The sequence below is a fragment of the Pagrus pagrus genome (assembly GCF_965226575.1).
Source record: "Pagrus pagrus genome assembly, chromosome: 6".
In the NCBI taxonomy this organism is placed as follows: domain Eukaryota; kingdom Metazoa; phylum Chordata; class Actinopteri; order Spariformes; family Sparidae; genus Pagrus; species Pagrus pagrus.
In genome coordinates, this window is record NC_140190.1 from 9,609,479 (window position 1) to 9,753,657 (window position 144,179).

The window sequence follows — 144,179 nt, forward strand, 5'->3', positions numbered from 1 at the left end:
ATGATGAAATTGAAAATAAAACTCTTTTTAAAAAATTATTTATGCACCATTATGGTACAATGTTGCCTTCAGGCAACAAACCCCAAAAACTTCCAAAAAAATTAAATAATTATAAAATTTCTTTAGATTATGTTTATTTAGTCTATTTTAGGACAAAAAAACACTCCAAACATTTTTTTCCTAACTCGCATCATAATGCGTACCATAGAGGGTTAAGCCAGCCTCATGAAACATTGTCCCTCTCACTAAAATATTCGCCAAAAATACAAATTTCACCCGAATCCAATGGGGACTGCTGTGTCTCGTTCAGCCAGTATAGGACCACGTCTGGGAGAAATTTCGAGTCAATCGGTCCAAAGACCTGGAAGCTATTGAAAAAATCGGCCGACGTTTTCATGAAAAAGGCCATTTTTTTCTTTAAAATATTCACCAAAAATACAAATTCCACCGGAATCCAACCAAAACCGGCGAGCCTCATTCCACCGGTGAGGAGGACATGCGTGTGCAATTTCGAGTCAATCGGTCAAAAGACGACCGTAACCCTAACCCTAGCCCCATAACCCTAACCCTAGCCCCATAACCCTAACCCTAACCCTAGCCTCAGCCTTAAGCCAGCCTCATGAAACATTGTCCCTCTCACTAAAATATTCGCCAAAAATACAAATTTCACCCGAATCCAATGGGGACTGCTGTGTCTCGTTCAGCCAGTATAGGACCACGTCTGGGAGAAATTTCGAGTCAATCGGTCCAAAGACCTGGAAGCTATTGAAAAAATCGGCCGACGTTTTCATGAAAAAGGCCATTTTTTTCTTTAAAATATTCACCAAAAATACAAATTCCACCGGAATCCAACCAAAACCGGCGAGCCTCATTCCACCGGTGAGGAGGACATGCGTGTGCAATTTCGAGTCAATCGGTCAAAAGACGACCGTAACCCTAACCCTAGCCCCATAACCCTAACCCTAACCCTAACCCTAGCCTCAGCCTTAAGCCAGCCTCATGAAACATTGTCCCTCTCACTAAAATATTCGCCAAAAATACAAATTTCACCCGAATCCAATGGGGACTGCTGTGTCTCGTTCAGCCAGTATAGGACCACGTCTGGGAGAAATTTCGAGTCAATCGGTCCAAAGACCTGGAAGCTATTGAAAAAATCGGCCGACGTTTTCATGAAAAAGGCCATTTTTTTCTTTAAAATATTCACCAAAAATACAAATTCCACCGGAATCCAACCAAAACCGGCGAGCCTCATTCCACCGGTGAGGAGGACATGCGTGTGCAATTTCGAGTCAATCGGTCAAAAGACGACCGTAACCCTAACCCTAGCCCCATAACCCTAACCCTAGCCCCATAACCCTAACCCTAACCCTAACCCTAGCCTCAGCCTTAAGCCAGCCTCATGAAACATTGTCCCTCTCACTAAAATATTCGCCAAAAATACAAATTTCACCCGAATCCAATGGGGACTGCTGTGTCTCGTTCAGCCAGTATAGGACCACGTCTGGGAGAAATCTCGAGTCAATCGGTCCAAAGACCTGGAAGCTATTGAAAAAATCGGCCGACGTTTTCATGAAAAAGGCCATTTTTTCTTTAAAATATTCGCCAAAAATACAAATTTCACCCGAATCCAATGGGGACTGCTGTGTCTCGTTCAGCCAGTATAGGACCACGTCTGGGAGAAATTTCGAGTCAATCGGTCCAAAGACCTGGAAGCTATTGAAAAAATCGGCCGACGTTTTCATGAAAAAGGCCATTTTTTTCTTTAAAATATTCACCAAAAATACAAATTCCACCGGAATCCAACCAAAACCGGCGAGCCTCATTCCACCGGTGAGGAGGACATGCGTGTGCAATTTCGAGTCAATCGGTCAAAAGACGACCGTAACCCTAACCCTAGCCCCATAACCCTAACCCTAGCCCCATAACCCTAACCCTAACCCTAACCCTAGCCTCAGCCTTAAGCCAGCCTCATGAAACATTGTCCCTCTCACTAAAATATTCGCCAAAAATACAAATTTCACCCGAATCCAATGGGGACTGCTGTGTCTCGTTCAGCCAGTATAGGACCACGTCTGGGAGAAATTTCGAGTCAATCGGTCCAAAGACCTGGAAGCTATTGAAAAAATCGGCCGACGTTTTCATGAAAAAGGCCATTTTTTTCTTTAAAATATTCACCAAAAATACAAATTCCACCGGAATCCAACCAAAACCGGCGAGCCTCATTCCACCGGTGAGGAGGACATGCGTGTGCAATTTCGAGTCAATCGGTCAAAAGACGACCGTAACCCTAACCCTAGCCCCATAACCCTAACCCTAGCCCCATAACCCTAACCCTAACCCTAGCCTCAGCCTTAAGCCAGCCTCATGAAACATTGTCCCTCTCACTAAAATATTCGCCAAAAATACAAATTTCACCCGAATCCAATGGGGACTGCTGTGTCTCGTTCAGCCAGTATAGGACCACGTCTGGGAGAAATTTCGAGTCAATCGGTCCAAAGACCTGGAAGCTATTGAAAAAATCGGCCGACGTTTTCATGAAAAAGGCCATTTTTTTCTTTAAAATATTCACCAAAAATACAAATTCCACCGGAATCCAACCAAAACCGGCGAGCCTCATTCCACCGGTGAGGAGGACATGCGTGTGCAATTTCGAGTCAATCGGTCAAAAGACGACCGTAACCCTAACCCTAGCCCCATAACCCTAACCCTAACCCTAACCCTAGCCTCAGCCTTAAGCCAGCCTCATGAAACATTGTCCCTCTCACTAAAATATTCGCCAAAAATACAAATTTCACCCGAATCCAATGGGGACTGCTGTGTCTCGTTCAGCCAGTATAGGACCACGTCTGGGAGAAATTTCGAGTCAATCGGTCCAAAGACCTGGAAGCTATTGAAAAAATCGGCCGACGTTTTCATGAAAAAGGCCATTTTTTTCTTTAAAATATTCACCAAAAATACAAATTCCACCGGAATCCAACCAAAACCGGCGAGCCTCATTCCACCGGTGAGGAGGACATGCGTGTGCAATTTCGAGTCAATCGGTCAAAAGACGACCGTAACCCTAACCCTAGCCCCATAACCCTAACCCTAGCCCCATAACCCTAACCCTAACCCTAGCCTCAGCCTTAAGCCAGCCTCATGAAACATTGTCCCTCTCACTAAAATATTCGTCAAAAATACAAATTTCACCCGAATCCAATGGGGACTGCTGTGTCTCGTTCAGCCAGTATAGGACCACGTCTGGGAGAAATTTCGAGTCAATCGGTCCAAAGACCTGGAAGCTATTGAAAAAATCGGCCGACGTTTTCATGAAAAAGGCCATTTTTTCTTTAAAATATTCGCCAAAAATACAAATTTCACCCGAATCCAATGGGGACTGCTGTGTCTCGTTCAGCCAGTATAGGACCACGTCTGGAAGAAATTTCGAGTCAATCGGTCCAAAGAGCTGGAAGCTATTGAAAAAATTGGCCGACGTTTTCATGAAAAAGGCCATTTTTTTCTTTAAAATATTCACCAAAAATACAAATTCCACCGGAATCCAACCAAAACCGGCGAGCCTCATTCCACCGGTGAGGAGGACATGCGTGTGCAATTTCGAGTCAATCGGTCAAAAGACGACCGTAACCCTAACCCTAGTCCCATAACCCTAACCCTAGCCTCAGCCTTAAGCCAGCCTCATGAAACATTGTCCCTCTCACTAAAATATTCGCCAAAAATACAAATTTCACCCGAATCCAATGGGGACTGCTGTGTCTCGTTCAGCCAGTATAGGACCACGTCTGGGAGAAATTTCGAGTCAATCGGTCCAAAGACCTGGAAGCTATTGAAAAAATCGGCCGACGTTTTCATGAAAAAGGCCATTTTTTCTTTAAAATATTCGCCAAAAATACAAATTTCACCCGAATCCAATGGGGACTGCTGTGTCTCGTTCAGCCAGTATAGGACCACGTCTGGGAGAAATTTCGAGTCAATCGGTCCAAAGACCTGGAAGCTATTGAAAAAATCGGCCGACGTTTTCATGAAAAAGGCCATTTTTTTCTTTAAAATATTCACCAAAAATACAAATTCCACCGGAATCCAACCAAAACCGGTGAGCCTCATTCCACCGGTGAGGAGGACATACGTGTGCAATTTCGAGTCAATCGGTCAAAAGACGACCGTAACCCTAACCCTAGCCCCATAACCCTAACCCTAACCCTAACCCTAGCCTCAGCCTTAAGCCAGCCTCATGAAACATTGTCCCTCTCACTAAAATATTCGCCAAAAATACAAATTTCACCCGAATCCAATGGGGACTGCTGTGTCTCGTTCAGCCAGTATAGGACCACGTCTGGGAGAAATTTCGAGTCAATCGGTCCAAAGAGCTGGAAGCTATTGAAAAAATCGGCCGACGTTTTCATGAAAAAGGCCATTTTTTTCTTTAAAATATTCACCAAAAATACAAATTCCACCGGAATCCAACCAAAACCGGCGAGCCTCATTCCACCGGTGAGGAGGACATGCGTGTGCAATTTCGAGTCAATCGGTCAAAAGACGACCGTAACCCTAACCCTAGTCCCATAACCCTAACCCTAGCCTCAGCCTTAAGCCAGCCTCATGAAACATTGTCCCTCTCACTAAAATATTCGCCAAAAATACAAATTTCACCCGAATCCAATGGGGACTGCTGTGTCTCGTTCAGCCAGTATAGGACCACGTCTGGGAGAAATTTCGAGTCAATCGGTCCAAAGACCTGGAAGCTATTGAAAAAATCGGCCGACGTTTTCATGAAAAAGGCCATTTTTTCTTTAAAATATTCGCCAAAAATACAAATTTCACCCGAATCCAATGGGGACTGCTGTGTCTCGTTCAGCCAGTATAGGACCACGTCTGGGAGAAATTTCGAGTCAATCGGTCCAAAGACCTGGAAGCTATTGAAAAAATCGGCCGACGTTTTCATGAAAAAGGCCATTTTTTTCTTTAAAATATTCACCAAAAATACAAATTCCACCGGAATCCAACCAAAACCGGTGAGCCTCATTCCACCGGTGAGGAGGACATACGTGTGCAATTTCGAGTCAATCGGTCAAAAGACGACCGTAACCCTAACCCTAGCCCCATAACCCTAACCCTAACCCTAACCCTAGCCTCAGCCTTAAGCCAGCCTCATGAAACATTGTCCCTCTCACTAAAATATTCGCCAAAAATACAAATTTCACCCGAATCCAATGGGGACTGCTGTGTCTCGTTCAGCCAGTATAGGACCACGTCTGGGAGAAATTTCGAGTCAATCGGTCCAAAGACCTGGAAGCTATTGAAAAAATCGGCCGACGTTTTCATGAAAAAGGCCATTTTTTTCTTTAAAATATTCACCAAAAATACAAATTCCACCGGAATCCAACCAAAACCGGCGAGCCTCATTCCACCGGTGAGGAGGACATGCGTGTGCAATTTCGAGTCAATCGGTCAAAAGACGACCGTAACCCTAACCCTAGCCCCATAACCCTAACCCTAGCCCCATAACCCTAACCCTAACCCTAACCCTAGCCTCAGCCTTAAGCCAGCCTCATGAAACATTGTCCCTCTCACTAAAATATTCGCCAAAAATACAAATTTCACCCGAATCCAATGGGGACTGCTGTGTCTCGTTCAGCCAGTATAGGACCACGTCTGGGAGAAATTTCGAGTCAATCGGTCCAAAGACCTGGAAGCTATTGAAAAAATCGGCCGACGTTTTCATGAAAAAGGCCATTTTTTCTTTAAAATATTCGCCAAAAATACAAATTTCACCCGAATCCAATGGGGACTGCTGTGTCTCGTTCAGCCAGTATAGGACCACGTCTGGGAGAAATTTCGAGTCAATCGGTCCAAAGACCTGGAAGCTATTGAAAAAATCGGCCGACGTTTTCATGAAAAAGGCCATTTTTTTCTTTAAAATATTCACCAAAAATACAAATTCCACCGGAATCCAACCAAAACCGGCGAGCCTCATTCCACCGGTGAGGAGGACATGCGTGTGCAATTTCGAGTCAATCGGTCAAAAGACGACCGTAACCCTAACCCTAGCCCCATAACCCTAACCCTAACCCTAACCCTAGCCTCAGCCTTAAGCCAGCCTCATGAAACATTGTCCCTCTCACTAAAATATTCGCCAAAAATACAAATTTCACCCGAATCCAATGGGGACTGCTGTGTCTCGTTCAGCCAGTATAGGACCACGTCTGGGAGAAATTTCGAGTCAATCGGTCCAAAGACCTGGAAGCTATTGAAAAAATCGGCCGACGTTTTCATGAAAAAGGCCATTTTTTTCTTTAAAATATTCACCAAAAATACAAATTCCACCGGAATCCAACCAAAACCGGCGAGCCTCATTCCACCGGTGAGGAGGACATGCGTGTGCAATTTCGAGTCAATCGGTCAAAAGACGACCGTAACCCTAACCCTAGCCCCATAACCCTAACCCTAGCCCCATAACCCTAACCCTAACCCTAGCCTCAGCCTTAAGCCAGCCTCATGAAACATTGTCCCTCTCACTAAAATATTCGCCAAAAATACAAATTTCACCCGAATCCAATGGGGACTGCTGTGTCTCGTTCAGCCAGTATAGGACCACGTCTGGGAGAAATTTCGAGTCAATCGGTCCAAAGACCTGGAAGCTATTGAAAAAATCGGCCGACGTTTTCATGAAAAAGGCCATTTTTTTCTTTAAAATATTCACCAAAAATACAAATTCCACCAGAATCCAACCAAAACCGGCGAGCCTCATTCCACCAGTGAGGAGGACATGCGTGTGCAATTTCGAGTCAATCGGTCAAAAGACGACCGTAACCCTAACCCTAGCCCCATAACCCTAACCCTAGCCCCATAACCCTAACCCTAACCCTAACCCTAGCCTCAGCCTTAAGCCAGCCTCATGAAACATTGTCCCTCTCACTAAAATATTCGCCAAAAATACAAATTTCACCCGAATCCAATGGGGACTGCTGTGTCTCGTTCAGCCAGTATAGGACCACGTCTGGGAGAAATTTCGAGTCAATCGGTCCAAAGACCTGGAAGCTATTGAAAAAATCGGCCGACGTTTTCATGAAAAAGGCCATTTTTTCTTTAAAATATTCGCCAAAAATACAAATTTCACCCGAATCCAATGGGGACTGCTGTGTCTCGTTCAGCCAGTATAGGACCACGTCTGGGAGAAATTTCGAGTCAATCGGTCCAAAGACCTGGAAGCTATTGAAAAAATCGGCCGACGTTTTCATGAAAAAGGCCATTTTTTTCTTTAAAATATTCACCAAAAATACAAATTCCACCGGAATCCAACCAAAACCGGTGAGCCTCATTCCACCGGTGAGGAGGACATACGTGTGCAATTTCGAGTCAATCGGTCAAAAGACGACCGTAACCCTAACCCTAGCCCCATAACCCTAACCCTAACCCTAACCCTAGCCTCAGCCTTAAGCCAGCCTCATGAAACATTGTCCCTCTCACTAAAATATTCGCCAAAAATACAAATTTCACCCGAATCCAATGGGGACTGCTGTGTCTCGTTCAGCCAGTATAGGACCACGTCTGGGAGAAATTTCGAGTCAATCGGTCCAAAGAGCTGGAAGCTATTGAAAAAATCGGCCGACGTTTTCATGAAAAAGGCCATTTTTTTCTTTAAAATATTCACCAAAAATACAAATTCCACCGGAATCCAACCAAAACCGGCGAGCCTCATTCCACCGGTGAGGAGGACATGCGTGTGCAATTTCGAGTCAATCGGTCAAAAGACGACCGTAACCCTAACCCTAGTCCCATAACCCTAACCCTAGCCTCAGCCTTAAGCCAGCCTCATGAAACATTGTCCCTCTCACTAAAATATTCGCCAAAAATACAAATTTCACCCGAATCCAATGGGGACTGCTGTGTCTCGTTCAGCCAGTATAGGACCACGTCTGGGAGAAATTTCGAGTCAATCGGTCCAAAGACCTGGAAGCTATTGAAAAAATCGGCCGACGTTTTCATGAAAAAGGCCATTTTTTCTTTAAAATATTCGCCAAAAATACAAATTTCACCCGAATCCAATGGGGACTGCTGTGTCTCGTTCAGCCAGTATAGGACCACGTCTGGGAGAAATTTCGAGTCAATCGGTCCAAAGACCTGGAAGCTATTGAAAAAATCGGCCGACGTTTTCATGAAAAAGGCCATTTTTTTCTTTAAAATATTCACCAAAAATACAAATTCCACCGGAATCCAACCAAAACCGGTGAGCCTCATTCCACCGGTGAGGAGGACATACGTGTGCAATTTCGAGTCAATCGGTCAAAAGACGACCGTAACCCTAACCCTAGCCCCATAACCCTAACCCTAACCCTAACCCTAGCCTCAGCCTTAAGCCAGCCTCATGAAACATTGTCCCTCTCACTAAAATATTCGCCAAAAATACAAATTTCACCCGAATCCAATGGGGACTGCTGTGTCTCGTTCAGCCAGTATAGGACCACGTCTGGGAGAAATTTCGAGTCAATCGGTCCAAAGACCTGGAAGCTATTGAAAAAATCGGCCGACGTTTTCATGAAAAAGGCCATTTTTTTCTTTAAAATATTCACCAAAAATACAAATTCCACCGGAATCCAACCAAAACCGGCGAGCCTCATTCCACCGGTGAGGAGGACATGCGTGTGCAATTTCGAGTCAATCGGTCAAAAGACGACCGTAACCCTAACCCTAGCCCCATAACCCTAACCCTAGCCCCATAACCCTAACCCTAACCCTAACCCTAGCCTCAGCCTTAAGCCAGCCTCATGAAACATTGTCCCTCTCACTAAAATATTCGCCAAAAATACAAATTTCACCCGAATCCAATGGGGACTGCTGTGTCTCGTTCAGCCAGTATAGGACCACGTCTGGGAGAAATTTCGAGTCAATCGGTCCAAAGACCTGGAAGCTATTGAAAAAATCGGCCGACGTTTTCATGAAAAAGGCCATTTTTTCTTTAAAATATTCGCCAAAAATACAAATTTCACCCGAATCCAATGGGGACTGCTGTGTCTCGTTCAGCCAGTATAGGACCACGTCTGGGAGAAATTTCGAGTCAATCGGTCCAAAGACCTGGAAGCTATTGAAAAAATCGGCCGACGTTTTCATGAAAAAGGCCATTTTTTTCTTTAAAATATTCACCAAAAATACAAATTCCACCGGAATCCAACCAAAACCGGCGAGCCTCATTCCACCGGTGAGGAGGACATGCGTGTGCAATTTCGAGTCAATCGGTCAAAAGACGACCGTAACCCTAACCCTAGCCCCATAACCCTAACCCTAACCCTAACCCTAGCCTCAGCCTTAAGCCAGCCTCATGAAACATTGTCCCTCTCACTAAAATATTCGCCAAAAATACAAATTTCACCCGAATCCAATGGGGACTGCTGTGTCTCGTTCAGCCAGTATAGGACCACGTCTGGGAGAAATTTCGAGTCAATCGGTCCAAAGACCTGGAAGCTATTGAAAAAATCGGCCGACGTTTTCATGAAAAAGGCCATTTTTTTCTTTAAAATATTCACCAAAAATACAAATTCCACCGGAATCCAACCAAAACCGGCGAGCCTCATTCCACCGGTGAGGAGGACATGCGTGTGCAATTTCGAGTCAATCGGTCAAAAGACGACCGTAACCCTAACCCTAGCCCCATAACCCTAACCCTAGCCCCATAACCCTAACCCTAACCCTAGCCTCAGCCTTAAGCCAGCCTCATGAAACATTGTCCCTCTCACTAAAATATTCGCCAAAAATACAAATTTCACCCGAATCCAATGGGGACTGCTGTGTCTCGTTCAGCCAGTATAGGACCACGTCTGGGAGAAATTTCGAGTCAATCGGTCCAAAGACCTGGAAGCTATTGAAAAAATCGGCCGACGTTTTCATGAAAAAGGCCATTTTTTTCTTTAAAATATTCACCAAAAATACAAATTCCACCGGAATCCAACCAAAACCGGCGAGCCTCATTCCACCGGTGAGGAGGACATGCGTGTGCAATTTCGACTCAATCGGTCAAAAGACGACCGTAACCCTAACCCTAGCCCCATAACCCTAACCCTAACCCTAACCCTAGCCTCAGCCTTAAGCCAGCCTCATGAAACATTGTCCCTCTCACTAAAATATTCGCCAAAAATACAAATTTCACCCGAATCCAATGGGGACTGCTGTGTCTCGTTCAGCCAGTATAGGACCACGTCTGGGAGAAATTTCGAGTCAATCGGTCCAAAGACCTGGAAGCTATTGAAAAAATCGGCCGACGTTTTCATGAAAAAGGCCATTTTTTCTTTAAAATATTCGCCAAAAATACAAATTTCACCCGAATCCAATGGGGACTGCTGTGTCTCGTTCAGCCAGTATAGGACCACGTCTGGGGGAAATTTCGAGTCAATCGGTCCAAAGACCTGGAAGCTATTGAAAAAATCGGCCGACGTTTTCATGAAAAAAGCCATTTTTTTCTTTAAAATATTCACCAAAAATACAATTTCCACCGGAATCCAACCAAAACCGGCAAGCCTCATTCCACCGGTGAGGAGGACATGCGTGTGCAATTTCGAGTCAATCGGTCAAAAGACGACCGTAACCCTAACCCTAGCCCCATAACCCTAACCCTAGCCCCATAACCCTAACCCTAACCCTAACCCTAGCCTCAGCCTTAAGCCAGCCTCATGAAACATTGTCCCTCTCACTAAAATATTCGTCAAAAATACAAATTTCACCCGAATCCAATGGGGACTGCTGTGTCTCGTTCAGCCAGTATAGGACCACGTCTGGGAGAAATTTCGAGTCAATCGGTCCAAAGACCTGGAAGCTATTGAAAAAATCGGCCGACGTTTTCATGAAAAAGGCCATTTTTTCTTTAAAATATTCGCCAAAAATACAAATTTCACCCGAATCCAATGGGGACTGCTGTGTCTCATTCAGCCAGTATAGGACCACGTCTGGGAGAAATTTCGAGTCAATCGGTCCAAAGACCTGGAAGCTATTGAAAAAATTGGCCGACGTTTTCATGAAAAAGGCCATTTTTTTCTTTAAAATATTCACCAAAAATACAAATTCCACCGGAATCCAACCAAAACCGGCGAGCCTCATTCCACCGGTGAGGAGGACATGCGTGTGCAATTTCGAGTCAATCGGTCAAAAGACGACCGTAACCCTAACCCTAGTCCCATAACCCTAACCCTAGCCTCAGCCTTAAGCCAGCCTCATGAAACATTGTCCCTCTCACTAAAATATTCGCCAAAAATACAAATTTCACCCGAATCCAATGGGGACTGCTGTGTCTCGTTCAGCCAGTATAGGACCACGTCTGGGAGAAATTTCGAGTCAATCGGTCCAAAGACCTGGAAGCTATTGAAAAAATCGGCCGACGTTTTCATGAAAAAGGCCATTTTTTCTTTAAAATATTCGCCAAAAATACAAATTTCACCCGAATCCAATGGGGACTGCTGTGTCTCGTTCAGCCAGTATAGGACCACGTCTGGGGGAAATTTCGAGTCAATCGGTCCAAAGACCTGGAAGCTATTGAAAAAATCGGCCGACGTTTTCAGGAAAAAAACAATTTTTTCTTTAAAATATTCACCAAAAATACAATTTCCACCGGAATCCAACCAAAACCGGCGAGCCTCATTCCACCGGTGAGGAGGACATGCGTGTGCAATTTCGAGTCAATCGGTCAAAAGACGACCGTAACCCTAACCCTAGCCCCATAACCCTAACCCTAGCCTCAGCCTTAAGCCAGCCTCATGAAACATTGTCCCTCTCACTAAAATATTCGCCAAAAATACAAATTTCACCCGAATCCAATGGGGACTGCTGTGTCTCGTTCAGCCAGTATAGGACCACGTCTGGGAGAAATTTCGAGTCAATCGGTCCAAAGACCTGGAAGCTATTGAAAAAATCGGCCGACGTTTTCATGAAAAAGGCCATTTTTTCTTTAAAATATTCGCCAAAAATACAAATTTCACCCGAATCCAATGGGGACTGCTGTGTCTCGTTCAGCCAATATAGTACCACGTCTGGGAGAAATTTCCAGTCAATCGGTCCAAAGACCTGGAAGCTATTGAAAAAATTGGCCGACATTTTCATGAAAAAGGCCATTTTTTTCTTTAAAATATTCACCAAAAATACAAATTCCACCGGAATCCAACCAAAACCGGCGAGCCTCATTCCACCGGTGAGGAGGACATGCGTGTGCAATTTCGAGTCAATCGGTCAAAAGACGACCGTAACCCTAACCCTAGCCCCATAACCCTAACCCTAACCCTAACCCTAGCCTCAGCCTTAAGCCAGCCTCATGAAACATTGTCCCTCTCACTAAAATATTCGCCAAAAATACAAATTTCACCCGAATCCAATGGGGACTGCTGTGTCTCGTTCAGCCAGTATAGGACCACGTCTGGGAGAAATTTCGAGTCAATCGGTCCAAAGACCTGGAAGCTATTGAAAAAATCGGCCGACGTTTTCATGAAAAAGGCCATTTTTTTCTTTAAAATATTCACCAAAAATACAAATTCCACCGGAATCCAACCAAAACCGGCGAGCCTCATTCCACCGGTGAGGAGGACATGCGTGTGCAATTTCGAGTCAATCGGTCAAAAGACGACCGTAACCCTAACCCTAGCCCCATAACCCTAACCCTAGCCCCATAACCCTAACCCTAACCCTAGCCTCAGCCTTAAGCCAGCCTCATGAAACATTGTCCCTCTCACTAAAATATTCGCCAAAAATACAAATTTCACCCGAATCCAATGGGGACTGCTGTGTCTCGTTCAGCCAGTATAGGACCACGTCTGGGAGAAATTTCGAGTCAATCGGTCCAAAGACCTGGAAGCTATTGAAAAAATCGGCCGACGTTTTCATGAAAAAGGCCATTTTTTTCTTTAAAATATTCACCAAAAATACAAATTCCACCGGAATCCAACCAAAACCGGCGAGCCTCATTCCACCGGTGAGGAGGACATGCGTGTGCAATTTCGACTCAATCGGTCAAAAGACGACCGTAACCCTAACCCTAGCCCCATAACCCTAACCCTAACCCTAACCCTAGCCTCAGCCTTAAGCCAGCCTCATGAAACATTGTCCCTCTCACTAAAATATTCGCCAAAAATACAAATTTCACCCGAATCCAATGGGGACTGCTGTGTCTCGTTCAGCCAGTATAGGACCACGTCTGGGAGAAATTTCGAGTCAATCGGTCCAAAGACCTGGAAGCTATTGAAAAAATCGGCCGACGTTTTCATGAAAAAGGCCATTTTTTCTTTAAAATATTCGCCAAAAATACAAATTTCACCCGAATCCAATGGGGACTGCTGTGTCTCGTTCAGCCAGTATAGGACCACGTCTGGGGGAAATTTCGAGTCAATCGGTCCAAAGACCTGGAAGCTATTGAAAAAATCGGCCGACGTTTTCATGAAAAAAGCCATTTTTTTCTTTAAAATATTCACCAAAAATACAATTTCCACCGGAATCCAACCAAAACCGGCAAGCCTCATTCCACCGGTGAGGAGGACATGCGTGTGCAATTTCGAGTCAATCGGTCAAAAGACGACCGTAACCCTAACCCTAGCCCCATAACCCTAACCCTAGCCCCATAACCCTAACCCTAACCCTAACCCTAGCCTCAGCCTTAAGCCAGCCTCATGAAACATTGTCCCTCTCACTAAAATATTCGTCAAAAATACAAATTTCACCCGAATCCAATGGGGACTGCTGTGTCTCGTTCAGCCAGTATAGGACCACGTCTGGGAGAAATTTCGAGTCAATCGGTCCAAAGACCTGGAAGCTATTGAAAAAATCGGCCGACGTTTTCATGAAAAAGGCCATTTTTTCTTTAAAATATTCGCCAAAAATACAAATTTCACCCGAATCCAATGGGGACTGCTGTGTCTCGTTCAGCCAGTATAGGACCACGTCTGGGAGAAATTTCGAGTCAATCGGTCCAAAGACCTGGAAGCTATTGAAAAAATTGGCCGACGTTTTCATGAAAAAGGCCATTTTTTTCTTTAAAATATTCACCAAAAATACAAATTCCACCGGAATCCAACCAAAACCGGCGAGCCTCATTCCACCGGTGAGGAGGACATGCGTGTGCAATTTCGAGTCAATCGGTCAAAAGACGACCGTAACCCTAACCCTAGCCCCATAACCCTAACCCTAGCCTCAGCCTTAAGCCAGCCTCATGAAACATTGTCCCTCTCACTAAAATATTCGCCAAAAATACAAATTTCACCCGAATCCAATGGGGACTGCTGTGTCTCGTTCAGCCAGTATAGGACCACGTCTGGGAGAAATTTCGAGTCAATCGGTCCAAAGACCTGGAAGCTATTGAAAAAATCGGCCGACGTTTTCATGAAAAAGGCCATTTTTTCTTTAAAATATTCGCCAAAAATACAAATTTCACCCGAATCCAATGGGGACTGCTGTGTCTCGTTCAGCCAGTATAGGACCACGTCTGGGGGAAATTTCGAGTCAATCGGTCCAAAGACCTGGAAGCTATTGAAAAAATCGGCCGACGTTTTCAGGAAAAAAACAATTTTTTCTTTAAAATATTCACCAAAAATACAATTTCCACCGGAATCCAACCAAAACCGGCGAGCCTCATTCCACCGGTGAGGAGGACATGCGTGTGCAATTTCGAGTCAATCGGTCAAAAGACGACCGTAACCCTAACCCTAGCCCCATAACCCTAACCCTAGCCTCAGCCTTAAGCCAGCCTCATGAAACATTGTCCCTCTCACTAAAATATTCGCCAAAAATACAAATTTCACCCGAATCCAATGGGGACTGCTGTGTCTCGTTCAGCCAGTATAGGACCACGTCTGGGAGAAATTTCGAGTCAATCGGTCCAAAGACCTGGAAGCTATTGAAAAAATCGGCCGACGTTTTCATGAAAAAGGCCATTTTTTCTTTAAAATATTCGCCAAAAATACAAATTTCACCCGAATCCAATGGGGACTGCTGTGTCTCGTTCAGCCAATATAGTACCACGTCTGGGAGAAATTTCGAGTCAATCGGTCCAAAGACCTGGAAGCTATTGAAAAAATTGGCCGACATTTTCATGAAAAAGGCCATTTTTTTCTTTAAAATATTCACCAAAAATACAAATTCCACCAGAATCCAACCAAAACCGGCGAGCCTCATTCCACCGGTGAGGAGGACATGCGTGTGCAATTTCGAGTCAATCGGTCAAAAGACGACCGTAACCCTAACCCTAGCCCCATAACCCTAACCCTAGCCTCAGCCTTAAGCCACCCTCATGAAACATTGTCCCTCTCACTAAAATATTCGCCAAAAATACAAATTTCACCCGAATCCAATGGGGACTGCTGTGTCTCGTTCAGCCAGTATAGGACCACGTCTGGGAGAAATTTCGAGTCAATCGGTCCAAAGACCTGGAAGCTATTGAAAAAATCGGCCGACGTTTTCATGAAAAAGGCCATTTTTTTCTTTAAAATATTCACCAAAAATACAAATTCCAGCGGAATCCAACCAAAACCGGCGAGCCTCATTCCACCGGTGAGGAGGACATGCGTGTGTAAATTCGAGTCAATCGGTCAAAAGACGACCGTAACCCTAACCCTAGCCCCATAACCCTAACCCTAGCCCCATAACCCTAACCCTAACCCTAGCCTCAGCCTTAAGCCAGCCTCATGAAACATTGTCCCTCTCACTAAAATATTCGCCAAAAATACAAATTTCACCCGAATCCAATGGGGACTGCTGTGTCTCGTTCAGCCAGTATAGGACCACGTCTGGGAGAAATTTCGAGTCAATCGGTCCAAAGACCTGGAAGCTATTGAAAAAATCGGCCGACGTTTTCATGAAAAAGGCCATTTTTTTCTTTAAAATATTCACCAAAAATACAAATTCCACCGGAATCCAAACAAAACCGGCGAGCCTCATTCCACCGGTGAGGAGGACATGCGTGTGCAATTTCGAGTCAATCGGTCAAAAGACGACCGTAACCCTAACCCTAGCCCCATAACCCTAACCCTAGCCCCATAACCCTAACCCTAACCCTAACCCTAGCCTCAGCCTTAAGCCAGCCTCATGAAACATTGTCCCTCTCACTAAAATATTCGTCAAAAATACAAATTTCACCCGAATCCAATGGGGACTGCTGTGTCTCGTTCAGCCAGTATAGGACCACGTCTGGGAGAAATTTCGAGTCAATCGGTCCAAAGACCTGGAAGCTATTGAAAAAATCGGCCGACGTTTTCATGAAAAAGGCCATTTTTTCTTTAAAATATTCGCCAAAAATACAAATTTCACCCGAATCCAATGGGGACTGCTGTGTCTCGTTCAGCCAGTATAGGACCACGTCTGGGAGAAATTTTGAGTCAATCGGTCCAAAGACCTGGAAGCTATTGAAAAAATTGGCCGACGTTTTCATGAAAAAGGCCATTTTTTTCTTTAAAATATTCACCAAAAATACAAATTCCACCGGAATCCAACCAAAACCGGCGAGCCTCATTCCACCGGTGAGGAGGACATGCGTGTGCAATTTCGAGTCAATCGGTCAAAAGACGACCGTAACCCTAACCCTAGCCCCATAACCCTAACCCTAGCCTCAGCCTTAAGCCAGCCTCATGAAACATTGTCCCTCTCACTAAAATATTCGCCAAAAATACAAATTTCACCCGAATCCAATGGGGACTGCTGTGTCTCGTTCAGCCAGTATAGGACCACGTCTGGGAGAAATTTCGAGTCAATCGGTCCAAAGACCTGGAAGCTATTGAAAAAATCGGCCGACGTTTTCATGAAAAAGGCCATTTTTTCTTTAAAATATTCGCCAAAAATACAAATTTCACCCGAATCCAATGGGGACTGCTGTGTCTCGTTCAGCCAATATAGTACCACGTCTGGGAGAAATTTCGAGTCAATCGGTCCAAAGACCTGGAAGCTATTGAAAAAATTGGCCGACATTTTCATGAAAAAGGCCATTTTTTTCTTTAAAATATTCACCAAAAATACAAATTCCACCAGAATCCAACCAAAACCGGCGAGCCTCATTCCACCGGTGAGGAGGACATGCGTGTGCAATTTCGAGTCAATCGGTCAAAAGACGACCGTAACCCTAACCCTAGCCCCATAACCCTAACCCTAGCCTCAGCCTTAAGCCACCCTCATGAAACATTGTCCCTCTCACTAAAATATTCGCCAAAAATACAAATTTCACCCGAATCCAATGGGGACTGCTGTGTCTCGTTCAGCCAGTATAGGACCACGTCTGGGAGAAATTTCGAGTCAATCGGTCCAAAGACCTGGAAGCTATTGAAAAAATCGGCCGACGTTTTCATGAAAAAGGCCATTTTTTTCTTTAAAATATTCACCAAAAATACAAATTCCACCGGAATCCAAACAAAACCGGCGAGCCTCATTCCACCGGTGAGGAGGACATGCGTGTGCAATTTCGAGTCAATCGGTCAAAAGACGACCGTAACCCTAACCCTAGCCCCATAACCCTAACCCTAGCCCCATAACCCTAACCCTAACCCTAACCCTAGCCTCAGCCTTAAGCCAGCCTCATGAAACATTGTCCCTCTCACTAAAATATTCGTCAAAAATACAAATTTCACCCGAATCCAATGGGGACTGCTGTGTCTCGTTCAGCCAGTATAGGACCACGTCTGGGAGAAATTTCGAGTCAATCGGTCCAAAGACCTGGAAGCTATTGAAAAAATCGGCCGACGTTTTCATGAAAAAGGCCATTTTTTCTTTAAAATATTCGCCAAAAATACAAATTTCACCCGAATCCAATGGGGACTGCTGTGTCTCGTTCAGCCAGTATAGGACCACGTCTGGGAGAAATTTTGAGTCAATCGGTCCAAAGACCTGGAAGCTATTGAAAAAATTGGCCGACGTTTTCATGAAAAAGGCCATTTTTTTCTTTAAAATATTCACCAAAAATACAAATTCCACCGGAATCCAACCAAAACCGGCGAGCCTCATTCCACCGGTGAGGAGGACATGCGTGTGCAATTTCGAGTCAATCGGTCAAAAGACGACCGTAACCCTAACCCTAGCCCCATAACCCTAACCCTAGCCTCAGCCTTAAGCCAGCCTCATGAAACATTGTCCCTCTCACTAAAATATTCGCCAAAAATACAAATTTCACCCGAATCCAATGGGGACTGCTGTGTCTCGTTCAGCCAGTATAGGACCACGTCTGGGAGAAATTTGGAGTCAATCGGTCCAAAGACCTGGAAGCTATTGAAAAAATCGGCCGACGTTTTCATGAAAAAGGCCATTTTTTCTTTAAAATATTCGCCAAAAATACAAATTTCACCCGAATCCAATGGGGACTGCTGTGTCTCGTTCAGCCAGTATAGGACCACGTCTGGGGGAAATTTCGAGTCAATCGGTCCAAAGACCTGGAAGCTATTGAAAAAATCGGCCGACGTTTTCATGAAAAAAGCCATTTTTTTCTTTAAAATATTCACCAAAAATACAATTTCCACCGGAATCCAACCAAAACCGGCGAGCCTCATTCCACCGGTGAGGAGGACATGCGTGTGCAATTTCCAGTCAATCGGTCAAAAGACGACCGTAACCCTAACCCTAGCCCCATAACCCTAACCCTAGCCCCATAACCCTAACCCTAACCCTAACCCTAGCCTCAGCCTTAAGCCAGCCTCATGAAACATTGTCCCTCTCACTAAAATATTCGCCAAAAATACAAATTTCACCCGAATCCAATGGGGACTGCTGTGTCTCGTTCAGCCAGTATAGGACCACGTCTGGGAGAAATTTCGAGTCAATCGGTCCAAAGACCTGGAAGCTATTGAAAAAATCGGCCGACGTTTTCATGAAAAAGGCCATTTTTTTCTTTAAAATATTCACCAAAAATACAATTTCCACCGGAATCCAACCAAAACCGGCGAGCCTCATTCCACCGGTGAGGAGGACATGCGTGTGCAATTTCGAGTCAATCGGTCAAAAGACGACCGTAACCCTAATTATGTTCCTGGCACTTTTGATCCGGAGGTCGTAGAGTGACGGGAGTGAGACCAAAATTTTCGTCTCGTCGCGCTGGCCCCAGAAATGTGTCAGGGCCAGTTTTTAAAATTTCTTGGAAGTGGAGAAATAAGGGTCCCAGGCAAGAAACATCACCACCACTGTGTTCCCTTGATTTTTCTGAGTTCAACGGTCCCACTTTCGTCCTAATCGGACAATTCTGTCTTGCTTGCATTCTCAACATTACCACCAGGTGGCGTTTATGGCATAGATGAGAATTTGTCATGTATACCAAACTTCCATCTAAACTCATTGTAATTTTAAATATGCCATATCTTCTGAACCAAACAACTTAGAGACATGCCGTTCGCATATTCGGAATCAGCTCATTGCTGCCTTTTACTTTAATGTCACTTGCTCCCATTAACTTGAATGGGAGATTTCAAATCGCCATAGCTCCGCCCAGGACGGTGCTAGAGACACATGGGTGGTACCGTTGGAAAGCCCGTAGCCACATTTAGGGGGGTAGCCAGAGTCTCAACTGTCTCACTTGCTCACATTTGCTTCATTAAAAAAAATAAAAATAAATTCACAGAATCCAAATGGCCTGAAACGTGCCCCTGCCAACTTTCTGGAAAATCTATTTTGTTAAGGGGACATCAACACTTATGCACATTTCACTCGCTCCCATTCACTTGAATGATAATTCTGATGGTATGTGAGGGCACTGAACACACCAGTCTTGGTCCCGAGTCTCTAGGACCTTCCCTTCCCGAGATACAGTGCTTTTGCCCTTATTTTGAAAATTGCGCCCACTTCCGGTCCGAAAGTGATGTCGGACTTGATATCGTTGGAAAGCTACGAGTCTCACCTGCCTCTAGCATGTTTCTGTCAAAAGTTATGAACTTAAAACCTATTCAAAGTCAAGTCGTCAGCTCCAAATGGACTGACTCACTTGTGCACATATATGGGACCAACAATTTCACACTTCAACATCTGTCCCAATCCACTCCAAATGGTCTGAAACGTGCGTCTAAACATGTCCTGGAGAACACTTTTTCCAAAACACTTAGGCAAATTTCACTACTTCTCATTGATCCTCCAACTGGACTCACTTGTGTACATATATGGGACCAACAATTTCACACTTCAACATCTGTCCCAATCCACTCCAAATGGCCTGAAACGTGCTCCTGACCACTTTCCGGAAAATCGATTTTCTTAAGGGGACATCATCAAATTCCAAATCCCACCTCCAGCCATGACTCCCATACGGTAACATTGAAAATAGGTCATTTTTTTCATATTGGCTAAATTCATCTCAGGCATACATATGTCATAGAGGAGAATGAGAGCTACACAACAAACTTGGTTCCATTTGTCTAGCAGCTTCCTGGACTGAGAAAACCTCCAAATTTCAACTTCCAACTTCCAGATTCCAACTACCAAAAAACTTTACTCAGCCATATCTTCTGGAAGGAGCATCATAGAGACTTGGCTTTTACATATTAGGAGTCTGCGCATCACTGGCTTTTACCTGACATGCATTAATTTGCTCTAAAACAAACTTTTTTTTCATATTGGCCAAATTCATCTCAGGCATATATATGTTATACAGCAGGCTCAGAGCTACACAACAAACTTGGTTCCATTCGTCTAGCAGCTTCCTGGACTGAGAAAACCTCCAAATTCCAATTTCCAACTTCCAGATTCCAACGACCAAAAAACTTTACTCAGCCATATCTTCTGGAAGGAGCATCATAGAGACTTGGCTTTTACATATTCGGAGTCTGTGCATCACTGGCTTTTACCTGGTATGCATTAATTTGCTCTAAAACAAACTTTTTTCATATTGGCCAAATTCATCTCAGGCATACATATGTCATAGAGGAGACTGAGAGGAGCACGACAAACTTTGTTCCATTCATCTAGCTGCTTCCAATGCGGAGTTACAAGCACTTGAAATTGGCTTCCAGATTTCCATCTATGGACTTCCACATTTCCATCTATGACAGGTTAATATGCTAGATGGAAATCTGGAAGTTCATAGATGGAAATGTGGAAGTTGATAGATGGAAATCTGGAAGGAGGTTTAGCCTTCATATCTCCTGAACTAAAGGATGTAGGAAGACAACGAGGACATGGTTGCATTGGTATACATTATAAGTCAACACAGAAAGCAGAGAAGAAACAGAGATATGCTGCTGAAGAAGTTTATTGACCCTTGTCAACATGGGTATTATGACCTTTTTCAAAAACCTAAAAAATAAATGACAACAAATGAAAGTAATCAAACAAATATTAACATAAAAGTATTGACAATAATATAAAGTCAATGCAAAAAAAAACTCTTTACCCGGCCAGTACATTACATAGAACATTATTAAATGAACAAGTTGTCCCTTAATTAAGCACTACAAATAGGAAACTAAACATGATTATGCTCATGGGACTAAGGACTAAGGACTATTTGGCTCTACTATCCAGAGTAGGCTCAACCTTGGCAAGTCAGCTCGACCTTGGGTGAAGATGGGCAGCTGGCAGTCAGCCTGACCTCGGTTGGTGGGCATCTGGCAGTCAGCTCGACCTTGGGTGATGATGGGCAGCTGGCAGTCAGCCTGACCTCGGTTGATGATGGGCATCTGGCAGTCAGCCTGAACTCGGTTGGTGATGGGCATCTGGTAGTCAGCGCAACGTTGGGTGATGATGGGCAGCTGGCAGACAGCCTGACCTCGGTTGGTGATGGGAAGCTGGCAGTCAGCTCGATCCCGGGTAGTGATGGGCAGCTGGCAGTCAGCTCGATCCCGGGTAGTGATGGGCAGCTGGCAGTCAGCTCGATCCCGGGTGATAATGGGCAGCTGGCAGTCAGCCAGACCTGCGGCACTGATGGGCAACTCGGTGTCTGCTCTACTGGTGGCACTGATGTATGCCTGCAAGTCGGCTCGACTGGGGTCTTTGAGGCGGTCGGTTTTTGGGCATAGTAGTCAACAGTGGCCTTGTCCAATCGGATGAGTTTGACAGTGCACTTTGAAGGGGAGCTGCCTGGGAAAAGCAACTTTCTCTTCGAAGTTTGAGTGCCAACTGAGGGGGTCTCATTAACCCTGACAGTAGCACTGCCTCTGGCAAGAATTCTGCCACGTCTCTCACGTACCACATCAGAGTCCTCTGATGACAATGAGGAGTCACTCCTCTCTGTCTCGTTTTGCAGAACAAGCACCTCCTCGTTCTCTTCTGAGTTGCTAGTATCTGTTTGCCCTTTAGCGGCAGCCTTTACCAGGGCATTCATTCTCAGGGTCCTTGTCTTGAAACTTTCGCCCTTGTCTGGCAAAGCCACATAGAAGCGCTCCGCCGTCTGTACGTCGTGGCACATGGACTTTGCCACTTGCTCCCTCTCTTGAGTGTTGAGGTGTCTGCTGGCCTGCAAATTATAGAGAAAAAATAACAGAAGTCTTGGGTTACTTTTGTAGCTTCAAACAGAAATTTGCTTCCAGATTTCCATCTATGGACTTCCACATTTCCATCTACTATATGGGCATGTCATAGTTGGAATTCTGGAATGTGTGTTTTCCCTCATAACTCCTTGCAAGAAGCGCCTACAGACACAAGGCTTGAAAGACAGCTCTTGGCCTGGCCAGCCAGAAAAGTGTGTTACCAGGTTCCTACAAGCTCCCACTGCTGAGTTACAAGCACCTACAATTGGCTTCCAGATTTCCATCTATGGACTTCCACATTTCCATCTATGAACTTCCACATTTCCATCTATGACAAGCCAATAAGGTAGATGGAAATCTGGAAGCCCATAGATGGAAATCTGGAAGCCAATTTCAGGTGCTTGTAGATGCAAATCTGGAAGGAGCTTTTGCCATTAATACCCCCTGACCTAAAGGGCGTAGGAGGTCAACGGGGACATGGTTGTCTTCCATAGATCCATCTATGGACTTCCAGATTTCAGGAAGGTCAGTGAAAAATCTACAGTCATGCAGTGCCATATAAATTCAACTGAATTGGTAAAAAAAGGAAGTTAATACATGGAGTACTTACTTGGGTGGAGACACTGCTCCGTATTTGACTGAAGTTGACGCTCCCTCTCATGCCAGCATCCTTCCATGCCTGCATGAGAAAGATGAGAGGCTTCCCCAATTTCTGGCCATTGATGGTGTGGAAAACATAATTTGATTGTCCACCTCTCCTTTGGCTGGAGGTGGACACCAAGGTAGCCAGCCAGCCATACTCCTCTGCATTGAGGGACAACGCAGCTTGACCAAAGGTCCGTACAGTTTTGTGGTCATCGACCTAATAAAAAAGATACATTTAAATATAATTGAATCAATTCATTACTAGTCGTTCAAAACCAGTTATTTTTTGTCAAATATCTCCTCACTCACCAAAACCCGGAACCTCTGGCCATTTTTCCAAGTGTCAGGATTCTGCACATTGTCTTTTGTCATATTGGTCAGGACAACTACTCTGTGTCCAGTGAGCATGCAGAGGTACCCCATGATGTAGCCCATGAGAAGATTGTGGTCAGCCTGTGAGTCTGGATCCTCTGCAAGGCGTTCTACAAAAACAAAAAAGGATATATAAAGAAATTCACAGTTTGTAAATGATGAAAATCACATCAAAACTTCTTAACTTTACTTACCAAACAGTTCTGGAATTTTTTCCCTGGCAACAGTCATAAATTCCACTTCTTCAGCTGCGCTAACCTGGTTCGCTATTGAAGTAGAATGACACCAAGTTAAACTATGTTTACAGTACTAAATATATACAGATAATACAAATGAAGTTAAAATTTCACAAGAAAACACTAAAAGACAAGCACACTGTCTGAACATTTACCCGTCTTCTGCCGCATTACAGCCTGCCGGTGGACAACCACTTTCTTTGTGACTGCAGCCATTATCCTTTTTATTTCATAGTTCATTTTCTCAAGGTCTTTACGTCTCAGTTTGCTTTCCTTCAGGAAAGAGTTGCCAATGTGTTTGATGAACTGTGTGGTGTTAATTAGCATGTTTTTGATGGATGTAGGTGCATACCCTTTGTTGGCCAGGTATGGTGGCCACCTACAGAAAAAGGTAAAGCAGTAAGAACAACTTGATTCATTGAAATCTATGCAAGACCAATTGCGATATGAAGGAAGGTATACTCACTTACGCAACTTGTCCATCTGTTTGAGGAACGTCATGTCATGCTGCCCAGCACTAGCGCTGCAGCTAGCAAGCATGTATTTGCAAAAGCGCAGTGCATGGGTACGTGACTGGTGTGCATTGATCCTGTCATTTTTTCCTGTCCTTGGCCCCAGGCGAAAACTTTCATAGTCTGCAAGGGCCCTCTCTGCATTGACAAAATCAGTATCAATTAGTTATCCAATCCCAGAAAGCTCCAAAGATATGAGGGAACAAAAATCACTAACTGTATCTGTTAATAACTGTTTTTAAAAAAGAAGAAGACGAAGAAGAAGAGGGAGAGACAAGAAAGACAAACTTACCATACAATGAATCTGATAGGCTGTCCATGCGTTCTCCTTTTTTTGCCGATGCCCGCTTCACTGGTGGATTCTTGGCTGTTTTGGTAGTTGAATTGGGAGTCCCTTTGGCAGTCGAATTGGGAGTCCCTTTGGCAGTCTGCGTCTTCACAATTTCATCCATCGTTTGCTCCAGAACTTGAACCCTTTCAGCAAGCCGGCTGCAGTTGCAATTACATTTCTGTGACACAGATGTACTAGGTGCTTCACTCATTGAGGAACAGGTTCCAGATGTAGGGGTGGGTGGGGGTGCAGCATTGCCAATCAAAGGACTGCTGGAGGAAGAACCAGTACTCATCCCAAGATGGAAAGAGGGACTCATCTCGGCTGGTGGAGGATCAGTGTTGGTGCAACTTGGGGAAGGACTGGGAGTTGAAGACATCTGAGAAGCATGTTGGTTAATGTTGCTAGGGTCACAAGAGGAAGCATCGCCAGTTGACACAAGATCAGACAAAGCAAAACTGGAACTTGTTGATGGCTGACTGCTGGAAGCTGGAGTTGAGGGTCTTCCCAAGGTATTGTGAGTGGGTGGAATCTCTGGCTCACTCGCGTTTGCGTCATCCAACAGTGGAAGGTGATCTAGAAAAGATTACATTTTAAAAAATCTTATGGAATGTGATGATGCAACTCATCTTTTCACTGCAATTGTTATTGGAGAACAACAGATAATATCAACAAAACTAATAATGTACCACATTCACTGTGCATCCCCAAGTCCAGTGACGAGACCATTGGTACATCAGGTTCAGACCGTCTGAGTTCAGCAAGTTGCTCCACAAAGTATGCTCTCTTGGCTGCTGTCAGCACAGGATCTCTTTCCTATTAAGTTAAAGTCATTGGATTTCATCTACAACTGTACATGTACAACAGATCTTGCAAATAATTTTTTGTCAAAATAATACAAATCAAATTTACTTACATCATGTGTCACCAAAGAATGTAACTCAAGTAGATGCTTATCCAACCTGGACAGATTGCGTTTATCACACAGAGGGCAGTTCAGACATTTTGAAGTCTTGTGGTAGGAAGTAAATTGTACATGAGTCCAGGAAAATCAAATACCTCCTGCATGTGATTAATATGTTTCATGATGAATAATTTTGTTACTGTTACCGTGCATTTCCATATTTGACCAGGAGTTGCAGCTCCTCTTCGTTCTTCACAGTGTGTGAAACTGTTAGATGTTGCTTTAGATTAGCGTAATTACGGAAACACAGTCCACACAACTTATCAGCCTGTAAATTATGAGAAACAATGCATGAATTAGCCTTCTCTGCAAATTGATGTAATGGTCATTACTTGCAGGAACTGAATTTTTAATTCTACTTACCATCTTCTCACTGATGCAATGTACAATCCCAATGGAAATGAAAAGCCTAGTCTCCAGGGATGCCCTGTTTGGTCATATAAGAAGGTTTGTGACTGAAAGATAATGTTCCATGGAATGGGTGTGTCAAATTTTGTCACCCCAGTTAAACAGGAAGTGCCCCAACATCTATCTCAAATTAAAAATTTAAAATTCCAAATTTCAATCTATTCTAGAAGTGCAATAGATTGGAATTTGGAAGCAAAAACGTAAAGTTCCAAATTTCAATCTATATCATAATATTTTTTACTTACTACATAAAAGTGATATAAAAAGTATATTTAAAACTTTGAAGGTACACAAAACTGCTTATAAACTTGTTATAAGTCGACAATGCAAAACTTAGCACATAACACAATAGGTTTTAGTTACTTTTTCATCAAAAGTTTAGAGAGCTTGAGAAGATCACTTACCATGCGGTTAACACTAGCAGCAGTCTACCCACTTCCTGCTTCCTGTGACATCACAGGAAGACCAGATTTCAATCTATATACATGTACAACACAATAGATTGGAATTTGGAAGTGTAGATGCAAATCTGGAAGGAGCTTTTGGCCTTCGTAATTCCTGAACTAAAGGGTGTAGGGGGACAACGAGGACATGGTTGCATTCAGCAAAACGAGGGCTAAGATATGGAATGGGGTTAAACTCTAGAAAGGTGCCACAGGCTAGGGGAGATATGTATGTGATAGAGCTCGGTGAGAGCTATCCATCGGTGGTCTTGCCGCGTCTCTGAGTGCTTGCATTGCCAAGATATGACCCTTAACGAGGTAGGAATGTGGACACCCTCTAGTATCCCCCGGCAGCGAGCTAGAGCGTCGGTTGAGGCGTTGTCCAGTTCGGCTCGCTGAGACCTTTCTGAGACTTTCTTCGGTGAGTCTGTGCGACCTAGTATGAGCGAGTTGCCTGCTTTGGGCCCAGTCAGCCAGATGGTGTGAATGGCTATGAGCGTTGATAGCCTCTGTGACTGTGATACCATGTTGGACTTTCAACACAAAACAAGGAGCTGGAGGTCTGATTCTGACATATGTGGTAGAGCTCTTCAATAGCTTTCGGGAACAGTTGGCTGTGTGTCGGTGGCCCTCTGTGTTCCCGTGTTACAGAGGTTTAAACTTGAAAGGTCAAGAGGTCACAATGTAAAACTCCTAAGGGCCTCGTTAAGTGACATTTCTGGGCACTGCTCGGCCATACGATGGGCTAGAGACGTGCAACGACTTTTGACTGAAAGCTGGTATCCCCCTGATGGTAGGGGTCAATTTGTGTTGCACTGCCCCCACAGGAAGTGCCTCAGAATGGCCTCTGAAGTTCCAAAGGGCGCCTCCATTCAATAGATGGGAATCTGGAAGTGTAGATGGAAATCTGGAAGCCAATTGCAGGTGCTTTAGATGCAAATCTGGAAGGAGCTTTAGTCTTCATAACTCCTGAACCAAAGGGGGTAGGAGGACAACGAGGACATGGTTGCGTTCGGCAAAACGAGGGCTATGATATGGAAATTGGTAAAACTGTAGAAAGGTGCCATGGGCTGAGTGAGAAATGCATGCGATAGAGCTCTTCGAGAGCTTTCCATCGGTGGTCTCATCGTGTCTCTGAGTGCTTGCGTTGCCAAGATACGACCCTTAACGAGGTAGGAATGTGCAAACTTTGGAGCGCTCAAGCACCCCCCGGCAGCGACCTAGAGCATCGGCTGAGGCACTGTCTCGTTCGGCTCGCCGAGACCTTTCCCAAACTGTCTTCGGTGAGACCGTGCGACCTAGTATGAGCGAGTTGCCTGCTTTGGGCCCAGTCAGCCAGATGGTGTGAATGTCTATGAGTGTTGATGGCCTCTGTGACTGTGATACCATGTTGGAGCTTCAACACTAAACAATGAGCTAGAGGTCTGATTCTGACATATGTGGTAGAGCTCTTCAATAGCTTTCGGGAACAGTTGGCCCCGTGTCGGTGGCCCTCTGTGTTCCCATGTTACAGAGGTTTAAACTTGAAAGGTCAAGAGGTCACAATGTAAAACTCCTAAGGGCCTCGTTAAGTGACATTTCTGGGCACTGCTCGGCCATACGATGGGCTAGAGACGTGCAACGACTTTTGACTGAAAGCTGGTATCCCCCTGATGGTAGGGGTCAATTTGTGTTGCACTGCCCCCACAGGAAGTGCCTCAGAATGGCCTCTGAAGTTCCAAAGGGCGCCTCCATTCAATAGATGGGAATCTGGAAGTGTAGATGGAAATCTGGAAGCCAATTGCAGGTGCTTTAGATGCAAATCTGGAAGGAGCTTTAGTCTTCATAACTCCTGAACCAAAGGGGGTAGGAGGACAACGAGGACATGGTTGCGTTCGGCAAAACGAGGGCTATGATATGGAAATTGGTAAAACTGGTTACCGAGATAAGACCCTTAACGAGGTAGGAATGTGGAAACTTTGGAGCCCTCTAGCGCCCCCCGGCAGCGACCTAGAGCATCGGTTGAAGCGCCTGCTCGCTCGGCATGCCGAGCACTTCTGGAAAATGTTTTTCTTTTTGCTCTACGGCCGAGTTTAAAAAGGTGTTAAAAATGCCCATTCCCGACCCCGCCAGCCTGAAAAGTCTTGTTTTAGCTCTTCAGGCCAAGATAGAGCCGTTTTTCGATAGTGAGCTATTTGGCTGCAAATGTTGTTGGCCTTGTCACGGAATACCTGTGGTTAAAATTTCACGAGCCTAGCGTTAACTTAGCTCCAGCTAGGATGCTAAACACACCTTCCAAGTATCGCTTCCAAGTTTCCAAAAGCTAATATATTCCCATTCAAATGTCAAAATCTTTAAGTGTGCATTTCTCTGCAACGGTACGACTCACGCAACTGCTTTCGACGTGTCTGCGCTCAGCACGCGGAGAGCTACAAAGCCCGATATGTTGCGTTTCATTTGAGTGAGGTTTAGTCCCAAAAGTGACCGTTTCTGCACAAGCCTGACATATGTTGGAGCGTCTGGAGCGCTTTACAATCCCACTTAATCTCTTGTCGCTAGCCCCCTCTGTTGTGGAGTTAACCTTTTGCCTTCACAACTCCTGAACCAAAGGGGATAGGAGGACAACGAGGACATGGTTGCGTTCGGTGAAAGGAGAGCTACGATATGGAACTGGGTAAAACTGTATAAAGGTGCCACGGGCTGGGAGAGACGTGTATGCGATAGAGCAGGTCATCTAGAAATGTGTTTGACACATACACAGCCAATAACACATACTCAGAATCACAATCACAATCACAGAGGTTTACTGACAAGTAGCTTTTCACATACAAGGACTTTGTCTTGGTCTCCAAGGTGATGTGTACATACAATGCCATACAATAAACAATAAATGGTACAAATTCTGCATTATCCTTACAGTCTGTAAGTGGACATGACTTAAAAAGCAATAAAACTATAAAGTCAGTCACATTCATGACATTTGCCATCAAAACACCTTACGTGAGTAAAATATGAGATTGGAAATGAGTACCACAAGAAAGCCCACGAAAAGTAGAGTATTTGAGCAAAAATTTGAGTTGAACTGGATTACAATTGAATGAATTAGCCTTCTGGGAAAAAGAGGGAATTTTACATGATAACAGGTGAAAAAATGGAAGTTGAGGTTAGAGGACCCAAATTCCCATCTAAGACCAATATTCCCATAGAGTAGACTGAGAATCGGAAGTTAACAATTGGCTTCCAAATTTGAATTTTTTGGTATATACTGCCAACTAGTGGTCGGTGGTGATATTTGGAATCTTGAATTAAAAATTTGGAATTTGGAAGTCCATGTCCCCATCTACCCCATTTTACGAAATTTGGAAATATGGAGTCATACCAGATTACTTAACAGATGAATCAAAAGCCCATAACCCTAACCCTAGCCCCATAACCCTAACCCTAGCCCCATAACCCTAACCCTAACCCTAACCCTAGCCTCAGCCTTAAGCCAGCCTCATGAAACATTGTCCCTCTCACTAAAATATTCGTCAAAAATACAAATTTCACCCGAATCCAATGGGGACTGCTGTGTCTCGTTCAGCCAGTATAGGACCACGTCTGGGAGAAATTTCGAGTCAATCGGTCCAAAGACCTGGAAGCTATTGAAAAAATCGGCCGACGTTTTCATGAAAAAGGCCATTTTTTCTTTAAAATATTCGCCAAAAATACAAATTTCACCCGAATCCAATGGGGACTGCTGTGTCTCGTTCAGCCAGTATAGGACCACGTCTGGGAGAAATTTCGAGTCAATCGGTCAAAAGACCTGGAAGCTATTGAAAAAATTGGCCGACGTTTTCATGAAAAAGGCCATTTTTTTCTTTAAAATATTCACCAAAAATACAAATTCCACCGGAATCCAACCAAAACCGGCGAGCCTCATTCCACCGGTGAGGAGGACATGCGTGTGCAATTTCGAGTCAATCGGTCAAAAGACGACCGTAACCCTAACCCTAGCCCCATAACCCTAACCCTAGCCTCAGCCTTAAGCCAGCCTCATGAAACATTGTCCCTCTCACTAAAATATTCGCCAAAAATACAAATTTCACCCGAATCCAATGGGGACTGCTGTGTCTCGTTCAGCCAGTATAGGACCACGTCTGGGAGAAATTTCGAGTCAATCGGTCCAAAGACCTGGAAGCTATTGAAAAAATCGGCCGACGTTTTCATGAAAAAGGCCATTTTTTCTTTAAAATATTCGCCAAAAATACAAATTTCACCCGAATCCAATGTGGACTGCTGTGTCTCGTTCAGCCAGTATAGGACCACGTCTGGGGGAAATTTCGAGTCAATCGGTCCAAAGACCTGGAAGCTATTGAAAAAATCGGCCGACGTTTTCATGAAAAAAGCCATTTTTTTCTTTAAAATATTCACCAAAAATACAATTTCCACCGGAATCCAACCAAAACCGGCGAGCCTCATTCCACCGGTGAGGAGGACATGCGTGTGCAATTTCGAGTCAATCGGTCAAAAGACGACCGTAACCCTAACCCTAGCCCCATAACCCTAACCCTAGCCCCATAACCCTAACCCTAACCCTAACCCTAGCCTCAGCCTTAAGCCAGCCTCATGAAACATTGTCCCTCTCACTAAAATATTCGCCAAAAATACAAATTTCACCCGAATCCAATGGGGACTGCTGTGTCTCGTTCAGCCAGTATAGGACCACGTCTGGGAGAAATTTCGAGTCAATCGGTCCAAAGACCTGGAAGCTATTGAAAAAATCGGCCGACGTTTTCATGAAAAAGGCCATTTTTTTCTTTAAAATATTCACCAAAAATACAAATTCCACCGGAATCCAACCAAAACCGGCGAGCCTCATTCCACCGGTGAGGACATGCGTGTGCAATTTCGAGTCAATCGGTCAAAAGACGACCGTAACCCTAACCCTAGCCCCATAACCCTAACCCTAGCCCCATAACCCTAACCCTAACCCTAACCCTAGCCTCAGCCTTAAGCCAGCCTCATGAAACATTGTCCCTCTCACTAAAATATTCGCCAAAAATACAAATTTCACCCGAATCCAATGGGGACTGCTGTGTCTCGTTCAGCCAGTATAGGACCACGTCTGGGAGAAATCTCGAGTCAATCGGTCCAAAGACCTGGAAGCTATTGAAAAAATCGGCCGACGTTTTCATGAAAAAGGCCATTTTTTTCTTTAAAATATTCACCAAAAATACAAATTCCACCGGAATCCAACCAAAACCGGCGAGCCTCATTCCACCGGTGAGGAGGACATGCGTGTGCAATTTCGAGTCAATCGGTCAAAAGACGACCGTAACCCTAACCCTAGCCCCATAACCCTAACCCTAGCCCCATAACCCTAACCCTAACCCTAACCCTAGCCTCAGCCTTAAGCCAGCCTCATGAAACATTGTCCCTCTCACTAAAATATTCGCCAAAAATACAAATTTCACCCGAATCCAATGGGGACTGCTGTGTCTCGTTCAGCCAGTATAGGACCACGTCTGGGAGAAATTTCGAGTCAATCGGTCCAAAGACCTGGAAGCAATTGAAAAAATCGGCCGACGTTTTCATGAAAAAGGCCATTTTTTTCTTTAAAATATTCACCAAAAATACAAATTCCACCGGAATCCAACCAAAACCGGCGAGCCTCATTCCACCGGTGAGGAGGACATGCGTGTGCAATTTCGAGTCAATCGGTCAAAAGACGACCGTAACCCTAACCCTAGCCCCATAACCCTAACCCTAACCCTAACCCTAGCCTCAGCCTTAAGCCAGCCTCATGAAACATTGTCCCTCTCACTAAAATATTCGCCAAAAATACAAATTTCACCCGAATCCAATGGGGACTGCTGTGTCTCGTTCAGCCAGTATAGGACCACGTCTGGGAGAAATTTCGAGTCAATCGGTCCAAAGACCTGGAAGCTATTGAAAAAATCGGCCGACGTTTTCATGAAAAAGGCCATTTTTTTCTTTAAAATATTCACCAAAAATACAAATTCCACCGGAATCCAACCAAAACCAGCGAGCCTCATTCCACCGGTGAGGAGGACATGCGTGTGCAATTTCGAGTCAATCGGTCAAAAGACGACCGTAACCCTAACCCTAGCCCCATAACCCTAACCCTAGCCTCAGCCTTAAGCCAGCCTCATGAAACATTGTCCCTCTCACTAAAATATTCGCCAAAAATACAAATTTCACCCGAATCCAATGGGGACTGCTGTGTCTCGTTCAGCCAGTATAGGACCACGTCTGGGAGAAATTTCGAGTCAATCGGTCCAAAGACCTGGAAGCTATTGAAAAAATCGGCCGACGTTTTCATGAAAAAGGCCATTTTTTCTTTAAAATATTCGCCAAAAATACAAATTTCACCCGAATCCAATGTGGACTGCTGTGTCTCGTTCAGCCAGTATAGGACCACGTCTGGGGGAAATTTCGAGTCAATCGGTCCAAAGACCTGGAAGCTATTGAAAAAATCGGCCGACGTTTTCATGAAAAAAGCCATTTTTTTCTTTAAAATATTCACCAAAAATACAATTTCCACCGGAATCCAACCAAAACCGGCGAGCCTCATTCCACCGGTGAGGAGGACATGCGTGTGCAATTTCGAGTCAATCGGTCAAAAGACGACCGTAACCCTAACCCTAGCCCCATAACCCTAACCCTAGCCCCATAACCCTAACCCTAACCCTAACCCTAGCCTCAGCCTTGAGCCAGCCTCATGAAACATTGTCCCTCTCACTAAAATATTCGCCAAAAATACAAATTTCACCCGAATCCAATGGGGACTGCTGTGTCTCGTTCAGCCAGTATAGGACCACGTCTGGGAGAAATTTCGAGTCAATCGGTCCAAAGACCTGGAAGCTATTGAAAAAATCGGCCGACGTTTTCATGAAAAAGGCCATTTTTTTCTTTAAAATATTCACCAAAAATACAAATTCCACCGGAATCCAACCAAAACCGGCGAGCCTCATTCCACCGGTGAGGAGGACATGCGTGTGCAATTTCGAGTCAATCGGTCAAAAGACGACCGTAACCCTAACCCTAGCCCCATAACCCTAACCCTAGCCCCATAACCCTAACCCTAACCCTAACCCTAGCCTCAGCCTTAAGCCAGCCTCATGAAACATTGTCCCTCTCACTAAAATATTCGCCAAAAATACAAATTTCACCCGAATCCAATGGGGACTGCTGTGTCTCGTTCAGCCAGTATAGGACCACGTCTGGGAGAAATTTCGAGTCAATCGGTCCAAAGACCTGGAAGCTATTGAAAAAATCGGCCGACGTTTTCATGAAAAAGGCCATTTTTTTTCTTTAAAATATTCACCAAAAATACAAATTCCACCGGAATCCAACCAAAACCGGCGAGCCTCATTCCACCGGTGAGGAGGACATGCGTGTGCAATTTCGAGTCAATCGGTCAAAAGACGACCGTAACCCTAACCCTAGCCCCATAACCCTAACCCTAGCCCCATAACCCTAACCCTAACCCTAACCCTAGCCTCAGCCTTGAGCCAGCCTCATGAAACATTGTCCCTCTCACTAAAATATTCGCCAAAAATACAAATTTCACCCGAATCCAATGGGGACTGCTGTGTCTCGTTCAGCCAGTATAGGACCACGTCTGGGAGAAATTTCGAGTCAATCGGTCCAAAGACCTGGAAGCTATTGAAAAAATCGGCCGACGTTTTCATGAAAAAGGCCATTTTTTTCTTTAAAATATTCACCAAAAATACAAATTCCACCGGAATCCAACCAAAACCGGCGAGCCTCATTCCACCGGTGAGGAGGACATGCGTGTGCAATTTCGAGTCAATCGGTCAAAAGACGACCGTAACCCTAACCCTAGCCCCATAACCCTAACCCTAACCCTAACCCTAGCCTCAGCCTTAAGCCAGCCTCATGAAACATTGTCCCTCTCACTAAAATATTCGCCAAAAATACAAATTTCACCCGAATCCAATGGGGACTGCTGTGTCTCGTTCAGCCAGTATAGGACCACGTCTGGGAGAAATTTCGAGTCAATCGGTCCAAAGACCTGGAAGCTATTGAAAAAATCGGCCGACGTTTTCATGAAAAAGGCCATTTTTTTCTTTAAAATATTCACCAAAAATACAAATTCCACCGGAATCCAACCAAAACCAGCGAGCCTCATTCCACCGGTGAGGAGGACATGCGTGTGCAATTTCGAGTCAATCGGTCAAAAGACGACCGTAACCCTAACCCTAGCCCCATAACCCTAACCCTAGCCTCAGCCTTAAGCCAGCCTCATGAAACATTGTCCCTCTCACTAAAATATTCGCCAAAAATACAAATTTCACCCGAATCCAATGGGGACTGCTGTGTCTCGTTCAGCCAGTATAGGACCACGTCTGGGAGAAATTTCGAGTCAATCGGTCCAAAGACCTGGAAGCTATTGAAAAAATCGGCCGACGTTTTCATGAAAAAGGCCATTTTTTCTTTAAAATATTCGCCAAAAATACAAATTTCACCCGAATCCAATGTGGACTGCTGTGTCTCGTTCAGCCAGTATAGGACCACGTCTGGGGGAAATTTCGAGTCAATCGGTCCAAAGACCTGGAAGCTATTGAAAAAATCGGCCGACGTTTTCATGAAAAAAGCCATTTTTTTCTTTAAAATATTCACCAAAAATACAATTTCCACCGGAATCCAACCAAAACCGGCGAGCCTCATTCCACCGGTGAGGAGGACATGCGTGTGCAATTTCGAGTCAATCGGTCAAAAGACGACCGTAACCCTAACCCTAGCCCCATAACCCTAACCCTAGCCCCATAACCCTAACCCTAACCCTAACCCTAGCCTCAGCCTTGAGCCAGCCTCATGAAACATTGTCCCTCTCACTAAAATATTCGCCAAAAATACAAATTTCACCCGAATCCAATGGGGACTGCTGTGTCTCGTTCAGCCAGTATAGGACCACGTCTGGGAGAAATTTCGAGTCAATCGGTCCAAAGACCTGGAAGCTATTGAAAAAATCGGCCGACGTTTTCATGAAAAAGGCCATTTTTTTCTTTAAAATATTCACCAAAAATACAAATTCCACCGGAATCCAACCAAAACCGGCGAGCCTCATTCCACCGGTGAGGAGGACATGCGTGTGCAATTTCGAGTCAATCGGTCAAAAGACGACCGTAACCCTAACCCTAGCCCCATAACCCTAACCCTAGCCCCATAACCCTAACCCTAACCCTAACCCTAGCCTCAGCCTTAAGCCAGCCTCATGAAACATTGTCCCTCTCACTAAAATATTCGCCAAAAATACAAATTTCACCCGAATCCAATGGGGACTGCTGTGTCTCGTTCAGCCAGTATAGGACCACGTCTGGGAGAAATTTCGAGTCAATCGGTCCAAAGACCTGGAAGCTATTGAAAAAATCGGCCGACGTTTTCATGAAAAAGGCCATTTTTTTTCTTTAAAATATTCACCAAAAATACAAATTCCACCGGAATCCAACCAAAACCGGCGAGCCTCATTCCACCGGTGAGGAGGACATGCGTGTGCAATTTCGAGTCAATCGGTCAAAAGACGACCGTAACCCTAACCCTAGCCCCATAACCCTAACCCTAGCCCCATAACCCTAACCCTAACCCTAACCATAGCCTCAGCCTTGAGCCAGCCTCATGAAACATTGTCCCTCTCACTAAAATATTCGCCAAAAATACAAATTTCACCCGAATCCAATGGGGACTGCTGTGTCTCGTTCAGCCAGTATAGGACCACGTCTGGGAGAAATTTCGAGTCAATCGGTCCAAAGACCTGGAAGCTATTGAAAAAATCGGCCGACGTTTTCATGAAAAAGGCCATTTTTTTCTTTAAAATATTCACCAAAAATACAAATTCCACCAGAATCCAACCAAAACCGGCGAGCCTCATTCCACCGGTGAGGAGGACATGCGTGTGCAATTTCGAGTCAATCGGTCAAAAGACGACCGTAACCCTAACCCTAGCCCCATAACCCTAACCCTAGCCCCATAACCCTAACCCTAACCCTAACCCTAGCCTCAGCCTTAAGCCAGCCTCATGAAACATTGTCCCTCTCACTAAAATATTCGCCAAAAATACAAATTTCACCCGAATCCAATGGGGACTGCTGTGTCTCGTTCAGCCAGTATAGGACCACGTCTGGGAGAAATTTCGAGTCAATCGGTCCAAAGACCTGGAAGCTATTGAAAAAATCGGCCGACGTTTTCATGAAAAAGGCCATTTTTTTCTTTAAAATATTCACCAAAAATACAAATTCCACCGGAATCCAACCAAAACCGGCGAGCCTCATTCCACCGGTGAGGAGGACATGCGTGTGCAATTTCGAGTCAATCGGTCAAAAGACGACCGTAACCCTAACCCTAGCCCCATAACCCTAACCCTAGCCTCAGCCTTAAGCCAGCCTCATGAAACATTGTCCCTCTCACTAAAATATTCGCCAAAAATACAAATTTAACCCGAATCCAATGGGGACTGCTGTGTCTCGTTCAGAGAGTATAGGACCACGTCTGGGAGAAATTTCGAGTCAATCGGTCCAAAGACCTGGAAGCTATTGAAAAAATCGGCCGACGTTTTCATGAAAAAGGCCATTTTTTCTTTAAAATATTCGCCAAAAATACAAATTTCACCCGAATCCAATGTGGACTGCTGTGTCTCGTTCAGCCAGTATAGGACCACGTCTGGGGGAAATTTCGAGTCAATCGGTCCAAAGACCTGGAAGCTATTGAAAAAATCGGCCGACGTTTTCATGAAAAAGGCCATTTTTTTCTTTAAAATATTCACCAAAAATACAAATTCCACCGGAATCCAACCAAAACCGGCGAGCCTCATTCCACCGGTGCGGAGGACATGCGTGTGCAATTTCGAGTCAATCGGTCAAAAGACGACCGTAACCCTAACCCTAGCCCCATAACCCTAACCCTAGCCTCAGCCTTAAGCCAGCCTCATGAAACATTGTCCCTCTCACTAAAATATTCGCCAAAAATACAAATTTCACCCGAATCCAATGGGGACTGCTGTGTCTCGTTCAGCCAGTATAGGACCACGTCTGGGAGAAATTTCGAGTCAATCGGTCCAAAGACCTGGAAGCTATTGAAAAAATCGGCCGACGTTTTCATGAAAAAGGCCATTTTTTCTTTAAAATATTCGCCAAAAATACAAATTTCACCCGAATCCAATGGGGACTGCTGTGTCTCGTTCAGCCAATATAGTACCACGTCTGGGAGAAATTTCGAGTCAATCGGTCCAAAGACCTGGAAGCTATTGAAAAAATCGGCCGACGTTTTCATGAAAAAGGTCATTTTTTCTTTAAAATATTCACCAAAAATACAAATTCCACCGGAATCCAACCAAAACCGGCGAGCCTCATTCCACCGGTGAGGAGGACATGCGTGTGCAATTTCAAGTCAATCGGTCAAAAGACGACCGAAACCCTAACCCTAGCCCCATAACCCTAACCCTAGCCCCATAACCCTAACCCTAACCCTAACCCTAGCCTCAGCCTTAAGCCAGCCTCATGAAACATTGTCTCTCTCACTAAAATATTCGCCAAAAATACAAATTTCACCCGAATCCAATGGGGACTGCTGTGTCTCGTTCAGCCAGTATAGGACCACGTCTGGGAGAAATTTTGAGTCAATCGGTCCAAAGACCTGGAAGCTATTGAAAAAATCGGCCGACGTTTTCATGAAAAAGGCCATTTTTTTCTTTAAAATATTCACCAAAAATACAAATTCCACCGGAATCCAACCAAAACCGGCGAGCCTCATTCCACCGGTGAGGAGGACATGCGTGTGCAATTTCGAGTCAATCGGTCAAAAGACGACCGTAACCCTAACCCTAGCCCCATAACCCTAACCCTAGCCCCATAACCCTAACCCTAACCCTAACCCTAGCCTCAGCCTTGAGCCAGCCTCATGAAACATTGTCCCTCTCACTAAAATATTCGCCAAAAATACAAATTTCACCCGAATCCAATGGGGACTGCTGTGTCTCGTTCAGCCAGTATAGGACCACGTCTGGGAGAAATTTCGAGTCAATCGGTCCAAAGACCTGGAAGCTATTGAAAAAATCGGCCGACGTTTTCATGAAAAAGGCCATTTTTTTCTTTAAAATATTCACCAAAAATACAAATTCCACCGGAATCCAACCAAAACCGGCGAGCCTCATTCCACCGGTGAGGAGGACATGCGTGTGCAATTTCGAGTCAATCGGTCAAAAGACGACCGTAACCCTAACCCTAGCCCCATAACCCTAACCCTAGCCTCAGCCTTAAGCCAGCCTCATGAAACATTGTCCCTCTCACTAAAATATTCGCCAAAAATACAAATTTCACCCGAATCCAATGGGGACTGCTGTGTCTCGTTCAGCCAGTATAGGACCACGTCTGGGAGAAATTTCGAGTCAATCGGTCCAAAGACCTGGAAGCTATTGAAAAAATCGGCCGACGTTTTCATGAAAAAGGTCATTTTTTCTTTAAAATATTCACCAAAAATACAAATTCCACCGGAATCCAACCAAAACCGGCGAGCCTCATTCCACCGGTGAGGAGGACATGCGTGTGCAATTTCAAGTCAATCGGTCAAAAGACGACCGAAACCCTAACCCTAGCCCCATAACCCTAACCCTAGCCCCATAACCCTAACCCTAACCCTAACCCTAGCCTCAGCCTTAAGCCAGCCTCATGAAACATTGTCTCTCTCACTAAAATATTCGCCAAAAATACAAATTTCACCCGAATCCAATGGGGACTGCTGTGTCTCGTTCAGCCAGTATAGGACCACGTCTGGGAGAAATTTCGAGTCAATCGGTCCAAAGACCTGGAAGCTATTGAAAAAATCGGCCGACGTTTTCATGAAAAAGGCCATTTTTTTCTTTAAAATATTCACCAAAAATACAAATTCCACCGGAATCCAACCAAAACCGGCGAGCCTCATTCCACCGGTGAGGAGGACATGCGTGTGCAATTTCGAGTCAATCGGTCAAAAGACGACCGTAACCCTAACCCTAGCCCCATAACCCTAACCCTAGCCCCATAACCCTAACCCTAACCCTAACCCTAGCCTCAGCCTTGAGCCAGCCTCATGAAACATTGTCCCTCTCACTAAAATATTCGCCAAAAATACAAATTTCACCCGAATCCAATGGGGACTGCTGTGTCTCGTTCAGCCAGTATAGGACCACGTCTGGGAGAAATTTCGAGTCAATCGGTCCAAAGACCTGGAAGCTATTGAAAAAATCGGCCGACGTTTTCATGAAAAAGGCCATTTTTTTCTTTAAAATATTCACCAAAAATACAAATTCCACCGGAATCCAACCAAAACCGGCGAGCCTCATTCCACCGGTGAGGAGGACATGCGTGTGCAATTTCGAGTCAATCGGTCAAAAGACGACCGTAACCCTAACCCTAGCCCCATAACCCTAACCCTAGCCCCATAACCCTAACCCTAACCCTAACCCTAGCCTCAGCCTTGAGCCAGCCTCATGAAACATTGTCCCTCTCACTAAAATATTCGCCAAAAATACAAATTTCACCCGAATCCAATGGGGACTGCTGTGTCTCGTTCAGCCAGTATAGGACCACGTCTGGGAGAAATTTCGAGTCAATCGGTCCAAAGACCTGGAAGCTATTGAAAAAATCGGCCGACGTTTTCATGAAAAAGGCCATTTTTTTCTTTAAAATATTCACCAAAAATACAAATTCCACCGGAATCCAACCAAAACCGGCGAGCCTCATTTCACCGGTGAGGAGGACATGCGTGTGCAATTTCGAGTCAATCGGTCAAAAGACGACCGTAACCCTAACCCTAGCCCCATAACCCTAACCCTAGCCTCAGCCTTAAGCCAGCCTCATGAAAAATTGTCCCTCTCACTAAAATATTCGCCAAAAATACAAATTTCACCCGAATCCAATGGGGACTGCTGTGTCTCGTTCAGCCAGTATAGGACCACGTCTGGGAGAAATTTCGAGTCAATCGGTCCAAAGACCTGGAAGCTATTGAAAAAATCGGCCGACGTTTTCATGAAAAAGGCCATTTTTTCTTTAAAATATTCGCCAAAAATACAAATTTCACCCGAATCCAATGGGGACTGCTGTGTCTCATTCAGCCAATATAGTACCACGTCTGGGAGAAATTTCGAGTCAATCGGTCCAAAGACCTGGAAGCTATTGAAAAAATCGGCCGACGTTTTCATGAAAAAGGTCATTTTTTCTTTAAAATATTCACCAAAAATACAAATTCCTCCGGAATCCAACCAAAACCGGCGAGCCTCATTCCACCGGTGAGGAGGACATGCGTGTGCAATTTCCAGTCAATCGGTCAAAAGACCTGGAAGCTATTGAAAAAATCGGCCGACGTTTTCATGAAAAAGGCCATTTTTTTCTTTAAAATATTCACCAAAAATACAAATTCCACTGGAATCCAACCAAAACCGGCGAGCCTCATTCCACCGGTGAGGAGGACATGCGTGTGCAATTTCCAGTCAATCGGTCAAAAGACGACCGTAACCCTAACCCTAGCCCCAAAACCCTAACCCTAGCCCCATAACCCTAACCCAAACCCTAACCCTAGCCTCAGCCTTAAGCCAGCCTCATGAAACATTGTCCCTCTCACTAAAATATTCGCCAAAAATACAAATTTCACCCGAATCCAATGGGGACTGCTGTGTCTCGTTCAGCCAGTATAGGACCACGTCTGGGAGAAATTTCGAGTCAATCGGTCCAAAGACCTGGAAGCTATTGAAAAAATCGGCCGACGTTTTCATGAAAAAGGCCATTTTTTCTTTAAAATATTCGCCAAAAATACAAATTTCACCCGAATCCAATGGGGACTGCTGTGTCTCGTTCAGCCAGTATAGGACCACGTCTGGGAGAAATTTCGAGTCAATCGGTCCAAAGACCTGGAAGCTATTGAAAAAATTGGCCGACGTTTTCATGAAAAAGGCCATTTTTTTCTTTAAAATATTCACCAAAAATACAAATTCCACCGGAATCCAACCAAAACCGGCGAGCCTCATTCCACCGGTGAGGAGGACATGCGTGTGCAATTTCGAGTCAATCGGTCAAAAGACGACCGTAACCCTAACCCTAGCCCCATAACCCTAACCCTAGCCTCAGCCTTGAGCCAGCCTCATGAAAAATTGTCCCTCTCACTAAAATATTCGCCAAAAATACAAATTTCACCCGAATCCAATGGGGACTGCTGTGTCTCGTTCAGCCAGTATAGGACCACGTCTGGGAGAAATTTCGAGTCAATCGGTCCAAAGACCTGGAAGCTATTGAAAAAATCGGCCGACGTTTTCATGAAAAAGGCCATTTTTTTTCTTTAAAATATTCACCAAAAATACAAATTCCACCGGAATCCAACCAAAACCGGCGAGCCTCATTCCACCGGTGAGGAGGACATGCGTGTGCAATTTCGAGTCAATCGGTCAAAAGACGACCGTAACCCTAACCCTAGCCCCATAACCCTAACCCTAGCCCCATAACCCTAACCCTAACCCTAACCCTAGCCTCAGCCTTGAGCCAGCCTCATGAAACATTGTCCCTCTCACTAAAATATTCGCCAAAAATACAAATTTCACCCGAATCCAATGGGGACTGCTGTGTCTCGTTCAGCCAGTATAGGACCACGTCTGGGAGAAATTTCGAGTCAATCGGTCCAAAGACCTGGAAGCTATTGAAAAAATCGGCCGACGTTTTCATGAAAAAGGCCATTTTTTTCTTTAAAATATTCACCAAAAATACAAATTCCACCGGAATCCAACCAAAACCGGCGAGCCTCATTCCACCGGTGAGGAGGACATGCGTGTGCAATTTCGAGTCAATCGGTCAAAAGACGACCGTAACCCTAACCCTAGCCCCATAACCCTAACCCTAACCCTAACCCTAGCCTCAGCCTTAAGCCAGCCTCATGAAACATTGTCCCTCTCACTAAAATATTCGCCAAAAATACAAATTTCACCCGAATCCAATGGGGACTGCTGTGTCTCGTTCAGCCAGTATAGGACCACGTCTGGGAGAAATTTCGAGTCAATCGGTCCAAAGACCTGGAAGCTATTGAAAAAATCGGCCGACGTTTTCATGAAAAAGGCCATTTTTTTCTTTAAAATATTCACCAAAAATACAAATTCCACCGGAATCCAACCAAAACCAGCGAGCCTCATTCCACCGGTGAGGAGGACATGCGTGTGCAATTTCGAGTCAATCGGTCAAAAGACGACCGTAACCCTAACCCTAGCCCCATAACCCTAACCCTAGCCTCAGCCTTAAGCCAGCCTCATGAAACATTGTCCCTCTCACTAAAATATTCGCCAAAAATACAAATTTCACCCGAATCCAATGGGGACTGCTGTGTCTCGTTCAGCCAGTATAGGACCACGTCTGGGAGAAATTTCGAGTCAATCGGTCCAAAGACCTGGAAGCTATTGAAAAAATCGGCCGACGTTTTCATGAAAAAGGCCATTTTTTCTTTAAAATATTCGCCAAAAATACAAATTTCACCCGAATCCAATGTGGACTGCTGTGTCTCGTTCAGCCAGTATAGGACCACGTCTGGGGGAAATTTCGAGTCAATCGGTCCAAAGACCTGGAAGCTATTGAAAAAATCGGCCGACGTTTTCATGAAAAAAGCCATTTTTTTCTTTAAAATATTCACCAAAAATACAATTTCCACCGGAATCCAACCAAAACCGGCGAGCCTCATTCCACCGGTGAGGAGGACATGCGTGTGCAATTTCGAGTCAATCGGTCAAAAGACGACCGTAACCCTAACCCTAGCCCCATAACCCTAACCCTAGCCCCATAACCCTAACCCTAACCCTAACCCTAGCCTCAGCCTTGAGCCAGCCTCATGAAACATTGTCCCTCTCACTAAAATATTCGCCAAAAATACAAATTTCACCCGAATCCAATGGGGACTGCTGTGTCTCGTTCAGCCAGTATAGGACCACGTCTGGGAGAAATTTCGAGTCAATCGGTCCAAAGACCTGGAAGCTATTGAAAAAATCGGCCGACGTTTTCATGAAAAAGGCCATTTTTTTCTTTAAAATATTCACCAAAAATACAAATTCCACCGGAATCCAACCAAAACCGGCGAGCCTCATTCCACCGGTGAGGAGGACATGCGTGTGCAATTTCGAGTCAATCGGTCAAAAGACGACCGTAACCCTAACCCTAGCCCCATAACCCTAACCCTAGCCCCATAACCCTAACCCTAACCCTAACCCTAGCCTCAGCCTTAAGCCAGCCTCATGAAACATTGTCCCTCTCACTAAAATATTCGCCAAAAATACAAATTTCACCCGAATCCAATGGGGACTGCTGTGTCTCGTTCAGCCAGTATAGGACCACGTCTGGGAGAAATTTCGAGTCAATCGGTCCAAAGACCTGGAAGCTATTGAAAAAATCGGCCGACGTTTTCATGAAAAAGGCCATTTTTTTTCTTTAAAATATTCACCAAAAATACAAATTCCACCGGAATCCAACCAAAACCGGCGAGCCTCATTCCACCGGTGAGGAGGACATGCGTGTGCAATTTCGAGTCAATCGGTCAAAAGACGACCGTAACCCTAACCCTAGCCCCATAACCCTAACCCTAGCCCCATAACCCTAACCCTAACCCTAACCATAGCCTCAGCCTTGAGCCAGCCTCATGAAACATTGTCCCTCTCACTAAAATATTCGCCAAAAATACAAATTTCACCCGAATCCAATGGGGACTGCTGTGTCTCGTTCAGCCAGTATAGGACCACGTCTGGGAGAAATTTCGAGTCAATCGGTCCAAAGACCTGGAAGCTATTGAAAAAATCGGCCGACGTTTTCATGAAAAAGGCCATTTTTTTCTTTAAAATATTCACCAAAAATACAAATTCCACCAGAATCCAACCAAAACCGGCGAGCCTCATTCCACCGGTGAGGAGGACATGCGTGTGCAATTTCGAGTCAATCGGTCAAAAGACGACCGTAACCCTAACCCTAGCCCCATAACCCTAACCCTAGCCCCATAACCCTAACCCTAACCCTAACCCTAGCCTCAGCCTTAAGCCAGCCTCATGAAACATTGTCCCTCTCACTAAAATATTCGCCAAAAATACAAATTTCACCCGAATCCAATGGGGACTGCTGTGTCTCGTTCAGCCAGTATAGGACCACGTCTGGGAGAAATTTCGAGTCAATCGGTCCAAAGACCTGGAAGCTATTGAAAAAATCGGCCGACGTTTTCATGAAAAAGGCCATTTTTTTCTTTAAAATATTCACCAAAAATACAAATTCCACCGGAATCCAACCAAAACCGGCGAGCCTCATTCCACCGGTGAGGAGGACATGCGTGTGCAATTTCGAGTCAATCGGTCAAAAGACGACCGTAACCCTAACCCTAGCCCCATAACCCTAACCCTAGCCTCAGCCTTAAGCCAGCCTCATGAAACATTGTCCCTCTCACTAAAATATTCGCCAAAAATACAAATTTAACCCGAATCCAATGGGGACTGCTGTGTCTCGTTCAGAGAGTATAGGACCACGTCTGGGAGAAATTTCGAGTCAATCGGTCCAAAGACCTGGAAGCTATTGAAAAAATCGGCCGACGTTTTCATGAAAAAGGCCATTTTTTCTTTAAAATATTCGCCAAAAATACAAATTTCACCCGAATCCAATGTGGACTGCTGTGTCTCGTTCAGCCAGTATAGGACCACGTCTGGGGGAAATTTCGAGTCAATCGGTCCAAAGACCTGGAAGCTATTGAAAAAATCGGCCGACGTTTTCATGAAAAAGGCCATTTTTTTCTTTAAAATATTCACCAAAAATACAAATTCCACCGGAATCCAACCAAAACCGGCGAGCCTCATTCCACCGGTGCGGAGGACATGCGTGTGCAATTTCGAGTCAATCGGTCAAAAGACGACCGTAACCCTAACCCTAGCCCCATAACCCTAACCCTAGCCTCAGCCTTAAGCCAGCCTCATGAAACATTGTCCCTCTCACTAAAATATTCGCCAAAAATACAAATTTCACCCGAATCCAATGGGGACTGCTGTGTCTCGTTCAGCCAGTATAGGACCACGTCTGGGAGAAATTTCGAGTCAATCGGTCCAAAGACCTGGAAGCTATTGAAAAAATCGGCCGACGTTTTCATGAAAAAGGCCATTTTTTCTTTAAAATATTCGCCAAAAATACAAATTTCACCCGAATCCAATGGGGACTGCTGTGTCTCGTTCAGCCAATATAGTACCACGTCTGGGAGAAATTTCGAGTCAATCGGTCCAAAGACCTGGAAGCTATTGAAAAAATCGGCCGACGTTTTCATGAAAAAGGTCATTTTTTCTTTAAAATATTCACCAAAAATACAAATTCCACCGGAATCCAACCAAAACCGGCGAGCCTCATTCCACCGGTGAGGAGGACATGCGTGTGCAATTTCAAGTCAATCGGTCAAAAGACGACCGAAACCCTAACCCTAGCCCCATAACCCTAACCCTAGCCCCATAACCCTAACCCTAACCCTAACCCTAGCCTCAGCCTTAAGCCAGCCTCATGAAACATTGTCTCTCTCACTAAAATATTCGCCAAAAATACAAATTTCACCCGAATCCAATGGGGACTGCTGTGTCTCGTTCAGCCAGTATAGGACCACGTCTGGGAGAAATTTTGAGTCAATCGGTCCAAAGACCTGGAAGCTATTGAAAAAATCGGCCGACGTTTTCATGAAAAAGGCCATTTTTTTCTTTAAAATATTCACCAAAAATACAAATTCCACCGGAATCCAACCAAAACCGGCGAGCCTCATTCCACCGGTGAGGAGGACATGCGTGTGCAATTTCGAGTCAATCGGTCAAAAGACGACCGTAACCCTAACCCTAGCCCCATAACCCTAACCCTAGCCCCATAACCCTAACCCTAACCCTAACCCTAGCCTCAGCCTTGAGCCAGCCTCATGAAACATTGTCCCTCTCACTAAAATATTCGCCAAAAATACAAATTTCACCCGAATCCAATGGGGACTGCTGTGTCTCGTTCAGCCAGTATAGGACCACGTCTGGGAGAAATTTCGAGTCAATCGGTCCAAAGACCTGGAAGCTATTGAAAAAATCGGCCGACGTTTTCATGAAAAAGGCCATTTTTTTCTTTAAAATATTCACCAAAAATACAAATTCCACCGGAATCCAACCAAAACCGGCGAGCCTCATTCCACCGGTGAGGAGGACATGCGTGTGCAATTTCGAGTCAATCGGTCAAAAGACGACCGTAACCCTAACCCTAGCCCCATAACCCTAACCCTAGCCTCAGCCTTAAGCCAGCCTCATGAAACATTGTCCCTCTCACTAAAATATTCGCCAAAAATACAAATTTCACCCGAATCCAATGGGGACTGCTGTGTCTCGTTCAGCCAGTATAGGACCACGTCTGGGAGAAATTTCGAGTCAATCGGTCCAAAGACCTGGAAGCTATTGAAAAAATCGGCCGACGTTTTCATGAAAAAGGTCATTTTTTCTTTAAAATATTCACCAAAAATACAAATTCCACCGGAATCCAACCAAAACCGGCGAGCCTCATTCCACCGGTGAGGAGGACATGCGTGTGCAATTTCAAGTCAATCGGTCAAAAGACGACCGAAACCCTAACCCTAGCCCCATAACCCTAACCCTAGCCCCATAACCCTAACCCTAACCCTAACCCTAGCCTCAGCCTTAAGCCAGCCTCATGAAACATTGTCTCTCTCACTAAAATATTCGCCAAAAATACAAATTTCACCCGAATCCAATGGGGACTGCTGTGTCTCGTTCAGCCAGTATAGGACCACGTCTGGGAGAAATTTCGAGTCAATCGGTCCAAAGACCTGGAAGCTATTGAAAAAATCGGCCGACGTTTTCATGAAAAAGGCCATTTTTTTCTTTAAAATATTCACCAAAAATACAAATTCCACCGGAATCCAACCAAAACCGGCGAGCCTCATTCCACCGGTGAGGAGGACATGCGTGTGCAATTTCGAGTCAATCGGTCAAAAGACGACCGTAACCCTAACCCTAGCCCCATAACCCTAACCCTAGCCCCATAACCCTAACCCTAACCCTAACCCTAGCCTCAGCCTTGAGCCAGCCTCATGAAACATTGTCCCTCTCACTAAAATATTCGCCAAAAATACAAATTTCACCCGAATCCAATGGGGACTGCTGTGTCTCGTTCAGCCAGTATAGGACCACGTCTGGGAGAAATTTCGAGTCAATCGGTCCAAAGACCTGGAAGCTATTGAAAAAATCGGCCGACGTTTTCATGAAAAAGGCCATTTTTTTCTTTAAAATATTCACCAAAAATACAAATTCCACCGGAATCCAACCAAAACCGGCGAGCCTCATTCCACCGGTGAGGAGGACATGCGTGTGCAATTTCGAGTCAATCGGTCAAAAGACGACCGTAACCCTAACCCTAGCCCCATAACCCTAACCCTAGCCTCAGCCTTAAGCCAGCCTCATGAAACATTGTCCCTCTCACTAAAATATTCGCCAAAAATACAAATTTCACCCGAATCCAATGGGGACTGCTGTGTCTCGTTCAGCCAGTATAGGACCACGTCTGGGAGAAATTTCGAGTCAATCGGTCCAAAGACCTGGAAGCTATTGAAAAAATCGGCCGACGTTTTCATGAAAAAGGTCATTTTTTCTTTAAAATATTCACCAAAAATACAAATTCCACCGGAATCCAACCAAAACCGGCGAGCCTCATTCCACCGGTGAGGAGGACATGCGTGTGCAATTTCAAGTCAATCGGTCAAAAGACGACCGAAACCCTAACCCTAGCCCCATAACCCTAACCCTAGCCCCATAACCCTAACCCTAACCCTAACCCTAGCCTCAGCCTTAAGCCAGCCTCATGAAACATTGTCTCTCTCACTAAAATATTCGCCAAAAATACAAATTTCACCCGAATCCAATGGGGACTGCTGTGTCTCGTTCAGCCAGTATAGGACCACGTCTGGGAGAAATTTCGAGTCAATCGGTCCAAAGACCTGGAAGCTATTGAAAAAATCGGCCGACGTTTTCATGAAAAAGGCCATTTTTTTCTTTAAAATATTCACCAAAAATACAAATTCCACCGGAATCCAACCAAAACCGGCGAGCCTCATTCCACCGGTGAGGAGGACATGCGTGTGCAATTTCGAGTCAATCGGTCAAAAGACGACCGTAACCCTAACCCTAGCCCCATAACCCTAACCCTAGCCCCATAACCCTAACCCTAACCCTAGCCTCAGCCTTGAGCCAGCCTCATGAAACATTGTCCCTCTCACTAAAATATTCGCCAAAAATACAAATTTCACCCGAATCCAATGGGGACTGCTGTGTCTCGTTCAGCCAGTATAGGACCACGTCTGGGAGAAATTTCGAGTCAATCGGTCCAAAGACCTGGAAGCTATTGAAAAAATCGGCCGACGTTTTCATGAAAAAGGCCATTTTTTTCTTTAAAATATTCACCAAAAATACAAATTCCACCGGAATCCAACCAAAACCGGCGAGCCTCATTCCACCGGTGAGGAGGACATGCGTGTGCAATTTCGAGTCAATCGGTCAAAAGACGACCGTAACCCTAACCCTAGCCCCATAACCCTAACCCTAGCCTCAGCCTTAAGCCAGCCTCATGAAAAATTGTCCCTCTCACTAAAATATTCGCCAAAAATACAAATTTCACCCGAATCCAATGGGGACTGCTGTGTCTCGTTCAGCCAGTATAGGACCACGTCTGGGAGAAATTTCGAGTCAATCGGTCCAAAGACCTGGAAGCTATTGAAAAAATCGGCCGACGTTTTCATGAAAAAGGCCATTTTTTCTTTAAAATATTCGCCAAAAATACAAATTTCACCCGAATCCAATGGGGACTGCTGTGTCTCATTCAGCCAATATAGTACCACGTCTGGGAGAAATTTCGAGTCAATCGGTCCAAAGACCTGGAAGCTATTGAAAAAATCGGCCGACGTTTTCATGAAAAAGGTCATTTTTTCTTTAAAATATTCACCAAAAATACAAATTCCACCGGAATCCAACCAAAACCGGCGAGCCTCATTCCACCGGTGAGGAGGACATGCGTGTGCAATTTCCAGTCAATCGGTCAAAAGACCTGGAAGCTATTGAAAAAATCGGCCGACGTTTTCATGAAAAAGGCCATTTTTTTCTTTAAAATATTCACCAAAAATACAAATTCCACTGGAATCCAACCAAAACCGGCGAGCCTCATTCCACCGGTGAGGAGGACATGCGTGTGCAATTTCCAGTCAATCGGTCAAAAGACGACCGTAACCCTAACCCTAGCCCCAAAACCCTAACCCTAGCCCCATAACCCTAACCCAAACCCTAACCCTAGCCTCAGCCTTAAGCCAGCCTCATGAAAAATTGTCCCTCTCACTAAAATATTCGCCAAAAATACAAATTTCACCCGAATCCAATGGGGACTGCTGTGTCTCGTTCAGCCAGTATAGGACCACGTCTGGGAGAAATTTCGAGTCAATCGGTCCAAAGACCTGGAAGCTATTGAAAAAATCGGCCGACGTTTTCATGAAAAAGGCCATTTTTTCTTTAAAATATTCGCCAAAAATACAAATTTCACCCGAATCCAATGGGGACTGCTGTGTCTCGTTCAGCCAATATAGTACCACGTCTGGGAGAAATTTCGAGTCAATCGGTCCAAAGACCTGGAAGCTATTGAAAAAATTGGCCGACGTTTTCATGAAAAAGGCCATTTTTTTCTTTAAAATATTCACCAAAAATACAAATTCCACCAGAATCCAACCAAAACCGGCGAGCCTCATTCCACCGGTGAGGAGGACATGCGTGTGCAATTTCGAGTCAATCGGTCAAAAGACGACCGTAACCCTAACCCTAGCCCCATAACCCTAACCCTAACCCTAACCCTAGCCTCAGCCTTAAGCCAGCCTCATGAAACATTGTCCCTCTCACTAAAATATTCGCCAAAAATACAAATTTCACCCGAATCCAATGGGGACTGCTGTGTCTCGTTCAGCCAATATAGTACCACGTCTGGGAGAAATTTCGAGTCAATCGGTCCAAAGACCTGGAAGCTATTGAAAAAATCGGCCGACGTTTTCATGAAAAAGGTCATTTTTTCTTTAAAATATTCACCAAAAATACAAATTCCACCGGAATCCAACCAAAACCGGCGAGCCTCATTCCACCGGTGAGGAGGACATGCGTGTGCAATTTCAAGTCAATCGGTCAAAAGACGACCGAAACCCTAACCCTAGCCCCATAACCCTAACCCTAGCCCCATAACCCTAACCCTAACCCTAACCCTAGCCTCAGCCTTAAGCCAGCCTCATGAAACATTGTCCCTCTCACTAAAATATTCGCCAAAAATACAAATTTCACCCGAATCCAATGGGGACTGCTGTGTCTCGTTCAGCCAGTATAGGACCACGTCTGGGAGAAATTTCGAGTCAATCGGTCCAAAGACCTGGAAGCTATTGAAAAAATCGGCCGACGTTTTCATGAAAAAGGTCATTTTTTCTTTAAAATATTCACCAAAAATACAAATTCCACCGGAATCCAACCAAAACCGGCGAGCCTCATTCCACCGGTGAGGAGGACATGCGTGTGCAATTTCAAGTCAATCGGTCAAAAGACGACCGAAACCCTAACCCTAGCCCCATAACCCTAACCCTAGCCCCATAACCCTAACCCTAACCCTAACCCTAGCCTCAGCCTTAAGCCAGCCTCATGAAACATTGTCCCTCTCACTAAAATATTCGCCAAAAATACAAATTTCACCCGAATCCAATGGGGACTGCTGTGTCTCGTTCAGCCAGTATAGGACCACATCTGGGAGAAATTTCGAGTCAATCGGTCCAAAGACCTGGAAGCTATTGAAAAAATCGGCCGACGTTTTCATGAAAAAGGCCATTTTTTCTTTAAAATATTCGCCAAAAATACAAATTTCACCCGAATCCAATGGGGACTGCTGTGTCTCGTTCAGCCAGTATAGGACCACGTCTGGGAGAAATTTCGAGTCAATCGGTCCAAAGACCTGGAAGCTATTGAAAAAATCGGCCGAAGTTTTCATGAAAAAGGCCATTTTTTCTTTAAAATATTCGCCAAAAATACAAATTTCACCCGAATCCAATGGGGACTGCTGTGTCTCGTTCAGCCAGTATAGGACCACGTCTGGGAGAAATTTCGAGTCAATCGGTCCAAAGACCTGGAAGCTATTGAAAAAATCGGCCGACGTTTTCATGAAAAAGGCCATTTTTTTCTTTAAAATATTCACCAAAAATACAAATTCCACCGGAATCCAACCAAAACCGGCGAGCCTCATTCCACCGGTGAGGAGGACATGCGTGTGCAATTTCGAGTCAATCGGTCAAAAGACGACCGTAACCCTAACCCTAGCCCCATAACCCTAACCCTAGCCTCAGCCTTAAGCCAGCCTCATGAAAAATTGTCCCTCTCACTAAAATATTCGCCAAAAATACAAATTTCACCCGAATCCAATGGGGACTGCTGTGTCTCGTTCAGCCAGTATAGGACCACGTCTGGGAGAAATTTCGAGTCAATCGGTCCAAAGACCTGGAAGCTATTGAAAAAATCGGCCGACGTTTTCATGAAAAAGGCCATTTTTTCTTTAAAATATTCGCCAAAAATACAAATTTCACCCGAATCCAATGGGGACTGCTGTGTCTCGTTCAGCCAATATAGTACCACGTCTGGGAGAAATTTCGAGTCAATCGGTCCAAAGACCTGGAAGCTATTGAAAAAATTGGCCGACGTTTTCATGAAAAAGGCCATTTTTTTCTTTAAAATATTCACCAAAAATACAAATTCCACCAGAATCCAACCAAAACCGGCGAGCCTCATTCCACCGGTGAGGAGGACATGCGTGTGCAATTTCGAGTCAATCGGTCAAAAGACGACCGTAACCCTAACCCTAGCCCCATAACCCTAACCCTAGCCTCAGCCTTAAGCCAGCCTCATGAAACATTGTCCCTCTCACTAAAATATTCGCCAAAAATACAAATTTCACCCGAATCCAATGGGGACTGCTGTGTCTCGTTCAGCCAGTATAGGACCACGTCTGGGAGAAATTTCGAGTCAATCGGTCCAAAGACCTGGAAGCTATTGAAAAAATCGGCCGAAGTTTTCATGAAAAAGGCCATTTTTTCTTTAAAATATTCGCCAAAAATACAAATTTCACCCGAATCCAATGGGGACTGCTGTGTCTCGTTCAGCCAGTATAGGACCACGTCTGGGAGAAATTTCGAGTCAATCGGTCCAAAGACCTGGAAGCTATTGAAAAAATCGGCCGACGTTTTCATGAAAAAGGCCATTTTTTTCTTTAAAATATTCACCAAAAATACAAATTCCACCGGAATCCAACCAAAACCGGCGAGCCTCATTCCACCGGTGAGGAGGACATGCGTGTGCAATTTCGAGTCAATCGGTCAAAAGACGACCGTAACCCTAACCCTAGCCCCATAACCCTAACCCTAGCCTCAGCCTTAAGCCAGCCTCATGAAAAATTGTCCCTCTCACTAAAATATTCGCCAAAAATACAAATTTCACCCGAATCCAATGGGGACTGCTGTGTCTCGTTCAGCCAGTATAGGACCACGTCTGGGAGAAATTTCGAGTCAATCGGTCCAAAGACCTGGAAGCTATTGAAAAAATCGGCCGACGTTTTCATGAAAAAGGCCATTTTTTCTTTAAAATATTCGCCAAAAATACAAATTTCACCCGAATCCAATGGGGACTGCTGTGTCTCGTTCAGCCAGTATAGGACCACGTCTGGGAGAAATTTCGAGTCAATCGGTCCAAAGACCTGGAAGCTATTGAAAAAATCGGCCGACGTTTTCATGAAAAAGGCCATTTTTTTCTTTAAAATATTCACCAAAAATACAAATTCCACCGGAATCCAACCAAAACCGGCGAGCCTCATTCCACCGGTGAGGAGGACATGCGTGTGCAATTTCGAGTCAATCGGTCAAAAGACGACCGTAACCCTAACCCTAGCCCCATAACCCTAACCCTAGCCTCAGCCTTAAGCCAGCCTCATGAAAAATTGTCCCTCTCACTAAAATATTCGCCAAAAATACAAATTTCACCCGAATCCAATGGGGACTGCTGTGTCTCGTTCAGCCAGTATAGGACCACGTCTGGGAGAAATTTCGAGTCAATCGGTCCAAAGACCTGGAAGCTATTGAAAAAATCGGCCGACGTTTTCATGAAAAAGGCCATTTTTTCTTTAAAATATTCGCCAAAAATACAAATTTCACCCGAATCCAATGGGGACTGCTGTGTCTCGTTCAGCCAATATAGTACCACGTCTGGGAGAAATTTCGAGTCAATCGGTCCAAAGACCTGGAAGCTATTGAAAAAATCGGCCGACGTTTTCATGAAAAAGGCCATTTTTTTCTTTAAAATATTCACCAAAAATACAAATTCCACCAGAATCCAACCAAAACCGGCGAGCCTCATTCCACCGGTGAGGAGGACATGCGTGTGCAATTTCGAGTCAATCGGTCAAAAGACGACCGTAACCCTAACCCTAGCCCCATAACCCTAACCCTAGCCTCAGCCTTAAGCCAGCCTCATGAAACATTGTCCCTCTCACTAAAATATTCGCCAAAAATACAAATTTCACCCGAATCCAATGGGGACTGCTGTGTCTCGTTCAGCCAGTATAGGACCACGTCTGGGAGAAATTTCGAGTCAATCGGTCCAAAGACCTGGAAGCTATTGAAAAAATTGGCCGACGTTTTCATGAAAAAGGCCATTTTTTTCTTTAAAATATTCACCAAAAATACAAATTCCACCAGAATCCAACCAAAACCGGCGAGCCTCATTCCACCGGTGAGGAGGACATGCGTGTGCAATTTCGAGTCAATCGGTCAAAAGACGACCGTAACCCTAACCCTAGCCCCATAACCCTAACCCTAACCCTAACCCTAGCCTCAGCCTTAAGCCAGCCTCATGAAACATTGTCCCTCTCACTAAAATATTCGCCAAAAATACAAATTTCACCCGAATCCAATGGGGACTGCTGTGTCTCGTTCAGCCAGTATAGGACCACGTCTGGGAGAAATTTCGAGTCAATCGGTCCAAAGACCTGGAAGCTATTGAAAAAATCGGCCGAAGTTTTCATGAAAAAGGCCATTTTTTCTTTAAAATATTCGCCAAAAATACAAATTTCACCCGAATCCAATGGGGACTGCTGTGTCTCGTTCAGCCAGTATAGGACCACGTCTGGGAGAAATTTCGAGTCAATCGGTCCAAAGACCTGGAAGCTATTGAAAAAATCGGCCGACGTTTTCATGAAAAAGGCCATTTTTTTCTTTAAAATATTCACCAAAAATACAAATTCCACCGGAATCCAACCAAAACCGGCGAGCCTCATTCCACCGGTGAGGAGGACATGCGTGTGCAATTTCGAGTCAATCGGTCAAAAGACGACCGTAACCCTAACCCTAGCCCCATAACCCTAACCCTAGCCTCAGCCTTAAGCCAGCCTCATGAAAAATTGTCCCTCTCACTAAAATATTCGCCAAAAATACAAATTTCACCCGAATCCAATGGGGACTGCTGTGTCTCGTTCAGCCAGTATAGGACCACGTCTGGGAGAAATTTCGAGTCAATCGGTCCAAAGACCTGGAAGCTATTGAAAAAATCGGCCGACGTTTTCATGAAAAAGGCCATTTTTTCTTTAAAATATTCGCCAAAAATACAAATTTCACCCGAATCCAATGGGGACTGCTGTGTCTCGTTCAGCCAATATAGTACCACGTCTGGGAGAAATTTCGAGTCAATCGGTCCAAAGACCTGGAAGCTATTGAAAAAATTGGCCGACGTTTTCATGAAAAAGGCCATTTTTTTCTTTAAAATATTCACCAAAAATACAAATTCCACCAGAATCCAACCAAAACCGGCGAGCCTCATTCCACCGGTGAGGAGGACATGCGTGTGCAATTTCGAGTCAATCGGTCAAAAGACGACCGTAACCCTAACCCTAGCCCCATAACCCTAACCCTAGCCTCAGCCTTAAGCCAGCCTCATGAAACATTGTCCCTCTCACTAAAATATTCGCCAAAAATACAAATTTCACCCGAATCCAATGGGGACTGCTGTGTCTCGTTCAGCCAGTATAGGACCACGTCTGGGAGAAATTTCGAGTCAATCGGTCCAAAGACCTGGAAGCTATTGAAAAAATTGGCCGACGTTTTCATGAAAAAGGCCATTTTTTTCTTTAAAATATTCACCAAAAATACAAATTCCACCAGAATCCAACCAAAACCGGCGAGCCTCATTCCACCGGTGAGGAGGACATGCGTGTGCAATTTCGAGTCAATCGGTCAAAAGACGACCGTAACCCTAACCCTAGCCCCATAACCCTAACCCTAACCCTAACCCTAGCCTCAGCCTTAAGCCAGCCTCATGAAACATTGTCCCTCTCACTAAAATATTCGCCAAAAATACAAATTTCACCCGAATCCAATGGGGACTGCTGTGTCTCGTTCAGCCAGTATAGGACCACGTCTGGGAGAAATTTCGAGTCAATCGGTCCAAAGACCTGGAAGCTATTGAAAAAATCGGCCGACGTTTTCATGAAAAAGGTCATTTTTTCTTTAAAATATTCACCAAAAATACAAATTCCACCGGAATCCAACCAAAACCGGCGAGCCTCATTCCACCTGTGAGGAGGACATGCGTGTGCAATTTCAAGTCAATCGGTCAAAAGACGACCGAAACCCTAACCCTAGCCCCATAACCCTAACCCTAGCCTCAGCCTTAAGCCAGCCTCATGAAACATTGTCCCTCTCACTAAAATATTCGCCAAAAATACAAATTTCACCCGAATCCAATGGGGACTGCTGTGTCTCGTTCAGCCAGTATAGGACCACGTCTGGGAGAAATTTCGAGTCAATCGGTCCAAAGACCTGGAAGCTATTGAAAAAATTGGCCGACGTTTTCATGAAAAAGGCCATTTTTTTCTTTAAAATATTCACCAAAAATACAAATTCCACCAGAATCCAACCAAAACCGGCGAGCCTCATTCCACCGGTGAGGAGGACATGCGTGTGCAATTTCGAGTCAATCGGTCAAAAGACGACCGTAACCCTAACCCTAGCCCCATAACCCTAACCCTAACCCTAACCCTAGCCTCAGCCTTAAGCCAGCCTCATGAAACATTGTCCCTCTCACTAAAATATTCGCCAAAAATACAAATTTCACCCGAATCCAATGGGGACTGCTGTGTCTCGTTCAGCCAGTATAGGACCACGTCTGGGAGAAATTTCGAGTCAATCGGTCCAAAGACCTGGAAGCTATTGAAAAAATCGGCCGACGTTTTCATGAAAAAGGCCATTTTTTCTTTAAAATATTCGCCAAAAATACAAATTTCACCCGAATCCAATGGGGACTGCTGTGTCTCGTTCAGCCAGTATAGGACCACGTCTGGGGGAAATTTCGAGTCAATCGGTCCAAAGACCTGGAAGCTATTGAAAAAATCGGCCGACGTTTTCATGAAAAAAGCCATTTTTTTCTTTAAAATATTCACCAAAAATACAATTTCCACCGGAATCCAACCAAAACCGGCGAGCCTCATTCCACCGGTGAGGAGGACATGCGTGTGCAATTTCGAGTCAATCGGTCAAAAGACGACCGTAACCCTAACCCTAGCCCCATAACCCTAACCCTAGCCCCATAACCCTAACCCTAACCCTAACCCTAGCCTCAGCCTTAAGCCAGCCTCATGAAACATTGTCCCTCTCACTAAAATATTCGCCAAAAATACAAATTTCACCCGAATCCAATGGGGACTGCTGTGTCTCGTTCAGCCAGTATAGGACCACGTCTGGGAGAAATTTCGAGTCAATCGGTCCAAAGACCTGGAAGCTATTGAAAAAATCGGCCGACGTTTTCATGAAAAAGGCCATTTTTTTCTTTAAAATATTCACCAAAAATACAAATTCCACCGGAATCCAACCAAAACCGGCGAGCCTCATTCCACCGGTGAGGAGGACATGCGTGTGCAATTTCGAGTCAATCGGTCAAAAGACGACCGTAACCCTAACCCTAGCCCCATAACCCTAACCCTAGCCCCATAACCCTAACCCTAGCCCCATAACCCTAACCCTAACCCTAACCCTAGCCTCAGCCTTAAGCCAGCCTCATGAAACATTGTCCCTCTCACTAAAATATTCGCCAAAAATACAAATTTCACCCGAATCCAATGGGGACTGCTGTGTCTCGTTCAGCCAGTATAGGACCACGTCTGGGAGAAATTTCGAGTCAATCGGTCCAAAGACCTGGAAGCTATTGAAAAAATCGGCCGACGTTTTCATGAAAAAGGTCATTTTTTCTTTAAAATATTCACCAAAAATACAAATTCCACCGGAATCCAACCAAAACCGGCGAGCCTCATTCCACCTGTGAGGAGGACATGCGTGTGCAATTTCAAGTCAATCGGTCAAAAGACGACCGAAACCCTAACCCTAGCCCCATAACCCTAACCCTAACCCTAACCCTAGCCTCAGCCTTAAGCCAGCCTCATGAAACATTGTCCCTCTCACTAAAATATTCGCCAAAAATACAAATTTCACCCGAATCCAATGGGGACTGCTGTGTCTCGTTCAGCCAGTATAGGACCACGTCTGGGAGAAATTTCGAGTCAATCGGTCCAAAGACCTGGAAGCTATTGAAAAAATCGGCCGACGTTTTCATGAAAAAGGCCATTTTTTCTTTAAAATATTCGCCAAAAATACAAATTTCACCCGAATCCAATGGGGACTGCTGTGTCTCGTTCAGCCAGTATAGGACCACGTCTGGGGGAAATTTCGAGTCAATCGGTCCAAAGACCTGGAAGCTATTGAAAAAATCGGCCGACGTTTTCATGAAAAAAGCCATTTTTTTCTTTAAAATATTCACCAAAAATACAATTTCCACCGGAATCCAACCAAAACCGGCGAGCCTCATTCCACCGGTGAGGAGGACATGCGTGTGCAATTTCGAGTCAATCGGTCAAAAGACGACCGTAACCCTAACCCTAGCCCCATAACCCTAACCCTAGCCCCATAACCCTAACCCTAACCCTAACCCTAACCCTAGCCTCAGCCTTAAGCCAGCCTCATGAAACATTGTCCCTCTCACTAAAATATTCGCCAAAAATACAAATTTCACCCGAATCCAATGGGGACTGCTGTGTCTCGTTCAGCCAGTATAGGACCACGTCTGGGAGAAATTTCGAGTCAATCGGTCCAAAGACCTGGAAGCTATTGAAAAAATCGGCCGACGTTTTCATGAAAAAGGCCATTTTTTTCTTTAAAATATTCACCAAAAATACAAATTCCACCGGAATCCAACCAAAACCGGCGAGCCTCATTCCACCGGTGAGGAGGACATGCGTGTGCAATTTCGAGTCAATCGGTCAAAAGACGACCGTAACCCTAACCCTAGCCCCATAACCCTAACCCTAGCCCCATAACCCTAACCCTAACCCTAACCCTAGCCTCAGCCTTAAGCCAGCCTCATGAAACATTGTCCCTCTCACTAAAATATTCGCCAAAAATACAAATTTCACCCGAATCCAATGGGGACTGCTGTGTCTCGTTCAGCCAGTATAGGACCACGTCTGGGAGAAATTTCGAGTCAATCGGTCCAAAGACCTGGAAGCTATTGAAAAAATCGGCCGACGTTTTCATGAAAAAGGTCATTTTTTCTTTAAAATATTCACCAAAAATACAAATTCCACCGGAATCCAACCAAAACCGGCGAGCCTCATTCCACCTGTGAGGAGGACATGCGTGTGCAATTTCAAGTCAATCGGTCAAAAGACGACCGAAACCCTAACCCTAGCCCCATAACCCTAACCCTAGCCCCATAACCCTAACCCTAACCCTAACCCTAGCCTCAGCCTTAAGCCAGCCTCATGAAACATTGTCCCTCTCACTAAAATATTCGCCAAAAATACAAATTTCACCCGAATCCAATGGGGACTGCTGTGTCTCGTTCAGCCAGTATAGGACCACGTCTGGGAGAAATTTCGAGTCAATCGGTCCAAAGACCTGGAAGCTATTGAAAAAATCGGCCGACGTTTTCATGAAAAAGGCCATTTTTTCTTTAAAATATTCGCCAAAAATACAAATTTCTCCCGAATCCAATGGGGACTGCTGTGTCTCGTTCAGCCAGTATAGGACCACGTCTGGGGGAAATTTCGAGTCAATCGGTCCAAAGACCTGGAAGCTATTGAAAAAATCGGCCGACGTTTTCATGAAAAAAGCCATTTTTTTCTTTAAAATATTCACCAAAAATACAATTTCCACCGGAATCCAACCAAAACCGGCGAGCCTCATTCCACCGGTGAGGAGGACATGCGTGTGCAATTTCCAGTCAATCGGTCAAAAGACGACCGTAACCCTAACCCTAGCCCCATAACCCTAACCCTAGCCCCATAACCCTAACCCTAACCCTAACCCTAGCCTCAGCCTTAAGCCAGCCTCATGAAACATTGTCCCTCTCACTAAAATATTCGCCAAAAATACAAATTTCACCCGAATCCAATGGGGACTGCTGTGTCTCGTTCAGCCAATATAGTACCATGTCTGGGAGAAATTTCGAGTCAATCGGTCCAAAGACCTGGAAGCTATTGAAAAAATTGGCCGACGTTTTCATGAAAAAGGCCATTTTTTTCTTTAAAATATTCACCAAAAATACAAATTCCACCAGAATCCAACCAAAACCGGCGAGCCTCATTCCACCGGTGAGGAGGACATGCGTGTGCAATTTCGAGTCAATCGGTCAAAAGACGACCGTAACCCTAACCCTAGCCCCATAACCCTAACCCTAACCCTAACCCTAGCCTCAGCCTTAAGCCAGCCTCATGAAACATTGTCCCTCTCACTAAAATATTCGCCAAAAATACAAATTTCACCCGAATCCAATGGGGACTGCTGTGTCTCGTTCAGCCAGTATAGGACCACGTCTGGGAGAAATTTCGAGTCAATCGGTCCAAAGACCTGGAAGCTATTGAAAAAATCGGCCGACGTTTTCATGAAAAAGGTCATTTTTTCTTTAAAATATTCACCAAAAATACAAATTCCACCGGAATCCAACCAAAACCGGCGAGCCTCATTCCACCTGTGAGGAGGACATGCGTGTGCAATTTCAAGTCAATCGGTCAAAAGACGACCGAAACCCTAACCCTAGCCCCATAACCCTAACCCTAGCCCCATAACCCTAACCCTAACCCTAACCCTAGCCTCAGCCTTAAGCCAGCCTCATGAAACATTGTCCCTCTCACTAAAATATTCGCCAAAAATACAAATTTCACCCGAATCCAATGGGGACTGCTGTGTCTCGTTCAGCCAGTATAGGACCACGTCTGGGAGAAATTTCGAGTCAATCGGTCCAAAGACCTGGAAGCTATTGAAAAAATCGGCCGACGTTTTCATGAAAAAGGCCATTTTTTCTTTAAAATATTCGCCAAAAATACAAATTTCTCCCGAATCCAATGGGGACTGCTGTGTCTCGTTCAGCCAGTATAGGACCACGTCTGGGGGAAATTTCGAGTCAATCGGTCCAAAGACCTGGAAGCTATTGAAAAAATCGGCCGACGTTTTCATGAAAAAAGCCATTTTTTTCTTTAAAATATTCACCAAAAATACAATTTCCACCAGAATCCAACCAAAACCGGCGAGCCTCATTCCACCGGTGAGGAGGACATGCGTGTGCAATTTCGAGTCAATCGGTCAAAAGACGACCGTAACCCTAACCCTAGCCCCATAACCCTAACCCTAGCCCCATAACCCTAACCCTAACCCTAACCCTAGCCTCAGCCTTAAGCCAGCCTCATGAAACATTGTCCCTCTCACTAAAATATTCGCCAAAAATACAAATTTCACCCGAATCCAATGGGGACTGCTGTGTCTCGTTCAGCCAGTATAGGACCACGTCTGGGAGAAATTTCGAGTCAATCGGTCCAAAGACCTGGAAGCTATTGAAAAAATCGGCCGACGTTTTCATGAAAAAGGCCATTTTTTTCTTTAAAATATTCACCAAAAATACAAATTCCACCGGAATCCAACCAAAACCGGCGAGCCTCATTCCACCGGTGAGGAGGACATGCGTGTGCAATTTCGAGTCAATCGGTCAAAAGACGACCGTAACCCTAACCCTAGCCCCATAACCCTAACCCTAGCCTCAGCCTTAAGCCAGCCTCATGAAACATTGTCCCTCTCACTAAAATATTCGCCAAAAATACAAATTTCACCCGAATCCAATGGGGACTGCTGTGTCTCGTTCAGCCAGTATAGGACCACGTCTGGGAGAAATTTCGAGTCAATCGGTCCAAAGACCTGGAAGCTATTGAAAAAATCGGCCGACGTTTTCATGAAAAAGGTCATTTTTTCTTTAAAATATTCGCCAAAAATACAAATTTCACCCGAATCCAATGGGGACTGCTGTGTCTCGTTCAGCCAATATAGTACCACGTCTGGGAGAAATTTCGAGTCAATCGGTCCAAAGACCTGGAAGCTATTGAAAAAATTGGCCGACGTTTTCATGAAAAAGGCCATTTTTTTCTTTAAAATATTCACCAAAAATACAAATTCCACCAGAATCCAACCAAAACCGGCGAGCCTCATTCCACCGGTGAGGAGGACATGCGTGTGCAATTTCGAGTCAATCGGTCAAAAGACGACCGTAACCCTAACCCTAGCCCCATAACCCTAACCCTAACCCTAACCCTAGCCTCAGCCTTAAGCCAGCCTCATGAAACATTGTCCCTCTCACTAAAATATTCGCCAAAAATACAAATTTCACCCGAATCCAATGGGGACTGCTGTGTCTCGTTCAGCCAGTATAGGACCACGTCTGGGAGAAATTTCGAGTCAATCGGTCCAAAGACCTGGAAGCTATTGAAAAAATCGGCCGACGTTTTCATGAAAAAGGTCATTTTTTCTTTAAAATATTCACCAAAAATACAAATTCCACCGGAATCCAACCAAAACCGGCGAGCCTCATTCCACCTGTGAGGAGGACATGCGTGTGCAATTTCAAGTCAATCGGTCAAAAGACGACCGAAACCCTAACCCTAGCCCCATAACCCTAACCCTAGCCCCATAACCCTAACCCTAACCCTAACCCTAGCCTCAGCCTTAAGCCAGCCTCATGAAACATTGTCCCTCTCACTAAAATATTCGCCAAAAATACAAATTTCACCCGAATCCAATGGGGACTGCTGTGTCTCGTTCAGCCAGTATAGGACCACGTCTGGGAGAAATTTCGAGTCAATCGGTCCAAAGACCTGGAAGCTATTGAAAAAATCGGCCGACGTTTTCATGAAAAAGGCCATTTTTTCTTTAAAATATTCGCCAAAAATACAAATTTCTCCCGAATCCAATGGGGACTGCTGTGTCTCGTTCAGCCAGTATAGGACCACGTCTGGGGGAAATTTCGAGTCAATCGGTCCAAAGACCTGGAAGCTATTGAAAAAATCGGCCGACGTTTTCATGAAAAAAGCCATTTTTTTCTTTAAAATATTCACCAAAAATACAATTTCCACCGGAATCCAACCAAAACCGGCGAGCCTCATTCCACCGGTGAGGAGGACATGCGTGTGCAATTTCGAGTCAATCGGTCAAAAGACGACCGTAACCCTAACCCTAGCCCCATAACCCTAACCCTAGCCCCATAACCCTAACCCTAACCCTAACCCTAGCCTCAGCCTTAAGCCAGCCTCATGAAACATTGTCCCTCTCACTAAAATATTCGCCAAAAATACAAATTTCACCCGAATCCAATGGGGACTGCTGTGTCTCGTTCAGCCAATATAGTACCATGTCTGGGAGAAATTTCGAGTCAATCGGTCCAAAGACCTGGAAGCTATTGAAAAAATTGGCCGACGTTTTCATGAAAAAGGCCATTTTTTTCTTTAAAATATTCACCAAAAATACAAATTCCACCAGAATCCAACCAAAACCGGCGAGCCTCATTCCACCGGTGAGGAGGACATGCGTGTGCAATTTCGAGTCAATCGGTCAAAAGACGACCGTAACCCTAACCCTAGCCCCATAACCCTAACCCTAGCCTCAGCCTTAAGCCAGCCTCATGAAACATTGTCCCTCTCACTAAAATATTCGCCAAAAATAGAAATTTCACCCGAATCCAATGGGGACTGCTGTGTCTCGTTCAGCCAGTATAGGACCACGTCTGGGAGAAATTTCGAGTCAATCGGTCCAAAGACCTGGAAGCTATTGAAAAAATCGGCCGACGTTTTCATGAAAAAGGCCATTTTTTTCTTTAAAATATTCACCAAAAATACAAATTCCACCAGAATCCAACCAAAACCGGCGAGCCTCATTCCACCGGTGAGGAGGACATGCGTGTGCAATTTCGAGTCAATCGGTCAAAAGACGACCGTAACCCTAACCCTAGCCCCATAACCCTAACCCTAGCCTCAGCCTTAAGCCAGCCTCATGAAACATTGTCCCTCTCACTAAAATATTCGCCAAAAATAGAAATTTCACCCGAATCCAATGGGGACTGCTGTGTCTCGTTCAGCCAGTATAGGACCACGTCTGGGAGAAATTTCGAGTCAATCGGTCCAAAGACCTGGAAGCTATTGAAAAAATCGGCCGACGTTTTCATGAAAAAGGCCATTTTTTTCTTTAAAATATTCACCAAAAATACAAATTCCACCGGAATCCAACCAAAACCGGCGAGCCTCATTCCACCGGTGAGGAGGACATGCGTGTGCAATTTCGAGTCAATCGGTCAAAAGACGACCGTAACCCTAACCCTAGCCCCATAACCCTAACCCTAGCCTCAGCCTTAAGCCAGCCTCATGAAACATTGTCCCTCTCACTAAAATATTCGCCAAAAATACAAATTTCACCCGAATCCAATGGGGACTGCTGTGTCTCGTTCAGCCAGTATAGGACCACGTCTGGGAGAAATTTCGAGTCAATCGGTCCAAAGACCTGGAAGCTATTGAAAAAATCGGCCGACGTTTTCATGAAAAAGGCCATTTTTTTCTTTAAAATATTCACCAAAAATACAAATTCCACCAGAATCCAACCAAAACCGGCGAGCCTCATTCCACCGGTGAGGAGGACATGCGTGTGCAATTTCGAGTCAATCGGTCAAAAGACGACCGTAACCCTAACCCTAGCCCCATAACCCTAACCCTAGCCTCAGCCTTAAGCCAGCCTCATGAAACATTGTCCCTCTCACTAAAATATTCACCAAAAATAGAAATTTCACCCGAATCCAATGGGGACTGCTGTGTCTCGTTCAGCCAGTATAGGACCACGTCTGGGAGAAATTTCGAGTCAATCGGTCCAAAGACCTGGAAGCTATTGAAAAAATCGGCCGACGTTTTCATGAAAAAGGCCATTTTTTTCTTTAAAATATTCACCAAAAATACAAATTCCACCGGAATCCAACCAAAACCGGCGAGCCTCATTCCACCGGTGAGGAGGACATGCGTGTGCAATTTCGAGTCAATCGGTCAAAAGACGACCGTAACCCTAACCCTAGCCCCATAACCCTAACCCTAGCCTCAGCCTTAAGCCAGCCTCATGAAACATTGTCCCTCTCACTAAAATATTCGCCAAAAATACAAATTTCACCCGAATCCAATGGGGACTGCTGTGTCTCGTTCAGCCAGTATAGGACCACGTCTGGGAGAAATTTCGAGTCAATCGGTCCAAAGACCTGGAAGCTATTGAAAAAATTGGCCGACGTTTTCATGAAAAAGGCCATTTTTTTCTTTAAAATATTCACCAAAAATACAAATTCCACCAGAATCCAACCAAAACCGGCGAGCCTCATTCCACCGGTGAGGAGGACATGCGTGTGCAATTTCAAGTCAATCGGTCAAAAGACGACCGAAACCCTAACCCTAGCCCCATAACCCTAACCCTAGCCCCATAACCCTAACCCTAACCCTAACCCTAGCCTCAGCCTTAAGCCAGCCTCATGAAACATTGTCCCTCTCACTAAAATATTCGCCAAAAATACAAATTTCACCCGAATCCAATGGGGACTGCTGTGTCTCGTTCAGCCAGTATAGGACCACGTCTGGGAGAAATTTCGAGTCAATCGGTCCAAAGACCTGGAAGCTATTGAAAAAATCGGCCGACGTTTTCATGAAAAAGGCCATTTTTTCTTTAAAATATTCGCCAAAAATACAAATTTCTCCCGAATCCAATGGGGACTGCTGTGTCTCGTTCAGCCAGTATAGGACCACGTCTGGGGGAAATTTCGAGTCAATCGGTCCAAAGACCTGGAAGCTATTGAAAAAATCGGCCGACGTTTTCATGAAAAAAGCCATTTTTTTCTTTAAAATATTCACCAAAAATACAATTTCCACCAGAATCCAACCAAAACCGGCGAGCCTCATTCCACCGGTGAGGAGGACATGCGTGTGCAATTTCGAGTCAATCGGTCAAAAGACGACCGTAACCCTAACCCTAGCCCCATAACCCTAACCCTAGCCCCATAACCCTAACCCTAACCCTAACCCTAGCCTCAGCCTTAAGCCAGCCTCATGAAACATTGTCCCTCTCACTAAAATATTCGCCAAAAATACAAATTTCACCCGAATCCAATGGGGACTGCTGTGTCTCGTTCAGCCAGTATAGGACCACGTCTGGGAGAAATTTCGAGTCAATCGGTCCAAAGACCTGGAAGCTATTGAAAAAATCGGCCGACGTTTTCATGAAAAAGGCCATTTTTTTCTTTAAAATATTCACCAAAAATACAAATTCCACCGGAATCCAACCAAAACCGGCGAGCCTCATTCCACCGGTGAGGAGGACATGCGTGTGCAATTTCGAGTCAATCGGTCAAAAGACGACCGTAACCCTAACCCTAGCCCCATAACCCTAACCCTAGCCTCAGCCTTAAGCCAGCCTCATGAAACATTGTCCCTCTCACTAAAATATTCGCCAAAAATACAAATTTCACCCGAATCCAATGGGGACTGCTGTGTCTCGTTCAGCCAGTATAGGACCACGTCTGGGAGAAATTTCGAGTCAATCGGTCCAAAGACCTGGAAGCTATTGAAAAAATCGGCCGACGTTTTCATGAAAAAGGTCATTTTTTCTTTAAAATATTCGCCAAAAATACAAATTTCACCCGAATCCAATGGGGACTGCTGTGTCTCGTTCAGCCAATATAGTACCACGTCTGGGAGAAATTTCGAGTCAATCGGTCCAAAGACCTGGAAGCTATTGAAAAAATTGGCCGACGTTTTCATGAAAAAGGCCATTTTTTTCTTTAAAATATTCACCAAAAATACAAATTCCACCAGAATCCAACCAAAACCGGCGAGCCTCATTCCACCGGTGAGGAGGACATGCGTGTGCAATTTCGAGTCAATCGGTCAAAAGACGACCGTAACCCTAACCCTAGCCCCATAACCCTAACCCTAACCCTAACCCTAGCCTCAGCCTTAAGCCAGCCTCATGAAACATTGTCCCTCTCACTAAAATATTCGCCAAAAATACAAATTTCACCCGAATCCAATGGGGACTGCTGTGTCTCGTTCAGCCAGTATAGGACCACGTCTGGGAGAAATTTCGAGTCAATCGGTCCAAAGACCTGGAAGCTATTGAAAAAATCGGCCGACGTTTTCATGAAAAAGGTCATTTTTTCTTTAAAATATTCACCAAAAATACAAATTCCACCGGAATCCAACCAAAACCGGCGAGCCTCATTCCACCTGTGAGGAGGACATGCGTGTGCAATTTCAAGTCAATCGGTCAAAAGACGACCGAAACCCTAACCCTAGCCCCATAACCCTAACCCTAACCCTAACCCTAGCCTCAGCCTTAAGCCAGCCTCATGAAACATTGTCCCTCTCACTAAAATATTCGCCAAAAATACAAATTTCACCCGAATCCAATGGGGACTGCTGTGTCTCGTTCAGCCAGTATAGGACCACGTCTGGGAGAAATTTCGAGTCAATCGGTCCAAAGACCTGGAAGCTATTGAAAAAATCGGCCGACGTTTTCATGAAAAAGGCCATTTTTTCTTTAAAATATTCGCCAAAAATACAAATTTCTCCCGAATCCAATGGGGACTGCTGTGTCTCGTTCAGCCAGTATAGGACCACGTCTGGGGGAAATTTCGAGTCAATCGGTCCAAAGACCTGGAAGCTATTGAAAAAATCGGCCGACGTTTTCATGAAAAAAGCCATTTTTTTCTTTAAAATATTCACCAAAAATACAATTTCCACCGGAATCCAACCAAAACCGGCGAGCCTCATTCCACCGGTGAGGAGGACATGCGTGTGCAATTTCGAGTCAATCGGTCAAAAGACGACCGTAACCCTAACCCTAGCCCCATAACCCTAACCCTAGCCCCATAACCCTAACCCTAACCCTAACCCTAGCCTCAGCCTTAAGCCAGCCTCATGAAACATTGTCCCTCTCACTAAAATATTCGCCAAAAATACAAATTTCACCCGAATCCAATGGGGACTGCTGTGTCTCGTTCAGCCAATATAGTACCATGTCTGGGAGAAATTTCGAGTCAATCGGTCCAAAGACCTGGAAGCTATTGAAAAAATTGGCCGACGTTTTCATGAAAAAGGCCATTTTTTTCTTTAAAATATTCACCAAAAATACAAATTCCACCAGAATCCAACCAAAACCGGCGAGCCTCATTCCACCGGTGAGGAGGACATGCGTGTGCAATTTCGAGTCAATCGGTCAAAAGACGACCGTAACCCTAACCCTAGCCCCATAACCCTAACCCTAGCCTCAGCCTTAAGCCAGCCTCATGAAACATTGTCCCTCTCACTAAAATATTCGCCAAAAATAGAAATTTCACCCGAATCCAATGGGGACTGCTGTGTCTCGTTCAGCCAGTATAGGACCACGTCTGGGAGAAATTTCGAGTCAATCGGTCCAAAGACCTGGAAGCTATTGAAAAAATCGGCCGACGTTTTCATGAAAAAGGCCATTTTTTTCTTTAAAATATTCACCAAAAATACAAATTCCACCAGAATCCAACCAAAACCGGCGAGCCTCATTCCACCGGTGAGGAGGACATGCGTGTGCAATTTCGAGTCAATCGGTCAAAAGACGACCGTAACCCTAACCCTAGCCCCATAACCCTAACCCTAGCCTCAGCCTTAAGCCAGCCTCATGAAACATTGTCCCTCTCACTAAAATATTCGCCAAAAATAGAAATTTCACCCGAATCCAATGGGGACTGCTGTGTCTCGTTCAGCCAGTATAGGACCACGTCTGGGAGAAATTTCGAGTCAATCGGTCCAAAGACCTGGAAGCTATTGAAAAAATCGGCCGACGTTTTCATGAAAAAGGCCATTTTTTTCTTTAAAATATTCACCAAAAATACAAATTCCACCGGAATCCAACCAAAACCGGCGAGCCTCATTCCACCGGTGAGGAGGACATGCGTGTGCAATTTCGAGTCAATCGGTCAAAAGACGACCGTAACCCTAACCCTAGCCCCATAACCCTAACCCTAGCCTCAGCCTTAAGCCAGCCTCATGAAACATTGTCCCTCTCACTAAAATATTCGCCAAAAATACAAATTTCACCCGAATCCAATGGGGACTGCTGTGTCTCGTTCAGCCAGTATAGGACCACGTCTGGGAGAAATTTCGAGTCAATCGGTCCAAAGACCTGGAAGCTATTGAAAAAATCGGCCGACGTTTTCATGAAAAAGGCCATTTTTTTCTTTAAAATATTCACCAAAAATACAAATTCCACCGGAATCCAACCAAAACCGGCGAGCCTCATTCCACCGGTGAGGAGGACATGCGTGTACAATTTCGAGTCAATCGGTCAAAAGACGACCGTAACCCTAACCCTAGCCCCATAACCCTAACCCTAACCCTAACCCTAGCCTCAGCCTTAAGCCAGCCTCATGAAACATTGTCCCTCTCACTAAAATATTCGCCAAAAATACAAATTTCACCCGAATCCAATGGGGACTGCTGTGTCTCGTTCAGCCAGTATAGGACCACGTCTGGGAGAAATTTCGAGTCAATCGGTCCAAAGACCTGGAAGCTATTGAAAAAATCGGCCGACGTTTTCATGAAAAAGGCCATTTTTTTCTTTAAAATATTCACCAAAAATACAAATTCCACCAGAATCCAACCAAAACCGGCGAGCCTCATTCCACCAGTGAGGAGGACAGGCGTGTGCAATTTCGAGTCAATCGGTCAAAAGACGACCGTAACCCTAACCCTAGCCCCATAACCCTAACCCTAGCCCCATAACCCTAACCCTAACCCTAGCCTCAGCCTTAAGCCAGCCTCATGAAACATTGTCCCTCTCACTAAAATATTCGCCAAAAATACAAATTTCACCCGAATCCAATGGGGACTGCTGTGTCTCGTTCAGCCAGTATAGGACCACGTCTGGGAGAAATTTCGAGTCAATCGGTCCAAAGACCTGGAAGCTATTGAAAAAATCGGCCGACGTTTTCATGAAAAAGGCCATTTTTTCTTTAAAATATTCGCCAAAAATAGAAATTTCACCCGAATCCAATGGGGACTGCTGTGTCTCGTTCAGCCAGTATAGGACCACGTCTGGGAGAAATTTCGAGTCAATCGGTCCAAAGACCTGGAAGCTATTGAAAAAATCGGCCGACGTTTTCATGAAAAAGGCCATTTTTTCCTTTAAAATATTCACCAAAAATACAAATTCCACCGGAATCCAACCAAAACCGGCGAGCCTCATTCCACCGGTGAGGAGGACATGCGTGTGCAATTTCGAGTCAATCGGTCAAAAGACGACCGTAACCCTAACCCTAGCCCCATAACCCTAACCCTAGCCCCATAACCCTAACCCTAGCCTCAGCCTTAAGCCAGCCTCATGAAACATTGTCCCTCTCACTAAAATATTCGCCAAAAATACAAATTTCACCCGAATCCAATGGGGACTGCTGTGTCTCGTTCAGCCAGTATAGGACCACGTCTGGGAGAAATTTCGAGTCAATCGGTCCAAAGACCTGGAAGCTATTGAAAAAATCGGCCGACGTTTTCATGAAAAAGGCCATTTTTTCTTTAAAATATTCGCCAAAAATACAAATTTCACCCGAATCCAATGGGGACTGCTGTGTCTCGTTCAGCCAGTATAGGACCACGTCTGGGAGAAATTTCGAGTCAATCGGTCCAAAGACCTGAAAGCTATTGAAAAAATCGGCCGACGTTTTCATGAAAAAGGTCATTTTTTCTTTAAAATATTCGCCAAAAATACAAATTTCACCCGAATCCAATGGGGACTGCTGTGTCTCGTTCAGCCAGTATAGGACCACGTCTGGGAGAAATTTCGAGTCAATCGGTCCAAAGACCTGGAAGCTATTGAAAAAATCGGCCGACGTTTTCATGAAAAAGGCCATTTTTTTCTTTAAAATATTCACCAAAAATACAAATTCCACCGGAATCCAACCAAAACCGGCGAGCCTCATTCCACCGGTGAGGAGGACATGCGTGTGCAATTTCGAGTCAATCGGTCAAAAGACGACCGAAACCCTAACCCTAGCCCCATAACCCTAACCCTAGCCCCATAACCCTAACCCTAACCCTAACCCTAGCCTCAGCCTTAAGCCAGCCTCATGAAACATTGTCCCTCTCACTAAAATATTCGCCAAAAATACAAATTTCACCCGAATCCAATGGGGACTGCTGTGTCTCGTTCAGCCAGTATAGGACCACGTCTGGGAGAAATTTCGAGTCAATCGGTCCAAAGACCTGGAAGCTATTGAAAAAATCGGCCGACGTTTTCATGAAAAAGGCCATTTTTTTCTTTAAAATATTCACCAAAAATACAAATTCCACTGGAATCCAACCAAAACCGGCGAGCCTCATTCCACCGGTGAGGAGGACATGCGTGTGCAATTTCGAGTCAATCGGTCAAAAGACGACCGTAACCCTAACCCTAGCCCCATAACCCTAACCCTAGCCCCATAACCCTAACCCTAACCCTAACCCTAGCCTCAGCCTTAAGCCAGCCTCATGAAACATTGTCCCTCTCACTAAAATATTCGCCAAAAATACAAATTTCACCCGAATCCAATGGGGACTGCTGTGTCTCGTTCAGCCAGTATAGGACCACATCTGGGAGAAATTTCGAGTCAATCGGTCCAAAGACCTGGAAGCTATTGAAAAAATCGGCCGACGTTTTCATGAAAAAGGCCATTTTTTCTTTAAAATATTCGCCAAAAATACAAATTTCACCCGAATCCAATGGGGACTGCTGTGTCTCGTTCAGCCAGTATAGGACCACGTCTGGGAGAAATTTAGAGTCAATCGGTCCAAAGACCTGGAAGCTATTGAAAAAATCGGCCGACGTTTTCATGAAAAAGGCCATTTTTTCTTTAAAATATTCACCAAAAATACAAATTTCACCCGAATCCAATGGGGACTGCTGTGTCTCGTTCAGCCAGTATAGGACCACGTCTGGGAGAAATTTCGAGTCAATCGGTCCAAAGACCTGGAAGCTATTGAAAAAATCGGCCGACGTTTTCATGAAAAAGGCCATTTTTTTCTTTAAAATATTCACCAAAAATACAAATTCCACCGGAATCCAACCAAAACCGGCGAGCCTCATTCCACCGGTGAGGAGGACATGCGTGTGCAATTTCGAGTCAATCGGTCAAAAGACGACCGAAACCCTAACCCTAGCCCCATAACCCTAACCCTAGCCCCATAACCCTAACCCTAACCCTAACCCTAGCCTCAGCCTTAAGCCAGCCTCATGAAACATTGTCCCTCTCACTAAAATATTCGCCAAAAATACAAATTTCACCCGAATCCAATGGGGACTGCTGTGTCTCGTTCAGCCAGTATAGGACCACGTCTGGGAGAAATTTCGAGTCAATCGGTCCAAAGACCTGGAAGCTATTGAAAAAATCGGCCAACGTTTTCATGAAAAAGGCCATTTTTTTCTTTAAAATATTCACCAAAAATACAAATTCCACTGGAATCCAACCAAAACCGGCGAGCCTCATTCCACCGGTGAGGAGGACATGCGTGTGCAATTTCGAGTCAATCGGTCAAAAGACGACCGTAACCCTAACCCTAGCCCCATAACCCTAACCCTAGCCCCATAACCCTAACCCTAGCCTCAGCCTTAAGCCAGCCTCATGAAACATTGTCCCTCTCACTAAAATATTCGCCAAAAATACAAATTTCACCCGAATCCAATGGGGACTGCTGTGTCTCGTTCAGCCAGTATAGGACCACGTCTGGGAGAAATTTCGAGTCAATCGGTCCAAAGACCTGGAAGCTATTGAAAAAATCGGCCGACGTTTTCATGAAAAAGGCCATTTTTTCTTTAAAATATTCGCCAAAAATACAAATTTCACCCGAATCCAATGGGGACTGCTGTGTCTCGTTCAGCCAGTATAGGACCACGTCTGGGAGAAATTTCGAGTCAATCGGTCCAAAGACCTGGAAGCTATTGAAAAAATCGGCCGACGTTTTCATGAAAAAGGCCATTTTTTCTTTAAAATATTCGCCAAAAATACAAATTTCACCCGAATCCAATGGGGACTGCTGTGTCTCGTTCAGCCAGTATAGGACCACGTCTGGGAGAAATTTCGAGTCAATCGGTCCAAAGACCTGGAAGCTATTGAAAAAATCGGCCGACGTTTTCATGAAAAAGGCCATTTTTTTCTTTAAAATATTCACCAAAAATACAAATTCCACCGGAATCCAACCAAAACCGGCGAGCCTCATTCCACCGGTGAGGAGGACATGCGTGTGCAATTTCGAGTCAATCGGTCAAAAGACGACCGTAACCCTAACCCTAGCCCCATAACCCTAACCCTAGCCTCAGCCTTAAGCCAGCCTCATGAAAAATTGTCCCTCTCACTAAAATATTCGCCAAAAATACAAATTTCACCCGAATCCAATGGGGACTGCTGTGTCTCGTTCAGCCAGTATAGGACCACGTCTGGGAGAAATTTCGAGTCAATCGGTCCAAAGACCTGGAAGCTATTGAAAAAATCGGCCGACGTTTTCATGAAAAAGGCCATTTTTTTCTTTAAAATATTCACCAAAAATACAAATTCCACCAGAATCCAACCAAAACCGGCGAGCCTCATTCCACCGGTGAGGAGGACATGCGTGTGCAATTTCGAGTCAATCGGTCAAAAGACGACCGTAACCCTAACCCTAGCCCCATAACCCTAACCCTAACCCTAACCCTAGCCTCAGCCTTAAGCCAGCCTCATGAAACATTGTCCCTCTCACTAAAATATTCGCCAAAAATACAAATTTCACCCGAATCCAATGGGGACTGCTGTGTCTCGTTCAGCCAGTATAGGACCACGTCTGGGAGAAATTTCGAGTCAATCGGTCCAAAGACCTGGAAGCTATTGAAAAAATCGGCCGACGTTTTCATGAAAAAGGCCATTTTTTTCTTTAAAATATTCACCAAAAATACAAATTCCACCGGAATCCAACCAAAACCGGCGAGCCTCATTCCACCGGTGAGGAGGACATGCGTGTGCAATTTCGAGTCAATCGGTCAAAAGACGACCGTAACCCTAACCCTAGCCCCATAACCCTAACCCTAGCCTCAGCCTTAAGCCAGCCTCATGAAACATTGTCCCTCTCACTAAAATATTCGCCAAAAATACAAATTTCACCCGAATCCAATGGGGACTGCTGTGTCTCGTTCAGCCAGTATAGGACCACGTCTGGGAGAAATTTCGAGTCAATCGGTCCAAAGACCTGGAAGCTATTGAAAAAATCGGCCGACGTTTTCATGAAAAAGGCCATTTTTTCTTTAAAATATTCGCCAAAAATACAAATTTCACCCGAATCCAATGGGGACTGCTGTGTCTCGTTCAGCCAATATAGTACCACGTCTGGGAGAAATTTCGAGTCAATCGGTCCAAAGACCTGGAAGCTATTGAAAAAATTGGCCGACGTTTTCATGAAAAAGGCCATTTTTTTCTTTAAAATATTCACCAAAAATACAAATTCCACCAGAATCCAACCAAAACCGGCGAGCCTCATTCCACCGGTGAGGAGGACATGCGTGTGCAATTTCGAGTCAATCGGTCAAAAGACGACCGTAACCCTAACCCTAGCCCCATAACCCTAACCCTAACCCTAACCCTAGCCTCAGCCTTAAGCCAGCCTCATGAAACATTGTCCCTCTCACTAAAATATTCGCCAAAAATACAAATTTCACCCGAATCCAATGGGGACTGCTGTGTCTCGTTCAGCCAGTATAGGACCACGTCTGGGAGAAATTTCGAGTCAATCGGTCCAAAGACCTGGAAGCTATTGAAAAAATCGGCCGACGTTTTCATGAAAAAGGCCATTTTTTTCTTTAAAATATTCACCAAAAATACAAATTCCACCGGAATCCAACCAAAACCGGCGAGCCTCATTCCACCGGTGAGGAGGACATGCGTGTGCAATTTCGAGTCAATCGGTCAAAAGACGACCGTAACCCTAACCCTAGCCCCATAACCCTAACCCTAGCCTCAGCCTTAAGCCAGCCTCATGAAACATTGTCCCTCTCACTAAAATATTCGCCAAAAATACAAATTTCACCCGAATCCAATGGGGACTGCTGTGTCTCGTTCAGCCAGTATAGGACCACGTCTGGGAGAAATTTCGAGTCAATCGGTCCAAAGACCTGGAAGCTATTGAAAAAATCGGCCGACGTTTTCATGAAAAAGGCCATTTTTTCTTTAAAATATTCGCCAAAAATACAAATTTCACCCGAATCCAATGGGGACTGCTGTGTCTCGTTCAGCCAGTATAGGACCACGTCTGGGAGAAATTTCGAGTCAATCGGTCCAAAGACCTGGAAGCTATTGAAAAAATCGGCCGACGTTTTCATGAAAAAGGCCATTTTTTTCTTTAAAATATTCACCAAAAATACAAATTCCACCGGAATCCAACCAAAACCGGCGAGCCTCATTCCACCGGTGAGGAGGACATGCGTGTGCAATTTCGAGTCAATCGGTCAAAAGACGACCGTAACCCTAACCCTAGCCCCATAACCCTAACCCTAGCCTCAGCCTTAAGCCAGCCTCATGAAAAATTGTCCCTCTCACTAAAATATTCGCCAAAAATACAAATTTCACCCGAATCCAATGGGGACTGCTGTGTCTCGTTCAGCCAGTATAGGACCACGTCTGGGAGAAATTTCGAGTCAATCGGTCCAAAGACCTGGAAGCTATTGAAAAAATCGGCCGACGTTTTCATGAAAAAGGCCATTTTTTTCTTTAAAATATTCACCAAAAATACAAATTCCACCAGAATCCAACCAAAACCGGCGAGCCTCATTCCACCGGTGAGGAGGACATGCGTGTGCAATTTCGAGTCAATCGGTCAAAAGACGACCGTAACCCTAACCCTAGCCCCATAACCCTAACCCTAACCCTAACCCTAGCCTCAGCCTTAAGCCAGCCTCATGAAACATTGTCCCTCTCACTAAAATATTCGCCAAAAATACAAATTTCACCCGAATCCAATGGGGACTGCTGTGTCTCGTTCAGCCAGTATAGGACCACGTCTGGGAGAAATTTCGAGTCAATCGGTCCAAAGACCTGGAAGCTATTGAAAAAATCGGCCGACGTTTTCATGAAAAAGGCCATTTTTTTCTTTAAAATATTCACCAAAAATACAAATTCCACCGGAATCCAACCAAAACCGGCGAGCCTCATTCCACCGGTGAGGAGGACATGCGTGTGCAATTTCGAGTCAATCGGTCAAAAGACGACCGTAACCCTAACCCTAGCCCCATAACCCTAACCCTAGCCTCAGCCTTAAGCCAGCCTCATGAAACATTGTCCCTCTCACTAAAATATTCGCCAAAAATACAAATTTCACCCGAATCCAATGGGGACTGCTGTGTCTCGTTCAGCCAGTATAGGACCACGTCTGGGAGAAATTTCGAGTCAATCGGTCCAAAGACCTGGAAGCTATTGAAAAAATCGGCCGACGTTTTCATGAAAAAGGCCATTTTTTCTTTAAAATATTCGCCAAAAATACAAATTTCACCCGAATCCAATGGGGACTGCTGTGTCTCGTTCAGCCAATATAGTACCACGTCTGGGAGAAATTTCGAGTCAATCGGTCCAAAGACCTGGAAGCTATTGAAAAAATTGGCCGACGTTTTCATGAAAAAGGCCATTTTTTTCTTTAAAATATTCACCAAAAATACAAATTCCACCAGAATCCAACCAAAACCGGCGAGCCTCATTCCACCGGTGAGGAGGACATGCGTGTGCAATTTCGAGTCAATCGGTCAAAAGACGACCGTAACCCTAACCCTAGCCCCATAACCCTAACCCTAACCCTAACCCTAGCCTCAGCCTTAAGCCAGCCTCATGAAACATTGTCCCTCTCACTAAAATATTCGCCAAAAATACAAATTTCACCCGAATCCAATGGGGACTGCTGTGTCTCGTTCAGCCAGTATAGGACCACGTCTGGGAGAAATTTCGAGTCAATCGGTCCAAAGACCTGGAAGCTATTGAAAAAATCGGCCGACGTTTTCATGAAAAAGGCCATTTTTTTCTTTAAAATATTCACCAAAAATACAAATTCCACCGGAATCCAACCAAAACCGGCGAGCCTCATTCCACCGGTGAGGAGGACATGCGTGTGCAATTTCGAGTCAATCGGTCAAAAGACGACCGTAACCCTAACCCTAGCCCCATAACCCTAACCCTAGCCTCAGCCTTAAGCCAGCCTCATGAAACATTGTCCCTCTCACTAAAATATTCGCCAAAAATACAAATTTCACCCGAATCCAATGGGGACTGCTGTGTCTCGTTCAGCCAGTATAGGACCACGTCTGGGAGAAATTTCGAGTCAATCGGTCCAAAGACCTGGAAGCTATTGAAAAAATCGGCCGACGTTTTCATGAAAACGGCCATTTTTTCTTTAAAATATTCGCCAAAAATACAAATTTCACCCGAATCCAATGGGGACTGCTGTGTCTCGTTCAGCCAATATAGTACCACGTCTGGGAGAAATTTCGAGTCAATCGGTCCAAAGACCTGGAAGCTATTGAAAAAATCGGCCGACGTTTTCATGAAAAAGGTCATTTTTTCTTTAAAATATTCACCAAAAATACAAATTCCACCGGAATCCAACCAAAACCGGCGAGCCTCATTCCACCGGTGAGGAGGACATGCGTGTGCAATTTCAAGTCAATCGGTCAAAAGACGACCGAAACCCTAACCCTAGCCCCATAACCCTAACCCTAGCCCCATAACCCTAACCCTAACCCTAACCCTAGCCTCAGCCTTAAGCCAGCCTCATGAAACATTGTCCCTCTCACTAAAATATTCGCCAAAAATACAAATTTCACCCGAATCCAATGGGGACTGCTGTGTCTCGTTCAGCCAGTATAGGACCACGTCTGGGAGAAATTTCGAGTCAATCGGTCCAAAGACCTGGAAGCTATTGAAAAAATCGGCCGACGTTTTCATGAAAAAGGCCATTTTTTTCTTTAAAATATTCACCAAAAATACAAATTCCACCAGAATCCAACCAAAACCGGCGAGCCTCATTCCACCGGTGAGGAGGACATGCGTGTGCAATTTCGAGTCAATCGGTCAAAAGACGACCGTAACCCTAACCCTAGCCCCATAACCCTAACCCTAACCCTAACCCTAGCCTCAGCCTTAAGCCAGCCTCATGAAACATTGTCCCTCTCACTAAAATATTCGCCAAAAATACAAATTTCACCCGAATCCAATGGGGACTGCTGTGTCTCGTTCAGCCAGTATAGGACCACGTCTGGGAGAAATTTCGAGTCAATCGGTCCAAAGACCTGGAAGCTATTGAAAAAATCGGCCGACGTTTTCATGAAAAAGGCCATTTTTTTCTTTAAAATATTCACCAAAAATACAAATTCCACCGGAATCCAACCAAAACCGGCGAGCCTCATTCCACCGGTGAGGAGGACATGCGTGTGCAATTTCGAGTCAATCGGTCAAAAGACGACCGTAACCCTAACCCTAGCCCCATAACCCTAACCCTAGCCTCAGCCTTAAGCCAGCCTCATGAAACATTGTCCCTCTCACTAAAATATTCGCCAAAAATACAAATTTCACCCGAATCCAATGGGGACTGCTGTGTCTCGTTCAGCCAGTATAGGACCACGTCTGGGAGAAATTTCGAGTCAATCGGTCCAAAGACCTGGAAGCTATTGAAAAAATCGGCCGACGTTTTCATGAAAAAGGCCATTTTTTCTTTAAAATATTCGCCAAAAATACAAATTTCACCCGAATCCAATGGGGACTGCTGTGTCTCGTTCAGCCAATATAGTACCACGTCTGGGAGAAATTTCGAGTCAATCGGTCCAAAGACCTGGAAGCTATTGAAAAAATTGGCCGACGTTTTCATGAAAAAGGCCATTTTTTTCTTTAAAATATTCACCAAAAATACAAATTCCACCAGAATCCAACCAAAACCGGCGAGCCTCATTCCACCGGTGAGGAGGACATGCGTGTGCAATTTCGAGTCAATCGGTCAAAAGACGACCGTAACCCTAACCCTAGCCCCATAACCCTAACCCTAACCCTAACCCTAGCCTCAGCCTTAAGCCAGCCTCATGAAACATTGTCCCTCTCACTAAAATATTCGCCAAAAATACAAATTTCACCCGAATCCAATGGGGACTGCTGTGTCTCGTTCAGCCAGTATAGGACCACGTCTGGGAGAAATTTCGAGTCAATCGGTCCAAAGACCTGGAAGCTATTGAAAAAATCGGCCGACGTTTTCATGAAAAAGGCCATTTTTTTCTTTAAAATATTCACCAAAAATACAAATTCCACCGGAATCCAACCAAAACCGGCGAGCCTCATTCCACCGGTGAGGAGGACATGCGTGTGCAATTTCGAGTCAATCGGTCAAAAGACGACCGTAACCCTAACCCTAGCCCCATAACCCTAACCCTAGCCTCAGCCTTAAGCCAGCCTCATGAAACATTGTCCCTCTCACTAAAATATTCGCCAAAAATACAAATTTCACCCGAATCCAATGGGGACTGCTGTGTCTCGTTCAGCCAGTATAGGACCACGTCTGGGAGAAATTTCGAGTCAATCGGTCCAAAGACCTGGAAGCTATTGAAAAAATCGGCCGACGTTTTCATGAAAACGGCCATTTTTTCTTTAAAATATTCGCCAAAAATACAAATTTCACCCGAATCCAATGGGGACTGCTGTGTCTCGTTCAGCCAATATAGTACCACGTCTGGGAGAAATTTCGAGTCAATCGGTCCAAAGACCTGGAAGCTATTGAAAAAATCGGCCGACGTTTTCATGAAAAAGGTCATTTTTTCTTTAAAATATTCACCAAAAATACAAATTCCACCGGAATCCAACCAAAACCGGCGAGCCTCATTCCACCGGTGAGGAGGACATGCGTGTGCAATTTCAAGTCAATCGGTCAAAAGACGACCGAAACCCTAACCCTAGCCCCATAACCCTAACCCTAGCCCCATAACCCTAACCCTAACCCTAACCCTAGCCTCAGCCTTAAGCCAGCCTCATGAAACATTGTCCCTCTCACTAAAATATTCGCCAAAAATACAAATTTCACCCGAATCCAATGGGGACTGCTGTGTCTCGTTCAGCCAGTATAGGACCACGTCTGGGAGAAATTTCGAGTCAATCGGTCCAAAGACCTGGAAGCTATTGAAAAAATCGGCCGACGTTTTCATGAAAAAGGTCATTTTTTCTTTAAAATATTCACCAAAAATACAAATTCCACCGGAATCCAACCAAAACCGGCGAGCCTCATTCCACCGGTGAGGAGGACATGCGTGTGCAATTTCAAGTCAATCGGTCAAAAGACGACCGAAACCCTAACCCTAGCCCCATAACCCTAACCCTAGCCCCATAACCCTAACCCTAACCCTAACCCTAGCCTCAGCCTTAAGCCAGCCTCATGAAACATTGTCCCTCTCACTAAAATATTCGCCAAAAATACAAATTTCACCCGAATCCAATGGGGACTGCTGTGTCTCGTTCAGCCAGTATAGGACCACGTCTGGGAGAAATTTCGAGTCAATCGGTCCAAAGACCTGGAAGCTATTGAAAAAATCGGCCGACGTTTTCATGAAAAAGGCCATTTTTTCTTTAAAATATTCGCCAAAAATACAAATTTCACCCGAATCCAATGGGGACTGCTGTGTCTCGTTCAGCCAGTATAGGACCACGTCTGGGAGAAATTTCGAGTCAATCGGTCCAAAGACCTGGAAGCTATTGAAAAAATTGGCCGACGTTTTCATGAAAAAGGCCATTTTTTTCTTTAAAATATTCACCAAAAATACAAATTCCACCGGAATCCAACCAAAACCGGCGAGCCTCATTCCACCGGTGAGGAGGACATGCGTGTGCAATTTCGAGTCAATCGGTCAAAAGACGACCGTAACCCTAACCCTAGCCCCATAACCCTAACCCTAGCCTCAGCCTTAAGCCAGCCTCATGAAAAATTGTCCCTCTCACTAAAATATTCGCCAAAAATACAAATTTCACCCGAATCCAATGGGGACTGCTGTGTCGTGTTCAGCCAGTATAGGACCACGTCTGGGAGAAATTTCGAGTCAATCGGTCCAAAGACCTGGAAGCTATTGAAAAAATCGGCCGACGTTTTCATGAAAAAGGCCATTTTTTCTTTAAAATATTCGCCAAAAATACAAATTTCACCCGAATCCAATGGGGACTGCTGTGTCTCGTTCAGCCAATATAGTACCACGTCTGGGAGAAATTTCGAGTCAATCGGTCCAAAGACCTGGAAGCTATTGAAAAAATTGGCCGACGTTTTCATGAAAAAGGCCATTTTTTTCTTTAAAATATTCACCAAAAATACAAATTCCACCAGAATCCAACCAAAACCGGCGAGCCTCATTCCACCGGTGAGGAGGACATGCGTGTGCAATTTCGAGTCAATCGGTCAAAAGACGACCGTAACCCTAACCCTAGCCCCATAACCCTAACCCTAACCCTAACCCTAGCCTCAGCCTTAAGCCAGCCTCATGAAACATTGTCCCTCTCACTAAAATATTCGCCAAAAATACAAATTTCACCCGAATCCAATGGGGACTGCTGTGTCTCGTTCAGCCAGTATAGGACCACGTCTGGGAGAAATTTCGAGTCAATCGGTCCAAAGACCTGGAAGCTATTGAAAAAATCGGCCGACGTTTTCATGAAAAAGGCCATTTTTTTCTTTAAAATATTCACCAAAAATACAAATTCCACCGGAATCCAACCAAAACCGGCGAGCCTCATTCCACCGGTGAGGAGGACATGCGTGTGCAATTTCGAGTCAATCGGTCAAAAGACGACCGTAACCCTAACCCTAGCCCCATAACCCTAACCCTAGCCTCAGCCTTAAGCCAGCCTCATGAAACATTGTCCCTCTCACTAAAATATTCGCCAAAAATACAAATTTCACCCGAATCCAATGGGGACTGCTGTGTCTCGTTCAGCCAGTATAGGACCACGTCTGGGAGAAATTTCGAGTCAATCGGTCCAAAGACCTGGAAGCTATTGAAAAAATCGGCCGACGTTTTCATGAAAAAGGCCATTTTTTCTTTAAAATATTCGCCAAAAATACAAATTTCACCCGAATCCAATGGGGACTGCTGTGTCTCGTTCAGCCAATATAGTACCACGTCTGGGAGAAATTTCGAGTCAATCGGTCCAAAGACCTGGAAGCTATTGAAAAAATTGGCCGACGTTTTCATGAAAAAGGCCATTTTTTTCTTTAAAATATTCACCAAAAATACAAATTCCACCAGAATCCAACCAAAACCGGCGAGCCTCATTCCACCGGTGAGGAGGACATGCGTGTGCAATTTCGAGTCAATCGGTCAAAAGACGACCGTAACCCTAACCCTAGCCCCATAACCCTAACCCTAACCCTAACCCTAGCCTCAGCCTTAAGCCAGCCTCATGAAACATTGTCCCTCTCACTAAAATATTCGCCAAAAATACAAATTTCACCCGAATCCAATGGGGACTGCTGTGTCTCGTTCAGCCAGTATAGGACCACGTCTGGGGGAAATTTCGAGTCAATCGGTCCAAAGACCTGGAAGCTATTGAAAAAATCGGCCGACGTTTTCATGAAAAAAGCCATTTTTTTCTTTAAAATATTCACCAAAAATACAATTTCCACCGGAATCCAACCAAAACCGGCGAGCCTCATTCCACCGGTGAGGAGGACATGCGTGTGCAATTTCGAGTCAATCGGTCAAAAGACGACCGTAACCCTAACCCTAGCCCCATAACCCTAACCCTAGCCCCATAACCCTAACCCTAACCCTAACCCTAGCCTCAGCCTTAAGCCAGCCTCATGAAACATTGTCCCTCTCACTAAAATATTCGCCAAAAATACAAATTTCACCCGAATCCAATGGGGACTGCTGTGTCTCGTTCAGCCAGTATAGGACCACGTCTGGGAGAAATTTCGAGTCAATCGGTCCAAAGACCTGGAAGCTATTGAAAAAATCGGCCGACGTTTTCATGAAAAAGGCGATTTTTTCTTTAAAATATTCGCCAAAAATACAAATTTCACCCGAATCCAATGGGGACTGCTGTGTCTCGTTCAGCCAATATAGTACCACGTCTGGGAGAAATTTCGAGTCAATCGGTCCAAAGACCTGGAAGCTATTGAAAAAATTGGCCGACGTTTTCATGAAAAAGGCCATTTTTTTCTTTAAAATATTCACCAAAAATACAAATTCCACCAGAATCCAACCAAAACCGGCGAGCCTCATTCCACCGGTGAGGAGGACATGCGTGTGCAATTTCGAGTCAATCGGTCAAAAGACGACCGTAACCCTAACCCTAGCCCCATAACCCTAACCCTAACCCTAACCCTAGCCTCAGCCTTAAGCCAGCCTCATGAAACATTGTCCCTCTCACTAAAATATTCGCCAAAAATACAAATTTCACCCGAATCCAATGGGGACTGCTGTGTCTCGTTCAGCCAGTATAGGACCACGTCTGGGGGAAATTTCGAGTCAATCGGTCCAAAGACCTGGAAGCTATTGAAAAAATCGGCCGACGTTTTCATGAAAAAAGCCATTTTTTTCTTTAAAATATTCACCAAAAATACAATTTCCACCGGAATCCAACCAAAACCGGCGAGCCTCATTCCACCGGTGAGGAGGACATGCGTGTGCAATTTCGAGTCAATCGGTCAAAAGACGACCGTAACCCTAACCCTAGCCCCATAACCCTAACCCTAGCCCCATAACCCTAACCCTAACCCTAACCCTAGCCTCAGCCTTAAGCCAGCCTCATGAAACATTGTCCCTCTCACTAAAATATTCGCCAAAAATACAAATTTCACCCGAATCCAATGGGGACTGCTGTGTCTCGTTCAGCCAGTATAGGACCACGTCTGGGAGAAATTTCGAGTCAATCGGTCCAAAGACCTGGAAGCTATTGAAAAAATCGGCCGACGTTTTCATGAAAAAGGCCATTTTTTCTTTAAAATATTCGCCAAAAATACAAATTTCACCCGAATCCAATGGGGACTGCTGTGTCTCGTTCAGCCAATATAGTACCACGTCTGGGAGAAATTTCGAGTCAATCGGTCCAAAGACCTGGAAGCTATTGAAAAAATTGGCCGACGTTTTCATGAAAAAGGCCATTTTTTTCTTTAAAATATTCACCAAAAATACAAATTCCACCAGAATCCAACCAAAACCGGCGAGCCTCATTCCACCGGTGAGGAGGACATGCGTGTGCAATTTCGAGTCAATCGGTCAAAAGACGACCGTAACCCTAACCCTAGCCCCATAACCCTAACCCTAACCCTAACCCTAGCCTCAGCCTTAAGCCAGCCTCATGAAACATTGTCCCTCTCACTAAAATATTCGCCAAAAATACAAATTTCACCCGAATCCAATGGGGACTGCTGTGTCTCGTTCAGCCAGTATAGGACCACGTCTGGGGGAAATTTCGAGTCAATCGGTCCAAAGACCTGGAAGCTATTGAAAAAATCGGCCGACGTTTTCCTGAAAAAAGCCATTTTTTTCTTTAAAATATTCACCAAAAATACAATTTCCACCGGAATCCAACCAAAACCGGCGAGCCTCATTCCACCGGTGAGGAGGACATGCGTGTGCAATTTCGAGTCAATCGGTCAAAAGACGACCGTAACCCTAACCCTAGCCCCATAACCCTAACCCTAGCCCCATAACCCTAACCCTAACCCTAACCCTAACCCTAGCCTCAGCCTTAAGCCAGCCTCATGAAACATTGTCCCTCTCACTAAAATATTCGCCAAAAATACAAATTTCACCCGAATCCAATGGGGACTGCTGTGTCTCGTTCAGCCAGTATAGGACCACGTCTGGGAGAAATTTCGAGTCAATCGGTCCAAAGACCTGGAAGCTATTGAAAAAATCGGCCGACGTTTTCATGAAAAAGGCCATTTTTTCTTTAAAATATTCGCCAAAAATACAAATTTCACCCGAATCCAATGGGGACTGCTGTGTCTCGTTCAGCCAATATAGTACCACGTCTGGGAGAAATTTCGAGTCAATCGGTCCAAAGACCTGGAAGCTATTGAAAAAATTGGCCGACGTTTTCATGAAAAAGGCCATTTTTTTCTTTAAAATATTCACCAAAAATACAAATTCCACCAGAATCCAACCAAAACCGGCGAGCCTCATTCCACCGGTGAGGAGGACATGCGTGTGCAATTTCGAGTCAATCGGTCAAAAGACGACCGTAACCCTAACCCTAGCCCCATAACCCTAACCCTAACCCTAACCCTAGCCTCAGCCTTAAGCCAGCCTCATGAAACATTGTCCCTCTCACTAAAATATTCGCCAAAAATACAAATTTCACCCGAATCCAATGGGGACTGCTGTGTCTCGTTCAGCCAGTATAGGACCACGTCTGGGGGAAATTTCGAGTCAATCGGTCCAAAGACCTGGAAGCTATTGAAAAAATCGGCCGACGTTTTCATGAAAAAAGCCATTTTTTTCTTTAAAATATTCACCAAAAATACAATTTCCACCGGAATCCAACCAAAACCGGCGAGCCTCATTCCACCGGTGAGGAGGACATGCGTGTGCAATTTCGAGTCAATCGGTCAAAAGACGACCGTAACCCTAACCCTAGCCCCATAACCCTAACCCTAGCCCCATAACCCTAACCCTAACCCTAACCCTAGCCTCAGCCTTAAGCCAGCCTCATGAAACATTGTCCCTCTCACTAAAATATTCGCCAAAAATACAAATTTCACCCGAATCCAATGGGGACTGCTGTGTCTCGTTCAGCCAGTATAGGACCACGTCTGGGAGAAATTTCGAGTCAATCGGTCCAAAGACCTGGAAGCTATTGAAAAAATCGGCCGACGTTTTCATGAAAAAGGCCATTTTTTCTTTAAAATATTCGCCAAAAATACAAATTTCACCCGAATCCAATGGGGACTGCTGTGTCTCGTTCAGCCAGTATAGGACCACGTCTGGGAGAAATTTCGAGTCAATCGGTCCAAAGACCTGGAAGCTATTGAAAAAATCGGCCGACGTTTTCATGAAAAAGGCCATTTTTTTCTTTAAAATATTCACCAAAAATACAAATTCCACCGGAATCCAACCAAAACCGGCGAGCCTCATTCCACCGGTGAGGAGGACATGCGTGTGCAATTTCGAGTCAATCGGTCAAAAGACGACCGTAACCCTAACCCTAGCCCCATAACCCTAACCCTAGCCTCAGCCTTAAGCCAGCCTCATGAAAAATTGTCCCTCTCACTAAAATATTCGCCAAAAATACAAATTTCACCCGAATCCAATGGGGACTGCTGTGTCTCGTTCAGCCAGTATAGGACCACGTCTGGGAGAAATTTCGAGTCAATCAGTCCAAAGACCTGGAAGCTATTGAAAAAATCGGCCGACGTTTTCATGAAAAAGGCCATTTTTTCTTTAAAATATTCGCCAAAAATACAAATTTCACCCGAATCCAATGGGGACTGCTGTGTCTCGTTCAGCCAATATAGTACCACGTCTGGGAGAAATTTCGAGTCAATCGGTCCAAAGACCTGGAAGCTATTGAAAAAATTGGCCGACGTTTTCATGAAAAAGGCCATTTTTTTCTTTAAAATATTCACCAAAAATACAAATTCCACCGGAATCCAACCAAAACCGGCGAGCCTCATTCCACCGGTGAGGAGGACATGCGTGTGCAATTTCGAGTCAATCGGTCAAAAGACGACCGTAACCCTAACCCTAGCCCCATAACCCTAACCCTAGCCTCAGCCTTAAGCCAGCCTCATGAAACATTGTCCCTCTCACTAAAATATTCGCCAAAAATACAAATTTCACCCGAATCCAATGGGGACTGCTGTGTCTCGTTCAGCCAGTATAGGACCACGTCTGGGAGAAATTTCGAGTCAATCGGTCCAAAGACCTGGAAGCTATTGAAAAAATCGGCCGACGTTTTCATGAAAAAGGCCATTTTTTTCTTTAAAATATTCACCAAAAATACAAATTCCACTGGAATCCAACCAAAACCGGCGAGCCTCATTCCACCGGTGAGGAGGACATGCGTGTGCAATTTCCAGTCAATCGGTCAAAAGACGACCGTAACCCTAACCCTAGCTCCAAAACCCTAACCCTAGCCCCATAACCCTAACCCAAACCCTAACCCTAGCCTCAGCCTTAAGCCAGCCTCATGAAACATTGTCCCTCTCACTAAAATATTCGCCAAAAATACAAATTTCACCCGAATCCAATGGGGACTGCTGTGTCTCGTTCAGCCAGTATAGGACCACGTCTGGGAGAAATTTCGAGTCAATCGGTCCAAAGACCTGGAAGCTATTGAAAAAATTGGCCGACGTTTTCATGAAAAAGGCCATTTTTTTCTTTAAAATATTCACCAAAAATACAAATTCCACCGGAATCCAACCAAAACCGGCGAGCCTCATTCCACCGGTGAGGAGGACATGCGTGTGCAATTTCGAGTCAATCGGTCAAAAGACGACCGTAACCCTAACCCTAGCCCCATAACCCTAACCCTAGCCTCAGCCTTAAGCCAGCCTCATGAAAAATTGTCCCTCTCACTAAAATATTCGCCAAAAATACAAATTTCACCCGAATCCAATGGGGACTGCTGTGTCTCGTTCAGCCAGTATAGGACCACGTCTGGGAGAAATTTCGAGTCAATCGGTCCAAAGACCTGGAAGCTATTGAAAAAATCGGCCGACGTTTTCATGAAAAAGGCCATTTTTTCTTTAAAATATTCGCCAAAAATACAAATTTCACCCGAATCCAATGGGGACTGCTGTGTCTCATTCAGCCAATATAGTACCACGTCTGGGAGAAATTTCGAGTCAATCGGTCCAAAGACCTGGAAGCTATTGAAAAAATTGGCCGACGTTTTCATGAAAAAGGCCATTTTTTTCTTTAAAATATTCACCAAAAATACAAATTCCACCAGAATCCAACCAAAACCGGCGAGCCTCATTCCACCGGTGAGGAGGACATGCGTGTGCAATTTCGAGTCAATCGGTCAAAAGACGACCGTAACCCTAACCCTAGCCCCATAACCCTAACCCTAGCCCCATAACCCTAACCCTAACCCTAACCCTAGCCTCAGCCTTAAGCCAGCCTCATGAAACATTGTCCCTCTCACTAAAATATTCGCCAAAAATACAAATTTCACCCGAATCCAATGGGGACTGCTGTGTCTCGTTCAGCCAGTATAGGACCACGTCTGGGAGAAATTTCGAGTCAATCGGTCCAAAGACCTGGAAGCTATTGAAAAAATCGGCCGACGTTTTCATGAAAAAGGCCATTTTTTTCTTTAAAATATTCACCAAAAATACAAATTCCACCGGAATCCAACCAAAACCGGCGAGCCACATTCCACCGGTGAGGAGGACATGCGTGTGCAATTTCGAGTCAATCGGTCAAAAGACGACCGTAACCCTAACCCTAGCCCCATAACCCTAACCCTAGCCCCATAACCCTAACCCTAACCCTAACCCTAGCCTCAGCCTTAAGCCAGCCTCATGAAACATTGTCCCTCTCACTAAAATATTCGCCAAAAATACAAATTTCACCCGAATCCAATGGGGACTGCTGTGTCTCGTTCAGCCAGTATAGGACCACGTCTGGGAGAAATCTCGAGTCAATCGGTCCAAAGACCTGGAAGCTATTGAAAAAATCGGCCGACGTTTTCATGAAAAAGACCATTTTTTCTTTAAAATATTCGCCAAAAATACAAATTTCACCCGAATCCAATGGGGACTGCTGTGTCTCGTTCAGCCAGTATAGGACCACGTCTGGGAGAAATTTCGAGTCAATCGGTCCAAAGACCTGGAAGCTATTGAAAAAATCGGCCGACGTTTTCATGAAAAAGGCCATTTTTTTCTTTAAAATATTCACCAAAAATACAAATTCCACCGGAATCCAACCAAAACCGGCGAGCCTCATTCCACCGGTGAGGAGGACATGCGTGTGCAATTTCGAGTCAATCGGTCAAAAGACGACCGTAACCCTAACCCTAGCCCCATAACCCTAACCCTAGCCCCATAACCCTAACCCTAACCCTAACCCTAGCCTCAGCCTTAAGCCAGCCTCATGAAACATTGTCCCTCTCACTAAAATATTCGCCAAAAATACAAATTTCACCCGAATCCAATGGGGACTGCTGTGTCTCGTTCAGCCAGTATAGGACCACGTCTGGGAGAAATTTCGAGTCAATCGGTCCAAAGACCTGGAAGCTATTGAAAAAATCGGCCGACGTTTTCATGAAAAAGGCCATTTTTTTCTTTAAAATATTCACCAAAAATACAAATTCCACCGGAATCCAACCAAAACCGGCGAGCCACATTCCACCGGTGAGGAGGACATGCGTGTGCAATTTCGAGTCAATCGGTCAAAAGACGACCGTAACCCTAACCCTAGCCCCATAACCCTAACCCTAGCCCCATAACCCTAACCCTAACCCTAACCCTAGCCTCAGCCTTAAGCCAGCCTCATGAAACATTGTCCCTCTCACTAAAATATTCGCCAAAAATACAAATTTCACCCGAATCCAATGGGGACTGCTGTGTCTCGTTCAGCCAGTATAGGACCACGTCTGGGAGAAATCTCGAGTCAATCGGTCCAAAGACCTGGAAGCTATTGAAAAAATCGGCCGACGTTTTCATGAAAAAGGCCATTTTTTCTTTAAAATATTCGCCAAAAATACAAATTTCACCCGAATCCAATGGGGACTGCTGTGTCTCGTTCAGCCAGTATAGGACCACGTCTGGGAGAAATTTCGAGTCAATCGGTCCAAAGACCTGGAAGCTATTGAAAAAATCGGCCGACGTTTTCATGAAAAAGGCCATTTTTTTCTTTAAAATATTCACCAAAAATACAAATTCCACCGGAATCCAACCAAAACCGGCGAGCCTCATTCCACCGGTGAGGAGGACATGCGTGTGCAATTTCGAGTCAATCGGTCAAAAGACGACCGTAACCCTAACCCTAGCCCCATAACCCTAACCCTAGCCCCATAACCCTAACCCTAACCCTAGCCTCAGCCTTAAGCCAGCCTCATGAAACATTGTCCCTCTCACTAAAATATTCGCCAAAAATACAAATTTCACCCGAATCCAATGGGGACTGCTGTGTCTCGTTCAGCCAGTATAGGACCACGTCTGGGAGAAATTTCGAGTCAATCGGTCCAAAGACCTGGAAGCTATTGAAAAAATCGGCCGACGTTTTCATGAAAAAGGCCATTTTTTTCTTTAAAATATTCACCAAAAATACAAATTCCACCGGAATCCAACCAAAACCGGCGAGCCACATTCCACCGGTGAGGAGGACATGCGTGTGCAATTTCGAGTCAATCGGTCAAAAGACGACCGTAACCCTAACCCTAGCCCCATAACCCTAACCCTAACCCTAGCCTCAGCCTTAAGCCAGCCTCATGAAACATTGTCCCTCTCACTAAAATATTCGCCAAAAATACAAATTTCACCCGAATCCAATGGGGACTGCTGTGTCTCGTTCAGCCAGTATAGGACCACGTCTGGGAGAAATCTCGAGTCAATCGGTCCAAAGACCTGGAAGCTATTGAAAAAATCGGCCGACGTTTTCATGAAAAAGGCCATTTTTTCTTTAAAATATTCGCCAAAAATACAAATTTCACCCGAATCCAATGGGGACTGCTGTGTCTCGTTCAGCCAGTATAGGACCACGTCTGGGAGAAATTTCGAGTCAATCGGTCCAAAGACCTGGAAGCTATTGAAAAAATCGGCCGACGTTTTCATGAAAAAGGCCATTTTTTTCTTTAAAATATTCACCAAAAATACAAATTCCACCGGAATCCAACCAAAACCGGCGAGCCTCATTCCACAGGTGAGGAGGACATGCGTGTGCAATTTCGAGTCAATCGGTCAAAAGACGACCGTAACCCTAACCCTAGCCCCATAACCCTAACCCTAGCCCCATAACCCTAACCCTAACCCTAACCCTAGCCTCAGCCTTAAGCCAGCCTCATGAAACATTGTCCCTCTCACTAAAATATTCGCCAAAAATACAAATTTCACCCGAATCCAATGGGGACTGCTGTGTCTCGTTCAGCCAGTATAGGACCACGTCTGGGAGAAATTTCGAGTCAATCGGTCCAAAGACCTGGAAGCTATTGAAAAAATCGGCCGACGTTTTCATGAAAAAGGCCATTTTTTTCTTTAAAATATTCACCAAAAATACAAATTCCACCGGAATCCAACCAAAACCGGCGAGCCACATTCCACCGGTGAGGAGGACATGCGTGTGCAATTTCGAGTCAATCGGTCAAAAGACGACCGTAACCCTAACCCTAGCCCCATAACCCTAACCCTAGCCCCATAACCCTAACCCTAACCCTAACCCTAGCCTCAGCCTTAAGCCAGCCTCATGAAACATTGTCCCTCTCACTAAAATATTCGCCAAAAATACAAATTTCACCCGAATCCAATGGGGACTGCTGTGTCTCGTTCAGCCAGTATAGGACCACGTCTGGGAGAAATCTCGAGTCAATCGGTCCAAAGACCTGGAAGCTATTGAAAAAATCGGCCGACGTTTTCATGAAAAAGGCCATTTTTTCTTTAAAATATTCGCCAAAAATACAAATTTCACCCGAATCCAATGGGGACTGCTGTGTCTCGTTCAGCCAGTATAGGACCACGTCTGGGAGAAATTTCGAGTCAATCGGTCCAAAGACCTGGAAGCTATTGAAAAAATCGGCCGACGTTTTCATGAAAAAGGCCATTTTTTTCTTTAAAATATTCACCAAAAATACAAATTCCACCGGAATCCAACCAAAACCGGCAAGCCACATTCCACCGGTGAGGAGGACATGCGTGTGCAATTTCGAGTCAATCGGTCAAAAGACGACCGTAACCCTAACCCTAGCCCCATAACCCTAACCCTAGCCCCATAACCCTAACCCTAACCCTAACCCTAGCCTCAGCCTTAAGCCAGCCTCATGAAACATTGTCCCTCTCACTAAAATATTCGCCAAAAATACAAATTTCACCCGAATCCAATGGGGACTGCTGTGTCTCGTTCAGCCAGTATAGGACCACGTCTGGGAGAAATCTCGAGTCAATCGGTCCAAAGACCTGGAAGCTATTGAAAAAATCGGCCGACGTTTTCATGAAAAAGGCCATTTTTTCTTTCAAATATTCGCCAAAAATACAAATTTCACCCGAATCCAATGGGGACTGCTGTGTCTCGTTCAGCCAGTATAGGACCACGTCTGGGAGAAATTTCGAGTCAATCGGTCCAAAGACCTGGAAGCTATTGAAAAAATCGGCCGACGTTTTCATGAAAAAGGCCATTTTTTTCTTTAAAATATTCACCAAAAATACAAATTCCACCGGAATCCAACCAAAACCGGCGAGCCTCATTCCACCGGTGAGGAGGACATGCGTGTGCAATTTCGAGTCAATCGGTCAAAAGACGACCGTAACCCTAACCCTAGCCCCATAACCCTAACCCTAGCCCCATAACCCTAACCCTAACCCTAACCCTAGCCTCAGCCTTAAGCCAGCCTCATGAAACATTGTCCCTCTCACTAAAATATTCGCCAAAAATACAAATTTCACCCGAATCCAATGGGGACTGCTGTGTCTCGTTCAGCCAGTATAGGACCACGTCTGGGAGAAATTTCGAGTCAATCGGTCCAAAGACCTGGAAGCTATTGAAAAAATCGGCCGACGTTTTCATGAAAAAGGCCATTTTTTTCTTTAAAATATTCACCAAAAATACAAATTCCACCGGAATCCAACCAAAACCGGCGAGCCACATTCCACCGGTGAGGAGGACATGCGTGTGCAATTTCGAGTCAATCGGTCAAAAGACGACCGTAACCCTAACCCTAGCCCCATAACCCTAACCCTAGCCCCATAACCCTAACCCTAACCCTAGCCTCAGCCTTAAGCCAGCCTCATGAAACATTGTCCCTCTCACTAAAATATTCGCCAAAAATACAAATTTCACCCGAATCCAATGGGGACTGCTGTGTCTCGTTCAGCCAGTATAGGACCACGTCTGGGAGAAATCTCGAGTCAATCGGTCCAAAGACCTGGAAGCTATTGAAAAAATCGGCCGACGTTTTCATGAAAAAGGCCATTTTTTCTTTAAAATATTCGCCAAAAATACAAATTTCACCCGAATCCAATGGGGACTGCTGTGTCTCGTTCAGCCAGTATAGGACCACGTCTGGGAGAAATTTCGAGTCAATCGGTCCAAAGACCTGGAAGCTATTGAAAAAATCGGCCGACGTTTTCATGAAAAAGGCCATTTTTTTCTTTAAAATATTCACCAAAAATACAAATTCCACCGGAATCCAACCAAAACCGGCGAGCCTCATTCCACCGGTGAGGAGGACATGCGTGTGCAATTTCGAGTCAATCGGTCAAAAGACGACCGTAACCCTAACCCTAGCCCCATAACCCTAACCCTAGCCCCATAACCCTAACCCTAACCCTAACCCTAGCCTCAGCCTTAAGCCAGCCTCATGAAACATTGTCCCTCTCACTAAAATATTCGCCAAAAATACAAATTTCACCCGAATCCAATGGGGACTGCTGTGTCTCGTTCAGCCAGTATAGGACCACGTCTGGGAGAAATTTCGAGTCAATCGGTCCAAAGACCTGGAAGCTATTGAAAAAATCGGCCGACGTTTTCATGAAAAAGGCCATTTTTTTCTTTAAAATATTCACCAAAAATACAAATTCCACCGGAATCCAACCAAAACCGGCGAGCCACATTCCACCGGTGAGGAGGACATGAGTGTGCAATTTCGAGTCAATCGGTCAAAAGACGACCGTAACCCTAACCCTAGCCCCATAACCCTAACCCTAGCCCCATAACCCTAACCCTAACCCTAACCCTAGCCTCAGCCTTAAGCCAGCCTCATGAAACATTGTCCCTCTCACTAAAATATTCGCCAAAAATACAAATTTCACCCGAATCCAATGGGGACTGCTGTGTCTCGTTCAGCCAGTATAGGACCACGTCTGGGAGAAATCTCGAGTCAATCGGTCCAAAGACCTGGAAGCTATTGAAAAAATCGGCCGACGTTTTCATGAAAAAGGCCATTTTTTCTTTAAAATATTCGCCAAAAATACAAATTTCACCCGAATCCAATGGGGACTGCTGTGTCTCGTTCAGCCAGTATAGGACCACGTCTGGGAGAAATTTCGAGTCAATCGGTCCAAAGACCTGGAAGCTATTGAAAAAATCGGCCGACGTTTTCATGTAAAAGGCCATTTTTTTCTTTAAAATATTCACCAAAAATACAAATTCCACCGGAATCCAACCAAAACCGGCGAGCCTCATTCCACCGGTGAGGAGGACATGCGTGTGCAATTTCGAGTCAATCGGTCAAAAGACGACCGTAACCCTAACCCTAGCCCCATAACCCTAACCCTAGCCCCATAACCCTAACCCTAACCCTAGCCTCAGCCTTAAGCCAGCCTCATGAAACATTGTCCCTCTCACTAAAATATTCGCCAAAAATACAAATTTCACCCGAATCCAATGGGGACTGCTGTGTCTCGTTCAGCCAGTATAGGACCACGTCTGGGAGAAATTTCGAGTCAATCGGTCCAAAGACCTGGAAGCTATTGAAAAAATCGGCCGACGTTTTCATGAAAAAGGCCATTTTTTTCTTTAAAATATTCACCAAAAATACAAATTCCACCGGAATCCAACCAAAACCGGCGAGCCACATTCCACCGGTGAGGAGGACATGCGTGTGCAATTTCGAGTCAATCGGTCAAAAGACGACCGTAACCCTAACCCTAGCCCCATAACCCTAACCCTAACCCTAGCCTCAGCCTTAAGCCAGCCTCATGAAACATTGTCCCTCTCACTAAAATATTCGCCAAAAATACAAATTTCACCCGAATCCAATGGGGACTGCTGTGTCTCGTTCAGCCAGTATAGGACCACGTCTGGGAGAAATTTCGAGTCAATCGGTCCAAAGACCTGGAAGCTATTGAAAAAATCGGCCGACGTTTTCATGAAAAAGGCCATTTTTTTCTTTAAAATATTCACCAAAAATACAAATTCCACCGGAATCCAACCAAAACCGGCGAGCCACATTCCACCGGTGAGGAGGACATGCGTGTGCAATTTCGAGTCAATCGGTCAAAAGACGACCGTAACCCTAACCCTAGCCCCATAACCCTAACCCTAGCCCCATAACCCTAACCCTAACCCTAACCCTAGCCTCAGCCTTAAGCCAGCCTCATGAAACATTGTCCCTCTCACTAAAATATTCGCCAAAAATACAAATTTCACCCGAATCCAATGGGGACTGCTGTGTCTCGTTCAGCCAGTATAGGACCACGTCTGGGAGAAATCTCGAGTCAATCGGTCCAAAGACCTGGAAGCTATTGAAAAAATCGGCCGACGTTTTCATGAAAAAGGCCATTTTTTCTTTAAAATATTCGCCAAAAATACAAATTTCACCCGAATCCAATGGGGACTGCTGTGTCTCGTTCAGCCAGTATAGGACCACGTCTGGGAGAAATTTCGAGTCAATCGGTCCAAAGACCTGGAAGCTATTGAAAAAATCGGCCGACGTTTTCATGAAAAAGGCCATTTTTTTCTTTAAAATATTCACCAAAAATACAAATTCCACCGGAATCCAACCAAAACCGGCGAGCCTCATTCCACCGGTGAGGAGGACATGCGTGTGCAATTTCGAGTCAATCGGTCAAAAGACGACCGTAACCCTAACCCTAGCCCCATAACCCTAACCCTAGCCCCATAACCCTAACCCTAACCCTAACCCTAGCCTCAGCCTTAAGCCAGCCTCATGAAACATTGTCCCTCTCACTAAAATATTCGCCAAAAATACAAATTTCACCCGAATCCAATGGGGACTGCTGTGTCTCGTTCAGCCAGTATAGGACCACGTCTGGGAGAAATTTCGAGTCAATCGGTCCAAAGACCTGGAAGCTATTGAAAAAATCGGCCGACGTTTTCATGAAAAAGGCCATTTTTTTCTTTAAAATATTCACCAAAAATACAAATTCCACCGGAATCCAACCAAAACCGGCGAGCCACATTCCACCGGTGAGGAGGACATGCGTGTGCAATTTCGAGTCAATCGGTCAAAAGACGACCGTAACCCTAACCCTAGCCCCATAACCCTAACCCTAGCCCCATAACCCTAACCCTAACCCTAACCCTAGCCTCAGCCTTAAGCCAGCCTCATGAAACATTGTCCCTCTCACTAAAATATTCGCCAAAAATACAAATTTCACCCGAATCCAATGGGGACTGCTGTGTCTCGTTCAGCCAGTATAGGACCACGTCTGGGAGAAATCTCGAGTCAATCGGTCCAAAGACCTGGAAGCTATTGAAAAAATCGGCCGACGTTTTCATGAAAAAGGCCATTTTTTCTTTAAAATATTCGCCAAAAATACAAATTTCACCCGAATCCAATGGGGACTGCTGTGTCTCGTTCAGCCAGTATAGGACCACGTCTGGGAGAAATTTCGAGTCAATCGGTCCAAAGACCTGGAAGCTATTGAAAAAATCGGCCGACGTTTTCATGTAAAAGGCCATTTTTTTCTTTAAAATATTCACCAAAAATACAAATTCCACCGGAATCCAACCAAAACCGGCGAGCCTCATTCCACCGGTGAGGAGGACATGCGTGTGCAATTTCGAGTCAATCGGTCAAAAGACGACCGTAACCCTAACCCTAGCCCCATAACCCTAACCCTAGCCCCATAACCCTAACCCTAACCCTAGCCTCAGCCTTAAGCCAGCCTCATGAAACATTGTCCCTCTCACTAAAATATTCGCCAAAAATACAAATTTCACCCGAATCCAATGGGGACTGCTGTGTCTCGTTCAGCCAGTATAGGACCACGTCTGGGAGAAATTTCGAGTCAATCGGTCCAAAGACCTGGAAGCTATTGAAAAAATCGGCCGACGTTTTCATGAAAAAGGCCATTTTTTTCTTTAAAATATTCACCAAAAATACAAATTCCACCGGAATCCAACCAAAACCGGCGAGCCACATTCCACCGGTGAGGAGGACATGCGTGTGCAATTTCGAGTCAATCGGTCAAAAGACGACCGTAACCCTAACCCTAGCCCCATAACCCTAACCCTAACCCTAGCCTCAGCCTTAAGCCAGCCTCATGAAACATTGTCCCTCTCACTAAAATATTCGCCAAAAATACAAATTTCACCCGAATCCAATGGGGACTGCTGTGTCTCGTTCAGCCAGTATAGGACCACGTCTGGGAGAAATTTCGAGTCAATCGGTCCAAAGACCTGGAAGCTATTGAAAAAATCGGCCGACGTTTTCATGAAAAAGGCCATTTTTTTCTTTAAAATATTCACCAAAAATACAAATTCCACCGGAATCCAACCAAAACCGGCGAGCCACATTCCACCGGTGAGGAGGACATGCGTGTGCAATTTCGAGTCAATCGGTCAAAAGACGACCGTAACCCTAACCCTAGCCCCATAACCCTAACCCTAGCCCCATAACCCTAACCCTAACCCTAACCCTAGCCTCAGCCTTAAGCCAGCCTCATGAAACATTGTCCCTCTCACTAAAATATTCGCCAAAAATACAAATTTCACCCGAATCCAATGGGGACTGCTGTGTCTCGTTCAGCCAGTATAGGACCACGTCTGGGAGAAATCTCGAGTCAATCGGTCCAAAGACCTGGAAGCTATTGAAAAAATCGGCCGACGTTTTCATGAAAAAGGCCATTTTTTCTTTAAAATATTCGCCAAAAATACAAATTTCACCCGAATCCAATGGGGACTGCTGTGTCTCGTTCAGCCAGTATAGGACCACGTCTGGGAGAAATTTCGAGTCAATCGGTCCAAAGACCTGGAAGCTATTGAAAAAATCGGCCGACGTTTTCATGAAAAAGGCCATTTTTTTCTTTAAAATATTCACCAAAAATACAAATTCCACCGGAATCCAACCAAAACCGGCGAGCCTCATTCCACCGGTGAGGAGGACATGCGTGTGCAATTTCGAGTCAATCGGTCAAAAGACGACCGTAACCCTAACCCTAGCCCCATAACCCTAACCCTAGCCCCATAACCCTAACCCTAACCCTAGCCTCAGCCTTAAGCCAGCCTCATGAAACATTGTCCCTCTCACTAAAATATTCGCCAAAAATACAAATTTCACCCGAATCCAATGGGGACTGCTGTGTCTCGTTCAGCCAGTATAGGACCACGTCTGGGAGAAATTTCGAGTCAATCGGTCCAAAGACCTGGAAGCTATTGAAAAAATCGGCCGACGTTTTCATGAAAAAGGCCATTTTTTTCTTTAAAATATTCACCAAAAATACAAATTCCACCGGAATCCAACCAAAACCGGCGAGCCACATTCCACCGGTGAGGAGGACATGCGTGTGCAATTTCGAGTCAATCGGTCAAAAGACGACCGTAACCCTAACCCTAGCCCCATAACCCTAACCCTAACCCTAGCCTCAGCCTTAAGCCAGCCTCATGAAACATTGTCCCTCTCACTAAAATATTCGCCAAAAATACAAATTTCACCCGAATCCAATGGGGACTGCTGTGTCTCGTTCAGCCAGTATAGGACCACGTCTGGGAGAAATCTCGAGTCAATCGGTCCAAAGACCTGGAAGCTATTGAAAAAATCGGCCGACGTTTTCATGAAAAAGGCCATTTTTTCTTTAAAATATTCGCCAAAAATACAAATTTCACCCGAATCCAATGGGGACTGCTGTGTCTCGTTCAGCCAGTATAGGACCACGTCTGGGAGAAATTTCGAGTCAATCGGTCCAAAGACCTGGAAGCTATTGAAAAAATCGGCCGACGTTTTCATGAAAAAGGCCATTTTTTTCTTTAAAATATTCACCAAAAATACAAATTCCACCGGAATCCAACCAAAACCGGCGAGCCTCATTCCACAGGTGAGGAGGACATGCGTGTGCAATTTCGAGTCAATCGGTCAAAAGACGACCGTAACCCTAACCCTAGCCCCATAACCCTAACCCTAGCCCCATAACCCTAACCCTAACCCTAACCCTAGCCTCAGCCTTAAGCCAGCCTCATGAAACATTGTCCCTCTCACTAAAATATTCGCCAAAAATACAAATTTCACCCGAATCCAATGGGGACTGCTGTGTCTCGTTCAGCCAGTATAGGACCACGTCTGGGAGAAATTTCGAGTCAATCGGTCCAAAGACCTGGAAGCTATTGAAAAAATCGGCCGACGTTTTCATGAAAAAGGCCATTTTTTTCTTTAAAATATTCACCAAAAATACAAATTCCACCGGAATCCAACCAAAACCGGCGAGCCACATTCCACCGGTGAGGAGGACATGCGTGTGCAATTTCGAGTCAATCGGTCAAAAGACGACCGTAACCCTAACCCTAGCCCCATAACCCTAACCCTAGCCCCATAACCCTAACCCTAACCCTAACCCTAGCCTCAGCCTTAAGCCAGCCTCATGAAACATTGTCCCTCTCACTAAAATATTCGCCAAAAATACAAATTTCACCCGAATCCAATGGGGACTGCTGTGTCTCGTTCAGCCAGTATAGGACCACGTCTGGGAGAAATCTCGAGTCAATCGGTCCAAAGACCTGGAAGCTATTGAAAAAATCGGCCGACGTTTTCATGAAAAAGGCCATTTTTTCTTTAAAATATTCGCCAAAAATACAAATTTCACCCGAATCCAATGGGGACTGCTGTGTCTCGTTCAGCCAGTATAGGACCACGTCTGGGAGAAATTTCGAGTCAATCGGTCCAAAGACCTGGAAGCTATTGAAAAAATCGGCCGACGTTTTCATGAAAAAGGCCATTTTTTTCTTTAAAATATTCACCAAAAATACAAATTCCACCGGAATCCAACCAAAACCGGCAAGCCACATTCCACCGGTGAGGAGGACATGCGTGTGCAATTTCGAGTCAATCGGTCAAAAGACGACCGTAACCCTAACCCTAGCCCCATAACCCTAACCCTAGCCCCATAACCCTAACCCTAACCCTAACCCTAGCCTCAGCCTTAAGCCAGCCTCATGAAACATTGTCCCTCTCACTAAAATATTCGCCAAAAATACAAATTTCACCCGAATCCAATGGGGACTGCTGTGTCTCGTTCAGCCAGTATAGGACCACGTCTGGGAGAAATCTCGAGTCAATCGGTCCAAAGACCTGGAAGCTATTGAAAAAATCGGCCGACGTTTTCATGAAAAAGGCCATTTTTTCTTTCAAATATTCGCCAAAAATACAAATTTCACCCGAATCCAATGGGGACTGCTGTGTCTCGTTCAGCCAGTATAGGACCACGTCTGGGAGAAATTTCGAGTCAATCGGTCCAAAGACCTGGAAGCTATTGAAAAAATCGGCCGACGTTTTCATGAAAAAGGCCATTTTTTTCTTTAAAATATTCACCAAAAATACAAATTCCACCGGAATCCAACCAAAACCGGCGAGCCTCATTCCACCGGTGAGGAGGACATGCGTGTGCAATTTCGAGTCAATCGGTCAAAAGACGACCGTAACCCTAACCCTAGCCCCATAACCCTAACCCTAGCCCCATAACCCTAACCCTAACCCTAACCCTAGCCTCAGCCTTAAGCCAGCCTCATGAAACATTGTCCCTCTCACTAAAATATTCGCCAAAAATACAAATTTCACCCGAATCCAATGGGGACTGCTGTGTCTCGTTCAGCCAGTATAGGACCACGTCTGGGAGAAATTTCGAGTCAATCGGTCCAAAGACCTGGAAGCTATTGAAAAAATCGGCCGACGTTTTCATGAAAAAGGCCATTTTTTTCTTTAAAATATTCACCAAAAATACAAATTCCACCGGAATCCAACCAAAACCGGCGAGCCACATTCCACCGGTGAGGAGGACATGCGTGTGCAATTTCGAGTCAATCGGTCAAAAGACGACCGTAACCCTAACCCTAGCCCCATAACCCTAACCCTAGCCCCATAACCCTAACCCTAACCCTAGCCTCAGCCTTAAGCCAGCCTCATGAAACATTGTCCCTCTCACTAAAATATTCGCCAAAAATACAAATTTCACCCGAATCCAATGGGGACTGCTGTGTCTCGTTCAGCCAGTATAGGACCACGTCTGGGAGAAATCTCGAGTCAATCGGTCCAAAGACCTGGAAGCTATTGAAAAAATCGGCCGACGTTTTCATGAAAAAGGCCATTTTTTCTTTAAAATATTCGCCAAAAATACAAATTTCACCCGAATCCAATGGGGACTGCTGTGTCTCGTTCAGCCAGTATAGGACCACGTCTGGGAGAAATTTCGAGTCAATCGGTCCAAAGACCTGGAAGCTATTGAAAAAATCGGCCGACGTTTTCATGAAAAAGGCCATTTTTTTCTTTAAAATATTCACCAAAAATACAAATTCCACCGGAATCCAACCAAAACCGGCGAGCCTCATTCCACCGGTGAGGAGGACATGCGTGTGCAATTTCGAGTCAATCGGTCAAAAGACGACCGTAACCCTAACCCTAGCCCCATAACCCTAACCCTAGCCCCATAACCCTAACCCTAACCCTAACCCTAGCCTCAGCCTTAAGCCAGCCTCATGAAACATTGTCCCTCTCACTAAAATATTCGCCAAAAATACAAATTTCACCCGAATCCAATGGGGACTGCTGTGTCTCGTTCAGCCAGTATAGGACCACGTCTGGGAGAAATTTCGAGTCAATCGGTCCAAAGACCTGGAAGCTATTGAAAAAATCGGCCGACGTTTTCATGAAAAAGGCCATTTTTTTCTTTAAAATATTCACCAAAAATACAAATTCCACCGGAATCCAACCAAAACCGGCGAGCCACATTCCACCGGTGAGGAGGACATGCGTGTGCAATTTCGAGTCAATCGGTCAAAAGACGACCGTAACCCTAACCCTAGCCCCATAACCCTAACCCTAGCCCCATAACCCTAACCCTAACCCTAACCCTAGCCTCAGCCTTAAGCCAGCCTCATGAAACATTGTCCCTCTCACTAAAATATTCGCCAAAAATACAAATTTCACCCGAATCCAATGGGGACTGCTGTGTCTCGTTCAGCCAGTATAGGACCACGTCTGGGAGAAATCTCGAGTCAATCGGTCCAAAGACCTGGAAGCTATTGAAAAAATCGGCCGACGTTTTCATGAAAAAGGCCATTTTTTCTTTCAAATATTCGCCAAAAATACAAATTTCACCCGAATCCAATGGGGACTGCTGTGTCTCGTTCAGCCAGTATAGGACCACGTCTGGGAGAAATTTCGAGTCAATCGGTCCAAAGACCTGGAAGCTATTGAAAAAATCGGCCGACGTTTTCATGAAAAAGGCCATTTTTTCTTTAAAATATTCACCAAAAATACAAATTCCACCGGAATCCAACCAAAACCGGCGAGCCACATTCCACCGGTGAGGAGGACATGCGTGTGCAATTTCGAGTCAATCGGTCAAAAGACGACCGTAACCCTAACCCTAGCCCCATAACCCTAACCCTAGCCCCATAACCCTAACCCTAACCCTAACCCTAGCCTCAGCCTTAAGCCAGCCTCATGAAACATTGTCCCTCTCACTAAAATATTCGCCAAAAATACAAATTTCACCCGAATCCAATGGGGACTGCTGTGTCTCGTTCAGCCAGTATAGGACCACGTCTGGGAGAAATCTCGAGTCAATCGGTCCAAAGACCTGGAAGCTATTGAAAAAATCGGCCGACGTTTTCATGAAAAAGGCCATTTTTTCTTTAAAATATTCGCCAAAAATACAAATTTCACCCGAATCCAATGGGGACTGCTGTGTCTCGTTCAGCCAGTATAGGACCACGTCTGGGAGAAATTTCGAGTCAATCGGTCCAAAGACCTGGAAGCTATTGAAAAAATCGGCCGACGTTTTCATGAAAAAGGCCATTTTTTCTTTAAAATATTCACCAAAAATACAAATTCCACCGGAATCCAACCAAAACCGGCGAGCCACATTCCACCGGTGAGGAGGACATGCGTGTGCAATTTCGAGTCAATCGGTCAAAAGACGACCGTAACCCTAACCCTAGCCCCATAACCCTAACCCTAGCCCCATAACCCTAACCCTAACCCTAACCCTAGCCTCAGCCTTAAGCCAGCCTCATGAAACATTGTCCCTCTCACTAAAATATTCGCCAAAAATACAAATTTCACCCGAATCCAATGGGGACTGCTGTGTCTCGTTCAGCCAGTATAGGACCACGTCTGGGAGAAATCTCGAGTCAATCGGTCCAAAGACCTGGAAGCTATTGAAAAAATCGGCCGACGTTTTCATGAAAAAGGCCATTTTTTCTTTAAAATATTCGCCAAAAATACAAATTTCACCCGAATCCAATGGGGACTGCTGTGTCTCGTTCAGCCAGTATAGGACCACGTCTGGGAGAAATTTCGAGTCAATCGGTCCAAAGACCTGGAAGCTATTGAAAAAATCGGCCGACGTTTTCATGAAAAAGGCCATTTTTTTCTTTAAAATATTCACCAAAAATACAAATTCCACCGGAATCCAACCAAAACCGGCGAGCCTCATTCCACCGGTGAGGAGGACATGCGTGTGCAATTTCGAGTCAATCGGTCAAAAGACGACCGTAACCCTAACCCTAGCCCCATAACCCTAACCCTAGCCCCATAACCCTAACCCTAACCCTAACCCTAGCCTCAGCCTTAAGCCAGCCTCATGAAACATTGTCCCTCTCACTAAAATATTCGCCAAAAATACAAATTTCACCCGAATCCAATGGGGACTGCTGTGTCTCGTTCAGCCAGTATAGGACCACGTCTGGGAGAAATTTCGAGTCAATCGGTCCAAAGACCTGGAAGCTATTGAAAAAATCGGCCGACGTTTTCATGAAAAAGGCCATTTTTTTCTTTAAAATATTCACCAAAAATACAAATTCCACCGGAATCCAACCAAAACCGGCGAGCCACATTCCACCGGTGAGGAGGACATGCGTGTGCAATTTCGAGTCAATCGGTCAAAAGACGACCGTAACCCTAACCCTAGCCCCATAACCCTAACCCTAGCCCCATAACCCTAACCCTAACCCTAACCCTAGCCTCAGCCTTAAGCCAGCCTCATGAAACATTGTCCCTCTCACTAAAATATTCGCCAAAAATACAAATTTCACCCGAATCCAATGGGGACTGCTGTGTCTCGTTCAGCCAGTATAGGACCACGTCTGGGAGAAATCTCGAGTCAATCGGTCCAAAGACCTGGAAGCTATTGAAAAAATCGGCCGACGTTTTCATGAAAAAGGCCATTTTTTCTTTAAAATATTCGCCAAAAATACAAATTTCACCCGAATCCAATGGGGACTGCTGTGTCTCGTTCAGCCAGTATAGGACCACGTCTGGGAGAAATTTCGAGTCAATCGGTCCAAAGACCTGGAAGCTATTGAAAAAATCGGCCGACGTTTTCATGAAAAAGGCCATTTTTTTCTTTAAAATATTCACCAAAAATACAAATTCCACCGGAATCCAACCAAAACCGGCGAGCCACATTCCACCGGTGAGGAGGACATGCGTGTGCAATTTCGAGTCAATCGGTCAAAAGACGACCGTAACCCTAACCCTAGCCCCATAACCCTAACCCTAGCCCCATAACCCTAACCCTAACCCTAACCCTAGCCTCAGCCTTAAGCCAGCCTCATGAAACATTGTCCCTCTCACTAAAATATTCGCCAAAAATACAAATTTCACCCGAATCCAATGGGGACTGCTGTGTCTCGTTCAGCCAGTATAGGACCACGTCTGGGAGAAATCTCGAGTCAATCGGTCCAAAGACCTGGAAGCTATTGAAAAAATCGGCCGACGTTTTCATGAAAAAGGCCATTTTTTCTTTAAAATATTCGCCAAAAATACAAATTTCACCCGAATCCAATGGGGACTGCTGTGTCTCGTTCAGCCAGTATAGGACCACGTCTGGGAGAAATTTCGAGTCAATCGGTCCAAAGACCTGGAAGCTATTGAAAAAATCGGCCGACGTTTTCATGAAAAAGGCCATTTTTTCTTTAAAATATTCACCAAAAATACAAATTCCACCGGAATCCAACCAAAACCGGCGAGCCACATTCCACCGGTGAGGAGGACATGCGTGTGCAATTTCGAGTCAATCGGTCAAAAGACGACCGTAACCCTAACCCTAGCCCCATAACCCTAACCCTAGCCCCATAACCCTAACCCTAACCCTAACCCTAGCCTCAGCCTTAAGCCAGCCTCATGAAACATTGTCCCTCTCACTAAAATATTCGCCAAAAATACAAATTTCACCCGAATCCAATGGGGACTGCTGTGTCTCGTTCAGCCAGTATAGGACCACGTCTGGGAGAAATCTCGAGTCAATCGGTCCAAAGACCTGGAAGCTATTGAAAAAATCGGCCGACGTTTTCATGAAAAAGGCCATTTTTTCTTTAAAATATTCGCCAAAAATACAAATTTCACCCGAATCCAATGGGGACTGCTGTGTCTCGTTCAGCCAGTATAGGACCACGTCTGGGAGAAATTTCGAGTCAATCGGTCCAAAGACCTGGAAGCTATTGAAAAAATCGGCCGACGTTTTCATGAAAAAGGCCATTTTTTTCTTTAAAATATTCACCAAAAATACAAATTCCACCGGAATCCAACCAAAACCGGCGAGCCTCATTCCACCGGTGAGGAGGACATGCGTGTGCAATTTCGAGTCAATCGGTCAAAAGACGACCGTAACCCTAACCCTAGCCCCATAACCCTAACCCTAGCCCCATAACCCTAACCCTAACCCTAACCCTAGCCTCAGCCTTAAGCCAGCCTCATGAAACATTGTCCCTCTCACTAAAATATTCGCCAAAAATACAAATTTCACCCGAATCCAATGGGGACTGCTGTGTCTCGTTCAGCCAGTATAGGACCACGTCTGGGAGAAATTTCGAGTCAATCGGTCCAAAGACCTGGAAGCTATTGAAAAAATCGGCCGACGTTTTCATGAAAAAGGCCATTTTTTTCTTTAAAATATTCACCAAAAATACAAATTCCACCGGAATCCAACCAAAACCGGCGAGCCACATTCCACCGGTGAGGAGGACATGCGTGTGCAATTTCGAGTCAATCGGTCAAAAGACGACCGTAACCCTAACCCTAGCCCCATAACCCTAACCCTAGCCCCATAACCCTAACCCTAACCCTAACCCTAGCCTCAGCCTTAAGCCAGCCTCATGAAACATTGTCCCTCTCACTAAAATATTCGCCAAAAATACAAATTTCACCCGAATCCAATGGGAACTGCTGTGTCTCGTTCAGCCAGTATAGGACCACGTCTGGGAGAAATCTCGAGTCAATCGGTCCAAAGACCTGGAAGCTATTGAAAAAATCGGCCGACGTTTTCATGAAAAAGGCCATTTTTTCTTTAAAATATTCGCCAAAAATACAAATTTCACCCGAATCCAATGGGGACTGCTGTGTCTCGTTCAGCCAGTATAGGACCACGTCTGGGAGAAATTTCGAGTCAATCGGTCCAAAGACCTGGAAGCTATTGAAAAAATCGGCCGACGTTTTCATGAAAAAGGCCATTTTTTTCTTTAAAATATTCACCAAAAATACAAATTCCACCGGAATCCAACCAAAACCGGCGAGCCACATTCCACCGGTGAGGAGGACATGCGTGTGCAATTTCGAGTCAATCGGTCAAAAGACGACCGTAACCCTAACCCTAGCCCCATAACCCTAACCCTAGCCCCATAACCCTAACCCTAACCCTAACCCTAGCCTCAGCCTTAAGCCAGCCTCATGAAACATTGTCCCTCTCACTAAAATATTCGCCAAAAATACAAATTTCACCCGAATCCAATGGGGACTGCTGTGTCTCGTTCAGCCAGTATAGGACCACGTCTGGGAGAAATCTCGAGTCAATCGGTCCAAAGACCTGGAAGCTATTGAAAAAATCGGCCGACGTTTTCATGAAAAAGGCCATTTTTTCTTTAAAATATTCGCCAAAAATACAAATTTCACCCGAATCCAATGGGGACTGCTGTGTCTCGTTCAGCCAGTATAGGACCACGTCTGGGAGAAATTTCGAGTCAATCGGTCCAAAGACCTGGAAGCTATTGAAAAAATCGGCCGACGTTTTCATGAAAAAGGCCATTTTTTTCTTTAAAATATTCACCAAAAATACAAATTCCACCGGAATCCAACCAAAACCGGCGAGCCTCATTCCACCGGTGAGGAGGACATGCGTGTGCAATTTCGAGTCAATCGGTCAAAAGACGACCGTAACCCTAACCCTAGCCCCATAACCCTAACCCTAGCCCCATAACCCTAACCCTAACCCTAACCCTAGCCTCAGCCTTAAGCCAGCCTCATGAAACATTGTCCCTCTCACTAAAATATTCGCCAAAAATACAAATTTCACCCGAATCCAATGGGGACTGCTGTGTCTCGTTCAGCCAGTATAGGACCACGTCTGGGAGAAATTTCGAGTCAATCGGTCCAAAGACCTGGAAGCTATTGAAAAAATCGGCCGACGTTTTCATGAAAAAGGCCATTTTTTTCTTTAAAATATTCACCAAAAATACAAATTCCACCGGAATCCAACCAAAACCGGCGAGCCACATTCCACCGGTGAGGAGGACATGCGTGTGCAATTTCGAGTCAATCGGTCAAAAGACGACCGTAACCCTAACCCTAGCCCCATAACCCTAACCCTAGCCCCATAACCCTAACCCTAACCCTAACCCTAGCCTCAGCCTTAAGCCAGCCTCATGAAACATTGTCCCTCTCACTAAAATATTCGCCAAAAATACAAATTTCACCCGAATCCAATGGGGACTGCTGTGTCTCGTTCAGCCAGTATAGGACCACGTCTGGGAGAAATCTCGAGTCAATCGGTCCAAAGACCTGGAAGCTATTGAAAAAATCGGCCGACGTTTTCATGAAAAAGGCCATTTTTTCTTTAAAATATTCGCCAAAAATACAAATTTCACCCGAATCCAATGGGGACTGCTGTGTCTCGTTCAGCCAGTATAGGACCACGTCTGGGAGAAATTTCGAGTCAATCGGTCCAAAGACCTGGAAGCTATTGAAAAAATCGGCCGACGTTTTCATGAAAAAGGCCATTTTTTTCTTTAAAATATTCACCAAAAATACAAATTCCACCGGAATCCAACCAAAACCGGCAAGCCACATTCCACCGGTGAGGAGGACATGCGTGTGCAATTTCGAGTCAATCGGTCAAAAGACGACCGTAACCCTAACCCTAGCCCCATAACCCTAACCCTAGCCCCATAACCCTAACCCTAACCCTAACCCTAGCCTCAGCCTTAAGCCAGCCTCATGAAACATTGTCCCTCTCACTAAAATATTCGCCAAAAATACAAATTTCACCCGAATCCAATGGGGACTGCTGTGTCTCGTTCAGCCAGTATAGGACCACGTCTGGGAGAAATCTCGAGTCAATCGGTCCAAAGACCTGGAAGCTATTGAAAAAATCGGCCGACGTTTTCATGAAAAAGGCCATTTTTTCTTTCAAATATTCGCCAAAAATACAAATTTCACCCGAATCCAATGGGGACTGCTGTGTCTCGTTCAGCCAGTATAGGACCACGTCTGGGAGAAATTTCGAGTCAATCGGTCCAAAGACCTGGAAGCTATTGAAAAAATCGGCCGACGTTTTCATGAAAAAGGCCATTTTTTTCTTTAAAATATTCACCAAAAATACAAATTCCACCGGAATCCAACCAAAACCGGCGAGCCACATTCCACCGGTGAGGAGGACATGCGTGTGCAATTTCGAGTCAATCGGTCAAAAGACGACCGTAACCCTAACCCTAGCCCCATAACCCTAACCCTAACCCTAGCCTCAGCCTTAAGCCAGCCTCATGAAACATTGTCCCTCTCACTAAAATATTCGCCAAAAATACAAATTTCACCCGAATCCAATGGGGACTGCTGTGTCTCGTTCAGCCAGTATAGGACCACGTCTGGGAGAAATCTCGAGTCAATCGGTCCAAAGACCTGGAAGCTATTGAAAAAATCGGCCGACGTTTTCATGAAAAAGGCCATTTTTTCTTTAAAATATTCGCCAAAAATACAAATTTCACCCGAATCCAATGGGGACTGCTGTGTCTCGTTCAGCCAGTATAGGACCACGTCTGGGAGAAATTTCGAGTCAATCGGTCCAAAGACCTGGAAGCTATTGAAAAAATCGGCCGACGTTTTCATGAAAAAGGCCATTTTTTTCTTTAAAATATTCACCAAAAATACAAATTCCACCGGAATCCAACCAAAACCGGCGAGCCTCATTCCACAGGTGAGGAGGACATGCGTGTGCAATTTCGAGTCAATCGGTCAAAAGACGACCGTAACCCTAACCCTAGCCCCATAACCCTAACCCTAGCCCCATAACCCTAACCCTAACCCTAACCCTAGCCTCAGCCTTAAGCCAGCCTCATGAAACATTGTCCCTCTCACTAAAATATTCGCCAAAAATACAAATTTCACCCGAATCCAATGGGGACTGCTGTGTCTCGTTCAGCCAGTATAGGACCACGTCTGGGAGAAATTTCGAGTCAATCGGTCCAAAGACCTGGAAGCTATTGAAAAAATCGGCCGACGTTTTCATGAAAAAGGCCATTTTTTTCTTTAAAATATTCACCAAAAATACAAATTCCACCGGAATCCAACCAAAACCGGCGAGCCACATTCCACCGGTGAGGAGGACATGCGTGTGCAATTTCGAGTCAATCGGTCAAAAGACGACCGTAACCCTAACCCTAGCCCCATAACCCTAACCCTAGCCCCATAACCCTAACCCTAACCCTAACCCTAGCCTCAGCCTTAAGCCAGCCTCATGAAACATTGTCCCTCTCACTAAAATATTCGCCAAAAATACAAATTTCACCCGAATCCAATGGGGACTGCTGTGTCTCGTTCAGCCAGTATAGGACCACGTCTGGGAGAAATCTCGAGTCAATCGGTCCAAAGACCTGGAAGCTATTGAAAAAATCGGCCGACGTTTTCATGAAAAAGGCCATTTTTTCTTTAAAATATTCGCCAAAAATACAAATTTCACCCGAATCCAATGGGGACTGCTGTGTCTCGTTCAGCCAGTATAGGACCACGTCTGGGAGAAATTTCGAGTCAATCGGTCCAAAGACCTGGAAGCTATTGAAAAAATCGGCCGACGTTTTCATGAAAAAGGCCATTTTTTTCTTTAAAATATTCACCAAAAATACAAATTCCACCGGAATCCAACCAAAACCGGCGAGCCTCATTCCACCGGTGAGGAGGACATGCGTGTGCAATTTCGAGTCAATCGGTCAAAAGACGACCGTAACCCTAACCCTAGCCCCATAACCCTAACCCTAGCCCCATAACCCTAACCCTAACCCTAGCCTCAGCCTTAAGCCAGCCTCATGAAACATTGTCCCTCTCACTAAAATATTCGCCAAAAATACAAATTTCACCCGAATCCAATGGGGACTGCTGTGTCTCGTTCAGCCAGTATAGGACCACGTCTGGGAGAAATTTCGAGTCAATCGGTCCAAAGACCTGGAAGCTATTGAAAAAATCGGCCGACGTTTTCATGAAAAAGGCCATTTTTTTCTTTAAAATATTCACCAAAAATACAAATTCCACCGGAATCCAACCAAAACCGGCGAGCCACATTCCACCGGTGAGGAGGACATGCGTGTGCAATTTCGAGTCAATCGGTCAAAAGACGACCGTAACCCTAACCCTAGCCCCATAACCCTAACCCTAACCCTAGCCTCAGCCTTAAGCCAGCCTCATGAAACATTGTCCCTCTCACTAAAATATTCGCCAAAAATACAAATTTCACCCGAATCCAATGGGGACTGCTGTGTCTCGTTCAGCCAGTATAGGACCACGTCTGGGAGAAATCTCGAGTCAATCGGTCCAAAGACCTGGAAGCTATTGAAAAAATCGGCCGACGTTTTCATGAAAAAGGCCATTTTTTCTTTAAAATATTCGCCAAAAATACAAATTTCACCCGAATCCAATGGGGACTGCTGTGTCTCGTTCAGCCAGTATAGGACCACGTCTGGGAGAAATTTCGAGTCAATCGGTCCAAAGACCTGGAAGCTATTGAAAAAATCGGCCGACGTTTTCATGAAAAAGGCCATTTTTTTCTTTAAAATATTCACCAAAAATACAAATTCCACCGGAATCCAACCAAAACCGGCGAGCCTCATTCCACAGGTGAGGAGGACATGCGTGTGCAATTTCGAGTCAATCGGTCAAAAGACGACCGTAACCCTAACCCTAGCCCCATAACCCTAACCCTAGCCCCATAACCCTAACCCTAACCCTAACCCTAGCCTCAGCCTTAAGCCAGCCTCATGAAACATTGTCCCTCTCACTAAAATATTCGCCAAAAATACAAATTTCACCCGAATCCAATGGGGACTGCTGTGTCTCGTTCAGCCAGTATAGGACCACGTCTGGGAGAAATTTCGAGTCAATCGGTCCAAAGACCTGGAAGCTATTGAAAAAATCGGCCGACGTTTTCATGAAAAAGGCCATTTTTTTCTTTAAAATATTCACCAAAAATACAAATTCCACCGGAATCCAACCAAAACCGGCGAGCCACATTCCACCGGTGAGGAGGACATGCGTGTGCAATTTCGAGTCAATCGGTCAAAAGACGACCGTAACCCTAACCCTAGCCCCATAACCCTAACCCTAACCCTAGCCTCAGCCTTAAGCCAGCCTCATGAAACATTGTCCCTCTCACTAAAATATTCGCCAAAAATACAAATTTCACCCGAATCCAATGGGGACTGCTGTGTCTCGTTCAGCCAGTATAGGACCACGTCTGGGAGAAATCTCGAGTCAATCGGTCCAAAGACCTGGAAGCTATTGAAAAAATCGGCCGACGTTTTCATGAAAAAGGCCATTTTTTCTTTAAAATATTCGCCAAAAATACAAATTTCACCCGAATCCAATGGGGACTGCTGTGTCTCGTTCAGCCAGTATAGGACCACGTCTGGGAGAAATTTCGAGTCAATCGGTCCAAAGACCTGGAAGCTATTGAAAAAATCGGCCGACGTTTTCATGAAAAAGGCCATTTTTTTCTTTAAAATATTCACCAAAAATACAAATTCCACCGGAATCCAACCAAAACCGGCGAGCCTCATTCCACAGGTGAGGAGGACATGCGTGTGCAATTTCGAGTCAATCGGTCAAAAGACGACCGTAACCCTAACCCTAGCCCCATAACCCTAACCCTAGCCCCATAACCCTAACCCTAACCCTAACCCTAGCCTCAGCCTTAAGCCAGCCTCATGAAACATTGTCCCTCTCACTAAAATATTCGCCAAAAATACAAATTTCACCCGAATCCAATGGGGACTGCTGTGTCTCGTTCAGCCAGTATAGGACCACGTCTGGGAGAAATTTCGAGTCAATCGGTCCAAAGACCTGGAAGCTATTGAAAAAATCGGCCGACGTTTTCATGAAAAAGGCCATTTTTTTCTTTAAAATATTCACCAAAAATACAAATTCCACCGGAATCCAACCAAAACCGGCGAGCCACATTCCACCGGTGAGGAGGACATGCGTGTGCAATTTCGAGTCAATCGGTCAAAAGACGACCGTAACCCTAACCCTAGCCCCATAACCCTAACCCTAGCCCCATAACCCTAACCCTAACCCTAACCCTAGCCTCAGCCTTAAGCCAGCCTCATGAAACATTGTCCCTCTCACTAAAATATTCGCCAAAAATACAAATTTCACCCGAATCCAATGGGGACTGCTGTGTCTCGTTCAGCCAGTATAGGACCACGTCTGGGAGAAATCTCGAGTCAATCGGTCCAAAGACCTGGAAGCTATTGAAAAAATCGGCCGACGTTTTCATGAAAAAGGCCATTTTTTCTTTAAAATATTCGCCAAAAATACAAATTTCACCCGAATCCAATGGGGACTGCTGTGTCTCGTTCAGCCAGTATAGGACCACGTCTGGGAGAAATTTCGAGTCAATCGGTCCAAAGACCTGGAAGCTATTGAAAAAATCGGCCGACGTTTTCATGAAAAAGGCCATTTTTTTCTTTAAAATATTCACCAAAAATACAAATTCCACCGGAATCCAACCAAAACCGGCAAGCCACATTCCACCGGTGAGGAGGACATGCGTGTGCAATTTCGAGTCAATCGGTCAAAAGACGACCGTAACCCTAACCCTAGCCCCATAACCCTAACCCTAGCCCCATAACCCTAACCCTAACCCTAACCCTAGCCTCAGCCTTAAGCCAGCCTCATGAAACATTGTCCCTCTCACTAAAATATTCGCCAAAAATACAAATTTCACCCGAATCCAATGGGGACTGCTGTGTCTCGTTCAGCCAGTATAGGACCACGTCTGGGAGAAATCTCGAGTCAATCGGTCCAAAGACCTGGAAGCTATTGAAAAAATCGGCCGACGTTTTCATGAAAAAGGCCATTTTTTCTTTCAAATATTCGCCAAAAATACAAATTTCACCCGAATCCAATGGGGACTGCTGTGTCTCGTTCAGCCAGTATAGGACCACGTCTGGGAGAAATTTCGAGTCAATCGGTCCAAAGACCTGGAAGCTATTGAAAAAATCGGCCGACGTTTTCATGAAAAAGGCCATTTTTTTCTTTAAAATATTCACCAAAAATACAAATTCCACCGGAATCCAACCAAAACCGGCGAGCCTCATTCCACCGGTGAGGAGGACATGCGTGTGCAATTTCGAGTCAATCGGTCAAAAGACGACCGTAACCCTAACCCTAGCCCCATAACCCTAACCCTAGCCCCATAACCCTAACCCTAACCCTAACCCTAGCCTCAGCCTTAAGCCAGCCTCATGAAACATTGTCCCTCTCACTAAAATATTCGCCAAAAATACAAATTTCACCCGAATCCAATGGGGACTGCTGTGTCTCGTTCAGCCAGTATAGGACCACGTCTGGGAGAAATTTCGAGTCAATCGGTCCAAAGACCTGGAAGCTATTGAAAAAATCGGCCGACGTTTTCATGAAAAAGGCCATTTTTTTCTTTAAAATATTCACCAAAAATACAAATTCCACCGGAATCCAACCAAAACCGGCGAGCCACATTCCACCGGTGAGGAGGACATGCGTGTGCAATTTCGAGTCAATCGGTCAAAAGACGACCGTAACCCTAACCCTAGCCCCATAACCCTAACCCTAGCCCCATAACCCTAACCCTAACCCTAGCCTCAGCCTTAAGCCAGCCTCATGAAACATTGTCCCTCTCACTAAAATATTCGCCAAAAATACAAATTTCACCCGAATCCAATGGGGACTGCTGTGTCTCGTTCAGCCAGTATAGGACCACGTCTGGGAGAAATCTCGAGTCAATCGGTCCAAAGACCTGGAAGCTATTGAAAAAATCGGCCGACGTTTTCATGAAAAAGGCCATTTTTTCTTTAAAATATTCGCCAAAAATACAAATTTCACCCGAATCCAATGGGGACTGCTGTGTCTCGTTCAGCCAGTATAGGACCACGTCTGGGAGAAATTTCGAGTCAATCGGTCCAAAGACCTGGAAGCTATTGAAAAAATCGGCCGACGTTTTCATGAAAAAGGCCATTTTTTTCTTTAAAATATTCACCAAAAATACAAATTCCACCGGAATCCAACCAAAACCGGCGAGCCTCATTCCACCGGTGAGGAGGACATGCGTGTGCAATTTCGAGTCAATCGGTCAAAAGACGACCGTAACCCTAACCCTAGCCCCATAACCCTAACCCTAGCCCCATAACCCTAACCCTAACCCTAACCCTAGCCTCAGCCTTAAGCCAGCCTCATGAAACATTGTCCCTCTCACTAAAATATTCGCCAAAAATACAAATTTCACCCGAATCCAATGGGGACTGCTGTGTCTCGTTCAGCCAGTATAGGACCACGTCTGGGAGAAATTTCGAGTCAATCGGTCCAAAGACCTGGAAGCTATTGAAAAAATCGGCCGACGTTTTCATGAAAAAGGCCATTTTTTTCTTTAAAATATTCACCAAAAATACAAATTCCACCAGAATCCAACCAAAACCGGCGAGCCACATTCCACCGGTGAGGAGGACATGCGTGTGCAATTTCGAGTCAATCGGTCAAAAGACGACCGTAACCCTAACCCTAGCCCCATAACCCTAACCCTAGCCCCATAACCCTAACCCTAACCCTAGCCTCAGCCTTAAGCCAGCCTCATGAAACATTGTCCCTCTCACTAAAATATTCGCCAAAAATACAAATTTCACCCGAATCCAATGGGGACTGCTGTGTCTCGTTCAGCCAGTATAGGACCACGTCTGGGAGAAATCTCGAGTCAATCGGTCCAAAGACCTGGAAGCTATTGAAAAAATCGGCCGACGTTTTCATGAAAAAGGCCATTTTTTCTTTAAAATATTCGCCAAAAATACAAATTTCACCCGAATCCAATGGGGACTGCTGTGTCTCGTTCAGCCAGTATAGGACCACGTCTGGGAGAAATTTCGAGTCAATCGGTCCAAAGACCTGGAAGCTATTGAAAAAATCGGCCGACGTTTTCATGAAAAAGGCCATTTTTTTCTTTAAAATATTCACCAAAAATACAAATTCCACCGGAATCCAACCAAAACCGGCGAGCCTCATTCCACCGGTGAGGAGGACATGCGTGTGCAATTTCGAGTCAATCGGTCAAAAGACGACCGTAACCCTAACCCTAGCCCCATAACCCTAACCCTAGCCCCATAACCCTAACCCTAACCCTAACCCTAGCCTCAGCCTTAAGCCAGCCTCATGAAACATTGTCCCTCTCACTAAAATATTCGCCAAAAATACAAATTTCACCCGAATCCAATGGGGACTGCTGTGTCTCGTTCAGCCAGTATAGGACCACGTCTGGGAGAAATTTCGAGTCAATCGGTCCAAAGACCTGGAAGCTATTGAAAAAATCGGCCGACGTTTTCATGAAAAAGGCCATTTTTTTCTTTAAAATATTCACCAAAAATACAAATTCCACCGGAATCCAACCAAAACCGGCGAGCCACATTCCACCGGTGAGGAGGACATGAGTGTGCAATTTCGAGTCAATCGGTCAAAAGACGACCGTAACCCTAACCCTAGCCCCATAACCCTAACCCTAGCCCCATAACCCTAACCCTAACCCTAACCCTAGCCTCAGCCTTAAGCCAGCCTCATGAAACATTGTCCCTCTCACTAAAATATTCGCCAAAAATACAAATTTCACCCGAATCCAATGGGGACTGCTGTGTCTCGTTCAGCCAGTATAGGACCACGTCTGGGAGAAATCTCGAGTCAATCGGTCCAAAGACCTGGAAGCTATTGAAAAAATCGGCCGACGTTTTCATGAAAAAGGCCATTTTTTCTTTAAAATATTCGCCAAAAATACAAATTTCACCCGAATCCAATGGGGACTGCTGTGTCTCGTTCAGCCAGTATAGGACCACGTCTGGGAGAAATTTCGAGTCAATCGGTCCAAAGACCTGGAAGCTATTGAAAAAATCGGCCGACGTTTTCATGTAAAAGGCCATTTTTTTCTTTAAAATATTCACCAAAAATACAAATTCCACCGGAATCCAACCAAAACCGGCGAGCCTCATTCCACCGGTGAGGAGGACATGCGTGTGCAATTTCGAGTCAATCGGTCAAAAGACGACCGTAACCCTAACCCTAGCCCCATAACCCTAACCCTAGCCCCATAACCCTAACCCTAACCCTAGCCTCAGCCTTAAGCCAGCCTCATGAAACATTGTCCCTCTCACTAAAATATTCGCCAAAAATACAAATTTCACCCGAATCCAATGGGGACTGCTGTGTCTCGTTCAGCCAGTATAGGACCACGTCTGGGAGAAATTTCGAGTCAATCGGTCCAAAGACCTGGAAGCTATTGAAAAAATCGGCCGACGTTTTCATGAAAAAGGCCATTTTTTTCTTTAAAATATTCACCAAAAATACAAATTCCACCGGAATCCAACCAAAACCGGCGAGCCACATTCCACCGGTGAGGAGGACATGCGTGTGCAATTTCGAGTCAATCGGTCAAAAGACGACCGTAACCCTAACCCTAGCCCCATAACCCTAACCCTAACCCTAGCCTCAGCCTTAAGCCAGCCTCATGAAACATTGTCCCTCTCACTAAAATATTCGCCAAAAATACAAATTTCACCCGAATCCAATGGGGACTGCTGTGTCTCGTTCAGCCAGTATAGGACCACGTCTGGGAGAAATTTCGAGTCAATCGGTCCAAAGACCTGGAAGCTATTGAAAAAATCGGCCGACGTTTTCATGAAAAAGGCCATTTTTTTCTTTAAAATATTCACCAAAAATACAAATTCCACCGGAATCCAACCAAAACCGGCGAGCCACATTCCACCGGTGAGGAGGACATGCGTGTGCAATTTCGAGTCAATCGGTCAAAAGACGACCGTAACCCTAACCCTAGCCCCATAACCCTAACCCTAGCCCCATAACCCTAACCCTAACCCTAACCCTAGCCTCAGCCTTAAGCCAGCCTCATGAAACATTGTCCCTCTCACTAAAATATTCGCCAAAAATACAAATTTCACCCGAATCCAATGGGGACTGCTGTGTCTCGTTCAGCCAGTATAGGACCACGTCTGGGAGAAATCTCGAGTCAATCGGTCCAAAGACCTGGAAGCTATTGAAAAAATCGGCCGACGTTTTCATGAAAAAGGCCATTTTTTCTTTAAAATATTCGCCAAAAATACAAATTTCACCCGAATCCAATGGGGACTGCTGTGTCTCGTTCAGCCAGTATAGGACCACGTCTGGGAGAAATTTCGAGTCAATCGGTCCAAAGACCTGGAAGCTATTGAAAAAATCGGCCGACGTTTTCATGAAAAAGGCCATTTTTTTCTTTAAAATATTCACCAAAAATACAAATTCCACCGGAATCCAACCAAAACCGGCGAGCCTCATTCCACCGGTGAGGAGGACATGCGTGTGCAATTTCGAGTCAATCGGTCAAAAGACGACCGTAACCCTAACCCTAGCCCCATAACCCTAACCCTAGCCCCATAACCCTAACCCTAACCCTAACCCTAGCCTCAGCCTTAAGCCAGCCTCATGAAACATTGTCCCTCTCACTAAAATATTCGCCAAAAATACAAATTTCACCCGAATCCAATGGGGACTGCTGTGTCTCGTTCAGCCAGTATAGGACCACGTCTGGGAGAAATTTCGAGTCAATCGGTCCAAAGACCTGGAAGCTATTGAAAAAATCGGCCGACGTTTTCATGAAAAAGGCCATTTTTTTCTTTAAAATATTCACCAAAAATACAAATTCCACCGGAATCCAACCAAAACCGGCGAGCCACATTCCACCGGTGAGGAGGACATGCGTGTGCAATTTCGAGTCAATCGGTCAAAAGACGACCGTAACCCTAACCCTAGCCCCATAACCCTAACCCTAGCCCCATAACCCTAACCCTAACCCTAACCCTAGCCTCAGCCTTAAGCCAGCCTCATGAAACATTGTCCCTCTCACTAAAATATTCGCCAAAAATACAAATTTCACCCGAATCCAATGGGGACTGCTGTGTCTCGTTCAGCCAGTATAGGACCACGTCTGGGAGAAATCTCGAGTCAATCGGTCCAAAGACCTGGAAGCTATTGAAAAAATCGGCCGACGTTTTCATGAAAAAGGCCATTTTTTCTTTAAAATATTCGCCAAAAATACAAATTTCACCCGAATCCAATGGGGACTGCTGTGTCTCGTTCAGCCAGTATAGGACCACGTCTGGGAGAAATTTCGAGTCAATCGGTCCAAAGACCTGGAAGCTATTGAAAAAATCGGCCGACGTTTTCATGTAAAAGGCCATTTTTTTCTTTAAAATATTCACCAAAAATACAAATTCCACCGGAATCCAACCAAAACCGGCGAGCCTCATTCCACCGGTGAGGAGGACATGCGTGTGCAATTTCGAGTCAATCGGTCAAAAGACGACCGTAACCCTAACCCTAGCCCCATAACCCTAACCCTAGCCCCATAACCCTAACCCTAACCCTAGCCTCAGCCTTAAGCCAGCCTCATGAAACATTGTCCCTCTCACTAAAATATTCGCCAAAAATACAAATTTCACCCGAATCCAATGGGGACTGCTGTGTCTCGTTCAGCCAGTATAGGACCACGTCTGGGAGAAATTTCGAGTCAATCGGTCCAAAGACCTGGAAGCTATTGAAAAAATCGGCCGACGTTTTCATGAAAAAGGCCATTTTTTTCTTTAAAATATTCACCAAAAATACAAATTCCACCGGAATCCAACCAAAACCGGCGAGCCACATTCCACCGGTGAGGAGGACATGCGTGTGCAATTTCGAGTCAATCGGTCAAAAGACGACCGTAACCCTAACCCTAGCCCCATAACCCTAACCCTAACCCTAGCCTCAGCCTTAAGCCAGCCTCATGAAACATTGTCCCTCTCACTAAAATATTCGCCAAAAATACAAATTTCACCCGAATCCAATGGGGACTGCTGTGTCTCGTTCAGCCAGTATAGGACCACGTCTGGGAGAAATTTCGAGTCAATCGGTCCAAAGACCTGGAAGCTATTGAAAAAATCGGCCGACGTTTTCATGAAAAAGGCCATTTTTTTCTTTAAAATATTCACCAAAAATACAAATTCCACCGGAATCCAACCAAAACCGGCGAGCCACATTCCACCGGTGAGGAGGACATGCGTGTGCAATTTCGAGTCAATCGGTCAAAAGACGACCGTAACCCTAACCCTAGCCCCATAACCCTAACCCTAGCCCCATAACCCTAACCCTAACCCTAACCCTAGCCTCAGCCTTAAGCCAGCCTCATGAAACATTGTCCCTCTCACTAAAATATTCGCCAAAAATACAAATTTCACCCGAATCCAATGGGGACTGCTGTGTCTCGTTCAGCCAGTATAGGACCACGTCTGGGAGAAATCTCGAGTCAATCGGTCCAAAGACCTGGAAGCTATTGAAAAAATCGGCCGACGTTTTCATGAAAAAGGCCATTTTTTCTTTAAAATATTCGCCAAAAATACAAATTTCACCCGAATCCAATGGGGACTGCTGTGTCTCGTTCAGCCAGTATAGGACCACGTCTGGGAGAAATTTCGAGTCAATCGGTCCAAAGACCTGGAAGCTATTGAAAAAATCGGCCGACGTTTTCATGAAAAAGGCCATTTTTTTCTTTAAAATATTCACCAAAAATACAAATTCCACCGGAATCCAACCAAAACCGGCGAGCCTCATTCCACCGGTGAGGAGGACATGCGTGTGCAATTTCGAGTCAATCGGTCAAAAGACGACCGTAACCCTAACCCTAGCCCCATAACCCTAACCCTAGCCCCATAACCCTAACCCTAACCCTAGCCTCAGCCTTAAGCCAGCCTCATGAAACATTGTCCCTCTCACTAAAATATTCGCCAAAAATACAAATTTCACCCGAATCCAATGGGGACTGCTGTGTCTCGTTCAGCCAGTATAGGACCACGTCTGGGAGAAATTTCGAGTCAATCGGTCCAAAGACCTGGAAGCTATTGAAAAAATCGGCCGACGTTTTCATGAAAAAGGCCATTTTTTTCTTTAAAATATTCACCAAAAATACAAATTCCACCGGAATCCAACCAAAACCGGCGAGCCACATTCCACCGGTGAGGAGGACATGCGTGTGCAATTTCGAGTCAATCGGTCAAAAGACGACCGTAACCCTAACCCTAGCCCCATAACCCTAACCCTAACCCTAGCCTCAGCCTTAAGCCAGCCTCATGAAACATTGTCCCTCTCACTAAAATATTCGCCAAAAATACAAATTTCACCCGAATCCAATGGGGACTGCTGTGTCTCGTTCAGCCAGTATAGGACCACGTCTGGGAGAAATCTCGAGTCAATCGGTCCAAAGACCTGGAAGCTATTGAAAAAATCGGCCGACGTTTTCATGAAAAAGGCCATTTTTTCTTTAAAATATTCGCCAAAAATACAAATTTCACCCGAATCCAATGGGGACTGCTGTGTCTCGTTCAGCCAGTATAGGACCACGTCTGGGAGAAATTTCGAGTCAATCGGTCCAAAGACCTGGAAGCTATTGAAAAAATCGGCCGACGTTTTCATGAAAAAGGCCATTTTTTTCTTTAAAATATTCACCAAAAATACAAATTCCACCGGAATCCAACCAAAACCGGCGAGCCTCATTCCACAGGTGAGGAGGACATGCGTGTGCAATTTCGAGTCAATCGGTCAAAAGACGACCGTAACCCTAACCCTAGCCCCATAACCCTAACCCTAGCCCCATAACCCTAACCCTAACCCTAACCCTAGCCTCAGCCTTAAGCCAGCCTCATGAAACATTGTCCCTCTCACTAAAATATTCGCCAAAAATACAAATTTCACCCGAATCCAATGGGGACTGCTGTGTCTCGTTCAGCCAGTATAGGACCACGTCTGGGAGAAATTTCGAGTCAATCGGTCCAAAGACCTGGAAGCTATTGAAAAAATCGGCCGACGTTTTCATGAAAAAGGCCATTTTTTTCTTTAAAATATTCACCAAAAATACAAATTCCACCGGAATCCAACCAAAACCGGCGAGCCACATTCCACCGGTGAGGAGGACATGCGTGTGCAATTTCGAGTCAATCGGTCAAAAGACGACCGTAACCCTAACCCTAGCCCCATAACCCTAACCCTAGCCCCATAACCCTAACCCTAACCCTAACCCTAGCCTCAGCCTTAAGCCAGCCTCATGAAACATTGTCCCTCTCACTAAAATATTCGCCAAAAATACAAATTTCACCCGAATCCAATGGGGACTGCTGTGTCTCGTTCAGCCAGTATAGGACCACGTCTGGGAGAAATCTCGAGTCAATCGGTCCAAAGACCTGGAAGCTATTGAAAAAATCGGCCGACGTTTTCATGAAAAAGGCCATTTTTTCTTTAAAATATTCGCCAAAAATACAAATTTCACCCGAATCCAATGGGGACTGCTGTGTCTCGTTCAGCCAGTATAGGACCACGTCTGGGAGAAATTTCGAGTCAATCGGTCCAAAGACCTGGAAGCTATTGAAAAAATCGGCCGACGTTTTCATGAAAAAGGCCATTTTTTTCTTTAAAATATTCACCAAAAATACAAATTCCACCGGAATCCAACCAAAACCGGCAAGCCACATTCCACCGGTGAGGAGGACATGCGTGTGCAATTTCGAGTCAATCGGTCAAAAGACGACCGTAACCCTAACCCTAGCCCCATAACCCTAACCCTAGCCCCATAACCCTAACCCTAACCCTAACCCTAGCCTCAGCCTTAAGCCAGCCTCATGAAACATTGTCCCTCTCACTAAAATATTCGCCAAAAATACAAATTTCACCCGAATCCAATGGGGACTGCTGTGTCTCGTTCAGCCAGTATAGGACCACGTCTGGGAGAAATCTCGAGTCAATCGGTCCAAAGACCTGGAAGCTATTGAAAAAATCGGCCGACGTTTTCATGAAAAAGGCCATTTTTTCTTTCAAATATTCGCCAAAAATACAAATTTCACCCGAATCCAATGGGGACTGCTGTGTCTCGTTCAGCCAGTATAGGACCACGTCTGGGAGAAATTTCGAGTCAATCGGTCCAAAGACCTGGAAGCTATTGAAAAAATCGGCCGACGTTTTCATGAAAAAGGCCATTTTTTTCTTTAAAATATTCACCAAAAATACAAATTCCACCGGAATCCAACCAAAACCGGCGAGCCTCATTCCACCGGTGAGGAGGACATGCGTGTGCAATTTCGAGTCAATCGGTCAAAAGACGACCGTAACCCTAACCCTAGCCCCATAACCCTAACCCTAGCCCCATAACCCTAACCCTAACCCTAACCCTAGCCTCAGCCTTAAGCCAGCCTCATGAAACATTGTCCCTCTCACTAAAATATTCGCCAAAAATACAAATTTCACCCGAATCCAATGGGGACTGCTGTGTCTCGTTCAGCCAGTATAGGACCACGTCTGGGAGAAATTTCGAGTCAATCGGTCCAAAGACCTGGAAGCTATTGAAAAAATCGGCCGACGTTTTCATGAAAAAGGCCATTTTTTTCTTTAAAATATTCACCAAAAATACAAATTCCACCGGAATCCAACCAAAACCGGCGAGCCACATTCCACCGGTGAGGAGGACATGCGTGTGCAATTTCGAGTCAATCGGTCAAAAGACGACCGTAACCCTAACCCTAGCCCCATAACCCTAACCCTAGCCCCATAACCCTAACCCTAACCCTAGCCTCAGCCTTAAGCCAGCCTCATGAAACATTGTCCCTCTCACTAAAATATTCGCCAAAAATACAAATTTCACCCGAATCCAATGGGGACTGCTGTGTCTCGTTCAGCCAGTATAGGACCACGTCTGGGAGAAATCTCGAGTCAATCGGTCCAAAGACCTGGAAGCTATTGAAAAAATCGGCCGACGTTTTCATGAAAAAGGCCATTTTTTCTTTAAAATATTCGCCAAAAATACAAATTTCACCCGAATCCAATGGGGACTGCTGTGTCTCGTTCAGCCAGTATAGGACCACGTCTGGGAGAAATTTCGAGTCAATCGGTCCAAAGACCTGGAAGCTATTGAAAAAATCGGCCGACGTTTTCATGAAAAAGGCCATTTTTTTCTTTAAAATATTCACCAAAAATACAAATTCCACCGGAATCCAACCAAAACCGGCGAGCCTCATTCCACCGGTGAGGAGGACATGCGTGTGCAATTTCGAGTCAATCGGTCAAAAGACGACCGTAACCCTAACCCTAGCCCCATAACCCTAACCCTAGCCCCATAACCCTAACCCTAACCCTAACCCTAGCCTCAGCCTTAAGCCAGCCTCATGAAACATTGTCCCTCTCACTAAAATATTCGCCAAAAATACAAATTTCACCCGAATCCAATGGGGACTGCTGTGTCTCGTTCAGCCAGTATAGGACCACGTCTGGGAGAAATTTCGAGTCAATCGGTCCAAAGACCTGGAAGCTATTGAAAAAATCGGCCGACGTTTTCATGAAAAAGGCCATTTTTTTCTTTAAAATATTCACCAAAAATACAAATTCCACCGGAATCCAACCAAAACCGGCGAGCCACATTCCACCGGTGAGGAGGACATGCGTGTGCAATTTCGAGTCAATCGGTCAAAAGACGACCGTAACCCTAACCCTAGCCCCATAACCCTAACCCTAGCCCCATAACCCTAACCCTAACCCTAACCCTAGCCTCAGCCTTAAGCCAGCCTCATGAAACATTGTCCCTCTCACTAAAATATTCGCCAAAAATACAAATTTCACCCGAATCCAATGGGGACTGCTGTGTCTCGTTCAGCCAGTATAGGACCACGTCTGGGAGAAATCTCGAGTCAATCGGTCCAAAGACCTGGAAGCTATTGAAAAAATCGGCCGACGTTTTCATGAAAAAGGCCATTTTTTCTTTCAAATATTCGCCAAAAATACAAATTTCACCCGAATCCAATGGGGACTGCTGTGTCTCGTTCAGCCAGTATAGGACCACGTCTGGGAGAAATTTCGAGTCAATCGGTCCAAAGACCTGGAAGCTATTGAAAAAATCGGCCGACGTTTTCATGAAAAAGGCCATTTTTTCTTTAAAATATTCACCAAAAATACAAATTCCACCGGAATCCAACCAAAACCGGCGAGCCACATTCCACCGGTGAGGAGGACATGCGTGTGCAATTTCGAGTCAATCGGTCAAAAGACGACCGTAACCCTAACCCTAGCCCCATAACCCTAACCCTAGCCCCATAACCCTAACCCTAACCCTAACCCTAGCCTCAGCCTTAAGCCAGCCTCATGAAACATTGTCCCTCTCACTAAAATATTCGCCAAAAATACAAATTTCACCCGAATCCAATGGGGACTGCTGTGTCTCGTTCAGCCAGTATAGGACCACGTCTGGGAGAAATCTCGAGTCAATCGGTCCAAAGACCTGGAAGCTATTGAAAAAATCGGCCGACGTTTTCATGAAAAAGGCCATTTTTTCTTTAAAATATTCGCCAAAAATACAAATTTCACCCGAATCCAATGGGGACTGCTGTGTCTCGTTCAGCCAGTATAGGACCACGTCTGGGAGAAATTTCGAGTCAATCGGTCCAAAGACCTGGAAGCTATTGAAAAAATCGGCCGACGTTTTCATGAAAAAGGCCATTTTTTTCTTTAAAATATTCACCAAAAATACAAATTCCACCGGAATCCAACCAAAACCGGCGAGCCTCATTCCACCGGTGAGGAGGACATGCGTGTGCAATTTCGAGTCAATCGGTCAAAAGACGACCGTAACCCTAACCCTAGCCCCATAACCCTAACCCTAGCCCCATAACCCTAACCCTAACCCTAACCCTAGCCTCAGCCTTAAGCCAGCCTCATGAAACATTGTCCCTCTCACTAAAATATTCGCCAAAAATACAAATTTCACCCGAATCCAATGGGGACTGCTGTGTCTCGTTCAGCCAGTATAGGACCACGTCTGGGAGAAATTTCGAGTCAATCGGTCCAAAGACCTGGAAGCTATTGAAAAAATCGGCCGACGTTTTCATGAAAAAGGCCATTTTTTTCTTTAAAATATTCACCAAAAATACAAATTCCACCGGAATCCAACCAAAACCGGCGAGCCACATTCCACCGGTGAGGAGGACATGCGTGTGCAATTTCGAGTCAATCGGTCAAAAGACGACCGTAACCCTAACCCTAGCCCCATAACCCTAACCCTAGCCCCATAACCCTAACCCTAACCCTAACCCTAGCCTCAGCCTTAAGCCAGCCTCATGAAACATTGTCCCTCTCACTAAAATATTCGCCAAAAATACAAATTTCACCCGAATCCAATGGGGACTGCTGTGTCTCGTTCAGCCAGTATAGGACCACGTCTGGGAGAAATCTCGAGTCAATCGGTCCAAAGACCTGGAAGCTATTGAAAAAATCGGCCGACGTTTTCATGAAAAAGGCCATTTTTTCTTTAAAATATTCGCCAAAAATACAAATTTCACCCGAATCCAATGGGGACTGCTGTGTCTCGTTCAGCCAGTATAGGACCACGTCTGGGAGAAATTTCGAGTCAATCGGTCCAAAGACCTGGAAGCTATTGAAAAAATCGGCCGACGTTTTCATGAAAAAGGCCATTTTTTTCTTTAAAATATTCACCAAAAATACAAATTCCACCGGAATCCAACCAAAACCGGCGAGCCACATTCCACCGGTGAGGAGGACATGCGTGTGCAATTTCGAGTCAATCGGTCAAAAGACGACCGTAACCCTAACCCTAGCCCCATAACCCTAACCCTAGCCCCATAACCCTAACCCTAACCCTAACCCTAGCCTCAGCCTTAAGCCAGCCTCATGAAACATTGTCCCTCTCACTAAAATATTCGCCAAAAATACAAATTTCACCCGAATCCAATGGGGACTGCTGTGTCTCGTTCAGCCAGTATAGGACCACGTCTGGGAGAAATCTCGAGTCAATCGGTCCAAAGACCTGGAAGCTATTGAAAAAATCGGCCGACGTTTTCATGAAAAAGGCCATTTTTTCTTTAAAATATTCGCCAAAAATACAAATTTCACCCGAATCCAATGGGGACTGCTGTGTCTCGTTCAGCCAGTATAGGACCACGTCTGGGAGAAATTTCGAGTCAATCGGTCCAAAGACCTGGAAGCTATTGAAAAAATCGGCCGACGTTTTCATGAAAAAGGCCATTTTTTCTTTAAAATATTCACCAAAAATACAAATTCCACCGGAATCCAACCAAAACCGGCGAGCCACATTCCACCGGTGAGGAGGACATGCGTGTGCAATTTCGAGTCAATCGGTCAAAAGACGACCGTAACCCTAACCCTAGCCCCATAACCCTAACCCTAGCCCCATAACCCTAACCCTAACCCTAACCCTAGCCTCAGCCTTAAGCCAGCCTCATGAAACATTGTCCCTCTCACTAAAATATTCGCCAAAAATACAAATTTCACCCGAATCCAATGGGGACTGCTGTGTCTCGTTCAGCCAGTATAGGACCACGTCTGGGAGAAATCTCGAGTCAATCGGTCCAAAGACCTGGAAGCTATTGAAAAAATCGGCCGACGTTTTCATGAAAAAGGCCATTTTTTCTTTAAAATATTCGCCAAAAATACAAATTTCACCCGAATCCAATGGGGACTGCTGTGTCTCGTTCAGCCAGTATAGGACCACGTCTGGGAGAAATTTCGAGTCAATCGGTCCAAAGACCTGGAAGCTATTGAAAAAATCGGCCGACGTTTTCATGAAAAAGGCCATTTTTTTCTTTAAAATATTCACCAAAAATACAAATTCCACCGGAATCCAACCAAAACCGGCGAGCCTCATTCCACCGGTGAGGAGGACATGCGTGTGCAATTTCGAGTCAATCGGTCAAAAGACGACCGTAACCCTAACCCTAGCCCCATAACCCTAACCCTAGCCCCATAACCCTAACCCTAACCCTAACCCTAGCCTCAGCCTTAAGCCAGCCTCATGAAACATTGTCCCTCTCACTAAAATATTCGCCAAAAATACAAATTTCACCCGAATCCAATGGGACTGCTGTGTCTCGTTCAGCCAGTATAGGACCACGTCTGGGAGAAATTTCGAGTCAATCGGTCCAAAGACCTGGAAGCTATTGAAAAAATCGGCCGACGTTTTCATGAAAAAGGCCATTTTTTTCTTTAAAATATTCACCAAAAATACAAATTCCACCGGAATCCAACCAAAACCGGCGAGCCACATTCCACCGGTGAGGAGGACATGCGTGTGCAATTTCGAGTCAATCGGTCAAAAGACGACCGTAACCCTAACCCTAGCCCATAACCCTAACCCTAGCCCCATAACCCTAACCCTAACCCTAACCCTAGCCTCAGCCTTAAGCCAGCCTCATGAAACATTGTCCCTCTCACTAAAATATTCGCCAAAAATACAAATTTCACCCGAATCCAATGGGAACTGCTGTGTCTCGTTCAGCCAGTATAGGACCACGTCTGGGAGAAATCTCGAGTCAATCGGTCCAAAGACCTGGAAGCTATTGAAAAAATCGGCCGACGTTTTCATGAAAAAGGCCATTTTTTCTTTAAAATATTCGCCAAAAATACAAATTTCACCCGAATCCAATGGGGACTGCTGTGTCTCGTTCAGCCAGTATAGGACCACGTCTGGGAGAAATTTCGAGTCAATCGGTCCAAAGACCTGGAAGCTATTGAAAAAATCGGCCGACGTTTTCATGAAAAAGGCCATTTTTTTCTTTAAAATATTCACCAAAAATACAAATTCCACCGGAATCCAACCAAAACCGGCGAGCCACATTCCACCGGTGAGGAGGACATGCGTGTGCAATTTCGAGTCAATCGGTCAAAAGACGACCGTAACCCTAACCCTAGCCCCATAACCCTAACCCTAGCCCCATAACCCTAACCCTAACCCTAACCCTAGCCTCAGCCTTAAGCCAGCCTCATGAAACATTGTCCCTCTCACTAAAATATTCGCCAAAAATACAAATTTCACCCGAATCCAATGGGGACTGCTGTGTCTCGTTCAGCCAGTATAGGACCACGTCTGGGAGAAATCTCGAGTCAATCGGTCCAAAGACCTGGAAGCTATTGAAAAAATCGGCCGACGTTTTCATGAAAAAGGCCATTTTTTCTTTAAAATATTCGCCAAAAATACAAATTTCACCCGAATCCAATGGGGACTGCTGTGTCTCGTTCAGCCAGTATAGGACCACGTCTGGGAGAAATTTCGAGTCAATCGGTCCAAAGACCTGGAAGCTATTGAAAAAATCGGCCGACGTTTTCATGAAAAAGGCCATTTTTTTCTTTAAAATATTCACCAAAAATACAAATTCCACCGGAATCCAACCAAAACCGGCGAGCCTCATTCCACCGGTGAGGAGGACATGCGTGTGCAATTTCGAGTCAATCGGTCAAAAGACGACCGTAACCCTAACCCTAGCCCCATAACCCTAACCCTAGCCCCATAACCCTAACCCTAACCCTAACCCTAGCCTCAGCCTTAAGCCAGCCTCATGAAACATTGTCCCCCTCTCACTAAAATATTCGCCAAAAATACAAATTTCACCCGAATCCAATGGGGACTGCTGTGTCTCGTTCAGCCAGTATAGGACCACGTCTGGGAGAAATTTCGAGTCAATCGGTCCAAAGACCTGGAAGCTATTGAAAAAATCGGCCGACGTTTTCATGAAAAAGGCCATTTTTTTCTTTAAAATATTCACCAAAAATACAAATTCCACCGGAATCCAACCAAAACCGGCGAGCCACATTCCACCGGTGAGGAGGACATGCGTGTGCAATTTCGAGTCAATCGGTCAAAAGACGACCGTAACCCTAACCCTAGCCCCATAACCCTAACCCTAGCCCCATAACCCTAACCCTAACCCTAACCCTAGCCTCAGCCTTAAGCCAGCCTCATGAAACATTGTCCCTCTCACTAAAATATTCGCCAAAAATACAAATTTCACCCGAATCCAATGGGGACTGCTGTGTCTCGTTCAGCCAGTATAGGACCACGTCTGGGAGAAATCTCGAGTCAATCGGTCCAAAGACCTGGAAGCTATTGAAAAAATCGGCCGACGTTTTCATGAAAAAGGCCATTTTTTCTTTAAAATATTCGCCAAAAATACAAATTTCACCCGAATCCAATGGGGACTGCTGTGTCTCGTTCAGCCAGTATAGGACCACGTCTGGGAGAAATTTCGAGTCAATCGGTCCAAAGACCTGGAAGCTATTGAAAAAATCGGCTGACGTTTTCATGAAAAAGGCCATTTTTTTCTTTAAAATATTCACCAAAAATACAAATTCCACCGGAATCCAACCAAAACCGGCGAGCCACATTCCACCGGTGAGGAGGACATGCGTGTGCAATTTCGAGTCAATCGGTCAAAAGACGACCGTAACCCTAACCCTAGCCCCATAACCCTAACCCTAGCCCCATAACCCTAACCCTAACCCTAACCCTAGCCTCAGCCTTAAGCCAGCCTCATGAAACATTGTCCCTCTCACTAAAATATTCGCCAAAAATACAAATTTCACCCGAATCCAATGGGGACTGCTGTGTCTCGTTCAGCCAGTATAGGACCACGTCTGGGAGAAATCTCGAGTCAATCGGTCCAAAGACCTGGAAGCTATTGAAAAAATCGGCCGACGTTTTCATGAAAAAGGCCATTTTTTCTTTAAAATATTCGCCAAAAATACAAATTTCACCCGAATCCAATGGGGACTGCTGTGTCTCGTTCAGCCAGTATAGGACCACGTCTGGGAGAAATTTCGAGTCAATCGGTCCAAAGACCTGGAAGCTATTGAAAAAATCGGCCGACGTTTTCATGAAAAAGGCCATTTTTTTCTTTAAAATATTCACCAAAAATACAAATTCCACCGGAATCCAACCAAAACCGGCGAGCCTCATTCCACCGGTGAGGAGGACATGCGTGTGCAATTTCGAGTCAATCGGTCAAAAGACGACCGTAACCCTAACCCTAGCCCCATAACCCTAACCCTAGCCCCATAACCCTAACCCTAACCCTAACCCTAGCCTCAGCCTTAAGCCAGCCTCATGAAACATTGTCCCTCTCACTAAAATATTCGCCAAAAATACAAATTTCACCCGAATCCAATGGGGACTGCTGTGTCTCGTTCAGCCAGTATAGGACCACGTCTGGGAGAAATTTCGAGTCAATCGGTCCAAAGACCTGGAAGCTATTGAAAAAATCGGCCGACGTTTTCATGAAAAAGGCCATTTTTTTCTTTAAAATATTCACCAAAAATACAAATTCCACCGGAATCCAACCAAAACCGGCGAGCCACATTCCACCGGTGAGGAGGACATGCGTGTGCAATTTCGAGTCAATCGGTCAAAAGACGACCGTAACCCTAACCCTAGCCCCATAACCCTAACCCTAGCCCCATAACCCTAACCCTAACCCTAACCCTAGCCTCAGCCTTAAGCCAGCCTCATGAAACATTGTCCCTCTCACTAAAATATTCGCCAAAAATACAAATTTCACCCGAATCCAATGGGGACTGCTGTGTCTCGTTCAGCCAGTATAGGACCACGTCTGGGAGAAATCTCGAGTCAATCGGTCCAAAGACCTGGAAGCTATTGAAAAAATCGGCCGACGTTTTCATGAAAAAGGCCATTTTTTCTTTAAAATATTCGCCAAAAATACAAATTTCACCCGAATCCAATGGGGACTGCTGTGTCTCGTTCAGCCAGTATAGGACCACGTCTGGGAGAAATTTCGAGTCAATCGGTCCAAAGACCTGGAAGCTATTGAAAAAATCGGCCGACGTTTTCATGAAAAAGGCCATTTTTTTCTTTAAAATATTCACCAAAAATACAAATTCCACCGGAATCCAACCAAAACCGGCGAGCCTCATTCCACCGGTGAGGAGGACATGCGTGTGCAATTTCGAGTCAATCGGTCAAAAGACGACCGTAACCCTAACCCTAGCCCCATAACCCTAACCCTAGCCCCATAACCCTAACCCTAACCCTAACCCTAGCCTCAGCCTTAAGCCAGCCTCATGAAACATTGTCCCTCTCACTAAAATATTCGCCAAAAATACAAATTTCACCCGAATCCAATGGGGACTGCTGTGTCTCGTTCAGCCAGTATAGGACCACGTCTGGGAGAAATCTCGAGTCAATCGGTCCAAAGACCTGGAAGCTATTGAAAAAATCGGCCGACGTTTTCATGAAAAAGGCCATTTTTTCTTTAAAATATTCGCCAAAAATACAAATTTCACCCGAATCCAATGGGGACTGCTGTGTCTCGTTCAGCCAGTATAGGACCACGTCTGGGAGAAATTTCGAGTCAATCGGTCCAAAGACCTGGAAGCTATTGAAAAAATCGGCCGACGTTTTCATGAAAAAGGCCATTTTTTTCTTTAAAATATTCACCAAAAATACAAATTCCACCGGAATCCAACCAAAACCGGCGAGCCTCATTCCACCGGTGAGGAGGACATGCGTGTGCAATTTCGAGTCAATCGGTCAAAAGACGACCGTAACCCTAACCCTAGCCCCATAACCCTAACCCTAGCCCCATAACCCTAACCCTAACCCTAACCCTAACCCTAGCCTCAGCCTTAAGCCAGCCTCATGAAACATTGTCCCTCTCACTAAAATATTCGCCAAAAATACAAATTTCACCCGAATCCAATGGGGACTGCTGTGTCTCGTTCAGCCAGTATAGGACCACGTCTGGGAGAAATCTCGAGTCAATCGGTCCAAAGACCTGGAAGCTATTGAAAAAATCGGCCGACGTTTTCATGAAAAAGGCCATTTTTTCTTTAAAATATTCGCCAAAAATACAAATTTCACCCGAATCCAATGGGGACTGCTGTGTCTCGTTCAGCCAGTATAGGACCACGTCTGGGAGAAATTTCGAGTCAATCGGTCCAAAGACCTGGAAGCTATTGAAAAAATCGGCCGACGTTTTCATGAAAAAGGCCATTTTTTTCTTTAAAATATTCACCAAAAATACAAATTCCACCGGAATCCAACCAAAACCGGCGAGCCTCATTCCACCGGTGAGGAGGACATGCGTGTGCAATTTCGAGTCAATCGGTCAAAAGACGACCGTAACCCTAACCCTAGCCCCATAACCCTAACCCTAGCCCCATAACCCTAACCCTAACCCTAACCCTAGCCTCAGCCTTAAGCCAGCCTCATGAAACATTGTCCCTCTCACTAAAATATTCGCCAAAAATACAAATTTCACCCGAATCCAATGGGGACTGCTGTGTCTCGTTCAGCCAGTATAGGACCACGTCTGGGAGAAATTTCGAGTCAATCGGTCCAAAGACCTGGAAGCTATTGAAAAAATCGGCCGACGTTTTCATGAAAAAGGCCATTTTTTTCTTTAAAATATTCACCAAAAATACAAATTCCACCGGAATCCAACCAAAACCGGCGAGCCACATTCCACCGGTGAGGAGGACATGCGTGTGCAATTTCGAGTCAATCGGTCAAAAGACGACCGTAACCCTAACCCTAGCCCCATAACCCTAACCCTAACCCTAACCCTAGCCTCAGCCTTAAGCCAGCCTCATGAAACATTGTCCCTCTCACTAAAATATTCGCCAAAAATACAAATTTCACCCGAATCCAATGGGGACTGCTGTGTCTCGTTCAGCCAGTATAGGACCACGTCTGGGAGAAATCTCGAGTCAATCGGTCCAAAGACCTGGAAGCTATTGAAAAAATCGGCCGACGTTTTCATGAAAAAGGCCATTTTTTCTTTAAAATATTCGCCAAAAATACAAATTTCACCCGAATCCAATGGGGACTGCTGTGTCTCGTTCAGCCAGTATAGGACCACGTCTGGGAGAAATTTCGAGTCAATCGGTCCAAAGACCTGGAAGCTATTGAAAAAATCGGCCGACGTTTTCATGAAAAAGGCCATTTTTTTCTTTAAAATATTCACCAAAAATACAAATTCCACCGGAATCCAACCAAAACCGGCGAGCCTCATTCCACCGGTGAGGAGGACATGCGTGTGCAATTTCGAGTCAATCGGTCAAAAGACGACCGTAACCCTAACCCTAGCCCCATAACCCTAACCCTAGCCCCATAACCCTAACCCTAACCCTAACCCTAGCCTCAGCCTTAAGCCAGCCTCATGAAACATTGTCCCTCTCACTAAAATATTCGCCAAAAATACAAATTTCACCCGAATCCAATGGGGACTGCTGTGTCTCGTTCAGCCAGTATAGGACCACGTCTGGGAGAAATTTCGAGTCAATCGGTCCAAAGACCTGGAAGCTATTGAAAAAATCGGCCGACGTTTTCATGAAAAAGGCCATTTTTTTCTTTAAAATATTCACCAAAAATACAAATTCCACCGGAATCCAACCAAAACCGGCGAGCCACATTCCACCGGTGAGGAGGACATGCGTGTGCAATTTCGAGTCAATCGGTCAAAAGACGACCGTAACCCTAACCCTAGCCCCATAACCCTAACCCTAACCCTAACCCTAGCCTCAGCCTTAAGCCAGCCTCATGAAACATTGTCCCTCTCACTAAAATATTCGCCAAAAATACAAATTTCACCCGAATCCAATGGGGACTGCTGTGTCTCGTTCAGCCAGTATAGGACCACGTCTGGGAGAAATCTCGAGTCAATCGGTCCAAAGACCTGGAAGCTATTGAAAAAATCGGCCGACGTTTTCATGAAAAAGGCCATTTTTTCTTTAAAATATTCGCCAAAAATACAAATTTCACCCGAATCCAATGGGGACTGCTGTGTCTCGTTCAGCCAGTATAGGACCACGTCTGGGAGAAATTTCGAGTCAATCGGTCCAAAGACCTGGAAGCTATTGAAAAAATCGGCCGACGTTTTCATGAAAAAGGCCATTTTTTTCTTTAAAATATTCACCAAAAATACAAATTCCACCGGAATCCAACCAAAACCGGCGAGCCTCATTCCACCGGTGAGGAGGACATGCGTGTGCAATTTCGAGTCAATCGGTCAAAAGACGACCGTAACCCTAACCCTAGCCCCATAACCCTAACCCTAGCCCCATAACCCTAACCCTAACCCTAACCCTAGCCTCAGCCTTAAGCCAGCCTCATGAAACATTGTCCCTCTCACTAAAATATTCGCCAAAAATACAAATTTCACCCGAATCCAATGGGGACTGCTGTGTCTCGTTCAGCCAGTATAGGACCACGTCTGGGAGAAATTTCGAGTCAATCGGTCCAAAGACCTGGAAGCTATTGAAAAAATCGGCCGACGTTTTCATGAAAAAGGCCATTTTTTTCTTTAAAATATTCACCAAAAATACAAATTCCACCGGAATCCAACCAAAACCGGCGAGCCTCATTCCACCGGTGAGGAGGACATGCGTGTGCAATTTCGAGTCAATCGGTCAAAAGACGACCGTAACCCTAACCCTAGCCCCATAACCCTAACCCTAGCCCCATAACCCTAACCCTAACCCTAACCCTAGCCTCAGCCTTAAGCCAGCCTCATGAAACATTGTCCCTCTCACTAAAATATTCGCCAAAAATACAAATTTCACCCGAATCCAATGGGGACTGCTGTGTCTCGTTCAGCCAGTATAGGACCACGTCTGGGAGAAATTTCGAGTCAATCGGTCCAAAGACCTGGAAGCTATTGAAAAAATCGGCCGACGTTTTCATGAAAAAGGCCATTTTTTTCTTTAAAATATTCACCAAAAATACAAATTCCACCGGAATCCAACCAAAACCGGCGAGCCTCATTCCACCGGTGAGGAGGACATGCGTGTGCAATTTCGAGTCAATCGGTCAAAAGACGACCGTAACCCTAACCCTAGCCCCATAACCCTAACCCTAGCCCCATAACCCTAACCCTAACCCTAACCCTAGCCTCAGCCTTAAGCCAGCCTCATGAAACATTGTCCCTCTCACTAAAATATTCGCCAAAAATACAAATTTCACCCGAATCCAATGGGGACTGCTGTGTCTCGTTCAGCCAGTATAGGACCACGTCTGGGAGAAATTTCGAGTCAATCGGTCCAAAGACCTGGAAGCTATTGAAAAAATCGGCCGACGTTTTCATGAAAAAGGCCATTTTTTCTTTAAAATATTAGCCAAAAATACAAATTTCACCCGAATCCAATGGGGACTGCTGTGTCTCGTTCAGCCAGTATAGGACCACGTCTGGGAGAAATTTCGAGTCAATCGGTCCAAAGACCTGGAAGCTATTGAAAAAATCGGCCGACGTTTTCATGAAAAAGGCCATTTTTTTCTTTAAAATATTCACCAAAAATACAAATTCCACCGGAATCCAACCAAAACCGGCGAGCCACATTCCACCGGTGAGGAGGACATGCGTGTGCAATTTCGAGTCAATCGGTCAAAAGACGACCGTAACCCTAACCCTAGCCCCATAACCCTAACCCTAGCCCCATAACCCTAACCCTAACCCTAACCCTAGCCTCAGCCTTAAGCCAGCCTCATGAAACATTGTCCCTCTCACTAAAATATTCGCCAAAAATACAAATTTCACCCGAATCCAATGGGGACTGCTGTGTCTCGTTCAGCCAGTATAGGACCACGTCTGGGAGAAATCTCGAGTCAATCGGTCCAAAGACCTGGAAGCTATTGAAAAAATCGGCCGACGTTTTCATGAAAAAGGCCATTTTTTCTTTAAAATATTCGCCAAAAATACAAATTTCACCCGAATCCAATGGGGACTGCTGTGTCTCGTTCAGCCAGTATAGGACCACGTCTGGGAGAAATTTCGAGTCAATCGGTCCAAAGACCTGGAAGCTATTGAAAAAATCGGCCGACGTTTTCATGAAAAAGGCCATTTTTTTCTTTAAAATATTCACCAAAAATACAAATTCCACCGGAATCCAACCAAAACCGGCGAGCCTCATTCCACCGGTGAGGAGGACATGCGTGTGCAATTTCGAGTCAATCGGTCAAAAGACGACCGTAACCCTAACCCTAGCCCCATAACCCTAACCCTAGCCCCATAACCCTAACCCTAACCCTAACCCTAGCCTCAGCCTTAAGCCAGCCTCATGAAACATTGTCCCTCTCACTAAAATATTCGCCAAAAATACAAATTTCACCCGAATCCAATGGGGACTGCTGTGTCTCGTTCAGCCAGTATAGGACCACGTCTGGGAGAAATTTCGAGTCAATCGGTCCAAAGACCTGGAAGCTATTGAAAAAATCGGCCGACGTTTTCATGAAAAAGGCCATTTTTTTCTTTAAAATATTCACCAAAAATACAAATTCCACCGGAATCCAACCAAAACCGGCGAGCCTCATTCCACCGGTGAGGAGGACATGCGTGTGCAATTTCGAGTCAATCGGTCAAAAGACGACCGTAACCCTAACCCTAGCCCCATAACCCTAACCCTAGCCCCATAACCCTAACCCAAACCCTAACCCTAGCCTCAGCCTTAAGCCAGCCTCATGAAACATTGTCCCTCTCACTAAAATATTCGCCAAAAATACAAATTTCACCCGAATCCAATGGGGACTGCTGTGTCTCGTTCAGCAAGTATAGGACCACGTCTGGGAGAAATTTCGAGTCAATCGGTCCAAAGACCTGGAGGCTATTGAAAAAATCGGCCGACGTTTTCATGAAAAAGGCCATTTTTTCTTTAAAATATTAGCCAAAAATACAAATTTCACCCGAATCCAATGGGGACTGCTGTGTCTCGTTCAGCCAGTATAGGACCACGTCTGGGAGAAATTTCGAGTCAATCGGTCCAAAGACCTGGAAGCTATTGAAAAAATCGGCCGACGTTTTCATGAAAAAGGCCATTTTTTTCTTTAAAATATTCACCAAAAATACAAATTCCACCGGAATCCAACCAAAACCGGCGAGCCTCATTCCACCGGTGAGGAGGACATGCGTGTGCAATTTCGAGTCAATCGGTCAAAAGACGACCGTAACCCTAACCCTAGCCCCATAACCCTAACCCTAACCCTAACCCTAGCCTCAGCCTTAAGCCAGCCTCATGAAACATTGTCCCTCTCACTAAAATATTCGCCAAAAATACAAATTTCACCCGAATCCAATGGGGACTGCTGTGTCTCGTTCAGCCAGTATAGGACCACGTCTGGGAGAAATTTCGAGTCAATCGGTCCAAAGACCTGGAAGCTATTGAAAAAATCGGCCGACGTTTTCATGAAAAAGGCCATTTTTTTCTTTAAAATATTCACCAAAAATACAAATTCCACCGGAATCCAACCAAAACCGGCGAGCCTCATTCCACCGGTGAGGAGGACATGCGTGTGCAATTTCGAGTCAATCGGTCAAAAGACGACCGTAACCCTAACCCTAGCCCCATAACCCTAACCCTAGCCCCATAACCCTAACCCAAACCCTAACCCTAGCCTCAGCCTTAAGCCAGCCTCATGAAACATTGTCCCTCTCACTAAAATATTCGCCAAAAATACAAATTTCACCCGAATCCAATGGGGACTGCTGTGTCTCGTTCAGCCAGTATAGGACCACGTCTGGGAGAAATTTCGAGTCAATCGGTCCAAAGACCTGGAGGCTATTGAAAAAATCGGCCGACGTTTTCATGAAAAAGGCCATTTTTTCTTTAAAATATTAGCCAAAAATACAAATTTCACCCGAATCCAATGGGGACTGCTGTGTCTCGTTCAGCCAGTATAGGACCACGTCTGGGAGAAATTTCGAGTCAATCGGTCCAAAGACCTGGAAGCTATTGAAAAAATCGGCCGACGTTTTCATGAAAAAGGCCATTTTTTTCTTTAAAATATTCACCAAAAATACAAATTCCACCGGAATCCAACCAAAACCGGCGAGCCTCATTCCACCGGTGAGGAGGACATGCGTGTGCAATTTCGAGTCAATCGGTCAAAAGACGACCGTAACCCTAACCCTAGCCCCATAACCCTAACCCTAACCCTAACCCTAGCCTCAGCCTTAAGCCAGCCTCATGAAACATTGTCCCTCTCACTAAAATATTCGCCAAAAATACAAATTTCACCCGAATCCAATGGGGACTGCTGTGTCTCGTTCAGCCAGTATAGGACCACGTCTGGGAGAAATTTCGAGTCAATCGGTCCAAAGACCTGGAAGCTATTGAAAAAATCGGCCGACGTTTTCATGAAAAAGGCCATTTTTTTCTTTAAAATATTCACCAAAAATACAAATTCCACCGGAATCCAACCAAAACCGGCGAGCCTCATTCCACCGGTGAGGAGGACATGCGTGTGCAATTTCGAGTCAATCGGTCAAAAGACGACCGTAACCCTAACCCTAGCCCCATAACCCTAACCCTAGCCCCATAACCCTAACCCTAACCCTAACCCTAGCCTCAGCCTTAAGCCAGCCTCATGAAACATTGTCCCTCTCACTAAAATATTCGCCAAAAATACAAATTTCACCCGAATCCAATGGGGACTGCTGTGTCTCGTTCAGCCAGTATAGGACCACGTCTGGGAGAAATTTCGAGTCAATCGGTCCAAAGACCTGGAAGCTATTGAAAAAATCGGCCGACGTTTTCATGAAAAAGGCCATTTTTTCTTTAAAATATTAGCCAAAAATACAAATTTCACCCGAATCCAATGGGGACTGCTGTGTCTCGTTCAGCCAGTATAGGACCACGTCTGGGAGAAATTTCGAGTCAATCGGTCCAAAGACCTGGAAGCTATTGAAAAAATCGGCCGACGTTTTCATGAAAAAGGCCATTTTTTTCTTTAAAATATTCACCAAAAATACAAATTCCACCGGAATCCAACCAAAACCGGCGAGCCACATTCCACCGGTGAGGAGGACATGCGTGTGCAATTTCGAGTCAATCGGTCAAAAGACGACCGTAACCCTAACCCTAGCCCCATAACCCTAACCCTAGCCCCATAACCCTAACCCTAACCCTAACCCTAGCCTCAGCCTTAAGCCAGCCTCATGAAACATTGTCCCTCTCACTAAAATATTCGCCAAAAATACAAATTTCACCCGAATCCAATGGGGACTGCTGTGTCTCGTTCAGCCAGTATAGGACCACGTCTGGGAGAAATCTCGAGTCAATCGGTCCAAAGACCTGGAAGCTATTGAAAAAATCGGCCGACGTTTTCATGAAAAAGGCCATTTTTTCTTTAAAATATTCGCCAAAAATACAAATTTCACCCGAATCCAATGGGGACTGCTGTGTCTCGTTCAGCCAGTATAGGACCACGTCTGGGAGAAATTTCGAGTCAATCGGTCCAAAGACCTGGAAGCTATTGAAAAAATCGGCCGACGTTTTCATGAAAAAGGCCATTTTTTTCTTTAAAATATTCACCAAAAATACAAATTCCACCGGAATCCAACCAAAACCGGCGAGCCTCATTCCACCGGTGAGGAGGACATGCGTGTGCAATTTCGAGTCAATCGGTCAAAAGACGACCGTAACCCTAACCCTAGCCCCATAACCCTAACCCTAGCCCCATAACCCTAACCCTAACCCTAACCCTAGCCTCAGCCTTAAGCCAGCCTCATGAAACATTGTCCCTCTCACTAAAATATTCGCCAAAAATACAAATTTCACCCGAATCCAATGGGGACTGCTGTGTCTCGTTCAGCCAGTATAGGACCACGTCTGGGAGAAATTTCGAGTCAATCGGTCCAAAGACCTGGAAGCTATTGAAAAAATCGGCCGACGTTTTCATGAAAAAGGCCATTTTTTTCTTTAAAATATTCACCAAAAATACAAATTCCACCGGAATCCAACCAAAACCGGCGAGCCTCATTCCACCGGTGAGGAGGACATGCGTGTGCAATTTCGAGTCAATCGGTCAAAAGACGACCGTAACCCTAACCCTAGCCCCATAACCCTAACCCTAGCCCCCTAACCCTAACCCTAACCCTAACCCTAGCCTCAGCCTTAAGCCAGCCTCATGAAACATTGTCCCTCTCACTAAAATATTCGCCAAAAATACAAATGTCACCCGAATCCAATGGGGACTGCTGTGTCTCGTTCAGCCAGTATAGGACCACGTCTGGGAGAAATCTCGAGTCAATCGGTCCAAAGACCTGGAAGCTATTGAAAAAATCGGCCGACGTTTTCATGAAAAAGGCCATTTTTTCTTTAAAATATTCGCCAAAAATACAAATTTCACCCGAATCCAATGGGGACTGCTGTGTCTCGTTCAGCCAGTATAGGACCACGTCTGGGAGAAATTTCGAGTCAATCGGTCCAAAGACCTGGAAGCTATTGAAAAAATCGGCCGACGTTTTCATGAAAAAGGCCATTTTTTTCTTTAAAATATTCACCAAAAATACAAATTCCACCGGAATCCAACCAAAACCGGCGAGCCTCATTCCACCGGTGAGGAGGACATGCGTGTGCAATTTCGAGTCAATCGGTCAAAAGACGACCGTAACCCTAACCCTAGCCCCATAACCCTAACCCTAGCCCCATAACCCTAACCCAAACCCTAACCCTAGCCTCAGCCTTAAGCCAGCCTCATGAAACATTGTCCCTCTCACTAAAATATTCGCCAAAAATACAAATTTCACCCGAATCCAATGGGGACTGCTGTGTCTCGTTCAGCCAGTATAGGACCACGTCTGGGAGAAATTTCGAGTCAATCGGTCCAAAGACCTGGAAGCTATTGAAAAAATCGGCCGACGTTTTCATGAAAAAGGCCATTTTTTTCTTTAAAATATTCACCAAAAATACAAATTCCACCGGAATCCAACCAAAACCGGCGAGCCTCATTCCACCGGTGAGGAGGACATGCGTGTGCAATTTCGAGTCAATCGGTCAAAAGACGACCGTAACCCTAACCCTAGCCCCATAACCCTAACCCTAACCCTAACCCTAGCCTCAGCCTTAAGCCAGCCTCATGAAACATTGTCCCTCTCACTAAAATATTCGCCAAAAATACAAATTTCACCCGAATCCAATGGGGACTGCTGTGTCTCGTTCAGCCAGTATAGGACCACGTCTGGGAGAAATTTCGAGTCAATCGGTCCAAAGACCTGGAAGCTATTGAAAAAATCGGCCGACGTTTTCATGAAAAAGGCCATTTTTTTCTTTAAAATATTCACCAAAAATACAAATTCCACCGGAATCCAACCAAAACCGGCGAGCCTCATTCCACCGGTGAGGAGGACATGCGTGTGCAATTTCGAGTCAATCGGTCAAAAGACGACCGTAACCCTAACCCTAGCCCCATAACCCTAACCCTAGCCCCATAACCCTAACCCTAACCCTAACCCTAGCCTCAGCCTTAAGCCAGCCTCATGAAACATTGTCCCTCTCACTAAAATATTCGCCAAAAATACAAATTTCACCCGAATCCAATGGGGACTGCTGTGTCTCGTTCAGCCAGTATAGGACCACGTCTGGGAGAAATTTCGAGTCAATCGGTCCAAAGACCTGGAAGCTATTGAAAAAATCGGCCGACGTTTTCATGAAAAAGGCCATTTTTTCTTTAAAATATTAGCCAAAAATACAAATTTCACCCGAATCCAATGGGGACTGCTGTGTCTCGTTCAGCCAGTATAGGACCACGTCTGGGAGAAATTTCGAGTCAATCGGTCCAAAGACCTGGAAGCTATTGAAAAAATCGGCCGACGTTTTCATGAAAAAGGCCATTTTTTTCTTTAAAATATTCACCAAAAATACAAATTCCACCGGAATCCAACCAAAACCGGCGAGCCACATTCCACCGGTGAGGAGGACATGCGTGTGCAATTTCGAGTCAATCGGTCAAAAGACGACCGTAACCCTAACCCTAGCCCCATAACCCTAACCCTAGCCCCATAACCCTAACCCTAACCCTAACCCTAGCCTCAGCCTTAAGCCAGCCTCATGAAACATTGTCCCTCTCACTAAAATATTCGCCAAAAATACAAATTTCACCCGAATCCAATGGGGACTGCTGTGTCTCGTTCAGCCAGTATAGGACCACGTCTGGGAGAAATCTCGAGTCAATCGGTCCAAAGACCTGGAAGCTATTGAAAAAATCGGCCGACGTTTTCATGAAAAAGGCCATTTTTTCTTTAAAATATTCGCCAAAAATACAAATTTCACCCGAATCCAATGGGGACTGCTGTGTCTCGTTCAGCCAGTATAGGACCACGTCTGGGAGAAATTTCGAGTCAATCGGTCCAAAGACCTGGAAGCTATTGAAAAAATCGGCCGACGTTTTCATGAAAAAGGCCATTTTTTTCTTTAAAATATTCACCAAAAATACAAATTCCACCGGAATCCAACCAAAACCGGCGAGCCTCATTCCACCGGTGAGGAGGACATGCGTGTGCAATTTCGAGTCAATCGGTCAAAAGACGACCGTAACCCTAACCCTAGCCCCATAACCCTAACCCTAGCCCCATAACCCTAACCCTAACCCTAACCCTAGCCTCAGCCTTAAGCCAGCCTCATGAAACATTGTCCCTCTCACTAAAATATTCGCCAAAAATACAAATTTCACCCGAATCCAATGGGGACTGCTGTGTCTCGTTCAGCCAGTATAGGACCACGTCTGGGAGAAATTTCGAGTCAATCGGTCCAAAGACCTGGAAGCTATTGAAAAAATCGGCCGACGTTTTCATGAAAAAGGCCATTTTTTTCTTTAAAATATTCACCAAAAATACAAATTCCACCGGAATCCAACCAAAACCGGCGAGCCTCATTCCACCGGTGAGGAGGACATGCGTGTGCAATTTCGAGTCAATCGGTCAAAAGACGACCGTAACCCTAACCCTAGCCCCATAACCCTAACCCTAGCCCCCTAACCCTAACCCTAACCCTAACCCTAGCCTCAGCCTTAAGCCAGCCTCATGAAACATTGTCCCTCTCACTAAAATATTCGCCAAAAATACAAATGTCACCCGAATCCAATGGGGACTGCTGTGTCTCGTTCAGCCAGTATAGGACCACGTCTGGGAGAAATCTCGAGTCAATCGGTCCAAAGACCTGGAAGCTATTGAAAAAATCGGCCGACGTTTTCATGAAAAAGGCCATTTTTTCTTTAAAATATTCGCCAAAAATACAAATTTCACCCGAATCCAATGGGGACTGCTGTGTCTCGTTCAGCCAGTATAGGACCACGTCTGGGAGAAATTTCGAGTCAATCGGTCCAAAGACCTGGAAGCTATTGAAAAAATCGGCCGACGTTTTCATGAAAAAGGCCATTTTTTTCTTTAAAATATTCACCAAAAATACAAATTCCACCGGAATCCAACCAAAACCGGCGAGCCTCATTCCACCGGTGAGGAGGACATGCGTGTGCAATTTCGAGTCAATCGGTCAAAAGACGACCGTAACCCTAACCCTAGCCCCATAACCCTAACCCTAGCCCCATAACCCTAACCCAAACCCTAACCCTAGCCTCAGCCTTAAGCCAGCCTCATGAAACATTGTCCCTCTCACTAAAATATTCGCCAAAAATACAAATTTCACCCGAATCCAATGGGGACTGCTGTGTCTCGTTCAGCCAGTATAGGACCACGTCTGGGAGAAATTTCGAGTCAATCGGTCCAAAGACCTGGAAGCTATTGAAAAAATCGGCCGACGTTTTCATGAAAAAGGCCATTTTTTTCTTTAAAATATTCACCAAAAATACAAATTCCACCGGAATCCAACCAAAACCGGCGAGCCTCATTCCACCGGTGAGGAGGACATGCGTGTGCAATTTCGAGTCAATCGGTCAAAAGACGACCGTAACCCTAACCCTAGCCCCATAACCCTAACCCTAGCCCCATAACCCTAACCCTAACCCTAGCCTCAGCCTTAAGCCAGCCTCATGAAACATTGTCCCTCTCACTAAAATATTCGCCAAAAATACAAATTTCACCCGAATCCAATGGGGACTGCTGTGTCTCGTTCAGCCAGTATAGGACCACGTCTGGGAGAAATTTCGAGTCAATCGGTCCAAAGACCTGGAAGCTATTGAAAAAATCGGCCGACGTTTTCATGAAAAAGGCCATTTTTTTCTTTAAAATATTCACCAAAAATACAAAT